This window comes from Heptranchias perlo, unplaced genomic scaffold (genome assembly GCF_035084215.1).
Source record: "Heptranchias perlo isolate sHepPer1 unplaced genomic scaffold, sHepPer1.hap1 HAP1_SCAFFOLD_134, whole genome shotgun sequence".
Classification (NCBI taxonomy): domain Eukaryota; kingdom Metazoa; phylum Chordata; class Chondrichthyes; order Hexanchiformes; family Hexanchidae; genus Heptranchias; species Heptranchias perlo.
Window position 1 is genome coordinate 951,143 of NW_027138580.1, and position 123,697 is coordinate 1,074,839.

At 50.1% G+C, this 123,697-nt stretch overlaps 3 protein-coding genes, 3 long non-coding RNA genes and 2 pseudogenes across 9 annotated transcripts in view; 5 read left to right on the forward strand and 3 right to left on the reverse strand.

Moving 5' to 3' along the window:
- LOC137308608 (zinc finger protein 229-like) overlaps positions 1–3,181 on the forward strand; it is a 25,203-nt pseudogene extending 22,022 nt beyond the window's left edge.
- The window catches only part of LOC137308616 (uncharacterized), a 28,493-nt gene extending 10,577 nt beyond the window's left edge, over positions 1–17,916 (reverse strand). Inside the window, exons 1-3 of one of the 2 annotated variants that reach the window (XR_010959582.1) lie at positions 16,901–17,916; positions 3,899–4,073; positions 1,477–1,569 (exon numbers count right to left, since the gene is read on the reverse strand). This is a non-coding gene — a long non-coding RNA (uncharacterized lncRNA). The remainder of the gene's footprint in view (positions 1–1,476; positions 1,570–3,898; positions 4,074–16,900) is intronic. The other variant, XR_010959583.1, reaches the window with a different exon arrangement.
- Positions 17,917–18,650: 734 nt separating this feature from the next.
- LOC137308602 (zinc finger protein 239-like) lies at positions 18,651–23,288 on the forward strand. Its single transcript, XM_067977223.1, has 2 exons — positions 18,651–18,740; positions 20,217–23,288. The coding sequence occupies exon 2, from the start codon at positions 20,496–20,498 to the stop codon at positions 21,000–21,002; it is 507 nt and encodes a 168-aa protein (XP_067833324.1). The 5' UTR covers positions 18,651–18,740; positions 20,217–20,495; the 3' UTR covers positions 21,003–23,288.
- A 10,071-nt stretch (positions 23,289–33,359) lies between these two features.
- LOC137308627 (zinc finger protein 585A-like) lies at positions 33,360–93,711 on the reverse strand (annotated as a pseudogene).
- Positions 54,248–66,107, reverse strand: LOC137308613 (uncharacterized). Its single transcript, XR_010959578.1, has 3 exons — positions 66,020–66,107; positions 64,791–64,914; positions 54,248–54,827 (listed from the first exon to the last, which is right to left on the reverse strand). It is a non-coding gene; the product is annotated as an uncharacterized lncRNA (long non-coding RNA).
- On the forward strand, positions 66,550–78,486 carry LOC137308594 (zinc finger protein 239-like). Its single transcript, XM_067977212.1, has 3 exons — positions 66,550–66,631; positions 68,224–68,727; positions 68,812–78,486. Exons 2-3 carry the CDS (start codon positions 68,503–68,505, stop codon positions 69,175–69,177), a joined length of 591 nt encoding a protein of 196 aa, XP_067833313.1. The 5' UTR covers positions 66,550–66,631; positions 68,224–68,502; the 3' UTR covers positions 69,178–78,486.
- A 158-nt stretch (positions 93,712–93,869) lies between the features above and the next one.
- LOC137308583 (zinc finger protein 436-like) lies at positions 93,870–119,585 on the forward strand. 3 transcript variants are annotated; one of them, XM_067977197.1, is made up of 2 exons: positions 93,870–94,149; positions 95,442–97,673. In XM_067977197.1, the coding sequence occupies exons 1-2, from the start codon at positions 93,938–93,940 to the stop codon at positions 96,220–96,222; spliced, it is 993 nt and encodes a 330-aa protein (XP_067833298.1). In that variant the 5' UTR covers positions 93,870–93,937; the 3' UTR covers positions 96,223–97,673. The 3 variants fall into 3 exon arrangements, with proteins under 3 accessions (XP_067833298.1, XP_067833300.1, XP_067833299.1); XM_067977199.1 differs by lacking the exon at positions 95,442–97,673 and adding an exon at positions 115,889–119,585 and having other exon boundaries at positions 94,063–94,149; XM_067977198.1 differs by lacking the exons at positions 93,870–94,149; positions 95,442–97,673 and adding exons at positions 114,452–114,533; positions 115,889–119,585.
- On the forward strand, positions 108,501–113,231 carry LOC137308618 (uncharacterized). Its single transcript, XR_010959585.1, has 2 exons — positions 108,501–108,587; positions 110,015–113,231. It is a non-coding gene; the product is annotated as an uncharacterized lncRNA (long non-coding RNA).
- Positions 119,586–123,697: the final 4,112 nt, after the last annotated feature.

Genomic DNA, 123,697 nt, shown 5'->3' on the forward strand with positions numbered 1-123,697 from the left:
GGGAGGTGGAAACAGATTCAATAAATCTGCCAGCACCATATTAAAAAGACTTGATGCACTGTGTGTTTAACGCAAGGCTGATTTATTCGACATTTATCCAGAATATTAAACTCCAGCCCAGTTCTCGGGGTTATTAACATCAGCAGAAACAAACCCCAATTGTCAGAATGAACATGGTTCAGTCGTGGATGTGATTAACAGCAGAATCCAAGCCCTGCAGTTATTTGTGAACTCGCTGGTGTGTCAGCAGGGCAGAGACTGAGTGAATCCCTTCCCGCACACGGAGCAGGTGAACGGCCTCTCCCCGGTGTGAGCGCGTCGATGAGTTTCCAGCTCCGACGGGGAACTGAATCCCTTCCCACAGTCCCCACATTTCCACGGTTTCTCCCCGGTGTGACTGCGATTGTCTCTCGACAGACCTGACGATCGGCTGAAGCCTCCTCCACACACACAACACGTGTGCGGTCTCTCACTGCTGCCCTGTTCAAAGGCCGATGATGTTCAGGTCCCGGTGAACCGAGTGATTCTGAGCCGCACCCGGCGAGTAATGGCGGCGGTGGGCCCCCACAATCCCCCGCGCCCCAGAAACCCCTCTATCTCTTCCCTCTGCTCAGACTGCGCATGCTCCCCAGGCCCCGCGCCCTGCATTCTGGGAGCAGCCTCGGGCCTGTCGTTTTGTCGCTCAGTCGGACTCGGGGGAAACGGGAGAAGAAAACCGGGAATAAAAAGGCGGCGGGTAGGCGCTGGGTGATGTGTTTAATGGAGCCCCGGGGTTCCCCTCCGCCCGCCGCTCCCCCACCCCCCGGGGCTCTGATTCGGGGCCTGAGCCGCACTCGGTGTCGCCGAGACTCCGCTCGGCCCCGCTCCGTCTCCGGGACCCGCACCGCGCATGCTCCGCCCGCCAGCCCTGCCCGCGCCTGCGCGCTGCGCCTCCTGCTGATGGAGATAGACCGTATTCTACCGCGCGGGGCATTCTGGGTGGATGCGCCTCAGCGGGAACTCCTGGAATCACAGACTGGGGACAGAGAGAGGCCGTTCGGCCCATCGTGGCAGTGCCAGCTCTCTGATAGAGCGATCCAATTCACACAGTACTCGACATACTTCATATATTTTTAGTCCAGTAATATAGTACTGAACACAGATTAGATATTTTAGCCCAGTAATATAGTGCTGTACATACATTATACATATATTAAGCTTAGCTGCCTGCATGAGAAATCACAGGTGTCTGTGTCCTGAACAGGAACCAGCAAGTGTGGATCTGCAGAGCAGCGAGAATTGGGAGAGTGAACATGAGGTGGAGCAGAGGGAGGGAGGAGGGAGAGAGTGTGGGACGGGGATTTACAGCTTGAGGGGAACGAGAGGGGAAAGAATGTTCCACAGAAACTAGAATTGTCTGTTCAAAATGACTTTTGTAAACTCCTTTTACAGGGGATTAGAAGGGGAGGATTTGCAGACGGGAAACTCAAACCAAACCTCACGTCAAGATCTGACAGAGTCACTCGATTCATCAGGACCTGAATATCATCGGCCTTTGAATGTGGAAGGAGAAATGTTTGTCTGTTGTGTCTGTGGGAAAAGATCAAACATCAGTGTGAGTGGAAAATCACCGAGACACACACACCCGAGTGAGAGTGTTCCAGTGCACTGAGTGTGGAAAGAGCTTTAACCAGTTACACAGCCTGAAAAAAGATCGCACCATTCACAGCGGGGAGAAACCGTCCACGTGTTCTGTGTGTGGACGAGGCTTCATCTGATCGTCCAACCTGGAGAGACACAAGGACACCCGGACCACGGAGAAACCGTGGAAATGTGGGGACTGTGGGAAGGGATTCAATTCCCCATCCCGGCTGGAAACTCATCGACGCAGTCACACCGGGGAGAGGCCGTTCACCTGCTCCGTGTGTGGGAAGGGATTCACTCAGTCATGCAACCTCCAGAAACACCAGCGAGTTCACAATGGGGACAGACCGTTCACCTGCTCCGTGTGTGGGAAGGGGTTTACTGCTTCAACCAGCCTACTGACACACCAGCACATTCACACCGGGGAGAGGCCGTTCACCTGCTCCGTGTGCGGGAAGGGGTTCGCTCAGTTCTCTGTTCTACAGAATCACCAGCGAGTCCACACTGATCAGAGACCGTTTCAATGTTCTGACTGCACTGGGACTTTTAAAACCTCGTGGGAGCTACTAATGCACCAATCTGTTCACTCCGAGGAGAGGCCGTTCAGTTGCTCTCACTGTGGGAGGAGGTTCAGGCGCTCGTCCAACCTGCTGACACACCAGAGTGTTCACACCGGGGAGAGGCCGTTCACCTGCTCTGTGTGCGGGAAGGGATTCACTCAGTCATCCCACCTGCTGACACATCAGCGAGTTCACACTGGGGAGAGGCCGTTCACCTGCTCCGTCTGCGGGAAGGGATTCACTCAGTCATCCGACCCGCTGAAACACCAGCGAGTTCACACTGGGGAGAGGCCGTTCACTTGCTCGGTGTGTGGGAAGGGATTCACTCGGTCGTCCCACCTGCTGAGACACCAGAGCGTTCACACCGGGGAGAGGCCGTTCACCTGCTCCGAGTGTGGGAAGGGATTCACTCAGTCATCCGACCTGCCGACACACCAGCGAGTTCACACCGGGGAGAGGCCGTTCACCTGCTCCGTGTGTGGGAAGGGATTCACTCAGCGCACCACCCTGCTGAGACACCAGCGAGTTCACAAGTAACTGCAGGGGTTTGGATTCTGCTGTTAACCACATCCAGGACTGCACCATGTTCCTTCGGGCAGTTGTGGGGGGGTTTGTTTCTGCTGACTGGCGGGTCTCACGACTTTGCCTGCGGTGAGGTGACGCTCTTTGAGGGTCGGAGTGAACATTTCCACAGAAATAATTGGCAAAGGAGTTTGTGAGAGACGGTGAGGTCCGTGTTTTTCCTGGTTCCTGGATAGTAAATAGTGTTTCTCCTTCCCACTACAGGGAGATGGAAAATAAATACATTTGTTCCTGTTCCATATTACATAGAATTCTATGACATAGAATAGGGGGGAGTGGGACTAATTGGATGGTTTTCAAAGAGCCAGCAAAGGCACAATGGGCCGAATGGCCTCCCGTCTGTGCTGTAAGATTGTACGATCACAGATAAGTAAATATGTGCATGCAATGTGTGTCGTTACATCAATAAATAAATAATGCCTTCAATAGCTTAAAAAAAGTTCAAACATTCGTGCTTTTCCTTCCTATTTGGTTTTAGACACAAAATAAAATCACAGCAAATGTCTGTCAATCTGTTCCCATTGCTGTCCATTCTAAGCCATCAATGCACAAGGGGAAAAGGGGAGGATTCTCAAACAGCAAGTTCAGGCACATTCTTTGAATGGCCAGTCTTGCGAATGCGTCAACAAGACTCCAGTTCCAAAATGGGGTTGCATTCACGAATCAGTAGGAATTTTCAGGGCTTTTTAATTAGAGAGTTTAAAAAGTGCAACCTGCTACCTGAGTGAACACTGACTGGTGTCTCTCTCTCTCTCTCTCACCCCTTATTAACTGAGAGAGACACCAGTCAGTGTACTGACAGTAACAAGGGGAGAGTGAGAGACACCAGTCAGTGTACTGACAGTAACAAGGGGAGAGTGAGAGAGACACCAGTCAGTGTACTGACAGTAACAAGGGGTGAGAGAGAGACACCAGTCAGTGTACTGACAGTAACAAGGGGTGAGAGAGAGACACCAGTCAGCGTACTGACAGTAACAAGGGGTGAGAGAGAGACACCAGTCAGTGCACTCACAGTAACAAGGGGAGAGTGAGAGACGATATTCTGGGACAGAATGAACAGTCATTTGGACGAGGATGGATTGATTAGGGAAAGCCAGCACAGATTTGTTAAAGGCAAATCGTGTTTAACTAACCTGATAGAGTTTTTTGATGAGGTAACAGAGAGGGTCGATGAGGGCAATGCAGCTGATGTGTGTATGGATTTTCAAAAGGGTTTGATAAAGTACCACTTGGTCGGCTTATCATCAAGATTGTGGCCCGCGGAATAAAGGGGGCAGCAGCAAAACCCGTGGTCCGGATGGATTACATCTGTGAATATTAAAAGAGGTTAGGGAGGAGATAGCAGAGACACTATTACATATGTATATGCATGGTGTATAAGGAATAAATTAAATGAACTACAGGTTCAAATTCAAATTGGAGGGTATGGCATGATAGCTATTACTGAGACATGGCTGCAGGATGGTCAGGATTGGGAACTAAATATACCGGGTTATCAGGTCTACAGGAGAGATAGGGAAAATGGAAGAGGGGGAGGAGTAGCCTTAATGATTAGAGATGAAATCACTTCAATGATAAAGGGGGATAGAACGAGAGGTAAGCAGCTAACAGAGACCTTATGGGTTGAATTGAGAAATGGGAAAGGATCTAAGACTATAGTGGGAGTTGTATATAGGAGCCCTGGCAGCAGCTCTGAAGTGCTAGATTGTATAAATGCAGAGATTAGACAAGCGTGTCAGAAAGGCATAGTGGTCTTAATGGGGGTCTTTAACCTTCACATAGATTGGGAAAAGCAGACTAGCAACTGTCAGAAAGGTAGTGAATTTCTTGAATGTGTCCGGGATAGTTTTCTACAGCAGTATGTCCTGGAGGCAACAAGGGGGAAAGCCATACTAGATTTAGTAATGAGTAATGAACCAGATTTAGTTAACGGCTTAACTGTGCATGAACATCTATCCAATAGCGATCATAACATGATCGAGTTCAAGGTAATGTTTGAAAGGGAAAAAAGTGAATCAGCTGCTAAGATTCTAGACTTGGGCAAGGCCGACTTCAATGGGATGAGACAGAGACTGTCCACAGTAAACTGGGCAAATCTGTTAATGGGTAAAACGACTGATGATCAGTGGGAAATGTTTAAAGAAACATTTAACGTGATACAGAATCGGTTTATACCCCTGAGGGGCAAGAACTCTACTTGCCAAAAAAAACAGCCATGGACAACTAAAGAGGTAAGGGATAGTATAAGACAGAAGGAAAGGGCAAACAAAAAGGCAAAAAATGGCACAGATCCTGGCGAATGGGAAAGATACAAAGATCAACAAAGGGTCACAAAACAGATAGTAAGGGCTACAAAAAGAGAGTATGAAAAGAAACTTGCAAGGGATATCAAAACCAATACAAAGAACTTTTATAGTTATATTAGGAAAAAGAGGGTGGTCAGGAGCAGTGTTGGCCCCTTAAAAACTGAAAGTGGGGATATTGTCATTGACAATGGGGAAATGGCGGACATGTTGAACAATTACTTTGCGTCAGTATTTACAGTAGAAAAAGAGGATAGCATGCCGGAAATCCCAAGAAAACTAATATTGAATCGGGGACAGGGACTCGATAAAATTAACATAAGTAAAGCAACAGTAATGAAGAAAATAATAGCACTAAAGAGTGACAAATCCCCAGGACCAGATGGTTTCCATCCCAAGGTTTTAAAGGAAGTAGGTGAGCACATTGCGGATGCCCTAACTATAATCTTTCAAAGTTCTCTAGATTCAGGAACTGTCCCTCTAGATTGGAAAATTGCACATGTCACTCCGCTTTTTAAGAAAGGAGAGAGAAGGAAACCGGGGAATTATAGACCAGTTAGCCTAACATCTGTTGTGGGGAAAATGCTGGAGTCTATAATTAAGGATAGGGTGACTGAACACCTCGAGAATTTTCAGTTAATCAGAGACAGCCAGCATGGATTTGTGAAAGGTAGGTCGTGCCTGACAAACCTGATTGAATTTTTTGAAGAGGTGACTAAAGTAGTGGACAGGGGACTGTCAATGGATGTTATTTATATGGACTTCCAGAAGGCATTTGATAAGGTTCCACATAAGAGACTGTTAGCTAAGATAGAAGCCCATGGAATCGAGGGAAAAGTACGGACTTGGTTAGGAAGTTGGCTGAGCGAAAGACAACAGAGAGTAGGGATAATGGGTCGGTACTCACATTGGCAGGATGTGACTAGTGGAGCCCCGTAGGGATCTGTCTTGGGGCCTCAATTATTCACAATATTTATTAATGACTTCGATGAAGGCATAGAAAGTCTCATACCTAAGTTTGCCGATGACACAAAGATTGGTGGCATTGTAAGCAGTGTAGATGAAAACATAAAATTACAAAGCGACATTGATAGATTAGGTGAATGGGCAAAACTGTGGCAAATGGAATTCAATGTAGACAAATTTGAGGTCATCCACTTTGGATCAAAAAAGGATAGAACAGGGTACTTTCTAAATGGTAAAAAGTTAAAAACAGTGGATGTCCAAAGGGACTTAGGGGTACAGGTACATAGATCATTGAAGTGTCATGAACAGGTGCAGAAAATAATCAAGAAGGCAAAAGGAATGCTGGCCTTCATATCGAGAGGACTGGAGTACAAGGGAGCAGAAGTTATGCTGCAGCTATACAAAACCCTGGTTAGACCGCACCTGGAGTACTGTGAGCAGTTCTGGGCACCGCACCTTCGGAAGGACATATTGGCCTTGGAGGGAGTGCAGCGTAGATCATAATATCATAAGGTTTAGATTAGTTATGGAAAAGGTCAAGGAGCAATCTAGAGTAAAAATACTTGATTGGAGGAGGGCCAATTTCAGTGGGTTGAGAACGGATCTGGCCCGGGTAAATTGGAATCAAAGATTGTCAGGCAAAACTGTAATCGAACAACGAGCGGCCTTTAAGGAGGAGATGGTTCAGGTACAGTCTAGGTACATTCCCACGAGGGGGAAAGGTAGGGCAACCAAAGCCAGGGCTCACTGGATGACAAAAGAGATAGAGAGTAAGATGAACCAGAAAAAGGGGGCGTATGACAGATGTCAGGTTGATAATACAAGTGAGAACCAGGCTGAATATAGAAAGTTCGGAGGGGAAGTGAAAAAGGAAATAAGAGGGGCAAAGAGAGAGAATGAGAATAGACTGGTGGCCAAAATAAAAGGCAATCCAAAACTCTTCTATCGGCATATAAATAGTAAACAGGTAGTAAGAGGAGGGGTGGGGCCGATTAGAGACCAGAAGGAGATCTAATCATGAAGAGAGGTCCAACCCCTCACCCTGAGACTATGCCCCCTCGTTCTAGACTCTCCAGCCAGGGGAAACAGCCTCTCAGCATCTACCCTGTGAAGCCCCCTCAGAATCTAATGTTTCAATTAGATCACCTCTCATTCTTCTAAACTCCAGAGAGTATCGGCCCATTCCACTCAACATCTCCTCATAGGATAACCCTCTCATCCCAAGAATCAATCTAGTGAACCTTCACTGCACCGCCTCTAAGGCAAGTATATCCTTCCTGAGATAAGGAGACCAAAACTGCACACAGTACTCCAGGTGTGGTCTCACCAAAGCCCTGTACAATTGCAGCAAGATGCTGCCAAAGTCACAGTAAAAGAGGATGTCGTTGAGATACTGGATGGGCTAAAAATTGATAAAGAGGAGGTACCAGAAAGGCTGACTGTACTTGAAGTAGATCAGTCACTCAGTCCGGATGGGATGCATCCGAGGTTGCTGAGGGAAGTAAGGGTGGAAATTGCGGAGGTGCTGGCCATAATCCTCCAATCATCTTCAGATATGGGGATGGTGCCAGAGGACTGGAGAATTGCAAATGTTACACCCTTGTTCAAAAATGGGTGTAAGGATAAACCCAGCAACTACAGGCCAGTCAGTTTAACCTCGGTGGTGGGGAAACTTTTAGAAACGATAATCCGGGACAGAATTAATAGTCACTTGGACAAGTGTGGATTAATAAAGGAAAGTCATGTTTAACTAACCTGATTGAGTTTTTTGTTGAGGTAACAGAGAGGGTTGATGAGGGCAATGCGGTCCATGTGGATATGGACTTCCAAAAGGCGTTTGATAAAGTGTCAGCAAAGTTGAAGCCCATGGAATAAAAGGGGCAGTGGCAGCATGGATAGGAAATTGGCGAAGTGACAGGAAACAGAGAGTAGTGGTGAACGGTTGTTTTCTGGACTGGAGGAAGGTGGACAGTGGTGTTCCCCAGGGGTCTGCCCCACTCTCCCCCCATAGCCCTGTATCAATCCCAAACTTAGCCCACTGCCCCATTCTCTCCACACAGCCCTGTATCAATCCCAAACTAATCCCAGTGCCCCGCTCTCTCCCCATAGCCCTGTATCAATCCCAAACGAATCTCCCCATAGCCCTGTATCAATCCCAAACTAATCTCCCCATAGCCCTGTATCAATCCCAAACTAATCCCACTGCCCCGCTCTCTCCCCATAGCCCTGTATCAATCCCAAACTAATCCCACTGCCCCGGTCTCTCCCCATAGCTCTGTATCAATCCCAAACAAATCCCACTGCCCCATTCTCTCCCCATAGCTGTGTATCATTCCCAACTAATCCCACTGCCCCATTCTCTCCCCATAGCCCTGCATCAATCCCAAACTGATCCCACTTCCCCGCTCTCTCCCCATAGCCCTGTATCAATCCCAAATTAATCCCACTGCCCTGCTCTCTCCCCATAGCCCTCTCTCAATCCCAAACTAATCCCACTGCCCCACTCTCCCCCCACAGCCCTGTCTCAATCCCAAACTAATCCCACTGCCCCACTCTCTCCCCATAGCCCTGTATCAATCCCAAATTAATCCCACTGCCCTGCTCTCTCCCCATAGCCCTCTCTCAATCCCAAACTAATCCCACTGCCACACTCTCTCCCAATAGTCCTGTATCAATCCCAAATTAATCCCACTGCCCCGCTCTCTCCCCATAGCCCTGTATCAATCCCAAATTAATCCCACTGCCCCGCTCTCTCCCCATAGCCCTGTAACAATCCCCAAACTAATCCCACCGCCCCACTCTCTCCTCATAGCCCTGTATCAATCCCAAACTAATCCCACTGCCCCACTCTCTCCCCATAGCCCTGTATCAATCCCAAACTAATCCCACTCCCCCACTCTCTCCCCATAGACCTGTATCAATCCCCAAACTAATCCCACTCCCCCACTCTCTCCCCATCGCCCTGAATCAATCCCCAAACTAATCCCACTGCCCCACTCTCCCCCCATAGCCCTGTATCAATCCCAAACTAATCCCACTGCCCCACTCTCTCCCCATAGCCCTGTATCAATCCCAAACTAATCCCACTCCCCCACTCTCTCCCCATAGACCTGTATCAATCCCCAAACTAATCCCACTCCCCCACTCTCTCCCCATCGCCCTGTATCAATCCCCAAACTAATCCCACTGCCCCACTCTCCCCCCATAGCCCTGTATCAATCCCAAACTAATCCCACTCCCCCACTCTCTCCCCATAGCCCTGTATCAATCCCAAACTAATCCCACTGCCCCACTCTCTCCCCATAGCCCTGAATCAATCCCCAAACTAATCCCACTGCCCCACTCTCTCCCCATAGCCCTGTATCAATCCCCAAACTAATCCCACTGCCCCACTCTTCCCCCAGAGCCCTGTATCAATCCCCAAACTAATCCCACTGCCCCACTCTCTCCCCACAGCCCTGTATCAATCCCAAACTAATCCCACTGCCCCACTCTGTAAGGGAATATAGTTTCCACACAAATTCAGTCCTCGTGGTTAAAAACACACTTCCTGAGGCAAGATCAGTGAAATGGGCCTGTCGGTTCGAACACGTCGCGAGGCAACCACATTCCAGAACCAAGGAAGGACGATAGCTGGGCCTCTCGTACTGATAAGGGAACCATCTCTGAGTCCACATCTCACTTTTGATGTGTAACTTTTCCTGTCTTTCTATGATCAGCTGTCTGTATTAATCAAACAGGACATGGAATATATGGGAACTGATGAGTTTCTGTCAGTTTTATCAGGGCCTTTTGCATCTCAGGGAGTTGCCCGACTGGTGGAGACTGCGAACGGAAACAGTTGCAGCCACAGGAGGAGACAGCTCTCGAAGCCTCTCACATAACAAGGAGGCCTCAGGGTTAATGGCCTGGGAACAGGCAGGGAGGAAGAGAACAAGTCCAGGCCGCCAGCCTCGGCCTTGAAGTGAAGGGAGGTTTGAGGGGCAGGCCCCTCGAGTGTTGGAGGCCCAAGATTGGCCAACCAGAGGCAACGACATTTTGAGGGCCACTCAATCAGCCCGTGAAACGTAGAGATGAGAATTGGGCTGACCGCTCTTCCTTTGTCTGGAGAGATACACGAGGCCTCGTTGGCCACCGCGCCCTTGAGAGTGAGCCCGATAGGGGAGATCCCACTGTGTGAGTGACAGCCCCGGGGCCATCCCCCAAAAGGAACAGGAAAGAGAGAGACCCCCCTTTCGAGAGTCAGGGAGTGAAAAGAGGGAGAGAAGGAGTTATAGAGAAGACTCGGCTGAGAGGAGCCGAGCCGAGCGGAGGGAGCGTCCGATAAAAGGCGGAATTTCAGAGCGCTGAGAGGAGCCGAGCCGAGCGGAGGGAGCGTCCGATAAAAGGTGGGATTTCAGAGCGCTGAGAACAGCTGAGAGGAGCCGAGCCGAGCGGAGGGAGCGTCCGATAAAAGGCGGGATTTCAGAGCGCTGAGAACAGCTGAGAGGAGCCGAGCCGAGCGGAGGGAGCGTCCGATAAAAGGCGGGATTTCAGAGCGCTGAGAGGAGCCGAGCCGAGCGGAGGGAGCGTCCAATAAAAGGCGGGATTTCAGAGCGCTGAGAGGAGCCGAGCCGAGCGGAGGGAGCGTCCGATAAAAGGCGGGATTTCAGAGCGCTGAGAACAGCTGAGAGGAGCCGAGCGGAGCGGAGGGAGCGTCCGATAAAAGGCGGGATTTCAGAGCGCTGAGAACAGCTGAGAGGAGCCGAGCCGAGCGGAGGGAGCGTCCGATAAAAGGCGGGATTTCAGAGCGCTGAGAACAGCTGAGAGGAGCCGAGCGGAGCGGAGGGAGCGTCCGATAAAAGGCGGGATTTCAGAGCGCTGAGAGGAGCCGAGCCGAGCGGAGGGAGCGTCCGATAAAAGGCGGGATTTCAGAGCGCTGAGAGGAGCCGAGCCGAGCGGAGGGAGCGTCCGATAAAAGGCGGGATTTCAGAGCGCTGAGAGGAGCCGAGCGGAGCTGCGACCGAGTTCGAAGTGACGTCAGGAATCAGATCGGGACGCGACACAGGGGAGGCACCTGATTGGTGAGTAGGTTCAGGTGAGTATTTCTCCTGATCTGCAGTGACTGAAGGAAAAGGAAAGGGAAGGTCTGCAGGTCTTATAGGAAGTAGCGTTTATTTTTTAGTGAATCAAGGTCCCTAGTGTAGTTAACATTCTCTAAATTGAGAACAATTTAAAGGAGTAAACTCCTTAAAGGGAGTGGTAAGTAGTTTTTCTTTCCTTTTTTTTTCTCTTGACATTATAGTTGTTCTTAAGCTAATTTAAGGGTTAAGTCATGGCAGGAGATCCCAGCGCCGTGTCATGTTCCTCTTGTGAGATGTGGGAATTCAGGGCTCCTTCCTGTATCCCTGATTCCTTCACCTGCGGGAAGTGTGTCCAGCTGCAGCTATTGTTTGACCGCTTGACGGCTCTGGAGCTGCGGATGGACTCACTTTGGAGCATCCGCGATGCTGAGAAAGTCGTGGATAGCACGTTCAGTGAGTTGGTCACACCGCAGATAAAAATTACTGAGGGAGATAGTGAATGGGTGACCAACAGACAGAGGAAGAGTAGGAAGGCAGTGCAGGGGTCCCCTGCGGTCATCTCCCTCCAAAACAGGTATACCGTTTTGGATACTGTTGGCGGAGATGGCTCACCAGGGGAAGGTGGCAGTGGCCAGGTTCATGGCACCGTGGCTGTCTCTGCTGCACAGGAGGGCAGGAAAAAGAGTGGCAGAGCTATAGTGATAGGGGACTCGATTGTAAGGGGAATAGACAGGCGTTTCTGCGGACGCAACCGAGACTCCAGGATGGTATGTTGCCTCCCTGGTGCAAGGGTCAAGGATGTCTCGGAGCGGCTGCAGGACATTCTGGAGGGGGAGGGTGAACAGCCAGTTGTCGTGGTGCATATAGGCACCAACGATATAGGTAAAAAACAGGATGAGGTCCTACAAGCTGAATTTAGGGAGTTAGGAGTTAAACTAAAGAGTAGGACCTCAAAGGTAGTAATCTCAGGATTGCTACCAGTGCCACGGGCTAGTCAGAGTAGGAATGACAGGATAGCTAAGATGAATACGTGGCTTGAGAGATGGTGCAAGAGGGAGGGATTCAAATTCCTGGGCCATTGGAACCGGTTCTGGGGGAGGTGGGACCAGTACAAATTGGACGGTCTGCATCTGGGCAGGACTGGAACCAATGTCCTAGGGGGAGTGTTTGCTAGTGCTGTTGGGGAGGGTTTAAACTAATGTGGCAGGGGGATGGGAACCGATGCAGGAAGTCAGTGGGAAATAAAGTGGTGACAGAAACAAAAGGCAGTAAGGGAGAGTGTACAGAACATGACCGGACAGATGGTCTGAGAAAGCAGGGCAAAGACCAAGGGAAGTCTAGATTAAACTTCATTTATTTCAATGCAAGAAGTCTGATGGGCAAGGCAGATGAACTCAGGGCATGGATGGGTACATGGGACTGGGATGTTATAGCTATTACTGAAACATGGCTAAGGGAGGGGCAGGACTGGCAGCTCAATGTTCCAGGGTACAGATGCTATAGGAAAGATAGAGCAGGAGGTAAGAGAGGAGGGGGAGTTGCGTTCTTGATTAGGGAGAACATCACGGCAGTAGTGAGAGGGGATATATCCGAGGGTTCGCCCACTGAGTCCATATGGGTAGAACTGAAAAATAAGAAGGGAGAGATCACTTTGATAGGATTGTACTACAGACCCCCAAATAGTCAACGGGAAATTGAGGAGCAAATATGTAAGGAGATTACAGACAGCTGCAAGAAAAATAGGGTGGTAATAGTAGGGGACTTTAACTTTCCCAACATTGACTGGGACAGCCATAGCATTAGGGGCTTGGATGGAGAGAAATTTGTTGAGTGTATTCAGGAGGAATTTCTCATTCAGTATGTGGATGGCCCGACTAGAGAGGGGGCAAAACTTGACCTCCTCTTGGGAAATAAGGAAGGGCAGGTGACAGAAGTGTTAGTGAGGGATCACTTTGGGACCAGTGATCATAATTCCATTAGTTTTAAGATAGCTATGGAGAAGGATAGGTCTGGCCCAAAAGTTAAAATTCTAAATTGGGGAAAGGCCAATTTTGATGGTATTAGACAGGAACTTTCAGAAGTTGATTGGGAGAGTCTGTTGGCAGGCAAAGGGACGTCTGGTAAGTGGGAGGCTTTCAAAAGTGTGTTAACCAGGGTTCAGTGTAAGCACATTCCTTATAAAGTGAAGGGCAAGGCTGGTAGAAGTAGGGAACCTTGGATGACTCGGGAGATTGAGGCACTAGTCAAAAATAAGAAGGAGGCATATGACATGCATAGGCAGCTGGGATCAAGTGGATCCCTTGAAGAGTATAGAGATTGCCGGAGTAGAGTTAAGAGAGAAATCAGGAGGGCAAAAAGGGGATATGAGATTGCTTTGGCAGATCAGGCAAAGGTGAATCCAAAGAGCTTCTACAAATACATAAAGGGCAAAAGGGTAACTAGGGAGAGAGTAGGGCCTCTTAAGGATCAACAAGGTCATCTATGTGCGGAACCACAAGAGATGGGTGAGATCCTGAATGAATATTTCACATCGGTATTTACGGTTGAGAAAGGCATGGATGTTAGGGAACTTGGGGAAATAAATAGTGATGTCTTGAGGAGTGTACATATTACAGAGAGGGAGGTGCTGGAAGTCTTAACGCGCATCAAGGTAGATAAATCTCCGGGACCTGATGAAATGTATCCCAGGACGTTATGGGAGGTTAGGGAGGAAATTGCGGGTCCCCTAGCAGAGATATTTGAATCATCCACCGCTACAGGTGAGGTGCCTGAAGATTGGAGGGTAGCAAATGTTGTGCCTTTGTTTAAGAAGGGCGGCAGGGAAAAGCCTGGGAACTACAGACCAGTGAGCCTGACATCTGTAGTGGGTAAGTTGTTAGAGGGTATTCTGAGGGACAGGATCTACAGGCATTTGGAGAGGCAGGGACTAATTAGGAACAGTCAGCATGGTTTTGTGAGAGGAAAATCATGTCTCACGAATTTGATTGAGTTTTTTGAAGGGGTAACCAAGAAGATAGATGAGGGCTGTGCAGTAGACGTGGTCTACATGGACTTCAGCAAAGCATTTGACAAGGTACCGCATGGTAGGTTGTTACATAAGGTTAAATCTCATGGGATCCAAGGTGAGGTAGCCAATTGGATACAAAATTGGCTTGACGACAGAAGACAGAGGGTGGTTGTCGAGGGTTGTTTTTCAAACTGGATGCCTGTGTCCAGCGGTGTGCCTCAGGGATCGGTGCTGGGTCCGCTGTTATTTGTTATTTATATTAATGATTTGGATGAGAATTTAGGAGGCATGGTTAGTAAGTTTGCAGATGACACCAAGATTGGTGGCATTGTGGACAGTGAAGAAGGTTATCTAGGATTGCAACGGGATCTTGATAAATTGGGCCAGTGGGCCGATGAATGGCAGATGGAGTTTAATTTAGATAAATGTGAGGTGATGCATTTTGGTAGATCGAATCGGGCCAGGACCTACTCCGTTAATGGTAGGGCGTTGGGGAGAGTTATAGAACAAAGAGATCTAGGAGTACAGATTCATTGCTCCTTGAAAGTGGAGTCACAGGTGGATAGGGTGGTGAAGAAGGCATTCAGCATGCTTGGTTTCATTGGTCAGAACATTGAATGCAGGAGTTGGGATGTCTTGTTGAAGTTGTACAGGGCATTGGTGAGGCCACACTTGGAGTACTGTGTACAGTTCTGGTCACCCTATTATAGAAAGGATATTATTAAACTAGAAAGAGTGCAGAAAAGATTTACTAGGATGCTACCGGGACTTGATGGTTTGACTTACAGGGAGAGGTTAGACAGACTGGGACTTTATTCCCTGGAGAGTAGGAGGTTAAGGGGTGATCTTATAGAAGTCTATAAAATAATGAGGGGCATAGATAAGGTCGATAGTCAAAATCTTTTCCCAAAGGTAGGGGAGTCTATAACGAGGGGGCACAGATTTAAGGTGAGAGGGGAGAGATACAAAAGGATCCAGAGGGGCAATTTTTTCACTCAAAGGGTGGTGAGTGTCTGGAACGAGCTGCCAGAGGCAGTAGTAGAGGCGGGTACAATTTTGTCTTTTAAAAAGCATTTGGACAGTTACATGGGGAAGATGGGTATCGAGGGATATGGGCCAAGTGCAGGCAATTGGGACTAGATTAGTGGTATAAACTGGGCGACATGGACATGTTGGGCCGAAGGGCCTGTTTCCATGTTGTAACTTCTATGATTCTATGATTCTATGAAGGTGTAGAGGGAAAAGAGGTTAAACAGACAGCACCAAAAGTTACGATCTCCGCCCAGAGGATAGCGGAGTAAATTAATGCCTTGTTTTCCGGTTATTATTCCTTAAATACTTGAATGTATTGGTCCTTGCTTTTGTTCAAATAAAAGATCATCACTGTAACCAATTGGTGGCAGGTTCACCGACATAAACCTGACAACTCTCCCCACAGCCCTGTATCAATCCCCAAACTAATCCCACTGCCCCACTCTCTCCCCATAGCCCTGTATCAATCCCCAAACTAATCCCACTGCCCCACTCTCTCCCCATAGCCCTGAATCAATCCCCAAACTAAACCCACTGCCCCACTCTCTCCCCAGAGCCCTGTATCAATCCCAAACTAATCCCACTGCCCCACTCTCTCCCCATATCCCTGTATCAATCCCAAACTAATCCCACTGCCCCACTCTCTCCCCATCGCACTATATCAATCCCAATCGAATCCCACTGCCCCACTCTCTTCCCCCATCGCCCTGTATCAATCCCAAACTAATCCCACTGCCCCACTCTCTCCCCATAGCCCTGTATCAATCCCAAACTAATCCCACTGCCCCGCTCTCTCCCCATAGCCCTGTATCAATCCCAAACTAATCCCACTGGCCCACTGTCTCCCCATAGCCCTGTATCAATCCCAAACTAATCCCACTGCCCCAATCTCTCCCCATAGCCCTGTATCAATCCCAAACTAATCCCACTGCCCTGATCTCTCCCCCGAGCCCTGTATCAATCCCAAACTAATCCAACTGCCGTGCTCTCCTGTCACTCTGTTGCTCTTCGTACACTGACTGGTGTCTCTCACTCTCCCCTTATCACTGTCAGGACACTGACTGGTGTCTCTCTCTCTCTCTCCCCTTGTTAATGTCAGTACATTGACTGGTGTCTCTCTCTTCCCCCCCTTGTTACTGTCAGTACACTGACTGGTGTCTCTCTCTCACTCCCCTTGTTACTGTGAGTGCACTGACTGGTGTCTCTCACTCTCCCCTTGTTACTGTCAGTACACTGACTGGTGTCTCTCTCTCTCCCCTTGTTACTGTCAGTACACTGACTGGTGTCTCTCTCTCTCTCTCTCCCCTTGTTACTGTCACGACACTGACTGGTGTCTCTCTCTCTCTCACCCCTTGTTACTGTCAGTACACTGACTGGTCTCTCTCTCTCTCTCTCCCCTTGTTTCAGGGACAGGCAACATTCCACATTGCCCACCAGACTCTGTTTTTTTCTGGTGGATTGTGGGCGTCCCACTCTGTGTGAAATGCAGGTCAGTCGGAATTGTCAGCGTTTTTTAATTGGAGATTTTAAAAAGTGGAACCTTTGAGACACGGAAATATTGATTTTGTACCAAAGATTCATTTGGGATTGGAGTAAACAGTGTAATATTTTATTGCAAAATAATCTCAGGCCAGAGATAATCAAAGCAATCAAAGGAGTGGATGGGGTTCAGACAGAGAATCCTTACAGAGAAAGATTATTTGTGATCACCAGGCATTGTTCTCTGACTATTTATGCTGTGCATTTATGGAATCCGACACTCACCTGACGAAGGAGGAAAGCTCCGAAAGCTTGTGATTCCAAATAAAGCTGTTGGACTCTAACCTGGTGTTGGAAGACTTCAAACATTTGTCCACCCCAGTCCATCACCGGCATCTCCACATCATCACTAAAAAAACAGATGATCTGGTCATATATCACATTTCTGTTTGTGGGATCTTGCTGTGCGCAAATTGACTTCTGCGTTTCCAACATTACAACAGTGTCTACACTTCAAAAAAGTACTTCATTGGCTGTAAAGGGCTTTGGGATGTCCTGAGGCTGTCCAAATGCAAGTCTTTCTTCCTTTGTTCTAAGAGGTGTCCGGATAGAGGCCTATAAAATAATTACAGGGCTGGATAGCATCCGATTATTCCAGTTTAACAGATTGGGGAGGACCAGGGAACACGAGTTTAAACCATGGAAGAGTAGGAATAGACTGGATGTGAGGCGGTTCCTCTTTTCCCAGAGAGTACCGAGCCTCTAGAATACGTTCCCAGCTGGTGGGGTGGGTGCTGGCTCTCTGCCTTCAAGAGGGAGCTGGACCAGTTCCTGACTGGTCCATCATATGGAAGGTCAGTGTCTTTCCAGATAACACTTGGTCCGTGTGATCTGCTGGACTGCTTTCGACAGATCAATTAGCTCCAATCTCATCTCAGGAGATCTCAACCACTCAACATACTGTCCACAGGGGAGTTCTCCCGGTGCCCTGGGACCAACATTCGTGCTTCAAACAACACCAGCAAAAAAACACTTGATTGAACGGCCACTCGTCTCATTGCTGTTTGTGGGATCAAGCTGGCTGCCCCGTAACAACAGGGACTGCACTTCAAAAGGACTTGTGGTATCTTAAGCGACATTAAAAAGAGGCAGCACACTGTGTGTTTAACGCAAAGCTGATTTCTTTGGCTTTTATCCAGAATATGAAACTCCAGCCCAGTTATAGGGATTATTAACATCAGAAACAAACCCCAACTGTCAGAATGAACATGGTTCAGTCCTGGATGTGATTAACAGCAGAATCCAAGCCCTGCAGTCACAGGTGAACTCGCTGGTGAGTCAGAAGGTGGGATGACTGAGTGAATCCCTTCCCACACACGGAGCAGGTGAACGGCCTCTCCCCGGTGTGAGCGCGTCGATGAGTTTCCAGCTCTGACGGGGAACTGAATCCCTTCCCACAGTCCCCACATTTCCACGGTTTCTCCCCGGTGTGACTGCGATTGTCTCTCGACAGACCTGATGATCGGCTGAAGCCTCCTCCACACAGAACACGTGTGCGGTCTCTCACTGCTGGGATTGGTGCTTTTTCTTTCCACATTCAAAGGCCGATGATATTCAGGTCCTGATGAATCGAGGGACTCGGTCAGATCTTGACGTGAGGTTTGGTTTGAGTTTCCCGTCGGCAAATCCTCCCCTTCTAATACCCTGTAAAATGAATTTAAAACAGGAAAAGGGGAGTGTGAGAGAGAACCCACAAATAAACAAAGGCAGGTTGTGAAATTGAGCCTCATTAACCTGGTAACTTGTGGGGCCGGCACCAGAGAAAAGTGACCATGAAACTGCCGATTGTCGCAAAAACCCAACTGGTTCACTGATGTCCTTCAGAGAAGCGAACCTGCCATGGGGTCTGGGCCGACACATGAAAAAAAACGCGAGTAATGGCGGCGGTGGGCCCCCACAATCCCCCGCGCCCCAGAAACCCCTCTATCTCTTCCCTCTGCTCAGACTGCGCATGCTCCCCCAGGCCACGCCCTGCATTCTGGGAGCAGCCTCGGGCCTGTCGTTTTGTCGCTCAGTCGGACTCGGTGGAAACGGGAGAAGAAAACCGGGAATAAAAAGGCGGCGGGTAGGACCGGGGGGCGGGGCGGGGGGACGGGAGCCGCCGGACCATCGAGTGCGCGCCTCACCTCCCCGGCGGGCGGGCGGTCGGTCGGTCGCGGCCGCCATTAAAATCGATCCGCTCGGTGAGGCTCCGGGACCCGCACCGCGCATGCTCCGCCCGCCAGCCCCGCGCCTGCGCACTGCGCCCCATTCCCCAGAGCTGCCAAAGCAAGAGTTGCATTCGAGCAGCGCCTGTCCCATCCTCAGGGCCCCTCCCCCTCCCCCTCCCACACACAGCCCAGCAGCTGCTGCAATGCAGCCAGTGCATGAGAACATAATGCACAGCAGGATCCCACAAGCAGCACCGAGCAGGTGATCTGGTTTTTTGAGGTGGTCGGTTGAGGGAGAAACTCTCCTGCTCTCCTTTGCGGTGGTGGCCGCGGGATCTTTTGCATCCACCCCGAGAGGGGCAGGCAGGGGCTTCGGTTTAACGTCTCATCCGATGGACGGCTCCTCCGACAGTGTGACGCTCCCTCGGTACCGACCCTCCGACAGTGTGACGCTCCCTCGGTACCGACCCTCCGACAGTGCGGCGCTCCCTCAGTACCGACCCTCCGACAGTGCGGAGCTCCCTCAGTACCGACCCTCCGACAGTGCGGCGCTCCCTCGGTACCGACCCTCCGACAGTGCGACGCTCCCTCGGTACCGACCCTTCGACAGGGCGGAGCTCCCTCGGTACCGACCCTCCGACAGCGCGGCGCTCCCTCGGTACCGACCCTCCGACAGCGCGGCGCTCCCTCGGTACCGACCCTCCGACAGTGCGACGCTCCCTCAGTACTGACCCTCCGACAGTGCGACACTCCCTCAGTACTGACCCTCCGACAGTGCGACGCTCCCTCAGTCCTGACCCTCCGACAGTGCGACGCTCCCTCAGTACTGACCCTCCGACAGTGCGACACTCCCTCAGTACTGACCCTCCGACTGTGCGGCGCTCCCTCAGTCCTGACCCTCCGACAGTGTGACCCTCCCTCAGTACTGACCCTCCGACAGTGCGACGCTCTCTCAGTACTGACCCTCCGACAGTGTGACCCTCCCTCAGTACTGACCCTCCGACAGTGTGACCCTCCCTCAGCACTGCACTGAAGTGTCAGCCGAGATTTTGTGCTTCTGACTCAGGCGAGAGTGATACCCACTGAGCCACAGCTGACATAGGCCATATTCCACCGTGTGGAGCATTCTGGGTATGATTGCCCGCCATTGTAAGCACCAATTGCTGATATTTCTGAGATGGGGTTCAGAAACGCAAGGTGTAAATGATACCGTGAGCCGAAAGAGGTGCATTTGGAGCAGAGAACCAGTGACACACTGCGTAACCGGGCGCAAACATTCATTCTCAGCCCAGACATCACTGAGAGAAAGGAATAAAATTCATTTTATTTGATTTTAAATGGTTTAATTTACAAATTGAATCATGTTTGTGTCATTGTATTTCCCAACACAGATTCAAGGCTTCATTTTTTTGAACGTGGAAGGAGAAATGTTTGTCTGTTGTGTCTGTGGGAAAAGATTTCAAACATCAGTGTGAGTGGAAAATCACCGAGACACACACACCCGAGTGAGAGTGTTCCAGTGCACTGAGTGTGGAAAGAGCTTTAACCAGTTACACAGCCTGAAAAAACATCGCACCGTTCACAGCGGGGAGAAACCGTCCACGTGTTCTGTGTGTGGACGAGGCTTCAACTGATCGTCCAACCTGGAGAGACACAAGGACACCCGGACCATGGAGAAACCGTGGAAATGTAGGGACTGTGGGAAGGGATTCAATTACCCATCCCGGCTGGAAACTCATCGACGCAGTCACACCGGGGAGAGGCCGTTCACCTGCTCCGTGTGTGGGAAGGGATTCACTCAGTCATTCCGCTTGCTGGTGCACCAGCGAATTCACACCGGGGAGAGGCCATTCACCTGCTCCGTGTGTGGGAAGGGATTCACTCAGTCATTCCGCCTGCTGACACACCAGCGAGTTCACACCGGGGAGAGGCCGTTCACCTGCTCTGTGTGCGGGAAGGGATTCACTCAGCACTCCACCCTGCTGACACACCAGCGAGTTCACACCGGGGAGAGGCCGTTCACCTGCTCCGTGTGTGGGAAGGGATTCACTCAGTGCTCCAACCTTCTGAGACACCAGCGAGTTCACACCGGGGAGAGGCCGTTCACCTGCTCCGTGTGCGGGAAGGGATTCCCTCGGTCGTCCCGCCTGTTGACACACCAGCGAGTTCACCAGTGACTGCAGGCGGTTGGATTCTGCTGTTATTGCTGCTGTTAATCACATCCAGGACTGAACCGTGTTCATTCTGGCAGTTGTTCGAATTTACAATGTTAGAATTTGCTTTGTTCTCAATCAAAGTTAATCACATCTCGATATGTGTTGATATCAGAGGCTCGCAAGAACAACAGAGGCCCGCCAGTCATCACATTACCTATCTGGGATGCCCAGGACATAGACTGTTCCTTTGTATTGCCAGGCAGGAGACATCAAGTTGAACTTTAAGCAATTGAACTATTAACACGGCCATTATGTCGAGGTCTGGAGGAATCTCACTTCAATATATATTCTGGGCATCATGTGAGATGACTCACATTAAAGGGGATGATTTAAGAAGAAACAGCAAGGCTTTTGGTTTGTTAAGCTGACAGGACGGCCAGAAGTCCAATCTGCAGAAGCCAGGCCGGATCACCTTGGGCCTGCAGGAAACCAGTGTGTATGAGTTTATTGTCTCACCGTAATAGTTCTTATACTATTGGTGTCGGTGTAATAAAGTTGCATTCGGACAATACGCTCGATCCTGACCCACGGGGAATCATTTGATTGAGTTTAAGAGGTTTCCTTCCAGGTGCTTTGTTTCTGCTGACTGGCGGGTCTCACGACTTTGCTTGCGGTGAGGTGACGCTCTTTGAGGGTTGGAGTGAACATTTCCACGGAAATAATTGGCAAAGGAGTTTGTGAGAGACGGTGAGGTCCGTGTTTTTACTGATTCCTGGATAGTAAATAGTGTTTCTCCTTCCCACGACAGGGAGATGGAAAATAAATAAATTTGTTCCTGTTGCATATGACATAGAATGTACAGCACAGAAACAGGCCATTCGGCCCACCTGGTCCATGCCGGTGTTTATGCTCCACACGAGCCTCCTCCCTTCATCTCACCCTATCAGCATATCTTTCTATTCCTTTCTCCCTCATGTGTTTATCGAGCTTCCCCTGAACAAGTGGAAACATCTTCTCTCCGTCTCCCCTTTCGAATCCCTTCATAATTTTAAAGACCTCTATCAGGTCTCTTTTCGAGAGAAAAGAGCCCCAGCCTGTTCAATCTTTCCTGATAGGTATAACCTCTCAGTTCTGGTGTCATCCTTGTGAATCTTTTTTGCACCTTCTCCAGAGCCTCTGTATCCTTTTTGTAATATGGAGACCAGAACTGTGCCCCGTACTCCAAGTGTGGTCTGACCAAGGTTCTATACAAGTTTAACATAACTTCTCTGCTTTTCAATTCTATCCCTCCAGAAATGAACCCAATATATGGGAACCAGACTTTAGGAAAGATGTCACGGCCTTGGCGAGGGTGCAGAGGAGATTTACTAGAATGGTGCCAGGGATGAGGGACTTCAGTTATGTGGAGAGACTGGAGAAGCTGGGGTTGTTGTCTTTCGAGCAGGGAAGGTTCAGGGGAGATTTAAGTGTTTAACTCAACATGAAGAGGAGGGGGCACTGCTTTCCTTAATACGTCACCCGCAACTGAAGAGGAACCTGTCCCTTTAACTACCTGTCCCTTCAAATACACGTGCACTGAAGGGGCTGAAACTGTGCCTGTCCCTTTAAGCGTAAACCACTCAAAAACAGGAACCTCATGGAATCGGAGGCCGTTCGGCCCATCGTGCCTGTGCCGGCTCTTTGAAAGAACGATCCAATTAATCCCACTGCCCTGCTCTTTCCCCGTTGCCTTGCAAATGGTTTCGTTTGGAAGCACCACTGTTAACACCTGTGATGTTTTTGTATATTTGTAATATTTAATGTAAGATGTTTGAATCTGCTCCCACCGCCCTTTCAGGCAGCGCGTTCCAGATCATCACAACTCGCTGCGTAAAAAAAATCCTCCTCCTCTCCCCCCTCTGGCTCCTTTGTCAATTATCAGTCTGTCCTCCCCCGAGATAAGGGATGGAGCTCGCTTCAGGAATAAATGGCCATATGGCCTTGAGACTAACTGCATCCCACTGATAATGAGAGACAGGAATGTGGGAAGAAAGCAGATGACTGATACTTTCTCATGCCAACGTGGAAGGTAACAAGCTGGCTCTGGATGCTCGAGGGCGGGCTCACTATTTGATTGACCAACTACCTGATCCAATGGAGAGTGTCCGTGTACGCCCATATTCTGTAACAGGTGGGCGTTGTTTACCAAATTGTATAAACGTGAGCTGTTTCTTTAACTCGGCGAAGTTGTCCCCTCAACCATTGTCTTGAGGTGCTCTTCCACTTGTATACAAGTCGGGGTTCAATAAAGTTTCTCTTTGTACTACTTGTTTGGGTGTTAATACATTGTATATTGATAAGTAATATTAAGTTTCGACAGTTTCTCGGAGGTCCCACTGAGATCGCTTGTGATCCCCGGTAAGTCCGGACACAGGTTGTTATTGCAACTCGGTGTTCTGTGCAAGCCGCGGTCGCACTGCGATTAGTAAGTGTATGCATTAACTGACGTGACTAATTCTTCTGTTTGCCTTTCGGAATCGAAAGGCGATCATCGGAAATGTGTTTCGTATCGATAAGGAGAAAAAAGAAGGACCTTGTCAGATTGCTCGATATTGTCAGCTGCGGTGTTGTAGTAACGGGCTGAGAGAGAAAAATAACGGAGTAGATCTGTGAAACCGGTAAAGTAACTCGAGTGACGTTGAGGCTGCTGTATGGAGCCAACAGACGGGCACTACTGGAGAGGCGCCAGAGAAAAGGGAACAAAGATACAGACTTTTAGAGTAAATTAATATTCGGAACTGAGTGAAATTGTAATTTGAACAAGTCTGTAGTGGCGACAAACGCAGACTGGTGTTAATGTCGCGTAGAGTTAAAGTATACAGGAATCTTGTGTCAGTCAGCTGATCCAACCAATTGCAGACGTTTCTCTCACGCACCGAGCCTGAGCTGGTTATTAAGAGGGTTTTAACCCCACGTGAAGGCCAGGACCCTAAAGTAGGTGTAGAGAACACATGACGTCTTGTCCGATCAGCTGAATTATCAAGTATAGAATTGCGATAGTTCAGATCGGCCTTGATTGTTGTGTAATTACAGTGTGAAGGATTGTATAAACTATAAGCCATGGGCGCCAGCACCAGCAAAATCCCTCCAAAGGAAACACCTGCTGCTCACATGGACAGAAACTTTGGGAAAGAAACAACTGACGAGTTGATAGTTTGGTCAAAATGGACCAAGACGAGGAAATATCCCTTTCCCGAAGACGGTCCATTTAATATGGACAGAATTAAGTGTTTCGAGGAATGTTTGGAGGACAGAGACCCGAGAAAGAGAGGTGACAAAGGAGTTAAGTGGGCGGCATTCTCAGATTGGAAAAAGGAAGTCGAATCAAGACATGAACAAAGTAAGGCAGCCAGTAAAACCAATACTGCATAAGAACATAAGAAATAGGAGCAGGAGTCGGCCAATCGGCCCCTCGAGCCTGCTCCACCATTCAATAAGATCATGGCTGATCTGATCCTAACCTCAATCTAAATTCATGTCCAATTTCCTGCCCGCTCCCCGTAACCCCGAATTCCCTTTACTTCCAGGAAACTGTCTATTTCTGTTTTAAATTTATTTCATGATGGAGCTTCCACAGCTTCCTGGGGCAGCAAATTCCACAGACCCACCACCCTCTGAATGAAGAAGTTTCTCCTCATCTCAGTTTTGAAAGAGCAGCCCCTTATTCTAAGATTATGCCCCCGAGTTCTAATTTCACCCATCCTTGGGAACATCCTCACCGCATCCACCTGATCAAGCCCCTTCACAATCTTATATGTTTCAATAAGATCGCCTTTCATTCTTCTGAACTCCAATGAGTAGAGTCCCAATCTCCTCAACCTCTCCTCATATGTCCACCCCCTCATCCCCGGGATTAACCGAGTGAACCTTCTTTGTACTGCCTCGAGAGCAACTGTGTCTTTTCTTAAGTATGGACACCAAAACTGTATGCAGTATTCCAGGTGCGGTCTCACCAATACCTTATATAACTGCAGCAATACCTCCCTGTTTTTATATTCTATCCCCCTAGCAATAAAAGCCAACATTCCGTTGACCTTCTTGATCACCTGCTGCACCTGCATACCAACTTTTTGATTTTCTTGCACTCGGACCCCCAGATCCCTTTGTACTGCAGTACTTTCCAGTTTCTCGCAATTAAGATAATAACTTGCTCTCTGATTTTTCCTGCCAAAGTGCATAACCTCACATTTTCCATTATTGTATTGCATCTGCCAAATCTCCGCCCGCTCACCCAGCCTGTCTATATCCCCTTGTCGGTTTTTTATGTCCTCCTCACTCTCTACTTTCCCTCACATCTTTGTATCATCTGCAAACTTTGATATGTTATACTCGGCCCCCTCCTCCAAATCGTTAATATAGATTGTAAAGAGTTGGGGACCCAGCACCGACCCCTGCGGAACACCACTGGCTACTGGTTGCCAGTCCGAGAATGGACCATTTATCCCAACTCTCTGCTTCCCGTTAGATAACCAATCCTCCACCCATGCCAGAATATTACCCCCAATCCAGTGATTCTTTATCTTGAGCAATAATCTTTTATGTGGCACCTTGTCGAATGCCTTCTGGAAGTCTAAATACACTACGTTCACTGGTTCCCCTTTATCCACCCTGTCCGTGATGTCGGGGGTGGTGGTGTGTGTCAGCTTCACCTCTGACTTCTGAGCGGTCCGAATCGCTCCCACTCCCTGGGTTCTGGACCTTGGACTTATTTGGGGGTTGTGACAAAGTGCAGCAGACAACTGGTTTTGGTGCAAGAAACTTTGACCTTTATTCAAGAGAGGAAATACAACACAACAATCTTAACGCTCTAATAAAATGGGGAACACTTCAGTACACGCGAGGGAAATTACAGTCGGAAGGAGACCTCACCCCTCCCAATCCCACTGTACGAGCTAGGTTGGACTCTGAAGGGCCAGAGATAATGCTCACCAAACGAAACCTTGACAGTAATTCACCCAGAGGTAAGTCAGAAATAGATTGTAGAGTGGAAACTTTGCGGATCTTCGGTTTTCTCCCGAGTTGGTTTTCTTTGGTCGCGGTGGCTCAATATTACCCGGTTGGTTGGTGGTAATATTCGGTTGGTTGTTTCGTAAGGCCCTTGTTGCCGCGAGGTGTCTGACGGTCACTGGGACTGTGGCTCTGGTTTCTTCTTGTGTGTCGGCCTGCTTCTAGAGCTGCTGACCTTCCCTGTCCAACTGCTTTCCTTGTTGTCTGCTGGAAACTGCTTTCCTTTCAGAGCAGGCAGAACCAAAACAAGCAGCCCACCAGAGCCAGCAAGACAGAGAGAGAGAGGGAGAGAGAGAGCTTTCGCCTTGTGGATGTCTCTCTGACAATGGTCTGTTTAAAACAGTTCTTACAAAGTCCTTTGATGGCCTTTTGATGGTCCCAATCAGATTGCAAATTGCTTCTCCCAATGGGTCATTGTTTTAATTCTGATTTAGAGCTGGTCACATAAGGCTTCCTTTTGTATCCAACGTCCGAGGTGTTGATGGTTTTGCTTTAAAACAAAAGCATGGCCCCACCATGTCTGGAAAAGTTGCCTCTTTCAATGGGGGTGATTGTCGACCCCCTGCTGTCCGTTTTGCATTAAAACAGAGACATGTCTGAAGCAGTAATTCTCCCACCTTCCACGTGTGGGTTGTGGATTCGTCTGGTGACCTCTCACCTATCCTTCCATCTTAGGATTTTAGTCAGGGGCCAAAGTTTTCCATACTCAGGGAAAAGGTGAATTTCTTTAGGGTTTTTCTCTGAGTTTTTTGGGGGATCTGTGAATTTTGAGAATCTTACACTCCCCCCTGTGATACTTTAACCTTGCTTCAAATATCATACTGGTAAAAGGTGAGCAAAATTCTCGATCCTCGAGAGCCAACCTTCCCCTGTAGTTTACCTATCGAAGACCCAAAACAAACATTCCCCTTTAGGTGTAGTGTTCAGATGCAGACACAGGTAAGAATTCAGTTACATTCATATCCAAGCACGGAGGGGGTCCAACACCCCTGCACCACTTGGAAAATACGGTCCATACATAGAAAAATAATACACGGTAAACAATAATACTTAAACTACCAACCACCTGATATAAAATTTAACTAAAACACCCAAACTTAACAATCTCAAAATTAAATGACAGAAGCTATGTACATCCGCCGCCCGTCCCCGGGCGGCCAGGCTAATCCCTGTTCGGGCTGCAGTACACTGCTCCCTTCGGTGTGGCCGCCCTGTCCTGTACCTTTGGTCCCTCGCAGCCTGCGGCTGCTGGCTGGGGACCTCTGTCCTCAGATCGATCCCTGACTTGAGGGGCTGCCCTTTTAAACTGGGGAGCCGGTGACCACGGCTTCTTTGGCCGTGGCGTTCGTGGGGGCCTTCGAGGGACTCTGGCTGGTCGGGGTTTTCTGGCTGGTGAGTCTTGAACTCGAGCCACTGTCCCCTCTTGTGCGGTCTGTGGAATCTCCACTGCCGCTGGCTGGGGATTTCTATCCTCAGGCTGTACCTCTTCTAAACTTGTGTCAGGGGCAGGTAACTCTCTGCTCTCAGGTCCCACCTCGTCTGAGTCCCAGATGAGCGGGGGAGTGTCCCAAACGGTGGGTGGGATGGCCCTTCCCTTAAAACAAGCCACTGCACCTGCTTGTGCAGTCTGGGAGTTTGCTCCTGCTGCAGGCTGAGGATTTTTATCCTCAGACCTTGCCCCAACTGGCTGTTCCCTTCTCTCGGATTTAAACAACTTCCATTGGTTAATGTGGAACCATTTGGTGCGCCTCGGCAGCTTTATGGCGTATACCATGGGGCTTGCCTTATCTACAATGCTGTAGGGCCCCATGTTTAATGGTTCTAGACTGCCTACCCGAGCAAAATTCCTGACCATAACCTGATCCCCTATCTCCCACTCGTGGTGCGTACGGGGTTCGAGCAGCAGTCGGTTACTCCGATGCTGTTTTCCCATGTTGCAAGCAGCCTGCCAGTGAACCTGTTTAAGGTGTTCAAACAGATTCCTGACGAAGCTGTCCCGGTTCACCTCTCTGAGCTGACCCTCCGTGAGCACCGGGGCGAGCACATGGGTGGGGGTCCGCATAACCCTACCAGTCATGAGCTCGTGTGGGGAATACCCCGTGCGTTTTGACTGGCTGGCTCGGATCCCCATTAGGACCAACGGTGAGACTTCGACCCACTTTCTAGGTGAGTCTACCGTCTCTTTCCTCAGCCTTTCTTTCAAGGTTCTGTTCATCCTCTCTACAATCCCTGAGGACTGTGGGTTGTGTGCAACGTGCCATTTCCCCTCTATGCCAAGTACCATAAGGGTATTCTGCATGACCTGCCCAGTAAAGTGGCTCCCTTGGTCGGACTCCACGAACTGTGGCAGCCCCCATCGTGAGAACACCTCCCTGACCAGGATCCTGGCTGTGCTCATAGCCGTGGCTGTTCGACAGGGGAAGGCTTCTACCCACTTTGTGAACACATCCACCAGGACCAGGCAGCACTTATAGCCTCCCTGGCCGGTGGGTAGGGGCCCGATGTAGTCGACCTGGATCGACTGCCATGGTCCCTCTACCCTCCTGATGTGTCCCATAGGTACTTTCCTTTTGTGGGGGTCAGGGTTGTTAGCAGCACACACCAGACAGCTGGCACAGAACTCGCGGACATCTTCCCTGAGTCCTGGCCACCATCCTGCCTGTTCCACCCGCTGCCAGGTGGTCTCAGGCCCGGGATGTCCCGCTCCTGGACCCTCATGGGCCAGTTGAAGGAATTCCCTCCTGTGCTGCTGCGGTACTACCCATTGCTCTCCCTTAAACAGCATGCCCTCCTTTACAGAGAGGGCTGCTGTGCTGTAAGGGCCCTCTACCCTTTTCCCTTCTGCCACTGCACTGAGGACTGCCTTGAGGACGGGGTCTTGGGTTTGGACCGTCTTAAGGTCCGGGGTTAAAGCTCCCCCTGCACTCCCCTGTGTCCCATTCCTACCCGTGACTGCTGCTATAGGACGGGACCCAAATGGGTCCCAGAAAGTGCCTGTGCGGGCACCCTCCTTAGCTAGCACGTCGGCCTGCCGGTTGCCCTCACTCCGGGGTTCTGCGGAGGAATGGGCTTTCACCTTATGGATGAAAACCTCCCCTTCCTCCCCCACTGCTGCTAAGATTTTCTCCAGCAAGGGTTTCACTGTGAGGGGTCTCCCGTCAGCGGAGGTGTATCTGCGGCGGGACCAGATGGCCAGGTACTCCGTACACGAATTGCATGTGAACATGCTGTCCGAGCAAATCGTGTATGGGGTGGGGAAGATCTCGGGGTGTGTAACCACGTACACTGCCGCGGACAGTTCAGCCTGCTGGGCGCTCATGGTGCTGGGGAGCTTAATTGCCAGGGCAAGGTTTGCCGCTGGGTCATAAACTCCACACCCCGTGAGTCGCTCACCAGCAGATACTGTGCTGGAGCCATCCACATAGATTTCACGGCCTGTGGGGTGTATCCCGGCCCGTAAACCCATGTTTACTTCCCAAACCCCTTCTATGGAACACCGGTGGGCTGTTCCAGGATATACCAGGTTAGCTGCGAGCTTTGGCTCGCAGAGCCCTTTTACTTTCAGGTCCATCTGTGAGAGAAGCAGGGTCCAGCGAGCAATGCGGGCACTGCTCACTGTCCCATCCTTGATTCTCCCGTCCAGGAGCATCTGGGTGGGCGTGTGATGGGTGAGGAGGGTGATGGGAGAGGTGCCTGTGAAGATCAGCGATCTTTTCACAGCCCAATATGTGGCCAAGAGGTGCCTTTCACAATTGGAGTAGCTCTTCTCCACATCTGTGAGTATCCTGGAGGAGTAGACCACCGGTCTCAGCTTGCCATGCCGCTCTTGGAGCAGCACAGCACTCAGGCTGTCCCCGCTGGCTGCTACCTCCAGGAAGAACTCTTTCCCTCCATCTATGGCCCCTCGAGCTGGTGCGGTCTGCAGATCTTTCTTGAGCCTGACAAATGCTGCCTGGCAACCCTCATCCCAAACCCACTCCACTCCCTTATGCAGGAGTCGGAGCAGAGGGGCTGCTGTGGCCGCATAGTCCTCAATGAAGTCTCTGCAGTACCCGGTTAGCCCGAGAAACGATCTCACTCCCATGACTGTGTTGGGGACTGGTAACTCCTGTACTGCTTCCCTTCTAGCTTTATCTATGGCCCTTTCCCCAGCGCGTATTGTCAGGCCCAGGAATTTCACCTCCTGCTGGCCAATCTGGGCTTCCTTTGGGTTCACTTTAAAACCTTCCTGCCCGAGCAGTTCCAGCAGTTCGGCCAGAAGTGGGCCATGCTCCTCTCTCGAATCGGTGAACAGGAGCAGGTCATCCACGTATTGTACCAGCTGCCTGGGCTGGCTGAAGCCCTTTAAACTGTTTGCCATGCATTGGTGGAAAATGCTGGGGCTATTGTGGAAGCCCTGAGGCAGACAGTTCCAGGTGTACTGTTGCCCTTTAAAGGTAAAGGCAAACTTGTACTGATCCTCTCTCCTTAAAGGGATGGACCAAAACCCGTTGGAGATATCCAGCACCGTGAAAGTGGTCGCGGATGCTGGATACTTCCTATCAGGTCGGCAACTGCTGCTACCGTGGGTGCACAGGCTGGGATGTTACTGTTGAGCACCCGATAGTCCACTGTGGCCCTCCAGGAGTTGTCCGGTTTTCTAACCGGCCACAGTGGAGAGTTCACGTGGGTGGCTATCGGTCTCAGGACGCCCTGTTGCACTAAAGAGGACATGGCTGCTTCCATGTCTGGCTCCGCTTCCCTGGGGAAGTTATATTGCTTTTGTGGTCGGGCCATAGGGTCCCCATCTACACTGACCTCGAACCCGTTGACCCTCCCACAGTCGTGTTTGTGTGTGGCAAATGTGGCGAGGTGGGCTCGCACAAATGCCTGGAACTCCCTTGGGTTATTGCTGACCATGAGTTTGAGGTTATAACCCTCTTTAGGCTTCATGGTGCACAGGGTCCCCTTCCCCTGTTTCCCTGGGATGACGACTACTCCGCCTTCCTTTCCTGTATTTGCCCCCCACAGGCAGTGATTCCTCAAATCCACTAGGATCCCGTGGCCTACAATAAAGTCGGCTCCCAGGATCCCTTTTCCACCCTCCACTTCCCACTTCATTAGGACACAGGTCCACTTACAGCGGAGTGTTCCTAAACGAATGTTCAGCGGGATGGAAAATGAGCCAGCCTGTTCTTTACCTGTGAATCCCGACAGACTGTATGGGACCCCGTTAGATAGAGGTGAGGTGGTGGGGTGAGCTGAATGGATCACGGTACATGATGCTCCCGTGTCCAACAGATAGGTCCCCTTTACCTCTTCTACCTCCATCTCAACGAGGGGTCTCTTCCATAAGTCGTAGGTAAGGGAACACAGGTAAACAGGCTGTGCTGGCTCTAGTCAGGGTTGTGGGTTAGATGGGGCTGATGGGGTCAGAGTGCCGGTGGTGGCTGCTACCTTCCCTGGGCCAGTCAATAGGGTTCTCATGGCGTCCAAAAATGACTCGACCATGGTGGGAGGGATTCCTGTCTCTGCCTTTTGGGCTGGGGTTGAGGAATTCTTTCCCTTGTTATCTTTCCAAGGATTCTTACACTCCTTCCTCCAGTGTCCATCCTTCCCACACCCATAACAGTTGAGCTTTGTGCTGGAAGGGTTATTCCCTTCCTGATGCCACTCCTTCCTACCCTGGCCGGGTTTCATTTCATGCACTTTCCCTTTTGGTGGGTGTGCATCGGTTCCTTTACCATTACGGTAAGCTATGGTCAATTGTCTGACCACTGTGAGTTCGGTAGTCAGGGGATTCTTTGGGTCAAACCACATTCCTGCCGCGGCCCTGACCTGTGGCAAGCTGTTTGCCACCAGGCAACGGAGCCAGTGGGCCCGCTGATCCTGGTCCAGGTGAGCTCGGTTAGGCGTCCCACTGCATGCGCTCCTATACACCGGCCACAACCTGTCTGCAAAAGCCTGCGGGGTTTCTCCTCTGAGCTGCACTGTTTTTTCCACCCGGGAGAAAGGACTTCCCTCATTCATCCCCATGGCCTCAAGAACTTCCTCCTTGAGCTCCCCATAATCACACTGTCCCATCTTACATTGGTCAGAGAGGGACTGGAAGAGTTTACTCTCCAGGGAGAATAGCAGCATTTTGGCCTGTTCAGCATCATTGCACTCGTTGATGCTTGCTGCTTGTTCCACTTCCCTGAAGTGGACCGAGGGGTCCCCATTTGCAGCAAGTTTAGTTAAATGGCTTACCATGGCCCTAAGCTGTTGGGTGCCGTGGGGAACTACGAACTGGTTTTGGAGGGGTCCCTCATCCCCGTTATCAGCGGGCGGGCCGAACCTTTGCTGCCGGGCCGGGCACATCGGCCCCGGTCCCAGCCTCTCTTGCTGGGGGTTTTCCTCCTCAGCTTCTGCCCCTAATTCCACCTCCCTCTCCTGCCAGATTTTGCTAAAGCTTGGCGCTACGGGTGGTGGTCGTGGGCCCTCCTGCTCCTCAACCGGGTCGTCCCTTGGCACTACCTGTGGTGTCTGAACCGTTCTCCCCAGGTTCCCTGTGAAGTCGACCTGGGCTGCACTCGGGCTTATGAGGCATACCATGCCTTTTGCCGTCCTTCGAGCAAGGTTCAGACTCTCTTTCTGCTTCTGGCAGGGGCCATGGCCTGCATCCTCAAACCTCTGTGCGCTCACTATCTTATAGGCTGCCTGTAAGCCTTTTACTTTCTCCTCCTGCTCTCTTACTTGACTTGCCAGGCGGGCATTCTTTTCCCGCAACCTCAGCTCGTTGTTCTTGGCCTCGGTGACCTGACACTGTAAATATTCCTGTTGGGTCTTATGCTCCCCCACTAACTGCACCCTTTCCTGGTTCAGAGTCTGCAATGCTAACAGTAACTTCTCCCCTGCTCGGGCCTTTGTTTGGACTTCAAGGGCTGACTGCCGAATCTCAGCTGCCTGTGCTTCAACGAGCCTGTCCAAAAGCTGGATCTGTTTCTTGAAGCACATCAGCCAGACTGCCTTTTCGATGGATTTCTTATGATCCTTCCCTTCTGTCCATTTAGCTGCAGCATCTACCGGGCGCCCAGCCTTCAACAGATCAGTGACCCATTTTTTTTCCATATTCACCTTACTGAACACATAATCTGAGATCATCTCTTCCATTACAGTTCTCTCTTCCAAATCAGTGTCCACTGTGTCACATCCCTTTTGCCAAGGTCCCTTCTGGGTCGCCATTTTGTAGGGGGTGGTGGTGTGTGTCAGCTTCACCTCTGACTACTGAGCGGTCTGAATCGCTCCCACTCCCTGGGTTCGAGACCTTGGACTTATTTGGGGGTTGTGACAAAAAATACAGCAGACAACTGGTTTTGGTACAAGAAAAGAAACTGGGTTTATTGAAGTCACAAATGAACTTATAACGTTCGGATAACACTGAGATACAAAGTACACTTAGTTAAGAATGGGGAACACACGGCATAACGAGGGAAAATCACCCTACTAATCCCCTTACCCTTGTCCCACCCCCAAAACCGAACTCAATTGAACTAGGAGAGGTCAGGAATCATGCTCACCAAACCAGGGTTCCTTGACAGTTCGAAATCCAGCCAGATAAGCCAGTTGCAGTTTTGGGGTACGCTCTTTGTGTCCTCTGGGCCCTGCCGTCCCCACGTGGTCCTGGGTCTGTGGAATCTGCGAAGGTTCTTCAGTTGGATAGAGTCTGTTGGTGCGGTAAGGCGCAGTTGTGGGTGGGCGATCTTCGTGGAGGACTGCGGTTGCCTTGTTGCTGCTCCAAAACTGCTGTTTAAAGCTGAACTGCTTAGAACCTGCTCCAAAACCAATATCCTGTGCTTCGTAACTGGTCGCCCAGTTATACTGTTTTTCGAATTTCTTATCTGATTCCAAAACAAGGTTAGTTCTTTGTCTGATTATGGTGGGCTTCTTCCGGTGATTGTTGGTTTCCTGTCCCCAGAACCAGGCTTGAACTGAAAGCCATTGTATTGATGGGTTTGCATAATTGCATTGATTGCTAAGCGATAATTTATGCAAGGTTTTGATGGGCTTTCGTTTCGTGTAAGCTGAAGTCTTTCTCTGGGTTGATTGTTTGAAAGGGAAGAATGCGGATTCTGTCTCCTCTCATTGTCTGGTTTTCAGGAACAATCCACACTGTCCCAACAAGCCCGGGCATGTCCAGTCTCATGGGCCGAATCTCCTGTCTGCAAGGATCCATATTTAACCCAGCAGTCGGGTCCTCTGCCATAAAGGTCCAAAAGTCATATCCTCGTTGATGATATGAAAAATGTGGGAATTTTGAGAACCCTTCAAAGGAGAAACACTATTTACTATCCAGGAACCAGTAAAAACACGGACCTCACCGTCTCTCACTTTGCCAATTATTTCCGTGGAAATGTTCACTCCGACCCTCAAAGAGCGTCACCTCACCGCAAGCAAAGTCGTGAGACCCGCCAGTCAGCAGAAACAAAGCACCTGGAAGGAAACCTCTTCAACTCAATTAAATGATTCCCTGTGGGTCAGGATCGAGCGTATTGTCCCAATGCAACTTTATTACACCGACACCAATAGTACAAGAACTATTGCGGTGAGACAATAAACTCATACACACTGGTTTCCTGCAGGCCCAAGGTGATCCGGCCTGGCTTCTGCAGATTGGACTTCTGACCGTCCTGTCAGTTTAACAAACCAAAAGCCTTGCTGTTTGTTCTTAAATCATCCCCTTTAATGTGAGTCATCTCACATGATGCCCAGAATATATATTGAAGTGAGATTCCTCCAGACCTCGACATAATGGCCGTGTTAATAGTTTAATTGCTTAAAGTTTAACTTGATGTCTCCTGCCTGGCAATACAAAGGGACAGTCCATGTCCTGGGCATCCCAGATAGATAATGTGATGACTGGCGGGCCTCTGTTGTTCTTGCGAGCCTCTGATATTAACACATATCGAGATGTGATTAACTTTGATTGAGAACAAAGCAAATTCTAACATTGTAAATTCTAACAACTGCCAGAATGAACATGGTTCAGTCCTGGATGTGATTAACAGCAGCAATAACAGCAGAATCCAACCGCCTGCAGTCACTGGTGAACTCGCTGGTGTGTCAACAGGTTGGACGACCGAGGGAATCCCTTCCCGCACACGGAGCAGGTGAACGGCCTCTCCCCGGTGTGAACTCGCTGGTGTGTCAGCAGGTGGGAGCGCTGAGCGAATCCCTTCCCGCACACGGAGCAGGTGAACGGCCTCTCCCCGGTGTGAACTCGCTGGTGTCCCAGCAGGGTGGAGCCCAGAGTGAATCTCTCCCCACACACAGAGCAGGTGAACGGCCTCTCCCCAGTGTGAACTCGCTGGTGTCTCAGCAGGTGGGATGAACAGGTGAATCCCTGCCCGCACACGGAGCAGGTGAACGGCCTCTCCCCGGTGTGAACTCGCTGGTGTGCCAGCAGGTGGGACGACCGAGTGAATCCCTTCCCGCACACGGAGCAGGTGAACGGCCTCTCCCCGGTGTGAACTCGCTGGTGTGTCAGCAGGGTGGAGCGCTGAGTGAATCCCTTCCCACACACTGAGCAGGTGAACGGCCTCTCCCCGGTGTGAACTCGCTGGTGTGTCAGCAGGGTGGAGCGCTGAGTGAATCCCTTCCCGCACACGGAGCAGGTGAACGGCCTCTCCCCGGTGTGACTGCGTCGGTGAGTTTCCAGCTGGGATGGGGAATTGCATCCCATCCCACAGTCCCCACATTTCCACGGTTTCTCCATGGTCCGGGTGTCCTTGTGTCTCTCCAGGTTCGACGATCAGTTGAAGCCTCGTCCACACACAGAACACGTGGACGGTTTCTCCCCGCTGTGAACGGTGCGATGTTTTTTTCAGGCTGTGTAACTGGTTAAAGCTCTTTCCACACTCAGTGCACTGGAACACTCTCACTCGGGTGTGTGTGTCTCGGTGATTATCCACTCGCACTGATGTTTGAAATCTTTTCCCACAGACACAACAGACAAACATTTCTCCTTCCACATTCAAAAAAATGAAGCCTTGAATCTGTGTTGGGAAATACAATGACACAAACATGATTCAATTTGTAAATTAAACCATTTAAAATCAAATAAAATGAATTTTATTCCTTTCTCTCTGTGATGTCTGGGCTGAGAATGAATGTTTGCGCCCGGTTACGCAGTGTGTCACTGGTTCTCCGCTCCAAATGCACCTCTTTCGGCTCACGGTATCATTTACACCTTGCGTTTCCAAACCCCATCTCAGAAATATCAGCAATTGGTGATTACAATGGCGGGCAATCATACCCAGGATGCTCCACACACTAGAATATGGCCTATGTCAGCTGTGGCTCAGTGGGTATCACTCTCGCCTGAGTCAGAAGCACAAAATCTGGGCTGACACTTCAGTGCAGTACTGAGGGAGGGTCACACTGTCGGAGGGTCAGTACTGAGGGAGGGTCACACTGTCGGAGGGTCAGTACTGAGGGAGGGTCACACTGTCGGAGGGTCAGTACTGAGGGAGGGTCACACTTTCGGAGGGTCAGTACTGAGGGAGGGTCACACTGTCGGAGGGTCAGTACTGAGGGAGGGTCAGTACTGAGGGAGGGTCAGTACTGAGGGAGGGTCAGTACTGAGGGAGGGTCAGTACTGAGGGAGGGTCAGTACTGAGGGAGGGTCAGTACTGAGGGAGGGTCAGTACTGAGGGAGGGTCAGTACTGAGGGAGGGTCAGTACTGAGGGAGGGTCAGTACTGAGGGAGGGTCAGTACTGAGGGAGGGTCAGTACTGAGGGAGGGTCAGTACTGAGGGAGGGTCAGTACTGAGGGAGGGTCAGTACTGAGGGAGGGTCAGTACTGAGGGAGGGTCAGTACTGTGGGAGGGTCAGTACTGTGGGAGGGTCAGTACTGAGGGAGGGTCAGTACTGAGGGAGGGTCAGTACTGAGGGAGGGTCAGTACTGAGGGAGGGTCAGTACTGAGGGAGGGTCACACTGTCGGAGGGTCAGTACTGAGGGAGGGTCACACTTTCGGAGGGTCAGTACTGAGGGAGGGTCACACTGTCGGAGGGTCAGTACTGAGGGAGGGTCACACTGTCGGAGGGTCAGTACTGAGGGAGGGTCACACTGTCGGAGGGTCAGTACTGAGGGAGGGTCACACTGTCGGAGGGTCAGTACTGAGGGAGGGTCACACTGTCGGAGGGTCAGTACTGAGGGAGCGTCGCACTGTCGGAGGGTCGGTACTGAGGGAGCGTCACACTGTCGGAGGGTCGGTACTGAGGGAGGGTCGGTACTGAGGGAGGGTCAAACTGTCGGAGGGTCAAACTGTCGGAGGGTCAGCACTGAGGGAGCGTCACACTGTCGGAGGGTCAGCACTGAGGGAGCGTCACACTGTCGGAGGGTCAGCACTGAGGGAGCGTCGCACTGTCGGAGGGTCAGTACTGAGGGAGCGTCGCACTGTCGGAGGGGCGGTACTGAGGGAGCGCCGCACTGTCGGAGGGTCAGTACTGAGGGAGCGCCGCACTGTCGGAGGGTCAGTACTGAGGGAGCGTCGCACTGTCGGAGGGTCAGTACTGAGGGAGCGTCGCACTGTCGGAGGGTCAGTACTGAGGGAGCGTCGCACTGTCGGAGGGTCGGTACTGAGGGAGCGTCACACTGTCGGAGGGTCGGTACTGAGGGAGCGTCGCACTGTCGGAGGGTCGGTACTGAGGGAGCGTCGCACTGTCGGAGGGTCGGTACTGAGGGAGCGCCGCACTGTCGGAGGGTCGGTACTGAGGGAGCGCCGCACTGTCGGAGGGTCGGTACTGAGGGAGCGTCGCACTGTCGGAGGGTCGGTACCGAGGGAGCGTCGCACTGTCAGAGGGTCGGTACCGAGGGAGCGCCGCACTGTCGGAGGGTCAGTACCGAGGGAGCGTCGCACTGTCGGAGGGTCGGTCCTGAGGGAGCGTCGCACTGTCGGAGGGTCGGTACTGAGGGAGCGCCGCGCTGTCGGAGGGTCGGTACTGAGGGAGCGTCGCGCTGTCGGAGGGTCGGTACTGAGGGAGCGTCGCACTGTCGGAGGGTCGGTACTGAGGGAGCGTCGCACTGTCGGAGGGTCGGTACTGAGGGAGCGTCGCACTGTCGGAGGGTCGGTACTGAGGGAGCGTCGCACTGTCGGAGGGTCGGTACTGAGGGAGCGTCGCACTGTCGGAGGGTCGGTACTGAGGGAGCGCCGCACTGTCGGAGGGTCGGTACTGAGGGAGCGTCCCACTGTCGGAGGGTCAGCACTGAGGGAGCGTCACACTGTCGGAGGGTCGGCACTCTACACCGTCCCATCAAACACTCCCAGGGCAGGTACAGCACGGGTTAGATACAGAGTAAAGCTCCCTCTACACCGTCCCATCAAACACTCCCAGGGCAGGTACAGCACGGGTTAGATACAGAGTAAAGCTCCCTCTACACCGTCCCATCAAACACTCCCAGGGCAGGTACAGCACGGGTTAGATACAGAGTAAAGCTCCCTCTACACCGTCCCATCAAACACTCCCAGGGCAGGTACAGCACGGGTTAGATACAGAGTAAAGCTCCCTCTACACCGTCCCATCAAACACTCCCAGGGCAGGTACAGCACGGGTTAGATACAGAGTAAAGCTCCCTCTACACCGTCCCATCAAACACTCCCAGGGCAGGTACAGCACGGGTTAGATACAGAGTAAAGCTCCCTCTACACCGTCCCATCAAACACTCCCAGGGCAGGTACAGCACGGGTTAGATACAGAGTAAAGCTCCCTCTACACCGTCCCATCAAACACTCCCAGGGCAGGTACAGCACGGGTTAGATACAGAGTAAAGCTCCCTCTACACCGTCCCATCAAACACTCCCAGGGCAGGTACAGCACGGGTTAGATACAGAGTAAAGCTCCCTCTACACCGTCCCATCAAACACTCCCAGGGCAGGTACAGCACGGGTTAGATACAGAGTAAAGCTCCCTCTACACCGTCCCATCAAACACTCCCAGGGCAGGTACAGCACGGGTTAGATACAGAGTAAAGCTCCCTCTACACCGTCCCATCAAACACTCCCAGGGCAGGTACAGCACGGGTTAGATACAGAGTAAAGCTCCCTCTACACCGTCCCATCAAACACTCCCAGGGCAGGTACAGGGTTAGATACAGAGTAAAGCTCCCTCTACGAAGGGTGCTCATTACCACAGGTCTGTGACTTTACTGTTTCCGCTCCAGTCCTCCTCGCGGCCTCTCTGAAACCGATCAGTTTCCTGCGAGTTATTATCAATTGATTTGCTGTTGTGTCAGGCCGAGCAGGAGAAGAGAGGTCGGCCACCTTGTCGAGTCTTTGTTCGTGTCCCTCCCCCCTCCTCCTCCCTCTTTTCTCCCCCCCCATTGGGGTTCAGCCATCTCCGAGCCTCGATGACACACTGTAGAATCCGGGGTTTGGGCCACGCCCTCACTGACATTGGTGATGTCATGGCATCGTGATGACAACACGTTAGGGGTGTGGCCACCACGTCAGCTCCCATTCCCGTCACCGGTAAATAACCCGGGACTCGCGGTAACCTGACTAAAAGAAGCTCATGGGAGGAAAAGGAGATCCAGACATCGACTGGTGGATATTTTGAAGATGGGCGGTGGAAGCAGATTCAATCGTGGCTTTCAAAAAGGAATTGGATAAATACTCGAAGGGAAAAGATTTGCAGGGCGACGGGGAAAGAGCGCGGGAGTGGGACTGATTGGATTGCTCTGACAAAGAGCTGGCACGGGCTCGATGGGCTGAATGGCCTCCTCCCTGCTGTCCTGGCCCAATATTTATCCCTCAACCAACATCAGATAGGCTTCAGGAGCTGGGTCTACTCACAGTGTCAGCCGTGGCTCAGTCGGTCTCACTCTCCCCTCTGAGTCTGAAGGCCGTGGGTCCAAGTCCCCACTCCAGAGACTTGAGCCCCGTAATCCAGGGCCGACACTCCCCAGTACCAGTACTGAGGGAGCGCTGCACTGTCGGAGGGTCAGTACTGAGGGAGCGCTGCACTGTCGGAGGGTCAGTACTGAGGGAGCGCTGCACTGTCTGAGGGGCAGTACTGAGGGAACGCTGCACTGTCTGAGGGGCAGTACTGAGGGAGCGCTGCACTGTCGGAGGGTCAGTACTGAGGGAGCGCTGCACTGTCGAAGGGTCAGTACTGAGGGAGCGCTGCACTGTCGGAGGGTCAGAACTGAGGGAGCGCTGCACTGTCGGAGGGTCAGTACTGAAGGAGCGCTGCACTGTCCGAGGGTCAGTACTGAGGGAGCGCTGCACTGTCGGAGGGTCAGTACTGAGGGAGCGCTGCACTGTCAGAGCGTCAGTGCTGAGGGAGCGCTGCACTGTCGGAGGGTCAGTACTGAGGGAGCGCTACACTGTCTGAGGGTCAGTCCTGAGGGAGCGCTGCACTGTCGGAGGGTCAGTACTGAGGGAGTGCTGCACTGTCTGAGGGTCGGTACTGAGGGAGCACTGCACTGTCGGAGGGTCAGTACTGAGGGAGCGCTGCACTGTCAGAGCGTCAGTGCTGAGGGAGCGCTGCACTGTGGGATGGTCAGTACTGAGGGAGCGCTGCACTGTCGGAGGGTCAGTACTGAGGGAGCGCTGCACTGTCTGAGGGTCAGTACTGAGGGAGCGCTGCACTGTCGGAGGGTCGGTACTGAGGGAGCACCGTACTGTCGGAGGGTCGGTACTGAGGGAGCGCTGCACTGTCGGAGGGTCAGTACTGAGGGAGCGCCGCACTGTCGGAGGGTCAGTACTGAGGGAGCGCCGCACTGTCGGAGGGTCAGTACTGAGGGAGCGCCGCACTGTCGGAGGGTCAGCACTGAGGGAGCGCCGCACTGTCGGAGGGTCAGTACTGAGGGAGCGCCGCACTGTCGGAGGGTCAGTTCTGAGGGAGCGCCGCACTGTCGGAGGGTCAGTACTGAGGGAGCGTCGCACTGTCGGAGGGTCGGTACAGAGGGAGCATCGCACTGTCGGAGGGTCGGTACTGAGGGAGCGCCGCACTGTCGGAGGGTCGGTACTGAGGGAGCGCCGCACTGTCGGAGGGGCAGTACTGAGGGAGCGCCGCACTGTCGGAGGGTCAGGACTGAGGGAGCGCCGCACTGTCGCAGGGTCAGGACTGAGGGAGCGCCGCACTGTCGCAGGGTCAGTACTGAGGGAGCGCCGCACTGTCGGAGGGGCAGGACTGAGGGAGCGCCGCACTGTCGGAGGGTCAGTACTGAGGGAGCGCCGCACTGTCGGAGGGTCAGTACTGAGGGAGCGCTGCACTGTCGCAGGGTCAGTCCTGAGGGAATGCTGCACTGTCGGAGGGTCAGTGCTGAGGGAGCGCTGCACTGTGGAAGGTGCCGTCTTTCGGATGAGATTTTAAACCGAGGCCCCGTCTGCCCCTCTTAGGTGGATGTCAAAGATCCCACGGCCACTATTTCGAAGAAGAGCAGGGGGGAGTTCTCCCCGGTGTCCTGGGGCCAATATTTATCCCTCAACTAACATCACTAAAAAAATGATGTGGTCATTTGTCACTTTGCTGTTTGTGGGATCTTGCTGTGCGCAAATTGGCTGCTGTGTTTCCGACATTACAACAGTGACTACACTTCAAGAGCGCCTCATTGGCTGTAAAGCACTTTCTGACGTCCTGAGGTTGTGAAAGGCTCGATATAAACGAGAGTTCTTTCTTTCGTTAACAGCTGGTTTCATCTCAATTAAATCTCCCCTCAGCCTCCTCTGTTCCAAAGAGAACAACCCCAGCCGATCCAATCTTTCCTCATAGCTAAAATTCTCCACTCCTGGCAACATCCTCGTAGATCTCCTCTGTCCCCTCTCCAGTGCAATCATATCTCTCCTGTAATGTGGTGACCAGAACTCTACGCAGTACTCAAGCTGTGGCCTAACGAGTGTTTTATACAGTTCTGGCATGACCTCCCTGCTCTTATATTCTATGCCTCAGCTAATAAAGGAAAGTATCCCGTATGCCTTTTTAACCACCTTATCTACCTGTCCTGCTACCTTCAGGGATCTGTGGACATGCACTCCAAGGTCCCACTGCTCCTCTCCATCTCTCAGTATCCTCCCATTTATTGTGTACTCTCTTGCCTTGTTTGCCCTCTCCAAATGCATTACCTCACACTTCTCCGGATTGAATTCCATTTGCCCCTTTTCTGCCCACCTGACCAGTCAATTGATATCTTCCTGCAGTCTCCAGCTTTCCTCTTCACTATCAACCACACGGCCAATTTTTGTACCATTTGCAAACTTTTCAATCTTGGCCCCTACTTTTAAGTCTAACTCATTGATATTTACCACAAAAAGCAAGGGACCGAGTACTGAGCCTTGCAGAACCCCACTACAAACAGCCTTCCAGTCACAAAAACACCGGTGAACCATGACACTTTGCTTCCTGCCACTGAGCCAATTCTGGATCCAACTTGCCACTTTCCCTTGAATCCAATGGGCTTTTACTTTTCTGACCAGTCTGCCATGTGGGACCTTGTCAAAAGCCTTGTTAAAATCCATGTAGACTACATCAATCGCACTACCCTCATCGACCCTCCTTGTTACCTTTTCAAGAAATTCATCAGGTTAGTCAGACATGACCTTCCCTTAACAAATCCATGCTGACTGTCCTTGATTAATCCGTGTCTTTCTAAATGACGATTTATGCTGTCCCTCAGAATTAATTCCAATAATTTGCCCACCATCAAGGTGAGGCTGACTGGCCTGTAATTACTCGGTCTGTCCCTTTCTCCCTTTTTAAACAACGGTACAATGTTAGCAGTCCTCCAGTCCTCAGGCACCACGCCTGTAGCCAGGGAGGATTGGAAAATGATGGTCAGAGCCTCTGCTATTTCCTCCCTTGCTTCTCTGAACAGCCTGGGATACATTTCATCCGGGCCTGGCGATTTATCCACTTTCAAAGATGCTAAGCCCGTAATACTTCCTCTCTCACTATGTTTATCCCATCCAATATTTCACACTCCTCCTCCTTAACTACAATCTCTGCATCGTCCCCCTCTTTTGTGAAGACAGACGCAAAGTATTCATGAAGAACCAGACCCACATCTTCCGCCTCCACACACAGGTTACCTTTTTGGTCTCTAATAGGCCCTACTCTTTCCTTAGTTATCCTCTTGCTCTTTATGTATTTATAAAACATTTGGAGTTTTCCTTAATTTTACTTGCCAGTATTTTTTCATGCCCTCTCTTTGCTTTCCTAATTTCCTTTTTAATTTCACCCCTGCACTTTCTATACTCCTCTGGGCTTTCTGCAGTATTGAGCTCTCAGTATCTGACATAAGATTCCCTTTTTCTGCCTTATCTTACCCTGTGTGCTCCTTGTCATCCAGGGGACTCGAGATTTGGCAGTCCCACCCTTTTTCTTTGTGGGAACATGTTTATTCTGAACCCCTTGAATGCCTCTCACTGCTCTGACACTGATTGACCTTCAAGTAGCTGTTTCCAGTCCACTTTTGCTAAATCACTTCTCAGCTCAGTGAAATTGGCCTTTCCCCAATTGAGAACTTTTACTCCTGTTCTATCTTTGTCCTTTTCCACAACTACACTAAATCTAATTGAATTATGATCACAACCACAAAATGCTCTCCCACTGATGCTCCTTCCACCCGCCCAGCCTCATTCCCTGAAACTAAATCCAGAACTGCCCCCTCTCCCACCTCTTGTTGGGCTTGCTACGTACTGGCTAAAAATGTTCTCCTGAATGCATTTTAAGAATTCTGCCCCCTCTCTCCCCTTCACACTGTTTCTATCCCAGTTAATATTCGGGGAGTTGAAATCCCCTATTATTGCTGCCCTACTGTTTTTGCACTTTTCAGAAATTTGCCGACATATTTGCTCTTCTATCTCCCTCTGACTGTTTGGGGGTCTATAGTACACTCCCAGCAGTGGGACTGCCCCTTTTTTGTTCTTCAGTTCAACCCATATGGCTTCATTTGATGATCCTTCTAACATATCATCCCTCCTCACAGCTGGAATTGTTTCTTTAACCAATATTCCACCTCCCCCTTCTCTTTTATTCCCCTATCTTGTCTGAAAACCCTGTAACCAGGAACGTTGAGCTGCCAGTCCTGCCCCTGTTTAAGCCATGTTTCAGTAATAGCTAAGATATCGTACTGCCATGTGTCTATCTGTGCCCTTAACTCATCTGCCTTATTCACTATACTCCTTGCCTTGAGGTATATACCATTAAGCACTGCCAAACTCCTTTATTGTTTATTTTCTAGTCTTTGTTTCCTCTGCCTTCAAAACTCACTTACTAATTTTCTGCCTTCCATTTCCAGCTCTGATTCTCTCCCTTCTGAATCTCCGCTCTGGTTCCCATCCCCCTGCCAAGTTAGTTTAAACCTTCCCCAACAGCACTAGCGAACCTCCCCGCGAGGATATTGGTCCCGGCCCTGTTGAGGTGCAACCCGTCTGGCTTGTCCAGGTCCCACCTCCCCCAGAACCGGTCCCAATGCCCCAGGAATCTAAAGCCCTCCCTCCTGCACCATCTCTCCAGCCACGCGTTCATCTTCTCTATCCTCCTATTTCTATACTCACTGGTGCGTGACACCGGGAGTAAGCCGGAGATTACTACCTTTTGAGGTTCTGTTAATTAATCTCCTTCCGAGCTCCTTCAAATCTACCTGCAGGACCTCATTCCTCATTCCACCTATGTCATTGGTACCAATGTGGACCACGACCTCTGGCTGTTCACCCTCCCCCCTCAGAGCATTCTACAGCCGCTCAGTGGCATCCTGGACCCTGGCACCAGGGAGGCAACATACCATCCTGGAATCTCGTCTGTGGCCGCAGAAACACCTGTCTGTTCCCCTAACTATAGAGTCCCCGATCACCATTGCTCTCCTGACCTTTCTCCACCCCCGCCCCCCGTACAGCTGAGTCCCCCGTGGTGCCGTGGACTTGGCTCTGGCCGTACTCCCCAGAGGAACCATCCCCCTCACCAGTATTCACCGGTTAGAGAGCGAGATGTAATCAGGGGAATCCTGCACTACCTGCCTGGTCCTCCATGTCCGTCTGGCGGTCACCCATTCCCTCGCTGCCTGCACACTCTAAAGCTGCGGGGTGACCACCTCCTGGAACGTGCTATCCACGTAGCTCTCGGCCTCGCGGATACACTGCAGTGACACCAGCCGCTGCTCATGCTCCGAAACCCGGAGCTCGAGCTCCCCCAGCTGACGACACTTCCTGCACATGTGGCCGTCCAGGGCACGGGAAGCGTCCTGGAGTTCCCACATGGCGTAAGATGTGGATTCAACGGGACTGAGGAGACCTGCATGCCTTGCTTTATTAGACTACTAACTAAACTTACCATCAGTAAACTTAAGACTGGTCCCTGATCTGGGCAAAAAAAACCCAATCACCAATCAGCTCCTTCCTTTGTGCAGACCTCACTTTGGGTGTTTTTTCTCCCTCGCTCCCTTTCCCCCTCCGCTGGTCTCGGGCGTCCGACTCCCGCCTCTTATAGGCCGCTCCCTAACCTCCACTGCCGCTGGTGGTGGACGGTTTCTCCCCGCTGTGAACGGTGCGATGTTTTTTCAGGCTGTCTAACTGGTTAAAGCTCTTTCCACACTCAGTGCACTGGAACACTCTCACTCGGGTGTGTGTGTCTCGGTGATTTTCCACTCACACTGATGTTTGATCTTTTCCCACAGACACAACAGACAAACATTTCTCCTTCCACATTCAAAGGCCGATGATATTCAGGTCCTGATGAATCGAGGGACTCTGTCAGATCTTGACGTGAGGTTTGGTTTGAGTTTCCCGTCTGCAAATCCTCCCCTTCTAATACCCTGTAAAAGGAGTTTACAAAAGTCATCGCTGTCAATACAGGATGGAAATTCAGAACAGACAATTCTAGTTTCTGTCGAACATTCTTTCCCCTCTCGTTCCCCTCAAGCTGTAAATCCCCGTCCCACACTCTCTCCCTCCTCCCTCACTCTGCTGCACCTCATGTTCACTCTCCCGATTTTCGCTGCTCTGCAGATCCACACTTACTGGTTCCTGTTCAGGACACAGACACCTGCGATTCCTCATGCAGGCTGCTCGGCCTAATATATATGGACTATGTTACTGGACTAAAAACAGCATGGACTTTACTGTATTACTGGACAAAAAATATATAATGTATGTGCAATACTATATTATGGGATGAAAATATATATAGTGTTTGTAAAATACTATATTACTGGACTAAGATGTATAATGTATGTACTGTACTGTATTACTGGAATAAAAATAATATATGTACAGTACTATATTACTGGACTAAAATATATAATGTGGAGCACGAGACTAAATAGATATATTATACAAAGGATTGTATCACTAGACTAATAATATATAATGTGCACTGTATTACTGGACTAATATATAATGTGTACAGTACTGTATTACGAGACTAATATATAATGTGTACAATACTGTATTATTAGACGAATATATAATGTGTACAATACTGTATTACTACACTAATGTGTGTACAGTGCTGTATTACTAGACTAATAATATATAATGGGTACAGTACTGTATTACTAGAGTAATAATATACAATGTGTACAATACTGTATTACTAGACTAATAATATATAATGTGTACAATACTGTATTACTACACTAATGTGTGTACAGTACTGTATTGCTAGACTTATAATATATAATGTGTGCAGTACCGTATTACGAGACTAATAATATATAATGTGTACAATACTGTATTACTAGATTAATATAATGTGTACAGTACTGTATTACTAGACTAATAATGTGTACAGTACTATATTATTAGACTAATAATATATAATGTATACAGTACTGTATTACTACACTAATGTGTACAGTACTGCATTACTAGACGAATAATATATAATGTGTACAGTACTGTATTACTAGACTAATATATAATGTGTACAGTACTGTATTACTGGACTAATAATGTGTACAGAACTGTATTACTAGACTAATAATATATAATGTCTACAGTACTGTATTACGAGACTAATAATATATAATGCGTCCAGTACTGTATTACTGGACTAATATGTAATGTGTACAGTACCGTATTACTAGATTAATGTGTACAGTACTGTATTACTGGATTAATAATGTGTACAGTACTGTATTACTGGACTAATAATGTGTACAGTACTGTATTACTAGACTAATAATATGTGTACAGTACTGTATTACTGGACTAATATATAATGTGTACAGTACTGCATTACAGGACTAATATATAATGTGTACAGTACTGTATTACTAGACTAATAATATATAATGTGTACAGTACTGTATTACTGGACAAATAATGTGTACAGTACTGATTACTAGACTAATGTGTACAGTACAGCACTGTACACGTTATTAGTCAAGTAATACATTACTGTACACAGTATATTAGTCTAGTAATACATTACTGTACACAGTATATTAGTCTAGTAGTACTGTGCACATTATATTAGTCCAATAAAACAACACTGTACACGTTATATATTAGTCTAGTAATACATTACTGTACACAGTATATTTTAGTCTCGTAATACAGTACTGTATATATTGTGCACAGTACTGTATTACTCGACTAATATATGTGTGCATTACTATATTACTGGACTAATATCCGGGATTCGGGGGCGGGGGTTGATTTTGAGCGAAGTCTCTGAGCGGGTTCCCCGGCCGGGACCGCCCTGTGGATCGGGGGAGGGGAGGGGTTCAAAATGGGGCAGAAGAGGGTTCAGACACACAAATCACTAAAAGTAGCGACACAGGTTAATAAGGCCGGAAAAAAAGGGCAAACCGAGCGCTGGGGCTCATTTCAGGAGGGAGAGAATTGAACAGCAGAGAAGTTATGTTAAACTTGTATAGAACCTTGGTTAGACCACACTTGGAGTACGGGGCACAGTTCTGGTCTCCATATTACAAAAAGGATACAGAGGCTCTGGAGAAGGTGCAAAAAAGATTCACAAGGATGACACCAGAACTGAGGGGTTATACCTATCAGGAAAGATTGAACAGGCTGGGGCTCTTTTCTCCAGAACAGAGACCTGATCGAGGTCTTTAAAATTATGAAGGGATTCGAAAGGGGAGACGGAGAGAAGATGTTTCCACTTGTTAAGGGGAAGCTCGATAAACACATGAGGGAGGAAGGAATAGAAAGATATGCTGATAGGGTGAGATGAAGGGAGGAGGCTCGTGTGGAGCATAAACACCGGCATGGACCAGGTGGGCCGAATGGCCTGTTTCTGTGCTGTACATTCTATGTAATATGTAACAGGAACAAATTTATTTATTTTCCATCTGCCTGTAGTGGGAAGGAGAAACACTATTTACTATCCAGGAACCAGTAAAAACACGGACCTCACCGTCTCTCACAAACTCCTTTGCCAGTTATTTCCGTGGAAATGTTCACTCCGACCCTCAAAGAGCGTCACCTCACCGCAAGCAAAGTCGTGAGACCCGCCAGTCAGCAGAAACAAAGCACCTGGAAGGAAACCTCTTCAACTCAATTAAATGATTCCCCGTGGGTCAGGATCGAGCGTATTGTCCGAATGCAACTTTATTACACCGACACCAATAGTATAAGAACTATTACGGTGAGACAATAAACTCACACACACTGGTTTCCTGCAGGCCCAAGGTGATCCGGCCTGGCTTCTGTCGATTGGACTTCTGACCGTCCTGTCAGCTTAACAAAGCAAAAGCCTTGCTGTTTGTTCTTAAATCATCCCCTTTAATGTGAGTCATCTCACATGATGCCCAGAATATATATTGAAGTGAGATTCCTCCCGACCTCAACATAAAGGCCGTGTTAATAGTTTAATTGCTTAAAGTTTAACTTGATGTCTCCTGCCTGGCAATACAAAGGGACAGTCTATGTCCTGGGCATCCCAGATAGATAATGTGATGACTGGCGGGCCTCTGTTGTTCTTGCGAGCCTCTGATATTAACACAGATCGAGATGTGATTAACTTTGATTGAGAACAAAGCAAATTCTAACATTGTAAATTCTAACAACTGCCAGAATGAACATGGTTCAGTCCTGGATGTGATTAACAGCAGCGATAACAGCAGAATCCAACCGCCTGCAGTCACTGGTGAACTCGCTGGTGTGTCAACAGGTGGGACGACCGAGTGAATCCCTTCCCGCACACGGAGCAGATGAACGGCCTCTCCCCGGTGTGAACTCGCTGGTGTGTCAGCAGGGTGGAGCGCTGAGTGAATCTCTCCTCACACACGGAGCAGGTGAACGGCCTCTCCCCGGTGTGAACTCGCTGGTGTCTCAGCAGGTTGGATGACTGAGTGAATCCCTTCCCACACACGGAGCAGGTGAACGACCTCTCCCCGGTGTGAACTCGCTGGTGTAGCAGCAGGTGGGACGACCGAGCAAATCCCTTCCCGCACACGGAGCAGGTGAACGGCCTCTCCCCGGTGTGAACTCGCTGGTGTCTCAGCAGGTTGGATGACTGAGTGAATCCCTTCCCACACACGGAGCAGGTGAACGACCTCTCCCCGGTGTGAACTCGCTGGTGTAGCAGCAGGTGGGACGACCGAGCAAATCCCTTCCCGCACACGGAGCAGGTGAACGGCCTCTCCCCGGTGTGAACTCGCTGGTGTACCAGCAGGCGGAATGACTGAGTGAATCCCTTCCCACACACGGAGCAGGTGAACGGCCTCTCCCCGGTGTGAACTCGCTGGTGTGTCAGCAGGGTGGATTTACGAGTGAATCCCTTCCCGCACACGGAGCAGGTGAACGGCCTCTCCCCGGTGTGACTGCGTCGATGAGTTTCCAGCCTGGATGGGTAATTGAATCCCTTCCCACAGTCCCCACATTTCCACGGTTTCTCCATGGTCTGTGTGTCCTTGTGTCTCTCCAGGTTGGATGATCAGTTGAAGCCTCGTCCACACACAGAACACGTGGACGGTTTCTCCCCGCTGTGAACGGTGCGATGTTTTTTCAGGCTGTGTAACTGGTTCAAGCTCTTTCCACACTCAGTGCACTGGAACACTCTCACTCGGGTGTGTGTGTCTCGGTGATTTTCCACTCACACTGATGTTTGAAATCTTTTCCCACAGACACAACAGACAAACATTTCTCCTTCCACGTTCAAAAAAATGAAGCCTTGAATCTGTGTTGGGAAATACAATGACACAAACATGATTCAATTTGTAAATTAAACCATTCAAAATCAAATAAAATAAATTTTATTCCTTTCTCGAAGTGATGTCTGGGCTGAGAATGAATATTTGCGCCCGGTTACGCAGTGTGTCACTGGTTCTCCGCTCCAAATGCACCTCTTTCGGCTCACGGTATCATTTACACCTTGCGTTTCTAAACCCCATCTCAGAAATATCAGCAATTGGTGCTTACAATGGCGGGCAATCATACCCAGAATGCTCCACACGCTAGAATATGGCCTATGTCAGCTGTGGCTCAGTGGGTATCACTCTCGCCTGAGTCAGAAGCACAAAATCTGGGCTGACACTTCAGTGCAGTACTGAGGGAGGGTCACACTGTCGGAGGGTCGGTACTGAGGGAGGGTCACACTGTCGGAGGGTCAGTACTGAGGGAGCGTCACACTGTCGGAGGGTCAGTACTGAGGGAGCGCCGCACTGTCGGAGGGTCAGTACTGAGGGAGTGTCGCACTGTCGGAGGGTCAGTACTGAGGGAGCGCCGCACTGTCAGAGGGTCAGTAATGAGGGAGCGTCGCACTGTCGGAGGGTCAGTACCGAGGGAGCGCGGCGCTGTCGGAGGGTCGGTACTGAGGGAGCGTCGCACTGTCGGAGGGTCAGTACTGAGGGAGGGTCGCACTGTCGGAGGGGCGGTACCGAGGGAGCTCCGCACTGTCGGAGGAGCCGTCCATCGGATGAGACGTTAAACCGAAGCCCCTGCCTGCCCCTCTCGGGGTGGACGCAAAAGATCCCGCGGCCACCACCGCAAAGGAGAGCAGGAGAGTTTCTCCCTCAACCGACCACCTCAAAAAACCAGATCACCTGCTCGGTGCTGCTTGTGGGATCCTGCTGTGCATTATGTTCTCATGCACTGGCTGCATTGCAACAGTGGCTGCAACTTCACCAGCAGCTGCTGGGCTGTGTGTGGGAGGGTGAGGGGGAGGGGGAGGGGCCCTGAGGATGGGACAGGCGCTGCTCGAATGCAACTCTTGCTTTGGCAGCTCTGGGGAATGGGGCGCAGTGCGCCCCCGGGTCCCGGAGCGCGGGGGATTGTGGGGGCCCACCGCCGCCATTACTCGTGTTTTTTTTTCTTGTGTCGGCCCAGACCCCATGGCAGGTTCGCTTCTCTGAAGGACATCAGTGAACCAGTTGGGTTTTTGCGACAATCAGCAGTTTCATGGTCACTTTTCTCTGGTGCCGGCCCCACAAGTTACCAGGTAAATGAGGCTCAATTTCACAACCTGCCTTTGTTTATTTGTGGGTTCTCTCTCACACTCCCCTTTTCCTGTTTTAAATTCATTTTACAGGGTATTGGAAGGGGAGGATTTGCAGACGGGAAACTCAAACCAAACCTCACGTCAAGATCTGACCGAGTCCCTCGATTCATCAGGACCTGAATATCATCGGCCTTTGAATGTGGAAAGAAAAAGCACCAATCCCGGCAGTGAGAGACCGCACACGTGTTGTGTGTGTGGAGGAGGCTTCAGCCGATCATCAGGTCTGTCGAGAGACAATCGCAGTCACACCGGGGAGAAACCGTGGAAATGTGGGGACTGTGGGAAGGGATTCAGTTCCCCGTCAGAGCTGGAAACTCATCGACGCGCTCACACCGGGGAGAGGCCGTTCACCTGCTCCGTGTGTGGGAAGGGATTCACTCAGTCATCCCACCTTCTGACTCACCAGCGAGTTCACCTGTGACTGCAGGGGTTGGATTCTGCTGTGAATCACATCCAGGACTGAACCATGTTCATTCTGACAGTTGGCGTTTGTTTTTACTGATGTTAAATGACCTCGACAACTGGGCTGGAGTTTAATATTCTGGATAAATGTCGAGTAAATCGGCTTTGCGTTAAACACGCAGTGCATCAAGTCTTTTTAATATGGAGACGTAGAAAGGTTGCAGCACAGAAGGTGGCCATTCGGCCCATCGAGCTCGTGCCGGCTCTTTATAAGTGTAATCCAGTCAGTCGCATTCCCCCACTCTTTCCCCGTAGCCCTGCAAATTTTTTCCCTTCAAGTATTTATCCAGTTCCCTTTTGAAGGCCATGATTGAATCTGCCTCCACCACCCCCTCGGGCAGTTCATTCCAGATCCTAACCACTCGCTGCGTTAAAAGGTTTTTCCTCATGTCACCTTTGGTTCTTTGGCCAATCACCTTAAATCTGTGTCCTCTGGTTCTCGACCCTTCCGCCAATGGGAACAGTTTCTCTTTATTTACTTTATCCAAACCCTTCAATCAAATCGCCTCTTAACCTTCTCTGCTCGAAGGAGAACAACCCCAGCTTCTCCAGCCTATCCACGTAGATAGATGGAGAAGGACTTCATCCCTGGAACCATTCTAGTAAATCTTTTCTGCACCCTCTCAGTTCTGGGATCATCCTTGTGAATCTTTTTTTGCACCTTCTCCAGTGCCTCTCTATCCTTTTTATAATATGGAGACCAGAACTGTGCCCCGTACTCCAAGTGTGGTCTAACCAAGGTTCTATACAAGTTTAACATAACTTCTCTGCTTTTCAATTCTTTCCCTCTAGAAATGAACCCCAGAGCTTGGTTTGCTTTTTATGGCCTTATTCACCTGCAATGCGACTTTCAGTGATTTGTGTATCTGTACCCCCAGATCCCTCTGCTTCTCTGCTGTATTTAGACTCTTATTATCCAAGCAGTATGAGGCCTCCTTCTTCTTCCTACCAAATGTACCACCTCACACTTCTCTATATTGAAATTCATTTCCCAATTACACGCCCATTCTGCAGGTTTATTAATGTCTTCCTGTATTTTCTCACATTCCTCATCAGTATTAACTATACCCCCAATTTGGAGTCATCCGCAATTTTTGAAATTGTACTTCTGATTCCCAAGTCCAAATTGTTGATGTAAAAGGTGAACAACAGTGGTCCCAGCACCAATCCCTGTGGACAACTAAAGAGGTAAGGGACAGTATAAGACATAAGGAAAGAGCATACAAAAAGGCAAAAAATGGCACAGATCCTGGCGAATGGGAAAGATACAAAGATCAACAAAGGGTCACAAAACAAAAAGTAAGGGCTACAAAAAGAGAGTATGAAAAGAAACTCGCAAGGGATATCAAAACCAATACGAAGAACTTTGATAGTTATATTAGGAAAAAGAGGGTGGTCAGGAGCAGTGTTGGCCCCTTAAAAACTGAAAGTGGGGATATTGTCATTGACAATGGGGAAATGGCGGACATGTTGAACAATTACTTTGCGTCAGTATTTACAGTCGAAAAAGAGGATAGCATGCCGGAAATCCCAAGAAAACTTACATTGAATCGGGGACAGGGACTCGATAAAATTAACATAAGTAAAACAACAGTAATGAAGAAAATAATAGCACTAAAGAGTGACAAATCCCCAGGACCAGATGGTTTCCATCCCAGGGTTTTAAAGGAAGGAGGTGAGCACATTGCAGATGCCCTAACTATAATCTTTCAAAGTTCTCTAGATTCAGGAACTATCCCTCTAGATTGGAAAATTGCACATGTCACTCCGCTTTTTAAGAAAGGAGAGAGAAGGAAACCGGGGAATTATAGACCAGTTAGCCTAACATCTGTTGTGGGGAAAATGCTGGAGTCTATAATTAAGGATAGGGTGACTGAACACCTCGAGAATTTTCAGTTAATCAGAGACAGCCAGCATGGATTTGTGAAAGGTAGGTTGTGCCTGACAAACCTGATTGAATTTTTTGAAGAGGTGACTAAAGTAGTGGACAGGGGACTGTCAATGGATGTTATTTATATGGACTTCCAGAAGGCATTTGATAAGGTCCCACATAAGAGACTGTTGGCTAAGATAGAAGCCCATGGAATCGAGGGAAAAGTACGGACTTGGTTAGGAAGTTGGCTGAGCGAAAGACAACAGAGAGTAGGGATAATGGGTAGGTACTCACATTGGCAGGATATCACTAGTGGAGTCCCGCAGGGATCTGTCTTGGGGCCTCAATTATTCACAATATTTATTAATGACTGAGATGAAGGCATAGAAAGTCTCATACCTAAGTTTGCCGATGACACAAAGATTGGTCAAATGTAAGGAATCTTACAACACCAGGTTATAGTCCAACAAATTTATTTTAAAATCACAAGCTTTCGGAGATTATCTCCTTCGTCAGATGAATGAATGAAAAGGTTCTCAAATCGCATATCTTATACGATGTTGGGACAGCATCACACCAATCAAAAGGTGTCGGTGTTATTCAAACAGGCCAGTCACGGAGAACAGCACGTCCCAGTACACTCGATACACATTGTGTCTTTTACACAGGCAGGCAGAAAGAAACTCAAAATGGCAGAGAGAGAGAGAGAGAGAGAATTTTAAAAAACATATAAATTTTTTCCCCCTTTTTGCTGGTGGGGTTACGTGTAGCGTGACATGAACCCAAGATCCCGGTTGAGGCCGTCCTCATGGGTGCGGAACTTGGCTATCAACTTCTGCTCGACGATTTTGCGTTGTCGTGTGTCTCGAAGGCCGCCTTGGAGAACGCTTACCCGAAGATCGGTGGCTGAATGTCCTTGACTGCTAAAGTGTTCCCCGACTGGGAGGGAACCCTCCTGTTTGGCGATTGTTGCGCGGTGTCCGTTCATCCGTTGTCGCAGCGTCTGCATGGTCTCGCCAATGTACCATGCTCCGGGGCATCCTTTCCTGCAACGTATGAGGTAAACAACGTTGGCCGAGTCACAGGAGTATGAACCATGTACCTGGTGGGTGGTGTCCTCTCGTGTGATGGTGGTATCCGTGTCGATGATCTGGCAAGTCTTGCAGAGGTTGCCGTGGCAGGGTTGTGTGGTGTCGTGGACGCTGTTCTCCTGAAAACTGGGTAACTTGCTGCGAACGATGGTCTGTTTGAGGTTGGGTGGCTGTTTAAAGGCGAGCAGTGGAGGCGTGGGGATGGCCCTAGCGAGGTGTTCGTCGTCATCGATGACATGTTGAAGGCTGCGGAGAACATGGTGTAGTTTCTCCGCTCCAGGGAAGTACTGGACGACGAAGGGTACTCTGTTGGTTGCGTCCCGTGTTTGTCTTCTGAGGAGGTCTGTGCGATTCTTCGCTGTGGCCCGTCGGAACTGTCGATCGACAGTTCCGACGGGCCACAGAGGACTGGAGAATTGCAAATGTTACACCCTTGTTCAAAAATGGGTGCAAGGAGAAACCGAGCAACTACAGGCCAGTCAGTTTAACCTCGGTGGTGGGGAAACTTTGAGAAACCATAATCCGGGACAGAATTAACAGTCACTTGGACAAGTGTGGATCAATAAAGGAAAGTCAGGTTTAACGAACCTGATTGAGTTTTTTGTTGAGGTAACAGAGAGGGTTGATGAGGGCAATGTGGTCCATGTGGATATGGACTTCCAAAAGGCCTTTGATAAAGTGTCAGCAAAGTTGAAGCCCATGGAATAAAAGGGGCAGTGGCAGCATGGATAGGAAATTAGCAAAGTGACAGGAAACAGAGAGTAATGGTGAACGGTTGTTTTTCGGACTGGAGGAAGGTGCACAGTGGTGTTCCCCAGGGGTCTGCCCCACTCTCCCCCACAGCCCTGAATCAATCCCAAACTAATCCCACTGCCCCGCTCTCTCCCCACAGCCCTGCATCAATCCCAAACTGATCCCACTGCCCCATTCTCTGCCCACAGCCCTGTATCAATCCCAAACTAATCCCACTGCCCGCTCTCTCCCCATAGCCCTGGATCAATCCCAAACTAATCCCACTGCCCGCTCTCTCCCCATAGCCCTGGATCAATCCCAAACTAATCCCACTGCCCGCTCTCTCCCCATAGCCCTGGATCAATCCCAAACTAATCCCACTGCCCCATTCTCCCACCACAGCCCTGTCTCAATCCCAAACTAATCCCACTGCCCCACTCTCTCCCCACAGCCCTGTATCAATCCCAAACTAATCCGACTGCCCTGCTCTCTCCCCATTGCCCTGAATCAATCCCCAAACTAATCACACTGCCCTGCTCTCTCCCCATTGCCCTGCATCAATCCCAAACTAATCCCACTGCCCCACTCTCTCCCCATAGCCCTGGAACAATCCCAAACTAATCCCACTGCCCCACTATCTCCCCGGAGCCCTGTATCAATCTCAAACTAATCCCACTGCCCCATTGTCCCCCCATAGCCCTGTCTCAATCCCAAATTAATCCCACTGCCCCGCTCTCTCCCCATAGCCCTGTATCAATCCCAAACTAATGCCACTGCCCCACTCTCTCCCCATAGCCCTGTATCAATCCCCAAACTAATCCCATTGCCACGCTCTCCCCATCGCCCTGTATCAATCCAAAACTAATCCCACTGCCCCACTCTCTCCCCATAGCCCTGTATCAATCCCCAAACCAATCCCACTGCCCCACTCACTCCCCATAGCCCTGTATCAATCCCCAAACTAATCCCATTGCCCCGCTCTCCCCATCGCCCTGTATCAATCCGAAACTAATCCCACTGCCCCACTCACTCCCCATAGCCCTGTATCAATCCCCAAACTAATCCCATTGCCCCGGTCTCCCCATCGCCCTGTATCAATCCGAAACGAATCCCACTGCCCCACTCTCTCCCCATAGCCCTGTATCAATCCCCAAACTAATCCCACTGCCCCACTCTCTCCCCAAAGCCCTGCATCAATCCCCAAACAAATCCCACTGCCCCACTCTCTCCCCATTGCCCTGTCTCAATCCCCAAACTAATCCCAATGCCCCGCTCTCTCCCCAGAGCCTTGTATCAATCCCCAAACTAATCTCACTGCCCCACTCTCCCCCCATAGCCCTCTATCAATCCCAAACTAACCCCACTGCCCCATTCTCTCCCCAAAGCCCAGTATCAATCCCCAAACTAATCCCACTGCCCCATTCCCACCCCATAGCCTTGTATCAATCCCCAAACTAATCCCACTGCCCCACTCTCCCGCATAGCCCTGTATCAATCCCAAACTAACCCCACTGGACCATTCTCTCCCCATGGCCCTGTATCAATCCCAAACTAATCCCACTGCCCCATTCTCTCCCCAGAGCCCTGTATCACTCCCAAACTAACCCCACTGCCCCAATCTCTCCCCACAGCCCTGTCTCAATCCCAAACTAATCCCACTGCCCCATTCTCTCCCCATTGCCCTGTCTCAATCCCAAACTAATCCCACTGCCCCACTCTCTCCCCATAGCCCTGTATCAATCCCAAACTAATCCCACTGCCCCATTCTCTCCCCATAGCCCGGTATCAATCCCAAACTAATCCCACTGCCCCACTCTCCCGCATAGCCCTGTATCAATCGCAAACTAATCCCACTGCCCCACTCTCCCCCCATAGCCCTCTATCAATCCCAAACTAATCCCACTGCCCCACTCTCTCCCCACAGCCCTGTATCAATCCCAAACTAATCCCAATGCCCCATTCTCTCCACATTGCCCTGTATCATTTCCAAACTAATCCCACTGCCCCACTCTCTCCCCACAGCCCTGTATCAATCCCAAACTAATCCCACTGCCCCACTCTCCCCCCATAGCCCTGTATCAATCCCAAACTAATCCCACTGCCCCACTCTCTCCCCACAGCCCTGTATCAATCACAAACTAATGCCAATGCCCCATTTTCTCCCCATAGCCCTGCATCGATCCCAAACTAATCCAACACCCCCACTATCCCCCATAGCCCTGTCTCAATGCCAAACTAATCCCAATGCCCCGCTCTCTCGCCATCGCCCTGTATCAATCCCCAAACTAATCCCACTGCCCCGCTCTCTCCCCATAGCCCTGTATCAATCCCCAAACTAATCCCACTGCCCCACTCTCTCCCCATAGCCCTGTATCAATCCCCAAACTAATCCCACTGCCCCACTCTCTCCACATAGCCCTGTATCAATCCCCAAACTAATCCCACTGCCCCACTCTCTCCCCATCGCCCTGTATCAATCCCAATCTAATCCCACTGCCCCGCTCTCTCCCCACAGCCCTGTACCAATCCCAAACGAATCCCACTGCCCTGCTCTCTCCCCATAGCCCTGCATCAATCCCAAACTAATCCCACTGCCCCACTCTATCCACATCGCCCTGTATCAATCTCACACTAATCCCACTGCCCCGCTCTCTCCCCACAACCCTGTGTCAATCCCAAACTAATCCCACCGCCCCACTCTCCCCCCATAGCCCTGTATCAATCCCAAACGAATCCCACTGCCCCAGTCTCTCCCCATAGCCCTGTATCAATCCCCAAACTAATCTCACTGCCCCATTCTCTCCCCATAGCCTTGTATCAATCCCCAAACTAATCCCACTGCCCCACTCTCTCCCCACAGCCCTGTATCAATCCGAAACTAACCCCACTGCCCCATTCTCTCCCCATAGCCCGGTATCAATCCCCAAACTAATCCCACTGCCCCACTCTCCCGCATAGCCCTGTCTCAATCCCAAACTAATCCCACTGCCCCGCTCTCTCCCCACAGCCCTGCATCAATCCCAAACTGATCCCACTGCCCCATTCTCTGCCCACAGCCCTGTATCAATCCCAAACTAATCCCACTGCCCGCTCTCTCCCCATAGCCCTCGATCAATCCCAAACTAATCCCACTGCCCGCTCTCTCCCCATAGCCCTGGATCAATCCCAAACTAATCCCACTGCCCGCTCTCTCCCCATAGCCCTGGATCAATCCCAAACTAATCCCACTGCCCCATTCTCCCACCACAGCCCTGTCTCAATCCCAAACTAATCCCACTGCCCCACTCTCTCCCCACAGCCCTGTATCAATCCCAAACTAATCCGACTGCCCTGCTCTCTCCCCATTGCCCTGAATCAATCCCCAAACTAATCACACTGCCCTGCTCTCTCCCCATTGCCCTGCATCAATCCCAAACTAATCCCACTGCCCCACTCTCTCCCCATAGCCCTGGAACAATCCCAAACTAATCCCACTGCCCCACTATCTCCCCGGAGCCCTGTATCAATCTCAAACTAATCCCACTGCCCCATTGTCCCCCCATAGCCCTGTCTCAATCCCAAATTAATCCCACTGCCCCGCTCTCTCCCCATAGCCCTGTATCAATCCCAAACTAATGCCACTGCCCCACTCTCTCCCCATAGCCCTGTATCAATCCCCAAACTAATCCCATTGCCCCGCTCTCCCCATCGCCCTGTATCAATCCAAAACTAATCCCACTGCCCCACTCTCTCCCCATAGCCCTGTATCAATCCCCAAACCAATCCCACTGCCCCACTCACTCCCCATAGCCCTGTATCAATCCCCAAACTAATCCCATTGCCCCGCTCTCCCCATCGCCCTGTATCAATCCGAAACTAATCCCACTGCCCCACTCACTCCCCATAGCCCTGTATCAATCCCCAAACTAATCCCATTGCCCCGCTCTCCCCATCGCCCTGTATCAATCCGAAACGAATCCCACTGCCCCACTCTCTCCCCATAGCCCTGTATCAATCCCCAAACTAATCCCACTGCCCCACTCTCTCCCCAAAGCCCTGCATCAATCCCCAAACTAATCCCACTGCCCCACTCTCTCCCCATTGCCCTGTCTCAATCCCCAAACTAATCCCAATGCCCCGCTCTCTCCCCAGAGCCTTGTATCAATCCCCAAACTAATCTCACTGCCCCACTCTCCCCCCATAGCCCTCTATCAATCCCAAACTAACCCCACTGCCCCATTCTCTCCCCAAAGCCCAGTATCAATCCCCAAACTAATCCCACTGCCCCATTCCCTCCCCATAGCCTTGTATCAATCCCCAAACTAATCCCACTGCCCCACTCTCCCGCATAGCCCTGTATCAATCCCAAACTAACCCCACTGGACCATTCTCTCCCCATGGCCCTGTATCAATCCCAAACTAATCCCACTGCCCCATTCTCTCCCCAGAGCCCTGTATCACTCCCAAACTAACCCCACTGCCCCAATCTCTCCCCACAGCCCTGTCTCAATCCCAAACTAATCCCACTGCCCCATTCTCTCCCCATTGCCCTGTCTCAATCCCAAACTAATCCCACTGCCCCACTCTCTCCCCATAGCCCTGTATCAATCCCAAACTAATCCCACTGCCCCATTCTCTCCCCATAGCCCGGTATCAATCCCAAACTAATCCCACTGCCCCACTCTCCCGCATAGCCCTGTATCAATCGCAAACTAATCCCACTGCCCCACTCTCCCCCCAGAGCCCTGTATCACTCCCAAACTAACCCCACTGCCCCAATCTCTCCCCACAGCCCTGTCTCAATCCCAAACTAATCCCACTGCCCCATTCTCTCCCCATTGCCCTGTCTCAATCCCAAACTAATCCCACTGCCCCACTCTCTCCCCACAGCCCTGTATCAATCCCAAACTAATCCCACTGCCCCATTCTCTCCCCATAGCCCGGTATCAATCCCAAACTAATCCCACTGCCCCACTCTCCCGCATAGCCCTGTATCAATCGCAAACTAATCCCACTGCCCCACTCTCCCCCCATAGCCCTCTATCAATCCCAAACTAATCCCACTGCCCCACTCTCCCCCCATAGCCCTCTATCAATCCCAAACTAATCCCAATGCCCCATTCTCTCCACATTGCCCTGTATCATTTCCAAACTAATCCCACTGCCCCACTCTCTCCCCACAGCCCTGTATCAATCCCAAACTAATCCCACTGCCCCACTCTCCCCCCATAGCCCTGTATCAATCCCAAACTAATCCCACTGCCCCACTCTCTCCCCACAGCCCTGTATCAATCACAAACTAATCCCAATGCCCCATTTTCTCCCCATAGCCCTGCATCGATCCCAAACTAATCCAACACCCCCACTATCCCCCATAGCCCTGTCTCAATGCCAAACTAATCCCAATGCCCCGCTCTCTCGCCATCGCCCTGTATCAATCCCCAAACTAATCCCACTGCCCCGCTCTCTCCCCATAGCCCTGTATCAATCCCCAAACTAATCCCACTGCCCCACTCTCTCCCCATAGCCCTGTATCAATCCCCAAACTAATCCCACTGCCCCACTCTCTCCACATAGCCCTGTATCAATCCCCAAACTAATCCCACTGCCCCACTCTCTCCCCATCGCCCTGTATCAATCCCAATCTAATCCCACTGCCCCGCTCTCTCCCCACAGCCCTGTACCAATCCCAAACGAATCCCACTGCCCTGCTCTCTCCCCATAGCCCTGCATCAATCCCAAACTAATCCCACTGCCCCACTCTATCCACATCGCCCTGTATCAATCTCACACTAATCCCACTGCCCCGCTCTCTCCCCACAACCCTGTGTCAATCCCAAACTAATCCCACCGCCCCACTCTCCCCCCATAGCCCTGTATCAATCCCAAACGAATCCCACTGCCCCAGTCTTTCCCCATAGCCCTGTATCAATCCCCAAACTAATCTCACTGCCCCATTCTCTCCCCATAGCCTTGTATCAATCCCCAAACTAATCCCACTGCCCCACTCTCTCCCCATAGCCCTGTATCAATCCGAAACTAACCCCACTGCCCCATTCTCTCCCCATAGCCCGGTATCAATCCCCAAACTAATCCCACTGCCCCACTCTCCCGCATAGCCCTGTCTCAATCCCAAATTCATCCCACTGCCCCGCTCTCTCCCCACAGCCCTGTATCAATCCCAAACTAATCCCACTGCTCCACTCTCTCCTCACAGCCCTGCATCAATCCCAAACTCATCCCACTGCCCCATTCTCTCCCCATAGCCTTGTATCAATCCCCAAAGTAATCCCACTGCCCCACACTCTCCCCATAGCCCTGTATCAATCCCCAAACTAATCCCACTGCCCCATTCTCTCCCCATAGCCCTGTATCAATCCCAAACGAATCCCACTGCCCCGCTCTCTCCCCATAGCCCTGTATCAATCCCCAAACTAATCCCACTGCCCCACTCTCTCCACCTAGCCCTGTATCAATCCCCAAACTAATCCCACTGCCCCACTCTCTCCCCATCGCCCTGTATCAATCCCAATCTAATCCCACTGCCCCACTCTCTCCACATACCCCTGTATCAATCCCCAAACTAATCCCACTGCCCCACTCTCTCCCCATAGCCCTGTATCAATCCCCAAACTAATCCCACTGCCCCACTCTCTCCCCATAGCCCTGTATCAATCCCAAACTAATCCCACTGCCCCACTCTCTCCCCCATAGCCCTGTATCAATCCCCAAACTAATCCCACTGCCCCGCTCTCTCCCCATAGCCCTGTATCAATCCCAAACTAATCCCACTGCCCCACTCTCTCCCCATCGCCCTGCATCAATCCCCAAACTAATCTCACTGCCCCACTCTCTCCCCATAGCCCTGTATCAATCCCAAACGAATCCCACTGCCCCACTCTCTCCCCACAGCCCTGTATCAATCCCAAACTAATCCCACTGCCCCACTCTCTCCCCATAGCCCTGTATCAATCCCAAACTAATCCCACTGCCCCACTCTTCCCCCAGAGCCCTGTATCAATCCCCAAACTAATCCCACTGCCCCACTCTCTCCCCACAGCCCTGTATCAATCCCAAACTAATCCCACTGCCCCACTCTGTAAGGGAATATAGTTTCCACACAAATTCAGTCCTCGTGGTTAAAAACACACTTCCTGAGGCAAGATCAGTGAAATGGGCCTGTGGGTTCGAACACGTCGCGAGGCAACCACATTCCAGAACCAAGGAAGGACGATAGCTGGGCCTCTCGTACTGATAAGGGAACCATCTCTGAGTCCACATCTCACTTTTGATGTGTAACTTTTCCTGTCTTTCTATGATCAGCTGTCTGTATTAATCAAACAGGACATGGAATATATGGGAACTGATGAGTTTCTGTCAGTTTTATCAGGGCCTTTTGCATCTCAGGGAGTTGCCCGACTGGTGGAGACTGCGAACGGAAACAGTTGCAGCCACAGGAGGAGACAGCTCTCGAAGCCTCTCACATAACAAGGAGGCCTCAGGGTTAATGGCCTGGGAACAGGCAGGGAGGAAGAGAACAAGTCCAGGCCGCCAGCCTCGGCCTTGAAGTGAAGGGAGGTTTGAGGGGCAGGCCCCTCGAGTGTTGGAGGCCCAAGATTGGCCAACCAGAGGCAACGACATTTTGAGGGCCACTCAATCAGCCCGTGAAACGTAGAGATGAGAATTGGGCTGACCGCTCTTCCTTTGTCTGGAGAGATACACGAGGCCTCGTTGGCCACCGCGCCCTTGAGAGTGAGCCCGATAGGGGAGATCCCACTGTGTGAGTGACAGCCCCGGGGCCATCCCCCAAAAGGAACAGGAAGGAGAGAGACCCCCCTTTCGAGAGTCAGGGAGTGAAAAGAGGGAGAGAAGGAGTTATAGAGAAGACAAGGTGTAGAGGGAAAAGAGGTTAAACAGACAGGACCAAAAGTTACGATCTCCGCCCAGAGGATAGCGGAGTAAATTAATGCCTTGTTTTCCGGTTATTATTCCTTAAATACTTGAATGTATTGGTCCTTGCTTTTGTTCAAATAAAAGATCATCACTGTAACCAATTGGTGGCAGGTTCACCGACATAAACCTGACAACTCTCCCCACAGCCCTGCATCAATCCCCAAACTAATCCCACTGCCCCACTCTCTCCCCATCGCACTATATCAATCCCAATCGAATCCCACTGCCCCACTCTCTTCCCCCATCGCCCTGTATCAATCCCAAACTAATCCCACTGCCCCACTCTCTCCCCATAGCCCTGTATCAATCCCAAACTAATCCCACTGGCCCACTGTCTCCCCATAGCCCTGTATCAATCCCAAACTAATCCCACTGCCCCAATCTCTCCCCATAGCCCTGTATCAATCCCAAACTAATCCCACTGCCCTGATCTCTCCCCCGAGCCCTGTATCAATCCCAAACTAATCCAACTGCCGTGCTCTCCTGTCACTCTGTTGCTCTTCGTACACTGACTGGTGTCTCTCACTCTCCCCTTATCACTGTCAGGACACTGACTGGTGTCTCTCTCTCTCTCTCTCTCTCTCCCCTTGTTAATGTCAGTACATTGACTGGTGTCTCTCTCTTCCCCCCCTTGTTACTGTCAGTACACTGACTGGTGTCTCTCTCTCACTCCCCTTGTTACTGTGAGTACACCGACTGGTGTCTCTCTCTCTCCCCTTGTTACTGTCAGTACACTGACTGGTGTCTCTCTCTCTCTCTCTCCCCTTGTTACTGTCACGACACTGACTGGTGTCTCTCTCTCTCTCACCTTGTTACTGTCAGTACACTGACTGGTGTCTCTCTCTCTCCCCTTGTTACTGTCAGTACACTGACTGGTGTCTCTCTCTCTCTCTCCCCTTGTTTCAGGGACAGGCAACATTCCACATTGCCCACCAGACTCTGTTTTTTTCTGGTGGATTGTGGGCGTCCCACTCTGTGTGAAATGCAGGTCAGTCGGAACTGTCAGCGTTTTTTAATTGGAGATTTTAAAAAGTGGAACCTTTGAGACACGGAAATATTGATTTTGTACCAAAGATTCATTTGGGATTGGAGTAAACAGTGTAATATTTTATTGCAAAATAATCTCAGGCCAGAGAAAATCAAAGGAGTGGATGGGGTTCAGACAGAGAAACCTTACAGAGAAAGATTATTTGTGATCACCAGGCATTGTTCTCTGACTATTTATGCTGTGCATTTATGGAATCCGACACTCACCTGACGAAGGAGGAAAGCTCCGAAAGCTTGTGATTCCAAATAAAGCTGTTGGACTATAACCTGGTGTTGGAAGACTTCAAACATTTGTCCACCCCAGTCCATCACCGGCATCTCCACATCATCACTAAAAAAAACAGATGATCTGGTCATTATCACATTGCTGTTTGTGGGATCTTGCTGTGCGCAAATTGACTTCTGCGTTTCCAACATTACAACAGTGTCTACACTTCAAAAAAGTACTTCATTGGCTGTAAAGGGCTTTGGGATGTCCTGAGGCTATATAAATGCAAGTCTTTCTTCCTTTGTTCTAAGAGGTGTCCGGATAGAGGCCTATAAAATAATTACAGGGCTGGATAGCATCCGATTATTCCAGTTTAACAGATTGGGGAGGACCAGGGAACACGAGTTTAAACTATGGAAGAGTAGGAATAGACTGGATGTGAGGCGGTTCCTCTTTTCCCAGAGAGTACCGAGCCTCTAGAATACGTTCCCAGCTGGTGGGGTGGGTGCTGGCTCTCTGCCTTCAAGAGGGAGCTGGACCAGTTCCTGACTGGTCCATCATATAGAAGGTCAGTGTCTTTCTGGACAACACTTGGTCCGTGTGATCTGCTGGACTGCTTTTGACAGATCAATTAGCTCCAATCTCATCTCAGGAGATCTCAACCACTCAACATACTGTCCACAGGGGAGTTCTCCCAGTGCCCTGGGACCAACATTCGTGCTTCAAACAACACCAGCAAAAAAACACTTGATTGAACGGCCACTCGTCTCATTGCTGTTTGTGGGATCAAGCTGGCTGCCCCGTAACAACAGGGACTGCACTTCAAAAGGACTTGTGGTATCTTAAGCGACATTAAAAAGAGGCAGCACACTGTGTGTTTAACGCAAAGCTGATTTCTTTGGCTTTTATCCAGAATATGAAACTCCAGCCCAGTTATAGGGATTATTAACATCAGAAACAAACCCCAACTGTCAGAATGAACATGGTTCAGTCCTGGATGTGATTAACAGCAGAATCCAACCCCTGCATCACAGGTGAACTCGCTGGTGAGTCAGAAGGTGGGATGACTGAGTGAATCCCTTCCCACACACGGAGCAGGTGAACGGCCTCTCCCCGGTGTGAGCACGTCGATGAGTTTCCAGCTCCGACGGGGAACTGAATCCCTTCCCACAGTCCCCACATTTCCACGGTTTCTCCCCGGTGTGACTGCGATTGTCTCTCGACAGACCTGATGATCGGCTGAAGCCTCCTCCACACACAGAACACGTGTGCGGTCTCTCACTGCCGGGATTGGTGCTTTTTCTTTCCACATTCAAAGGCCGATGATATTCAGGTCCTGATGAATCGAGGGACTCGGTCAGATCTTGACGTGAGGTTTGGTTTGAGTTTCCCGTCTGCAAATCCTCCCCTTCTAATACCCTGTAAAATGAATTTAAAACAGGAAAAGGGGAGTGTGAGAGAGAACCCACAAATAAACAAAGGCAGGTTGTGAAATTGAGCCTCATTAACCTGGTAACTTGTGGGGCCGGCACCAGAGAAAAGTGACCATGAAACTGCCGATTGTCGAAAAAACCCAACTGGTTCACTGATGTCCTTCAGAGAAGCGAACCTGCCATGGGGTCTGGGCCGACACATGAAAAAAAACGCGGGTAATGGCGGCGGGGGGCCCCCACAATCCCCCGCGCCCCAGAAACCCCTCTATCTCTTCCCTCTGCTCAGACTGCGCATGCTCCCCCAGGCCACGCCCTGCATTCTGGGAGCAGCCTCGGGCCTGTCGTTTTGTCGCTCAGTCGGACTCGGTGGAAACGGGAGAAGAAAACCGGGAATAAAAAGGCGGCGGGTCGGACCGGGGGGCGGGGCGGGGGGACGGGAGCCGCCGGACCATCGAGTGCGCGCCTCACCTCCCCGGCGGGCGGGCGGTCGGTCGCGGCCGCCATTAAAATCGATCCGCTCGGTGAGGCTCCGGGACCCGCACCGCGCATGCTCCGCCCGCCAGCCCCGCGCCTGCGCACTGCGCCCCATTCCCCAGAGCTGCCAAAGCAAGAGTTGCATTCGAGCAGCGCCTGTCCCATCCTCAGGGCCCCTCCCCCTCCCCCTCCCCCTCACAGCCCAGCAGCTGCTGGTGAAGTTGCAGCTACTGTTGCAATGCAGCCAGTGCATGAGAACATAATGCACAGCAGGATCCCACAAGCAGCACCGAGCAGGTGATCTGGTTTTTTGAGGTGGTCGGTTGAGGGAGAAACTCTCCTGCTCTCCTTTGCGGTGGTGGCCGCGGGATCTTTTGCGTCCACCCCGAGAGGGGCAGGCAGGGGCTTCGGTTTAACGTCTCATCCGATGGACGGCTCCTCCGACAGCGCGGAGCTCCCTCGGTACCGACCCTCCGACAGTGCGGAGCTCCCTCAGTACTGACCCTCCGACAGCGCGGAGCTCCCTCGGTACCGACCCTCCGACAGTGCGACGCTCCCTCAGTACTGACCCTCCGACAGTGTGACCCTCCCTCAGTACTGACCCTCCGACAGCGCGGAGCTCCCTCAGTCCTGACCCTCCGACAACGCGGCGCTCCCTCAGTCCTGACCCTCCGACAGCGCGGCGCTCCCTCCGTACCGACCCTCCGACAGCGCGGCGCTCCCTCAGTCCTGACCCTCCGACAGCGCGGCGCTCCCTCAGTCCTGACTCTCCGACAGTGTGACGCTCCCTCAGTACTGACCCTCCGACAGTGTGACCCTCCCTCAGTACTGACCCTCCGACAGTGTGACGCTCCCTCAGTACTGACCCTCCGACAGTGTGACCCTCCCTCAGTACTGACCCTCCGACAGTGTGACGCTCCCTCAGTACTGACCCTCCGACAGTGTGACCCTCCCTCAGTACTGACCCTCCGACAGTGTGACGCTCCCTCAGTACTGACCCTCCGACAGTGTGACCCTCCCTCAGTACCGACCCTCCGACAGTGCGACGCTCCCTCAGTACCGACCCTCCGACAGTGCGACCCTCCCTCAGTACCGACCCTCCGACAGTGTGACCCTCCCTCAGTACTGACCCTCCGACAGTGTGACCCTCCCTCAGTACTGCACTGAAGTGTCAGCCGAGATTTTGTGCTTCTGACTCAGGCGAGAGTGATACCCACTGAGCCACAGCTGACATAGGCCATATTCTAGTGTGTGGAGCATTCTGGGTATGATTGCCCGCCATTGTTCGCACCAATTGCTGATATTTCTGAGATGGGGTTTAGAAACGCAAGGTGTAAATGATACCGTGAGCCGAAAGAGGTGCATTTGGAGCGGAGAACCAGTGACACACTGCGTAACCGGGCGCAAACATTCATTCTCAGTCCAGACATCACTGAGAGAAAGGAATAAAATTCATTTTATTTGATTTTAAATGGTTTAATTTACAAATTGAATCATGTTTGTGTCATTGTATTTCCCAACACAGATTCAAGGCTTCATTTTTTTGAATGTGGAAGGAGAAATGTTTGTCTGTTGTGTCTGTGGGAAAAGATTTCAAACATCAGTGTGAGTGGAAAATCAACGAGACACACACACCCGAGTGAGAGTGTTCCAGTGCACTGAGTGTGGAAAGAGCTTCAACCAGTTACACAGCCTGAAAAAACATCGCACCGTTCACAGCGGGGAGAAACCGTCCACGTGTTCTGTGTGTGGACGAGGCTTCAACTGATCGACGAACCTGGAGAGACACAAGGACACCCGGACCATGGAGAAACCGTGGAAATGTGGGGACTGTGGGAAGGGATTCAATTCCCCGTCTGAGGTGGAAACTCATCGACGCAGTCACACCGGGGAGAGGCCGTTCACCTGCTCCGTGTGTGGGAAGGGATTCATTCGTTCATCCACCCTGCTGAGACACCAGCGAGTTCACACCGGGGAGAGGCCGTTCACCTGCTCCGTGTGCGGGAAGGGATTCGCTCGGTCGTCCCGCCTGCTGGAACACCAGCATATTCACAGTGGGGAGAGGCCGTTCACCTGCTCCTTGTGTGGGAATGGATTCACTCGTTCATTCCACCTGCTGAGACACCAGCGAGTTCACGCCGGGGAGAGGCCGTTCACCTGCTCCGTGTGCGGGAAGGGATTCACTCAGTCATCCAACTTGCTGACACACCAGCGAGTTCACACCGGGGAGAGGCCGTTCACCTGCTCAGTGTGTGGGGAGGGATTCACTCAGCGCTCGACCCTGCTGACACACCAGCGAGTTCACACCAGGGAAAGGCCGTTCACCTGCTCCGTGTGCGGGAAGGCATTCACTTGTTCATCCAACCTGCTGAAACACCAGCGAGCTCACACCGGGGAGAGGCCGTTCACCTGCTCCGTGTGCGGGAAGGGATTCACTCGGTCGTCCCACCTGCTGAGACACCAGCGAGTTCACCAGTGACTGCAGGCGGTTGGATTCTGCTGTTATTGCTGCTGTTAATCACATCCAGGACTGAACCATGTTCATTCTGGCAGTTGTTAGAATTTACAATGTTAGAATTTGCTTTGTTCTCAATCAAAGTTCATCACATCTCGATCTGTGTTAATATCAGAGGCTCGCAAGAACAACAGAGGCCCGCCAGTCATCACATTATCTATCTGGGATGCCCAGGACATAGACTGTTCCTTTGTATTGCCAGGCAGGAGACATCAAGTTAAATTTTAAGCAATTAAACTATTAACACGGCCATTATGTCGAGGTCTGGAGGAATCTCACTTCAATATATATTCTGGGCATCATGTGAGATGACTGACATTAAAGGGGATGATTTAAGAACAAACAGCAAGGCTTTTGGTTTGTGAAGCTGACAGGACGGTCAGAAGTCCAATCTACAGAAGCCAGGCCGGATCACCTTGGGCCTGCAGGAAACCAGTGTGTTTGAGTTTATTGTCTCACCGTAATAGTTCTTATACTGTTGGTGTCGGTGTAATAAAGTTGCATTCGGACAATACGCTCGATCCTGACCCACGGGGAATCATTTAATTGAGTTTAAGAGGTTTCCTTCCAGGTGCTTTGTTTCTGCTGACTGGCGGGTCTCACGACTTTGCTTGCGGTGAGGTGACGCTCTTTGAGGGTTGGAGTGAACATTTCCACGGAAATAATTGGCAAAGTGAGAGACGGTGAGATCCGTGTTTTTACTGGTTCCTGGATAGTAAATAGTGTTTCTCCTTTGAAGGGTTCTCAAAATTCCCACATTTTTCATATCACCAACGAGGATATGACTTTTGGACCTTTATGGCAGAGGACCCGACTGCTGGGTTAAATATGGATCCTTGCAGACAGGAGATTCGGCCCATGAGACTGGACATGCCCGGGCTTGTTGGGACAGTGTGGATTGTTCCTGAAAACCAGACAATGAGAGGAGACAGAATCCGCATTCTTCCCTTTCAAACAATCAACCCAGAGAAAGACTTCAGCTTGCAAGAAAATAAAGCCCATCAAAACCTTCCATAAATTATCGCTCAGCAATCAATGCAATTATGCAAACCCATCAATACAATGGCTTTCAGTTCAAGCCTAGTTCTGGGGACAGGAAACCAACAATCACCGGAAGAAGCCCACCATCATCAGACAAAGAACTAACCTTGTTTTGGAATCAGATAAGAAATTCGAAAAACAGTATAACTGGGCGACCAGTTACGAAGCACAGGAAATTGGTTTTGGAGCAGGTTCTCAGCAGTTCAACTTTAAACAGCAGTTTTGGAGCAGCAACAAGGCAACCGCAGCCCTACACGAAGATCGCCCACCCACAACTGCGCCTTACCGCACCAACAGACTCGATCCAACTGAAGAACCTTTGCAGATTCCACAGACCCAGGACCACGTGGGGACGGCAGGGCCCAGAGGACACAAAGAGCGTACCCCAAAACTGCAACCGGCTTACCTGGCTGGATTTCGAACTGTCAACGATCCCTGGTTTGGTGAGCATGATCCCTGACCTCTCCTAGTTCAATTGAGTTCGGTTTTGGGGGTGGGACAAGGGTAAGGGGATTAGTAGGGTGATTTTCCCTCGTTATGCCGTGTGTTCCCCATTCTTAACTAAGTGTACTTTGTATCTCAGTGTTATCCTAATGTTATAAGTTCATTTGTGACTTCAATAAACCCAGTTTCTTTTCTTGTACCAAAACCAGTATTTTTTGTCACAACCCCCAAATAAGTCCAAGGTCTCGAACCCAGGGAGTGAGAGCGATTCGGACCGCTCAGTGGTCAGAGGTGAAGCTGACACACACCACCACCCCCTACAAAATGGCGACCCAGAAGGGACCTTGGCAAAAGGGATGTGACACAGTGGACACTGATTTGGAAGAGAGAACTGTAATGGAAGAGAGGATCTCAGATTATGTGTTCAGTAAGGTGAATATGGAAAAAAAATGGGTCACTGATCTGTTAAAAGCTGGGCGCCCGGTAGATGCTGCAGCGAAATGGACAGAAGGGAAGGATCATAAGAAATCCATAGAAAAGGCAGTCTGGCTGATGTGCTTCAAGAAACAGATCCAGCTTTTGGACAGGCTCGTTGAAGCACAGGCAGCTGAGATTCGGCAGTCAGCCCTTGAAGTCCAAACAAAGGCCCGAGCAGGGGAGAAGTTACTGTTAGCATTGCAGACTCTGAACCAGGAAAGGGTGCAGTTAGTGGGGGAGCATAAGACCCAACAGGGATATTTACAGTGTCAGGTCACCGAGGCCAAGAACAACGAGCTGAGGTTGCGGGAAAAGAATGCCCGCCTGGCAAGTCAAGTAAGAGAGCAGGAGGAGAAAGTAAAAGGCTGACAGGCAGCCTATAAAATAGTGAGCACACAGGGGTCTGAGGATGCAGACCATGGCCCCTGCCAGAAGCAGATAGAGAGTCTGAACCTTGCTCTAAGGACGGCAAAAGGCATGGTATACCTCATCAGCCCGAGTGCAGCCCAGGTCGACTTCACAGGGAACCTGGGGAGAATGGTTCAGACACCACAGGTAGTGCCAAGGGACGACCCGGTTGAGGAGCAGGAGGGCCCACGACCACCACCCGTAGCGCCAAGCTTTAGCGAAATCTGGCAGGAGAGGGGGGTGGAATTCGGGGCAGAAGCTGAGGAGGAAAACCCCCAACAAGAGAGGCTGGGACCGGGGCCGATGTGCCCGGCCCGGCAGCAAAGGTTCGGCCCGCCCGCTGATAACGGGGATGAGGGACCCCTCCAAAACCAGTTCGTAGTTCCCCACGGCACCCAACAGCTTCGGGCCATGGTAAGCCATTTAACTAAACTTGCTGCAAATGGGGACCCCTCGGTCCACTTCAGGGAAGTGGAACAAGCAGCAAGCATCAACGAGTGCAATGATGCTGAACAGGCCAAAATGCTGCTATTCTCCCTGGAGAGTAAACTCTTCCAGTCCCTCTCTGACCAATGTAAGATGGGACAGTGTGATTATGGGGAGCTCAAGGAGGAAGTTCTTGAGGCCATGTGGATGAATGAGGGAAGTCCTTTCTCCCGGGTGGAAAAAACAGTGCAGCTCATAGGAGAAACCCCGCAGGCTTTTGCAGACAGGTTGTGGCCGGTGTATAGGAGCGCATGCAGTGGGACGCCTAACCGAGCTCACCTGGACCAGGATCAGCGGGCCCACTGGCTCCGTTGCCTGGTGGCAAACAGCTTGCCACAGGTCAGGGCCGCGGCAGGAATGTGGTTTGACCCAAAGAATCCCCTGACTACCGAACTCACAGTGGTCAGACAATTGACCACAGCTCACCGTTATGGTAAAGGAACCGATGCACACCCACCAAAAGGGAAAGTGCATGAAATGAAACCCGGCCAGGGTAGGAAGGAGTGGCATCAGGAAGGGAATAACCCTTCCAGCACAAAGCTCAACTGTTATGGGTGTGGGAAGGATGGACACTGGAGGAAGGAGTGTAAGAATCCTTGGAAAGATAACAAGGGAAAGAATTCCTCAACCCCAGCCCAAAGGGCAGAGACAGGAATCCCTCCCGCCACGGTCGAGTCATTTTTGGACGCCATGAGAACCCTATTGACTGGCCCAGGGAAGGTAGCAGCCACCACCGGCACTCTGACCCCATCAGCCCCATCTAACCCACAACCCTGACTAGAGCCAGCACAGCCTGTTTACCTGTGTTCCCTTACCTACGACTTATGGAAGAGACCCCTCGTTGAGATGGAGGTAGAAGAGGTGAAGGGGACCTATCTGTTGGACACGGGAGCATCATGTACCGTGATCCATTCAGCTAACCCCACCACCTCACCTCTATCTAACGGGGTCCCATACAGTCTGTCAGGATTCACAGGTAAAGAACAGGCTGGCTCATTTTCCATCCCGCTGAACATTCGTTTAGGAACACTCCGCTGTAAGTGGACCTGTGTCCGAATGAAGTGGGAAGTGGAGGGTGGAAAAGGGATCCTGGGAGCCGACTTTATTGTAGGCCACGGGATCCCAGTGGATTTGAGGAATCACTGCCTGTGGGGGGCAAATACAGGAAAGGAAGGCGGAGTAGTCGTCATCCCAGGGAAACAGGGGAAGGGGACCCTGTGCACCATGAAGCCTAAAGAGGGTTATAACCTCGAACTCATGGTCAGCAATAACCCAAGGGAGTTCCAGGCATTTGTGCGAGCCCACCTCGCCACATTTGACACACACAAACACGACTGTGGGAGGGTCAACGGGTTCGAGGTCAGTGTAGATGGGGACCCTATGGCCCGACCACAAAAGCAATATAACTTCCCCAGGGAAGCGGAGCCAGACATGGAAGCAGCCATGTCCTCTTTAGTGCAACAGGGCGTCCTGAGACCGATAGCCACCCACGTGAACTCTCCACTGTGGCCGGTTCGAAAACCGGACAACTCCTGGAGGGCCACAGTGGACTATCGGGTGCTCAACAGTAACATCCCAGCCTGTGCACCCACGGTAGCAGCAGTTGCCGACCTGATAGGAAGTATCCCAGCATCCGCGACCACTTTCACGGTGCTGGATATCTCCAACGGGTTTTGGTCCATCCCTTTAAGGAGAGAGGATCAGTACAAGTTTGCCTTTACCTTTAAAGGGCAACAAGTACACCTGGAACTGTCTGCCTCAGGGCTTCCACAATAGCCCCAGCATTTTCCACCAATGCATGGCAAACAGTTTAAAGGGCTTCAGCCAGCCCAGGCAGCTGGTACAATACGTGGATGACCTGCTCCTATTCACCGATTCGAGAGAGGAGCATGGCCCACTTCTGGCCGAACTGCTGGAACTGCTCGGGCAGGAAGGTTTTAAAGTGAACCCAAAGGAAGCCCAGATTGGCCAGCAGGAGGTGAAATTCCTGGGCCTGACAATACGCGCTGGGGAAAGGGCCATAGATAAAGCTAGAAGGGAAGCAGTACAGGAGTTACCAGTCCCCAACACAGTCATGGGAGTGAGATCGTTTCTCGGGCTAACCGGGTACTGCAGAGACTTCATTGAGGACTATGCGGCCACAGCAGCCCCTCTGCTCCGACTCCTGCATAAGGGAGTGGAGTGGGTTTGGGATGAGGGTTGCCAGGCAGCATTTGTCAGGCTCAAGAAAGATCTGCAGACTGCACCAGCTCCAGGGGCCATAGATGGAGGGAAAGAGTTCTTCCTGGAGGTAGCAGCCAGCGGGGACAGCCTGAGTGCTGTGCTGCTCCAAGAGCGGCATGGCAAGCTGAGACCGGTGGTCTACTCCTCCAGGATACTCACAGATGTGGAGAAGAGCTACTCCAATTGTGAAAGGCACCTCTTGGCCACATATTGGGCTGTGAAAAGATCGCTGATCTTCACAGGCACCTCTCCCATCACCCTCCTCACCCATCACACGCCCACCCAGATGCTCCTGGACGGGAGAATCAAGGATGGGACAGTGAGCAGTGCCCGCATTGCTCGCTGGACCCTGCTTCTCTCACAGATGGACCTGAAAGTAAAAGGGCTCTGCGAGCCAAAGCTCGCAGCTAACCTGGTATATCCTGGAACAGCCCACCGGTGTTCCATAGAAGGGGTTTGGGAAGTAAACATAGGTTTACGGGCCGGGATACACCCCACAGGCCGTGAAATCTATGTGGATGGCTCCAGCACAGTATCTGCTGGTGAGCGACTCACGGGGTGTGGAGTTTATGACCCAGCGGCAAACCTTGCCCTGGCAATTAAGCTCCCCAGCACCATGAGCGCCCAGCAGGCTGAACTGTCCGCAGCAGTGTACGTGGTTACACACCCCGAGATCTTCCCCACCCCATACACGATTTGCTCGGACAGCATGTTCACATGCAATTCGTGTACGGAGTACCTGGCCATCTGGTCCCGCCGCGGATACACCTCCGCTGACGGGAGACCCCTCACAGTGAAGCCCTTGCTGGAGAAAATCTTAGCAGCAGTGGGGGAGGAAGGGGAGGTTTTCATCCATAAGGTGAAAGCCCATTCCTCCGCAGAACCCCGGAGTGAGGGCCGAGCCAGGCCGATGTGCTAGCTCAGGAGTGTGCCCGCACAGGCACTTTCTGGGACCCATTTGGGTCCCGTCCTATCGCAGCAGTCACTGGTAGGAATGGGACACAGGGGAGTGCAGGGGTAGCTTTAACCCCGGACCTTAAGACGGTCCAAACCCAAGACCCCGTCCTCAAGGCAGTCCTCAGTGCAGTGGCAGAAGGGAAAAGGGTAGAGGGCCCTTCCAGCACAGCAGCCCTCTCTGTAAAGGAGGGCATGCTGTTTAAGGGAGAGCAATGGGTCGTACCGCAGAAGCACAGGAGGGAATTCCTTCAACTGGCCCATGAGGGTCCAGGAGCGGGGCATCCCGGGCCTGAGACCACCTGGCAGCGGGTGGAACAGGCAGGATGGTGGCCAGGACTCAGGGAAGATGTCCGCGAGTTCTGTGCCAGCTGTCTGGTGTGTGCTGCTAACAACCCTGACCCCCACAAAAGGAAAGTACCTATGGGACACATCAGGAGGGAAGAGGGACCATGGCAGTCGATCCAGGTCGACTACATCGGGCCCCTACCCACCGCCCAGGGAGGCTATAAGTACTGCCTAGTCCTGGTGGATGTGTTCACAAAGTGGGTAGAAGCCTTCCCCTGTCGAACAGCCACGGCTATGAGTACAGCCAGGATCCTGGTCAGGGAGGTGTTCTCACGATGGGGGCTACCACAGTATGTGGAGTCCGACCAAGGGAGCCACTTTACCGGACAGGTCATGCAGGATACCCTTATGGTACTTGGCATAGAGGGGAAATGGCACGTTGCACACAACCCACAGTCCTCAGGGATTGTAGAGAGGATGAACAGAACCTTGAAAGAAAGGCTGAGGAAAGAGACGGTAGACTCACCTCGAAAGTGGGTAGAAGTCTCACCGTTGGTCCTAATGGGGATCCGAGCCAGCCAGTCAAAAAGCACGGGGTATTCCCCACACGAGCTCATGACTGGTAGGGTTATGCGGACCCCCACCCATGTGCTAGCCCCGGTGCTCACGGAGGGTCAGCTCAGAGAGGTGAACCGGGACAGCTTCGTCAGGAATCTGTTTGAACACCTTAAACAGGTTTACTGTCAGGCTGCTCGCAACATGGGAAAACAGCATCGGAGTAACCGACTGCTGCTAGAACCCCGTACGCACCACGAGTGGGAGATTGGGGATCAGGTTATGGTTAGGAATTTTGCTCGGGTCGGCAGTCTAGAACCATTATACATGGGGCCCTACAGCATTGTAGATAAGGCAAGCCCCATGGGATACGCCATAAAGCTGCCGAGGCGCACCAAATGGTTCCACATTAACCAATGTAAGTTGTTTAAATCCGAGAGAAGGGAACAGCCAGTTGGGGCAAGGTCTGAGGATAAAAATCCTCAGCCTGCAGCAGGAGCAAACTCCCAGACTGCACAAGCGGGTGCAGTGGCTTGTTTTAAGGGAAGGGCCATCCCACCCACCGTTTGGGACACTCCCCCGCTCATCTGGGACTCAGACGAGGTGGGACCTGAGGGCAGAGAGTTACCTGCCCCTGACATAGGTTTAGAAGAGGTGCAGCCTGAGGATAGAAATCCCCAGCCAGCGGCAGTGGAGATTCCACAGACCGCACAAGAGGGGACAGTGGCTCGAGTTAAAGACTCACCAGCCAGAAAACCCCCACCAGCCAGCGTCCCGAGAAGGCCCCCACGAACGCCACGGCCAAAGAAACCGTGGTCACCGGCTCCCCAGTTTAAAAGGGCAGCCCCTCAAGTCAGGGATCGATCTGAGGACAGAGGTCCCCAGCCAGCAGCCGCAGGCTGCGAGGGACCAAAGGTACAGGACAGGGCGGCCACACCGAAGGGAGTAGTGCACTGTAGCCCGAACAGGGATTAGCCTGGCCGCCCGGGGACGGGCGGCGGATGTACATAGCTTCTGTCATTTAATTTTGAGATTGTTAAGTTTGGGTGTTTTAGTTAAATTTTATATCAGGTGGTTGGTAGTTTAAGTATTATTGTTTACCGTGTATTATTTTTCTATGTATGTACCGTATTTTCCAAGTGGTGCAGGGGTGTTGGACCCCCTCCGTGCTTGGATATGAATGTAACTGAATTCTTACCTGTGTCTGCATCTGAACACTGCACCTGAAGGGGAATGTATGTTTTGGGTCTTAGATAGGTAAACTACAGGGGAAGGTTGGCTCTCGAGGATCGAGAATTTTGCTCACCTTTTACCAGTATGATATTTGAAGCAAGGTTAAAGTATCACAGGGGGGAGTGTAAGATTCTCAAAATTCACAGATCCCCCAAAAAACTCAGAGAAAAACCCTAAAGAAATTCACCTTTTCCCTGAGTGTGGAAAACTTTGGCCCCTGACTAAAATCCTAAGATGGAAGGATAGGTGAGAGGTCACCAGACGAATCCACAACCCACACGTGGAAGGTGGGAGAATTACTGCTTCAGACATGTCTCTGTTTTAATGCAAAACGGACAGCAGGGGGTCGACAATCACTCCCATTGAAAGAGGCAACTTTTCCAGACTTGGTGGGGCCATGCTTTTGTTTTAAAGCAAAACCATCAACACCTCGGACGTTGGATACAAAAGGAAGCCTTATGTGACCAGCTCTAAATCAGAATTAAAACAATGACCCATTGGGAGAAGCAATTTGCAATCTGATTGGGACCATCAAAAACCATCAAAGGACTTTGTAAGAACTGTTTTAAACAGACCATTGTAAGAGAGACATCACAAGGCGAAAGCTCTCTCTCTCTCTCTCTCTCTGTCTTGCTGGCTCTGGTGGGCTGCTTGTTTTGGTTCTGCCTGCTCTGAAAGGAAAGCAGTTTCCAGCAGACAACAAGGAAAGCAGTTGGACAGGGAAGGTCAGTAGCTCTAGAAGCAGGCCGACACACAAGAAGAAACCAGAGCAACAGTCCCAGTGACCGTCAGACACCTGGCGGCAACAAGGGCCTTACGAAACAACCAACCGAATATTACCACCAACCAACCGGGTAATATTGAGCCACCGCGACCAAAGAAAACCAACTCGGGAGAAAACCGAAGATCCGCAAAGTTTCCACTCGACAATCTATTTCTGACTTACCTCTGGGTGAATTACTGTCAAGGTTTCGTTTGGTGAGCATTATCTCTGGCCCTTTAGAGTCCAACCTAGCTCGTACAGTGGGATTGGGAGGGGTGAGGTATCCTTCCGACTGTAATTTCCCTCGCGTGTACTGAAGTGTTCCCCATTTTATTAGAGCGTTAAGATTGTTGTGTTGTATTTCCTCTCTTGAATAAAGGTCAAAGTTTCTTGCACCAAAACCAGTTGTCTGCTGCACTTTGTCACAACCCCCAAATAAGTCCAAGGTCTGGAACCCAGGGAGTGGGAGCGATTCAGAAGTCAGAGGTGAAGCTGACACACACCACCACCCCCTACATAACGTACAGGGTGGATAAAGGGGAACCAGTGGACGTAGTGTATTTAGACTTCCAGAAGGCATTCGACCAGGTGCCACATAAAAGATTATTGCTCAAGATCAAGAATCACTGGATTGGGGGTAATATTCTGCAATGGGTGGAGGATTGGTTATCGAACAGGAAGCAGAGAGTTGGGATAAATGGTTCATTCTCGGACTGGCAACCAGTAGCCAGTGGTGTTCCGCAGGGGTCGGTGCTGGGTCCCCAACTCTTTACAATCTGTATTAACGATTTGGAGGAGGGGGCCGAGTGCAACATATCAAAGTTTGCAGATGATACAAAGGTGGGAGGGAAAGTAGAGAGTGAGGAGGACATAAAAAACCGACAAGGGGACATTGACAGGCTGGGTGAGTGAGCGGAGATTTGGCAGATGCAATACAATATTGGAAAATGTGAGGTTATGCACTTTGGCAGGAAAAATCAGAGAGCAAGTTATTATCTTAATTGCAAGAAGCTGGAAAGTACTGCAGTACAAAGGGATCTGGGGGTCCTAGTGTAAGAAAATCAAAAAGTTAGTATGCAGGTGCAGCAGGTGATCAAGAAGGCCAACGGAATGTTGGCTTTTATTGCTAGGGGGATAGAATATAAAAACAAGGAGGTATTGCTGCAGTTATATGAGGTATCGGTGAGACCGCACCTGGAATACTGCATACAGTTTTGGTGTCCATACTTAAGAAAAGACATACTTGCTCTCGAGGCAGTGCAAAGAAGGTTCACTCGGTTAATCCCGGGGATGAGGGGGTGGACATATGAGGAGAGGTTGAGTGGATTGGGACTCGACTCATTGGAGTTCAGAAGAATGAGAGGCGATCTTATTGAAACATATAAGATTGTGAAGGGGCTTGATCGGGTGGATGCGGTAAGGATGTTCCCAAGGATGGGTGAAACTAGAACTCGGGGGCATAATCTTAGAATAAGGGGCTGCTCTTTCAAAACTGAGATGAGGAGAAACTTCTTCACTCAGAGGGTGGTAGGTCTGTGGAATTTGCTGCCCCAGGAAGCTGTGGAAGCTACATCATTAAATAAATTTAAAACAGAAATAGACAGTTTCCTCGAAGTAAAGGGAATTAGGGGTTACGGGGAGCGGGCAGAAAATTGGACATGAATTTAGATTGAGGTGAGGATCAGATCAGCCATGATCTTATTGAATGGTGGAGCAGGCTCGAGGGGCCGATTGGCCGACTCCTGCTCCTATTTCTTATGTTCTTATGCAGTATTGGTTTTACTGGCTGCCTTACTTTGTTCGTGTCTTGATTCGGCTTCCTTTTTCCAATCTGAGAATGCCGCCCACTTAACTCCTTTGTCACCTCTCTTTCTCGGGTCTCTGTCCTCCAAACATTCCTCTAAACACTTAATTCTGTCCATATTAAATGGACCGTCTTCGGGAAAGGGATATTTCCTCGTCTTGGTCCATTTTGACCAAACCATCAACTCGTCAGTTGTTTCTTTCCCAAAGTTTCTGTCCATGTGAGCAGCAGGTGTTCCCTTTGGAGGGATTTTGCTGGTGCTGGCGCCCATGGCTTATAGTTTATACAATCCTTCACACTGTAATTACACAACAATCAAGGCCGATCTTAACTATCGCAATTCTATACTTGATAATTCAGCTGATCGGACAAGACGTCATGTGTTCTCTACACCTACTTTAGGGTCCTGGCCTTCACGTGGGGTTAAAACCCTCTTAATAACCAGCTCAGGCTCGGTGCGTGAGAGAAACGTCTGCAATTGGTTGGATCAGCTGACTTACACAAGATTCCTGTATACTTTAACTCTACGCGACATTGACACCAGTCTGCGTTTGTCGGCACTACAGACTTGTTCAAATTACAATTTCACTCAGTTCCGAATATTAATTTACTCTAAAAGTCTGTAACTTTGTTCCCTTTTCTCTGGCGCCTCTCCAGTCGTGCCCGTCTGTTGGCTCGATACAGCAGCCTCAACGTCACTCGAGTTACTTTACCGGTTTCACAGATCTACTCCGTTATTTTTCTCTCTCAGCCCATTACTACAACACCGCAGCTGACAATATCGAGCAATCTGACAAGGTCCTTTTCTTTTCTCCTTATCGATACGAAACACATTTCCAATGATCGCCTTTCGATTCCTAAAGGCAAACAGAAGAATTAGTCACGTCAGTTAATGCATACACTTACTAATCGCAGTGCGACCGCGGCTTGCACAGAACACCGAGTTGCAATAACAACCTGTGTCCGTACTTACCGGGGATCACAAGCGATCTCAGTGGGACCTCCGAGAAACTGTCGAAACTTAATATTACTTATCAATATACAATGTATTAACACCCAAACAAGTAGTACAAAGAGAAACTTTATTGAACCCCGACTTGTATACAAGTGGAAGAGCACCTCAAGACAGTGGTTGAGGGGACAACTTCGCCGAGTTAAAGAAACAGCTGCCGTTTATACAATTTGGTGAACAACGCCCACCTGTTACAGAATATGGGCGTACACGGACACTCTCCATTGGATCAGGTAGTTGGTCAATCAAATAGTGAGCCCGCCCTCGAGCATCCAGAGCCAGCTTGTTACCTTCCACGTAGGCATGAGAAAGTATCAGTCATCTGCTTTCTTCCCACATTCCTGTCTCTCATTATCAGTGGGATGTAGTTCGTCTCAAGGCCATATGGCCATTTATTCCTGAAGCTAGCTACATCCCTCATCTCGGGGGAGGACAGGCTGTATAGTCTGTGCTGGGCGACTTGCTCTTTCTAAATTAATTATCAACATGAGAAACTCAAAATTACACAATTGTGCTTCTATGTGTACTTGTCTATGATGTGAGTGAAGTGAATTAATAGAGAGTTAATATGGTCAAGTATCCCTTCATGCACTTCCACACTATGAAGGCCTGGGTTCGGGTTTAGATGCACAGGGGCCAGAGGTGACCAAAAGTAGGGTCGCCGACAGGTCAGATGTGGGGGGGGGGGGGGGGGGGGGAGGAGCCAGAGCCGCGGGAATCGGGAAGTTGCAGGGGGGACATTGGCCCCCCCCCCCCTTTATCCTGGGGCTGCTTTTGCACCTCCAGTAATATTTTGTTTTAAACCATCTTCTGTTTCATTGATAAACCCTTGAGGTTCCTGGAGGAAGCTGGAACTTGTGGTTCTGGACCGACATTTTAACCTTTGGCAGTAAAATGCTGGGGGTTTTGATTGTTCGATTCAGGCATTAGAGGGACAGCGGGGCCCTTTAAGATAATTGACAAAGGAGCCAGAGGGGGGAGAGGAGGAGGATTTTTTTTACGCAGCGAGTTGTGATGATCTGGAACGCGCTGCCTGAAAGGGCGGTGGGAGCAGATTCAAACATCTTACATTAAATATTACAAATATACAAAAACATCACAGGTGTTAACAGTCGTGCTTCCAAACAAAACCATTTGCAAGGCAACGGGGAAAGAGCAGGGCAGTGGGATTAATTGGATCGTTCTTTCAAAGAGCCGGCACAGGCACGATGGGCCGAATGGCCTCCGATTCTATGAGGTTCCTGTTTTTGTGTGGGTTACGCTTAAAGGGACAGGCACAGTTTCAGCCCCTTCAGTACACGTGTATTTAAAGGGACAGGTAGTTAAAGGGACAGGTTCCCCTTCAGTTGCGGGTGACGTATTGAGGAAAGCAGTGCCCCCTCCTCTTCATCTTGAGTTAAACACTTAAATCTCCCCTTAACTTTCCCTGCTCTCAAGACAACAACCCCAGCTTCTCCAGTCTCTCCACATAACTGAAGTCCCTCATCCCTGGCACCATTCTAGTAAATCACCTCGCCAAGGCCGTGACATCTTTCCTAAAGTCTGGCTCCCATATATTGGGTTCATTTCTGGAGGGAGAGAATTGAAAAGCAGAGAAGTTATGTTAAACTTGTATAGAACCTTGGTTAGACCACACTTGGAGTACGGGGCACAGTTCTGGTCTCCATATTACAAAAAGGATATAGAGGCTCTGGAGAAGGTGCAAAAAAGATTCACAAGGATGACACCAGAACTGAGAGGTTATACCTATCAGGAAAGATTGAACAGGCTGGGGCTCTTTTCTCCTGAAAAGAGACCTGATCGAGGTCTTTAAAATTATGAAGGGATTCGAAAGGGGAGACGGAGAGAAGATGTTTCCACTTGTTAAGGGGAAGCTCGATAAACACATGAGGGAGAAAGGAATAGAAAGATATGCTGATAGGGTGAGATGAAGGGAGGAGGCTCGTGTGGAGCATAAACACCGGCATGGACCAGGTGGGCCGAATGGCCTGTTTCTGTGCTGTACATTCCATGTAATATGTAACAGGAACAAATTCATTTATTTTCCATCTGCCTGTCGTGGGAAGGAGAAACACTATTAACTATCCAGGAACCAGTAAAAACACAGACCTCACCGTCTCTCACAAACTCCTTTGCCAATTATTTCGGTGGAAATGTTCACTCCAACCCTCAAAGAGCGTCACCTCACCACAAGCAAAGTCGTGAGACCCGCCAGTCAGCAGAAACATAGCACCTGGAAGGAAACCTCTTAAACTCAATTAAATGATTCCCCGTGGGTCAGGATCGAGCGTATTGTCCGAATGCAACTCTATCACACCGACACCAATAGTATAAGAACTATTACGGTGAGACAATAAACTCATACACACTGGTTTCCTGCAGGGCATTACAGAAACATGGCTGCAGGGTGACAACGACTGGGAATTAAATATGCCAGGGTATTTAACAATCAGGAAGGACAGGCAGGAAGGAAGGGGAGGTGGGGTGGCTATGTTAATAAAGGAAGGAATCACTGTAATACAGAGAAATGATTTTGGGACAAAGGATGAGGATAATGAAACAGTTTGGGTAGAGATAAGGAATAATAAGGGGAAAAAACACTAGTGGGCTTAGTATATCGGCCTCCAAATCGTTGCAACTCTGCTGGAAGAAGTATTAATCAGGAAATAGTCGGGCATGTAATAAGAGAACAGCTATAATTATGGGGGATTTTAACTATCATATTAACTGGACAAATCAAATTGGGCAGGGCAGCCTTGAGGAAGAGTTTATTGAGTGTATTAGGGATGGATTTCTTCAGCAGTATGTAACTGATCCGACAAGGGGGCAAGCAACCTTGGACCTGGTCCTGTGTAATGAGCCAGGATTAATTAATAATGTCCTCGTTAAGGATCCCCTTGGAATGAGTGACCATAACATGGTTAAATTCCATATCCAATTAGAGGGTGAGAAGGTTGGTTCTCAAACAAGCGTACTGAGCTTGAATAAAGGAGACTATGATGGTATGAGAGCAGAATTGATTAAAGTGGACTGGGAAAATAGATTAAAGGGTAAGATGGTACATGAGCAGTGGTGTTCATTCAAGGAGTTATTTTACAACTTTCAAAAAAAAAATTCCACTGAGGAAAAAAGGGTGTAAAAGAAATGACAGCCATCCGTGGCCAAGTAAAGAAATTAAGGATAGTATCCGACTAAAAACAAGGACATATAAGGTAGCCAAACTTAGTGGGAGGATAGAAGATTGGGAAGTCTTCAAAAGACAGCAAAAAGATTAAGAGAGGGAAGATAGATTATGAAAATAAATTAGCAAAAAATATAAAAACAGATAGCAAGAGTTTCTACAGTTATATAAAAAGAAAAAGGGTGGCTAAGGCAAACGTAGGTCCTTTAGAGGATGAGACCGGGAAATTAATGGTGGGAAACATGGAGATGGCAAAAATGCTGAACAAATATTTTGTTTGTCTTTGCAGCAGAGGACACTAAGAATATCCTAACACTGGACAAACAGGGGGCGAGGAGCTAAATACGATTATAATCACGAAGGAATTGGTACTCAGTAAAATAATGGGACTCAAGGCGGATAAATCCCCTGGACCTGATGGCTTACATCCTAGGGTCTTGAGGGAAGTGGCAGTAGGGATTGTGGATGCTTTGGTAATAATTTTCCAAAATTCTCTGGACTCAGCAAAGGTCCCGGCAGATTGGAAAACTGCTAATGTAACACCCTTATTTAAAAAGGGTAGTAGGCAGAAGGCTGGAAATTATAGACCAGTTAGCCTAACATCTGTGGTGGGTAAAATTTTGGAGTCTATTATTAAGGAGACAGTAATGGAACATTTAGATAAACATAATTTAATAGGACAAAGTCAGCATGGCTTTATGAAGGAGAAGTCATGTCTGACAAATTTGCTTGAGTTCTTTGAGGACATAACGTACAGGGTGGATAAAGGGGAACCAGTGGACGTAGTGTATTTAGACTTCCAGAAGGCATGCGACAAGGTGCCACATAAAAGATTATTGCTCAAGATAAAGAATCAATGGATTGGGGGTAATATTCTGGCATGGGCGGAGGATTGGTTATCTAACAGGAAGCAGAGAGTTGGGATAAATGGTTCATTCTCGGACTGGCAACCAGTAGCCAGTGGTGTTCCGCAGGGGTCGGTGCTGGGTCCCCAACTCTTTACAATCTATATTAACGATTTGGAGGAGGGGGCCGAGTGCAACATATCAAAGTTTGCAGATGATACAAAGATGGGAGGGAAAGTAGAGAGTGAGGAGGATATAAAAAACCTACAAGGGGATATAGACAGGCTGGGTGAGTGGGCGGAGATTTGGCAGATGCAATACAATAATGGAAAATGTGAGGTTATGCATTTGGCAGGAAAAATCAGAGAGCAAGTTATTATCTTAATGGCAAGAAACTGGAAAGTACTGCAGTACAAAGGGATCTGGGGGTCCTAGTGCAAGAAAATCAAAAAGTTAGTATGTAGGTGCAGCAGGTGATCAAGAAGGCCAACGGAATGTTGGCTTTTATTGCTAGGGGGACAGAATATAAAAACAGGGAGGTATTGCTGCAGTTATATAAGGTATTGGTGAGACCGCACCTGGAATACTGCATACAGTTTTGGTGTCCATACTTAAGAAAAGACATAGTTGCTCTCGAGGCAGTACAAAGAAGGTTCACTCAGTTAATCCCGGGGATAAGGGGGTGGACATATGAGGAGAGGTTGAGGTGATGGGGACTGTACTCATTGGAGTTCAGAAGAATGAGAGGCGATCTTATTGAAACATATAAGATTGTGAAGGGGCTTGATCGGGTGGATGCGGTAAGGATGTTCCCAAGGATGGGTGAAACTGGAACGAGGGGGCATAATCTTAGAATAAGGGGCTGCTCTTTCAAAACTGAGATGAGGAGAAACTTCTTCACTCAAAGGGTGGTAGGTCTGTGGAATTTGCTGCCCCAGGAAGCTGTGGAAGCTACATCATTAAATAAATTTAAAACAGAAATAGACAGTTTCCGAGAAGTAAAGGGAATTAGGGGTTACGGGGAGCGGGCAGGAAATTGGACATGAAGCTGAGTTCGGATCAGTCAAGCTCCAGTGGGTGGCGGAGCAGGCCCAGGGGCTGAGTGGCCGGGTCCTGCTCCGACATCTTGTGTTCTTTAGATTTGAGGTTAGGATCAGATCAGCCATGATCTTATTGAATGGCGGAGCAGGCTCAAGGGGCCGATTGGCCGACTCCTGCTCCTATTTCTTATGTTCTCTTATGTTCTGAAAGGCCCAAGGTGATCCAACCTGGCTTCTGTAGATTGGACTTCTGACCGTCCTGTCAGCTTAACAAACCAAAAGCCTTGCTGTTTGTTCTTAAATCATCCCCTTTAACGTGAGTCATCTCACATGATGCCCAGAATATATATGAAAGTGAGATTCCGCCAGACCTCGACATAATGGCCGTGTTAATAGTTTAATTGCTCAAGGTTTAACTTGATGTCTCCTGCCTGGCAATACAAAGGGACAGTCTATGTCCTGGGCATCCCAGATAGATAATGTGATGACTGGCGGGCCTCTGTTGTTCTTGCGAGCCTCTGATATCAACACATATCGAGATGTGATTAACTTTGATTAAGAACAAAGCAAATTCTAACATTGTAAATTCGAACAACTGCCAGAATGAACATGGTTCAGTCCTGGATGTGATTAACAGCAGCAATAACAGCAGAATCCAACCGCCTGCAGTCACTGGTGAACTCGCTGGTGTGTCAACAGGTTGGACGACCGAGGGAATCCCTTCCCACACACGGAGCAGGTGAACGGCCTCTCCCCGGTGTGAACTCGCTGGTGTGCCAGCAGGGAGGAGCGATGAGCAAATCCCTTCCCACACACGGAGCAGGTGAACGGCCTCTCCCCGGTGTGAACTCGCTGGTGTGCCAGCAGGGTGGAGCGCACAGCGAATCCCTTCGCACACACGGAGCAGGTGAACGGCTTCTCCCCGGTGTGAACTCGCTGGTGTCTCAGCAGGTGGGATGACTGAGTGAATCCCTCCCCACACACGGGGCAGGTGAACGGCCTCTCCCCGGTGTGAACTCGCTGGTGTCTCAGCAGATGGGATGAAGGAGTGAATTCCTCCCCGCACACGGAGCAGGTGGACGGCATCTCCCCGGTGTGAACTCGCTGGTGTCTCAGCAGGGTGGATGAAAGAGTGAATCCCTTCCCACACACGGAGCAGGTGAACGGCCTCTCCCCGGTGTGAAGTCGCTGGTGTGTCAGCAGGGTGGAGCGCAGAGTGAATCTCTCACCACACACGGAGCAGGTGAACGGCCTCTCCCCGGTGTGAACTCGCTGGTGTGCCAGCAGGGTGGAACGCACAGCGAATCCCTTCCCACACACGGAGCAGGTGAACGGCCTCTCCCCGGTGTGAACTCGCTGGTGTGTCAGCAGGTTGGATGAACAAGCGAATCCCTTCGCACACACGGAGCAGGTGAACGGCCTCTCCCCGGTGTGAACTCGCTGGTGTGTCAGCAGGTGGGATGAAAAAGTGAATCCCTTCCCGCACACGGAGCAGGTGAACGGCCTCTCCCCGGTGTGAACTCGATGGTGTCTCAGCAGGGTGGATTTACGAGTGAATCCCTTCCCACACATGGAGCAGGTGAACGGCCTCTCCCCAGTGTGAACTCGCTGGTGTGTCAGCAGGGTGGATGAACGAGTGAATCCCTTCCCGCACACGGAGCAGGTGAATGGCCTCTCCCCGGTGTGACTGCGTCGATGAGTTTCCACCTCAGACGGACAATTGAATCCCTTCCCACAGTCCCCACATTTCCACGGTTTCTCCATGGTCCGGGTGTCCTTGTGTCTCTCCAGGTTGGACGATCAGTTGAAGCCTCGTCCACACACAGAACACGTGGACGGTTTTTCCCCGCTGTGAACGGTGCGATGTTTTTTTCAGGCTGTGTAACTGGTTAAAGCTCTTTCCACACTCAGTGCACTGGAACACTCTCACTCGGGTCTGTGTCTCTCGGTGATTTTCCACTCACACTGATGTTTGAAATCTTTTCCCACAGACACAACAGACAAACATTTCTCCTTCCACATTCAAAAAAATGAAGCCTTGAATCTGTGTTGGGAAATACAATGACACAAACATGATTCAATTTGTAAATTAAACCATTTAAAATCAAATAAAATGAATTTTATTCCTTTCTCTCAGTGATGTCTGGGCTGAGAATGAATGTTTGCGCCCGGTTACGCAGTGTGTCACTGGTTCTCCGCTCCAAATGCACCTCTTTCGGCTCACGGTATCATTTACACCTTGCGTTTCTAAACCCCATCTCAGAAATATCAGCAATTGGTGCTTACAATGGTGGGCAATCATACCCAGAATGCTCCACACACTAGAATATGGCCTATGTCAGCTGTGGCTCAGTGGGTATCACTCTCGCCTGAGTCAGAAGCACAAAATCTCGGCTGACACTTCAGTGCAGTACTGAGGGAGGGTCACACTGTCGGAGGGTCAGTACTGAGGGAGCGTCACACTGTCGGAGGGTCAGTACTGAGGGAGCGTCACACTGTCGGAGGGTCAGTACTGAGGGAGCGTCACACTGTCGGAGGGTCGGTACCGAGGGAGGGTCACACTGTCGGAGGGTCAGTACCGAGGGAGGGTCACACTGTCGGAGGGTCGGTACTGAGGGAGCGTCACACTGTCGGAGGGTCGGTACTGAGTGAGGGTCACACTGTTGGAGGGTCAGTACTGAGGGAGCGTCACACTGTCGGAGGGTCAGTACTGAGGGAGCGTCACACTGTCGGAGGGTCAGTACTGAGGGAGCGTCACACTGTCGGAGGGTCAGTACTGAGGGAGCGCCGCACTGTCGGAGGGTCAGTACTGAGGGAGCGTCCCACTGTCGGAGGGTCAGTACTGAGGGAGCGTCGCACTGTCGGAGGGTCGGTACTGAGGGAGCGCCGCACTGTCGGAGGGTCAGTACTGAGGGAGCGTCGCACTGTCGGAGGGTCAGTACTGAGGGAGCGTCGCACTGTCGGAGGGTCAGTCATGAGGGAGCGTCGCACTGTCGGAGGGTCAGTCATGAGGGAGCGTCGCACTGTCGGAGGGTCAGTACTGAGGGAGCGTCGCACTGTCGGAGGGTCAGTACTGAGGGAGCGTCGCACTGTCGGAGGGTCAGTACTGAGGGAGGGTCGCACTGTCGGAGGGTCGGTACCGAGGGAGCTCCGCGCTGTCGGAGGGTCAGTACTGAGGGAGCGTCGCACTGTCGGAGGGTCAGTACTGAGGGAGCGTCGCACTGTCGGAGGGTCAGTCATGAGGGAGCGTCGCACTGTCGGAGGGTCAGTCATGAGGGAGCGTCGCACTGTCGGAGGGTCGGTACTGAGGGAGCGTCACACTGTCGGAGGGTCAGTACCGAGGGAGCGTCACACTGTCGGAGGGTCGGTACCGAGGGAGGGTCACACTGTCGGAGGGTCGGTACCGAGGGAGGGTCACACTGTCGGAGGGTCGGTACTGAGGGAGCGTCACACTGTCGGAGGGTCGGTACTGAGGGAGCGTCACACTGTCGGAGGGTCGGTACTGAGTGAGGGTCACACTGTTGGAGGGTCAGTACTGAGGGAGCGTCACACTATCGGAGGGTCGGTACTGAGGGAGCGCCGCGCTGTCGGAGGGTCGGTCCTGAGGGAGCGCCGCACTGTCGGAGGGTCGGTCCTGAGGGAGCGCCGCGCTGTCGGAGGGTCGGTCCTGAGGGAGCGTCGCGCTGTCGGAGGGTCAGTACTGAGGGAGGGTCACACTGTCGGAGGGTCAGTACTGAGGGAGCGTCACACTGTCGGTGGGGCGGTATCGAGGGAGCGCCGCGCTGTTGGAGGAGCCGTCCATCGGATGAGACGTTGAACCGAAGCCCCTGCCTGCCCCTCTCGGGGTGGACGCAAAAGATCCCGCGGCCACCACCGCAAAGGAGAGCAGGAGAGTTTCTCCCTCAACCGACCACCTCAAAAAACCAGATCACCTGCTCGGTGCAGCTTGTGGAATCATTATCCCAACTAAAAGTCCTTGCAACACTCCTATTTTGCCTGTTCAAAAGAGGCATACAGGCAAATGGCGGCTCGTACAAGATTTACGGGAAGTGAATGCCTCTGTTCTCCCTGTTTCCCCTGTTGTGCCCAACCCTGCTGTAATTCTCACCAGTGTACCTTGCGGCTCCACCCATTACACAGTGATTGACTTATGTTCAGCGTTTTTCAGTCTCCCAATTCATCACCACTCCCAATTTCTTTTCACTTTCACGTTTAAGGGAAGACAATATCCATGGACACGATTGCCTCAAGGCTGCACTGAAAGCCCAACCATATTTTCACAGTGTTTAAAGGCAGACTTGCAGGACATTGTCTTAGAAGCAGGTTCCACTCTGGTCCAGTATGTAGACGATCTGTTAATAGCCTCACCTCATTCTCCTGCCTGTCAGGCTGACTCTATTACCATGTTATGTGTCCTCACTAAAAATGGACACAAGGGGCTCGATGTTACCAGGGCTGCGGGTTCGCGGCGGGGGGGCTATTGGGCGCGTGGGTAACACGCCCGGTGAAATCAGTCTGACCCCCGCGCGATCGCAGCCTAATTGGATCCACTTACCTGGTCTTCCGGGTTCCCCACTGCTGATCTGCGCGTCAGGCGGACTGCGCATGCACAGGAAGCTCTGTCAGCTGGAGGAGCTCTATTTAAAGGGGCAGTCCTCCACTGACAGATGCTGCAAGAAATAGGAAAAATTACAGCATGGAGCAGCCCAGGGGGAAGGCTGCTCCCAGTTTAATGATGCCTCACTCCAGGTATCATTAGATGGGGTGAGGAGGAGGGAGAGGACAGAGATCTTCCCCCCGGCGGGCGGGAGGAAGCGGCCTGCCTCTGCCACCAGGAAGGCCTGGCTCGAGGTGGCAGAGGAGGTCACCTGCACCACCAACATATCGCCCACCTGCATACAGTGCAGGAGGAGCTGCAATGACCTCAGTCGGTCAGCCAAAGTGAGTACACTTACTCGTTCCCCTACACTCCATCTGCCACATCACCGCCCCCACCCCACATCTCCTTCTGCACTGCCAACACTACTCTGTCACATCACCCCTCACACCCACTCAAACCTCATCCTCATCTTACCTGCACTTACTCACCTCGCCAGTACTCATCCCACCACTACCACTCAACCTAATCCTCATACAATCTCATACTCACCCTCTGATGCATCTCTTTCACGGTCAGCCTCACTCAACCTGCCACTGCCTGTGCTGCAGCCACAGGGCATGCATCATATATGTGCAGTAGGCAGCGTAAGGCAAACGTGTCGTGAGCATGAAGGGGATGCAAAAGGGTGTTTGAGGGTTTGTCATGGTTTTTACTGCTATTTAATTTCTGACCAACTCACATCACATATTATATTGGCACCACTACTGCCACGTCTTTGCGAATCTTGTCTGGTTTGTGCAATAATGCCCTTTCCTGAGGATCACAATGAAGACCCACACCTGATGCCACCCATTGTGTCACTGCAGAGTGGGTGTGGGTGTATTTGCAGGGCTCTTTTGTGCAGACGACTGAGAGACATCGGCGATGTCCCCGGTGGCACCCTGGAAGGATGTGGAGGAGAAGTTGTTGAGGGCAGTGGTGATGTTGACAGCGACAGGTAAGAAGATGGTGCTCGGGCCAGCCGGGAGCAGCTCGGCATGAAGGAGGCTGCAGATGTCCACGACTACATGTCGAGTGACTCTGAGCCTCCGTGTGCACTGTTGCTCAGAGAGGTCCAGGAAGCTGAGCATCGGTCTGTGGACCCTGTGGCGAGGGTAGTGCCCCATGCGACGCATCTCTCTCTGCGGTTGCCCTCCCTCCTGCTGTGCAGGGGGATGTGTCACAGCACTGTGTTGTGGAGCTCCACGTATCAGAGGTGGACGGCAAGGCCGGTGATGGTGTTCGCCCTCCGAGTAGGTCATGACTGCAGCTACGGCGGCCCCCATCTGGAAGATGTACATCTGAGGGGGTCCGCAAGGTTGGTACATGTGTCTGGACCCTGGGGTTAATTGTGCAAGTTGGTGAATTTGATTGTCAGGAGGAGGGTGGTGGAGGCCAAACTTTGTCCCAAGTGACAGAGTGGCCTCCTGCAATGAGTGAGGGTCTCCCCCCGCCACCTGATAAATGGACCTTTCCAGCTGCGACAGGCTGATGGCTGCAACACGTCCATTTCAACTGGGAGTGTTTCCCCCAGTATGGGAAACAGTCCCAGTTGTTTCTAAAATCCCACCCCTCCTGACATATTCCCTTAATCAGGTCTGTTAATGACCTGAAATACCTCGGTAAATACTCTCAAGTGGCCCCCCGCTGGCTTTAATTGCCTGCGGGAGTCCCACATGCGGGGGCTGTGCGCGCACGTCGCCGCGTCTGTGGGGAACCCGGAAGTGGGCGGGTTGGAGCCGGGCTCCCGACCCGCTCCGGGATTCCCTGATTTTCGGAGCCCCCCCCCCCCCAGGAACGCACCCGATAGCGGGTGCTAAAATGGAGGCCGACAGGTCACAGGAGCACCACTTGCTCCGCCCTCCAACTACTTTTCCCTATACCGATTGGTCCATTGCATCCGTCAATCAAGTCACGCCTGCCATTAGGTTGATCAGTACAAAAGAGGAGGGTCTCCAACTGAAACGTCAACTGTTCTCTCCACAGATGCTGAATGTTTCCAGCAGGATCTGTCTTTGTTTCACTAAAAGACACGTGATGAATGTATACCTCAGAATCACAGGCCTCAATCTGCTTGGGAAAGAATTAGAAAATAGGAACAGAGGAATTGATGGACCAAAAAGGACCAAGGTTCATCTAGTTCGTCTTCTACCATCCTGGTAGTCGCAAGATACAAAGCAGCCCGCTTGATTGGCACCCCATCCACCACCCTAAACATTCACTCCCTTCACCACCGGCACACCGTGGCTGCAGTGTGGACCATCCACAGGATGCACTGCAGCAACTCGCCAAGGCTTCTTCGACAGCACCTCCCAAACCCGCCACCTCTACCACCTAGAAGGCCAAGGGCAGCAGGTACATGGGAACACCACCTGCACGTTCCCCTCCAAGTCACACACCATCCCGACTTGGAAATATATCGGCCGTTCCTTCATCGTCGCTGGGTCAAAATCCGGGAACTCCCTTCCTAACAGCACTGTGGGAGAACCTTCATCACACTGACTGCAGCGGTTCAAGAAGGCGGCTCACCACCACCTTCTCAAGGGGCAATTAGGGATGGGCAATAAATGCCGGCCTCACCAGCAATGCCCACACCCCATGAATGAATAAAAAAGAATTGATAATGGAGTTGTTGACTAATCATAACAATCAATCTCTTATCAATTTGTCTCCAACAGACCCAGACATGAGGTGAGGAAAACCCCCAGTGGTGGAGAGCATTGGGAACCACAGGCCCAAAGTCACCTGTTCCTCAGAAGCAATGCTGCACTCACCACAGGTCAAGTCTTAAATTACTCACACACTGTATCCTCAGTTATTTTTTTTTATTCGTTCATGGGAAGTGGGCGTCACTGTCAAGGCCGGCATTTGTTACCCATCCCTAATTGCCCATTACTGAAAGAAATTTTATCTAATTTGCATTTGAATGCTTTATATACTAACTGCTCCCACCGTCTCCCTCGGCAGCCTGTGCCCATAGATTGAGCACTCGCTCCCTGAAATATAATCAGAATATGAAAGTACAACCAGTACCTGCTTCAATTCGATAACCTGTAGTGGAGATTTCCCGCTGCGACGGTGAAAAAGGACAGACTTTGCTCCCATCCCGGGCGTGCGGCGCTTCAATTCGTTTCCATGGCGGTCATCCTTACCCAGAAACCCTCGCGCCGTAGAAAGCGCCCTATCGGTCTGACGGGAGGCGAGCGCGCAGGCGCAGGGTTGGGGGGGAGGGTCTCCGTCCCGAGCATGCGCGGTGCGGGCCGTGGGAAGAGAAGCTTCGAGAGGTCGGAGCGGAGCGGCGCGGCGGCCGAGTGCGGGCCTAAGGCCCGGAATGGCCGTGCCCGGGAAAGGGGAGAGAGCGCGGATCGGTGCAGGCTTCATCAACAACCGAGCGCCGGAACACATCAAACAGTCTCGGGCCCTCGCTCCTCCTCCGCCCGCACCCCGGGGCCCCGGTGATTCTCCTCACTCGCTCCGGCCGCCGGACTCTCCACAAGCGGCTGGAGCCCAGCCCAGGATGCACTGCGGGTCCCCGCCCACGTGGTGTGGGGGGTGGGGGAATAGGCGCATGCGCGCTGAAACTATCGCGGCGGATAGAGCGGTTTCTGGCGCGCTGGGCATTGTGGGTACTGAGGCAGCCATTGATGCGGACCGCTGTCAGCGGAATATTTTTTTTCTCGCACCGGTCGGCTGGAAACGCAGGCAGGCGGATTGGGAGCCGGCGGGCGATCCAGACGGGTATCCAAATCAAACCGGGTGGGGCTGGAGAGAAGGGATTGGGTTAAATACATAGCAACCTATCCTGGGCGACGTGGGGCCATCTGAGTCCAGTGGGGTCCAATAGTTTTCATCTGAAGCTATCTTATGATTGATACGAATTATTCAGGGTGTATTTGAACTGGTTCGGCCACAGCTGGAGTACTGTGTGCAGTTCTGGTCGCCACACTACAGGAAGGATGTGATCGCTTTGGAGAGGGTGCAGAGGAGATTCACCAGGATGTTACCAAGGCTGGAGTGCTTCAGCTATGATGAGAGACTGGGAAGATTGGGTTTGTTTTCCTTGGAGCAGAGGAGGCTGAGGGGGGACATGATTGAGGTGTACAAAATTATGAGGGGCACAGATAGGATGGATACTAAGGAGCTTTTTCCCTTCGTTGAGGTTTCTATAACAAGGGGGCATAGATTCAAGGTAAAAGGCGGGAGATTTAGAGGGGATTTGAGAAAGAACTTTTTCACCCAGAGGGTGGTTGGAGTCTGGAACTCACTGCCTGAAAGGGTTGTGGAGGCAGGAACCCTCACAACATTCAAGAAGCATTTGGATGAGCACTTGAAATGCCATAGCATACAAGGCTACGGACCAAATGCTGGAATATGGGATTAGATTAGACAGGGCTTGATGGCCGGCGTGGACACGATGGGCCGAAGGGCCTCTATCCGTGCTGTACAACTCTATGATGGCTAGTTACCATCACCATGTATATCGGTATAACCTCCTTCAGTGCAACAGCCAGCCTCAAGAGATTCCTGCACCTCTGACTCCCGCTTCTTTTTCATCCCCTTTCGTCCAAGCTGTTGGCTGCCATGCTTGCAGTCACCTGCTCCCACTCTCTGGAACAGCCCCCAAACCCCTCCTTTAAGACCCTCTTTATAATTCCAACATCACTAATTATCTGGTCATTATCACATTGCTGTTTACGTACAATTTCCTGCAACATTGATTACGGATTTACAGCTCAGAAGGGACAAGAAAGCAAAGAATGTTCCACGGGAATTGTATGTTTTTGAATTTCTATCCTGTACTTACAGCGCTGACTTTTGTAAACTCCTTTTGACAGGGTATTAGAAGGGGAGGGTTTGCAGACGGGAAACTCACCTCGGGATCCGACAGAGCCGCTCGATTCATCGGGACCTGTGATGGAAGAACAAGGCGCCGATCACAGCAGCGACAGACCGTACCCGTGCTCCGTGTGCGGACGAGCCTTCAGCCGATCGTCCAACCTGGCGAGGCACGAGCGCAGCCAGGCCGGGGGGCAACCGTGTGACTGTGCCGACGCCGAGCAGGGATTTCCGTGCCAATCCCGGCCGGGAAAACATTGCCACAGCCGCACCGGGGAGAGGCCCTACATCTGCTCCGTGTGTGGGAAGGGATTCAATTCTTCCTTTCACCTGCTGAGACACCAACTGGTTCACACTGACGAGAGACCTTTCGGATGCTCTGACTGCGGGAGCAGCTTTAAAAGCCCCGAGTTTTTGTCGCAGCACCAGCGCATTCATAGCGAGGAGAGACCGTTCGGTTGCTCGCGATGCACCAAGAGGTTCAGACGACCGTCCAGCCAGCTGACGCACTGGTGCACTCACGCTGGAGACAGGCTGTTGACCTGCCCCGTGTGCGGGAAGGGATTCACCCGTTCATCCAACCTGCTCAGACACCAGCGGTTCCATACCGGGGAGAGGCCGTTCACCTGCCCCGTGTGCGGGAAGGGATTCACTCAGTCCTCCAACCTGCTGAGACATCAGTGGGTCCACACCGGGGAGAGGCCGTTCACCTGCTCCGTGTGTGGGAAGGGATTCACTCGTTCATCCCACCTGCTGATGCACCAGCGTACTCACGTTTGACTGCAGGGGTTGGATTCTGCTGTTATTGCTGCTGTTAATCACATCCAGGACTGAACCATGTTCATTCTGGTAGTTTCTGCTGATGTTAATTCCCCCTATCACTGGATTTTATCTTTCTCAATATGTGGCAAATCAGTCAGCTTTCTTTCAGACTCTGTGTCGAGTCCTTGATGTCTCGAAGAGCTGACTGGTGACTTGTTCTGGACATTCCCAGTCCCTCTGTAGCTGTGACTGGGTGAGAAGATAGTGGGTTTATCTCACCTTTTGGGTGAATGGATGTCAGTGCTGGGGAATGGGACATTTTATCATTCAGAGCGCCGAGTCTCAGTGTGATGAAAACAGGTCTTTTTCTGTCTGTGATGAATTTTTTAAACTTTTATATTTTGTGTTGCTAGAATCAGCACATAAGGTATTTCTCCAAGGAAAACCCATCAGTTCAGTTCCAGACAAGCTGCCTGCGGTGTCCTTCATCAATGCAAATTGAGAAAGCGAAGGACTTTAGTAAGTTCCCCGTATCGATTGGCTGCTGTTGACGTCTTCAATGACCCCAGTCGAAGATTGAGGAATGACTGTTTGTTCCAATGTGTTCCCTCGAGTATAGAAGATCAAGGGGTGATCTGATCGAGGTGTTTAAGATGATTAAAGGATTTGACCGGGTAGACAGAGAGAAACTATTTCCTCTGGTTGGGGGGAGTCCAGAACAAGGTGGGCAGAACCTTAAAATTCGAGCCAGGCCGTTGAGGGGGTGATGTCGGGAATCACTTCTTCACACAAAGGGGAGTGGGAATCTGGAACTCTCTCCCCCAGAAAAGCTGTTGAGGCCGGGGGACAACTGGAAATTTCAAAACTAAGATTGTTGATTTTTGTTAGGCGAGGGTATTAAGGGTTATGGTACCAAGGCGGGGAGATGGAGTTAAGATACAGGTCAGCCATGATCGAAGTGAATGGCGGAACAGGCTCAAGGGGCCGAATGGCCTCCTCCTGTTCATGGGAGATGGAGTCACCTCTTGCTTTTCTTTCAGGGTCAACCTGGGCCCGTTTACAAGCTGCCTGGTCACAGAGCAAAGCCTCAGCCTGGGCAGTGCCTTTGACTGACCCGCTGTGTCTCAGAGGTCAGGGACACTGATCGGCTGGAGCCCTCTGTGATGGACAGTTGATTGGGTGGGGAATTTGCTCTTGCAGGAATTGAATTGGCAGTCCAATGTCGGTCTTTTCAGTCACAGTCAGGGCGTCAGTCTCGCAGCCAGGGGGCTGAATGTGTTTCACAATACGTGTCGTCCTGGCAAAGGTAAACGGATCAAGAGTGTGGCTGGAGCAAGTGAACGGTTGTCTTCAGAGAGAACAACCCTTTGTTATTGTCGTGTGGAGGAACGGAGGGAAATCCATGTGTTACACTGCACACTGTTCGTTACTGCCCACATAATACAAATAAACCTACTGGTTGGTTCAAAGCTTGTGCCTCCAGTTAGTATCAGTGTGAGATATATTCCAGGAACCAGTACACAGAGTATGGGCTTCCTGTTATGATCACTAGAAATGGGTGCACTCCAGATCCTAGGGGCCGTGAGGTGCACTTATAAAGTGACAGTGATGCTGAATCTGAGAAAATATCATGGGTATTAACCCAACAACAATAACAGTTAGCGTCAAACACTGTCCCATCAAACACTCCGGGGGCAGGTACAGGATTAGATACAGAGTAAAGCTCCCTCTGGACTGTCCCATCAAACACTCCCAGGGCAGGTACAGCAGGGGTTAGATACAGAGTAAAGCTCCCTCTACACTGTCCCATCAAACACTCCCGGGGCAGGTACAGCAGGGGTTAGATACAGAGTAAAGCTCCCTCTACACTGTCCCATCAAACACTCCCGGGGCAGGTACAGCACGGGTTAGATACAGAGTAAAGCTCCCTCTACGAAGGGTGCTCATTACCACAGGTCTGTGACTTTACTGTTTCCGCTCCAGTCCTCCTCGCGGCCTCTCTGAAACCGATCAGTTTCCTACGAGTTATTATCAATTGATTTGTTGTTGTGTCAGGCCGAGCAGGAGAAGAGAGGTCGGCCACCTTGTGGAGTCTTTGTTCGTGTCCCTCCCCCCTCCTCCCTCTTTTCTCCCCCCCCATTGGGGTTCAGCCGTCTCCGAGCCTCGATTACACACTGTAGAATCCGGGGTTTGGGCCACGCCCTCACTGACATTGGTGATGTCATGGCATCGTGATGACAACACGTTAGGGGTGTGGCCACACGTCAGCTCCCATTCCCGTCACCGGTAAATAACCCGGGACTCGCGGTAACCTGACTAAAAGAAGCTCATGGGAGGAAAAGGAGATCCAGACATCGACTGGTGGATATTTTGAAGATGGGCGGTGGAAGCAGATTCAATCGTGGCTTTCAAAAAGGAATTGGATAAATACTCGAAGGGAAAAGATTTGCAGGGCGACGGGGAAAGAGCGGGGGAATGGGACTGATTGGATTGCTCTTACAAAGAGCTGGCACAGGCTCGATGGGCTGAATGGCCTCCTCCTGTGCTGTAACCATTCAAAGAGCAAGAGAGTTCTCCCTGCTGTCCTGGCCCAATATTTATCCCTCAACCAACATCAGATAGGCTTCAGGAGCTGGGTCGACTCAGTGTCAGCCGTGGCTCAGTCGGTCTCACTCTCCCCTCTGAGTCTGAAGGCCGTGGGTCCAAGTCCCCACTCCAGAGACTTGAGCCCCGTAATCCAGGGCCGACACTCCCCAGTACCAGTACTGAGGGTCAGTACTGAGGGAGCGCTGCACTGTCGGAGGGTCAGTACTGAGGGAGCGCCGCACTGTCGGAGGGTCGGTACTGAGGGAGCGCTGCACTGTCGGAGGGTCAGTACTGAGGGAGCGCTGCACTGTCGGAGGGTCAGTACTGAGGGAGCGCTGCACTGTCGGAGGGTCAGTACTGAGGGAGTGCTGCACTGTCGGAGGGTCAGTACTGAAGGAGCGCTGCACTGTCGGAGGGTCAGTACTGAGGGAGCGCTGCACTGTCGCAGGGTCAGTACTGAGGGAGCGCCGCACTGTCGGAGGGTCAGTACTGAGGGAGTGCTGCACTGTCGGAGGGGCAGTACTGAGGGAGCGCCGCACTGTCGGAGGGTCAGTACTGAGGGAGCGCTGCACTGTCGCAGGGTCAGTACTGAGGGAGCGCCGCACTGTCGGAGGGTCAGTACTGAGGGAGTGCTGCACTGTCGGAGGGGCAGTACTGAGGGAGCGCCGCACTGTCGGAGGGTCAGTGCTGAGGGAGCGCTGAACTGTCTGAGGGTCAGCACTGAGGGAGTGGCGCACTGTCGGAGGGTCAGTTCTGAAGGAGCGCTGCACTGTCTGAGGGTCAGTACTGAGGGAGCGCTGCACTGTCGGAGGGGCAGTACTGAGGGAGCGCTGCACTGTCGCAGGGTCAGTACTGAGGGAGCGCTGCACTGTCGCAGGGTCAGTACTGAGGGAGCGCTGCACTGTCGCAGGGTCAGTACTGAGGGAGCGCTGCACTGTCGAGGGTCAGTACTGAGGGAGCGCTGCACTGTCGCAGGGTCAGTACTGAGGGAGCGCCGCACTGTCGGAGGGTCAGTACTGAGGGAGCGCCGCACTGTCGGAGGGTCAGGACTGAGGGAGCGCCGCACTGTCGGAGGGGCAGGACTGAGGGAGCGCCGCACTGTCGGAGGGTCAGTACTGAGGGAGCGCTGCACTGTCGCAGGGTCAGTACTGAGGGAGCTCCGCACTGTCGGAGGGTCAGTACTGAGGGAGCGCTGCACTGTGGATGTGCCGTCTTTCGGATGAGATTTTAAACCGAGGCCCCGTCTGCCCCTCTTAGGTGGATGTAAAAGATCCCACGGCCACTATTTCGAAGAAGAGCAGGGGGGACTTCTCCCCGGTGTCCTGGGGCCAATATTTATCCCTCAACTAACATCACTAAAAAAATGATGTGGTCATTTATCACTTTGCTGTTTGTGGGATGTTGCTGTGCGCAAATTGGCTGCTGTGTTTCCTACATTACAACAGTGACTACACTTCAAGAGCGCCTCATTGGCTGTAAAGCACTTTGTGACGTCCCGAGGTTGTGAAAGGCTCGATATAAACGAGAGTTCTTTCTTTCGTTAACAGCTGGTTTCATCTCAATTAAATCTCCCCTCAGCCTCCTCTGTTCCAAAGAGAACAACCCCAGCCGATCCAATCTTTCCTCATAGCTAAAATTCTCCAGTCCTGGCAACATCCTCGTAAATCTCCTCTGTACCCTCTCTAGTGCAATCATATCTCTCCTGTAATGTGGTGACCAGAACTGTACGCAGTACTCAAGCTGTGGCCTAACTAGTGTTTTATACAGTTCCAGCATGACCTCCCTGCTCTTATATTCTCTGCCTCAGCTAATAAAGGAAAGTATCCCGTATGCCTTTTTAACCACCTTATCTCCCTGTCCTGCTACCTTCAGGGATCTGTGGACATGCACTCCAAGGTCCCACTGCTCCTCTCCATCTCTCAGTATCCTCCCATTTATTGTGTACTCCCTTGCCTTGTTTGCCCTCTCCAAATGCATTACCTCACACTTCTCCGGATTGAATTCCATTTGCCACTTTTCTGCCCACCTGACCAGTCAATTGATATCTTCCTGCAGTCTACAGCTTTCCTCCTCACTATCAACCACACGGCCAATTTTTGTACCATTTGCAAACTTTTTAATCTTGGCCCCTACATTTAAGTCTAAATCATTGATATTTACCACAAAAAGCAAGGGACCGAGTACTGAGCCTTGCAGAACCCCACTACAAACAGCCTTCCAGTCACAAAAACACCCGTCAACCATTACCCTTTGCTTCCTGCCACTGAGCCAATTCTGGATCCAACTTGCCACTTTCCCTTGAATCCAATGGGCTTTTACTTTTCTGACCAGTCTGCCATGTGGGACCTTGTCAAAAGCCTTGTTAAAATCCATGTAGACTACATCAATCGTACTACCCTCATCGACCCTCCTTGTTACCTCTTCAAGAAATTCAATCAGGTTAGTCAGACATGACCTTCCCTTAACAAATCCATGCTGACTGTCCTTGATTAATCCGTGTCTTTCTAACTGACGATTTATGCTGTCCCTCAGAATTAATTCCAATAATTTGCCCACCATCAAGGTTAGGCTGACTGGCCTGTAATTACTCGGTCTGTCCCTTTCTCCCTTGTTAAACAACGGTACAATGTTAGCAGTCCTCCAGTCCTCAGGCACCACGCCTGCAGCCAGGGAGGATTGGAAAATGATGGTCAGAGCCTCTGCTATTTCCTCCCTTGCTTCTCTGAACAGCCTGGGATACATTTCATCCGGGCCTGGCGATTTATCCACTTTCAAAGATGCTAAGCCCGTAATACTTCCTCTCTCACTATGTTTATCCCATCCAATATCTCACACTCCTCCTCCTTAACTACAATCTCTGCATCGTCCCCCTCTTTTGTGAAGACAGACGCAAAGTATTCATTAAGAACCATACCCACATCTTCCGCCTCCACACACAGGTTACCTTTTTGGTCTCTAATAGGCCCTACTCTTTCCTTAGTTATCCTCTTACTCTTTATGTATTTATAAAACATTTGGAGTTTTCCTTAATTTTACTTGCCAGTATTTTTTCATGCCCTCTCTTTGCTTTCCTAATTTCCTTTTTAATTTCACCCCTGCACTTTCTATACTCCTCTGGGCTTTCTGCAGTATTGAGCTCTCAGTATCTGACATAAGATTCCCTTTTTCTGCCTTATCTTACCCTGTGTGCTCCTTGTCATCCAGGGGACTCGAGATTTGGCAGTCCCACCCTTTTTCTTTGTGGGAACATGTTTACTCTGAACCCCTTGAATGCCTCTCACTGCTCTGACACTGATTTACCTTCAAGTAGCTGTTTCCAGTCCACTTTTGCTAAATCACTTCTCAGCTCAGTGAAATTGGCCTTTCCCCAATTGAGAACTTTTACTCCTGTTCTATCTTTATCCTTTTCCATAACTACACTAAATCTAATTGAATTATGATCACGACCACAAAATGCTCTCCCACTGATGCTCCTTCCACCTGCCCAGCCTCATTCCCTGAAACTAAATCCAGAACTGCCCCCTCTCCCACCTCTTGTTGGGCTTGCTACGTACTGGCTAAAAATGTTCTCCTGAATGCATTTTAAGAATTCTGCCCCCTCTCTCCCCTTCACACTGTTTCTATCCCAGTTAATATTCGGGGAGTTGAAATCCCCTATTATTACTGCCCTACTGTTTTTGCACTTTTCAAAAATTTGCCGACATATTTGCTCTTCTATCTCCCTCTGACTGTTTGGGGGTCTATAGTACACTCCCAGCAGTGGGACTGCCCCTTTTTTGTTCTTCAGTTCAACCCATATGGCTTCATTTGATGATCCTTCTAACATATCATCCCTCCTCACAGCTGGAATTGTTTCTTTAACCAATATTCCACCTCCCCCTTCTCTTTTATTCCCCTATCTCGTCTGAAAACCCTGTCATCAGGAACGTTGAGCTGCCATTCCTGCCCCTGTTTAAGCCATGTTTCAGTAATAGCTAAGATATCGTACTGCCATGTGTCTATCTGTGCCCTTAACTCATCTGCCTTATTCACTATACTCCTTGCCTTGAGGTATATACCATTAAGCACTGCCAAACTCCTTTATTGTTTATTTTCTAATCTTTGATTCCTCTGCCTTCCAAACTCACTTACTAATTTTCTGCCTTCCATTTCCAGCTCGGTTTCTCTCCCTTCTGAATCTACGCTCAGGTTCCCATCCCCCTGCCAAGTTAGTTTAAACCTTCCCCAACAGCACGAGCGAACCTCCCCGCGAGGATATTGGTCCCGGCCCTGTTGAGGTGCAACCCGTCCGGCTTGTCCAGGTCCCACCTCCCCCAGAACCGGTCCCAATGCCCCAGGAATCTAAAGCCCTCCCTCCTGCACCATCTCTCCAGCCACGCGTTCATCTTCTCTATCCTCCTATTTCTATACTCACTAGTGCGTGACACCGGGAGTAAGCCGGAGATTACTACCTTTTGAGGTTCTGTTTATTAATCTCCTTCCTAACTCCTTAAAATCTACCTGCAGGACCTCACTCCTCGTTCCACCTATGTCATTGGTACCAATGTGGACCACGACCTCTGGCTGTTCACCCTCCCCCCACAGAGCATTCTACAGCCACTCAGTGGCATCCTGGACCCTGGCACCAGGGAGGCAACATACCGTCCTGGAATCTCGTCTGTGGCCGCAGAAACACCTGTCTGTTCCCCTAACTATAGAATCCCCGATCACCATTGCTCTCCTGACCTTTCTCCACCCCCGCCCCCCGTACAGCTGAGTCCCCCATGGTGCCGTGGACTTGGCTCTGGCCGTACTCCCCAGAGGAACCATCCCCCTCACCAGTATTCACCGGTTAGAGAGCGAGATGTAATCAGGGGAATCCTGCACTACCTGCCTGGTCCTCCATGTCCGTCTGGCGGTCACCCATTCCCTCGCTGCCTGCACACTCTAAAGCTGTGGGGTGACCACCTCCTGGAACGTGCTATCCACGTAGCTCTCAGCCTCGCGGATACACTGCAGTGACACCAGCCGCTGCTCATGCTCCAAAACCCGGAGCTCGAGCTCCCCCAGCTGACGACACTTCCTGCACATGTGGCCGTCCAGGACACGGGAAGCGTCCTGGAGTTCCCACATGGCGTAGGATGTGGATTCGACGGGACTGAGGAGACCTGCATGCCTTGCTTTATTAGACTACTAACTAAACTTACCATCAGTAAACTTAAGACTGGTCCCTGATCTGGGCAAAAAAAACCCACTCACCAATCAGCTCCTTCCCTTGTGCAGACCTCACTTTGGGTGTTTTTTCTCCCTCGCTCCCTTTCCCCCTCCGCTGGTCTCGGGCGTCCGACTCCCGCCTCTTATAGGCCGCTCCCTCACCTCCACTGCCGCTGGTGGTGGACGGTTTCTCCCCGCTGTGAATGGTGCGATGTTTTTTCAGGCTGTGTAACTGGTTAAAGCTCTTTCCACACTCAGTGCACTGGAACACTCTCACTCGGGTGTGTGTGTCTCGGTGATTTTCCACTCACACTGATGTTTGATCTTTTCCCACAGACACAACAGACAAACATTTCTCCTTCCACATTCAAAGGCCGATGATATTCAGGTCCTGATGAATCGAGGGACTCTGTCAGATCTTGACGTGAGGTTTGGTTTGAGTTTCCCGTCTGCAAATCCTCCCCTTCTAATACCCTGTAAAAGGAGTTTACAAAAGTCATCACTGTCAATACAGGATAGAAATTCAGAACAGACAATTCTAGTTTCTGTCGAACATTCTTTCCCCTCTCGTTCCCCTCAAGCTGTAAATCCCCGTCCCACACTCTCTCCCTCCTCCCTCACTCTGCTGCACCTCATGTTCACTCTCCCGATTTTCGCTGCTCTGCAGATCCACACTTCCTGGTTCCTGTTCAGGACACAGACACCTGCGATTCCTCATGCAGGCTGCTCGGCCTAATATATATGGACTATGTTACTGGACTAAAAAAAGCATGGACTTTACTGTATTACTGGACAAAAAATATATAATGTATGTACAATACTATATTATGGGATGAAAATATATATAGTGTTTGTAAAATACTATATTACTGGACTAAGATGTATAATATATGTACAGTACTATATTACTGGACTAAAATATATAATGTGGAGCACAAGACTAAATAGATATATTATACACAGGATTGTATCACTAGACTAATAATATATAATGTGCACTGTATTACTAGACTAATATATAATGTGTACAGTACTGTATTACGAGACTAATATATAATGTGTACAGTACTGTATTATTAGACTAATATATAATGTGTACAATACTGTATTACTGGACTAATAATATATAATGTGTACAATACTGTATTACTACACTAATGTGTGTACAGTACTGTATTGCTAGACTTATAATATATAGTGTGTACAGTACCGTATTACGAGACTAATAATATATAATGTGTACAATACTGTATTACTAGACTAATAATATATAATGTGTACAATACTGTATTACTACACTAATGTGTGTACAGTACTGTATTGCTAGACTTATAATATATAATGTGTACAGTACCGTATTACGAGACTAATAATATATAATGTGTAGAATACTGTATTACTAGATTAATATAATGTGTACAGTACTATATTATTAGACTAATAATATATAATGTATACAGTACTGTATTACTACACTAATGTGTACAGAACTGTATTACTACACTAATAATATACAATGTGTACAGTACTGTATTACGAGACTAATAATATATAATGTGTACAGTACCGTATTACTAGATTAATGTGTACAGTACTGTATTACTGGATTAATAATGTGTACAGTACTGTATTACTGGACTAATAATGTGTACAGTAATGTATTACTAGACTAATAATGTGTACAGTACTGTATCACTAGACTAATATATAATGTGTACAGTACTGTATTACTGGACTAATATATAATGTGTACAGTACTGTATAACTGGACTAATATATAATGTGTACAGTACTGTATTACTAGACTAATATATAATGTGTACAGTACTGTATTACTAGACTAATATATAATGTGTACAGTACTGTATTACTGGACTAATATATAATGTGTACAGTACTGTATTACTAGACTAATAATATATAATGTGTACAGTACTGTATTACTGGACTAATAATGTGTACAGTAATGTATTACTAGACTAATAATGTGTACAGTACTGTATCACTAGACTAATATATAATGTGTACAGTACTGTATTACTGGACTAATATATAATGTGTACAGTACTGTATAACTGGACTAATATATAATGTGTACAGTACTGTATTACTAGACTAATATATAATGTGTACAGTACTGTATTACTGGACTAATATATAATGTGTACAGTACTGTATTACTAGACTAATAATATATAATGTGTACAGTACTGTACTAAACTAATATATAATGTGTACAGTACTGTATTACTTGACTAATATATAATGTGTAACGTACTGTATTACTAAACTAATAATATATGTACAGTACTGTATTACTAGACATGAGTACAGTACTGTATTCCGAGAATAATTATATAATGTGTACAGTACTGTATTACTGGACTAATGTGTACAGTACTGATTACTAGACTAATGTGTACAGTACAGCACTGAACACATTATTAGTCCAGTAATACATTAATGTACACAGTATATTAGTCTAGTAGTACTGTGCACATTATATTAGTCCAATAAAACAACACTGTACACGTTATATATTAGTCTTGTAATACATTACTGTACACAGTATATTTTAGTCTCGTAATACAGTACTGTATATATTGTGCACAGTACTGTATTACTCGACTAATATATGTGTGCATTACTATATTACTGGACTAATATGTACAGTACTGTATTACGAGACTAAAATATACTGTGTACAGTAATGTATTACTAGACTAATATATAATGTGTACAGTGTTGTTTTACTGGACTAATATAATGTGCACAGTACTACTAGACTAATATACTGTGTACAGTAATGTATTACTTGACTAATAATGTGTACAGTGCTGTTTTACTAGACTAATATAATGTGCACAGTACTACTGGACTAATATACTGTGCACAGTAATGTATTACTGGACTAATATATAATGTGCACAGGGCTGTATTACTAGACTAACATATAATGTGCACAGGACCTTATTACACGACTAATAATATATTGTGTAGAGTACTGTATTACTCGACTAATATGTGTACAGTACTATATTAGACTAATATATGTACAGTACTGTATTACTAGATTAATATATAATGTGTACAGTAATGTATTACTAGACATATGTGTACTGTACTATTATTAGACTAATCTATGTGTATAGTACTTTATTTCTAAACTAATATATAATGTGTACAGTACCATATTACTAGACTAATATATACTGTGTACAGTTATGTATTACTAGACAAATATACTGTGTGCAGTGATGTATTACGAGACTAATACATAATGTGTACAGTGCTGTATTACTAGACTAATATAATGTGTACAGTACTGTTACAAGACTAATCTGTGTATAGTACTTTATTTCTAAACTAATAATATTTAACGTGTTCAGTACTTTATTTCTGGGCTAATTACATTACTGTACACAGTATATATTTTATTAGACTAATAATATAATGTGCACAGTGCTGTATTACTAGATTAATTATATACTGTGTACTGTAATGTATTACTAGACCAATATGTGTACAGAACTGTATTACGAGACTGATATATGTACAGTAATGTATTACCAGACTAATAATATATAATGTGTACAGTATTTTATTTCTAGACTAATATATACTGTATGCAGTAATGTATTACTAGACTAATATATAATGTGCATAGTACTGTATTACTAGACTAATATACTGTGTACAGTAATGTATTACGAGATTAATAATTTGTATCGCACTTATTACGAGACTAATAATATACTGTGTACAGTAATGTATTACGAGATATTACAATATATACAGTACTGTATGACTAAACATGTGTACAGTACTGTATTACTGGAGTAATAATATATCATGTGTACAGTACTGTATTACTGGAGTAATAATATATCATGTGTACAGTACTGTATTACTGGAGTAACGTGTACAGTACTGTATTACTGGAGTAACGTGTACAGTACTGTATTACCAGACTAATAATATGTAATCTGTACAGTACTGTATTACTAGACTAATATATAATGTGTACAGTACTGTATTTTTTTTTGTAAATCTGCAGATGTAAAATGGATTAGAAGCCTCCACGGAAATACTCGTTCCTAAAACAAGACTCTTTTACATTGTACAGTACGGACAGGGTCAGATTAGCAGCCGAATGTCCCCGAGAATCGACCTCCCCTGACAGACCCACATCTGGGCCCGACTGGGCTCAGACAGGCTGTCGCGGCTGGAATGAAGTCCTCGGGGTGAAACCCAGCAGCTTCTCCTCCGGCTCGAACTGATGCCACAAAATGGACCGACACAGGAGGCGAGGGGCCGACTTCCGCATCCAGCGCCCACCCTGATGGATCCCGGCTCTGAATTCCTCAGTCTGCGATTTCTGGACTCGGTTCCGCGCGCGGAAAAAAAACCGCGAGTAATGGCGGCGGTGGGCCCCCACAATCCCCCGCGCCCCAGAAACCCCTCTATCTCTTCCCCTGATCAGACTGCGCATGCTCCCCCAGGCCGCGCCCTGCATTCTGGGAGCAGCCTCGGGCCTGTCGTTTTGTCGCTCAGTCGGACTCGGTGGAAACGGGAGAAGAAAACCGGGAATAAAAAGGCGGCGGGTAGGACCGGGGGGCGGGGCGGGGGGACGGGAGCCGCCGGACCATCGAGTGCGCGCCTCACCTCCCCGGCGGGCGGGCGGTCGGTCGCGGCCGCCATTAAAATCGATCCGCTCGGTGAGGCTCCGGGACCCGCACCGCGCATGCTCCGCCCGCCAGCCCCGCGCCTGCGCACTGCGCCCCATTCCCCAGAGCTGCCAAAGCAAGAGTTGCATTCGAGCAGCGCCTGTCCCATCCTCAGGGCCCCTCCCCCTCCCCCTCCCACACACAGCCCAGCAGCTGCTGGTGAAGTTGCAGCCACTGTTGCAATGCAGCCAGTGCATGAGAACATAATGCACAGCAGGATCCCACAAGCAGCACCAAGCAGGTGATCTGGTTTTTTGAGGTGGTCGGTTGAGGGAGAAACTCTCCTGCTCTCCTTTGCGGTGGTGGCCGCGGGATCTTTTGCGTCCACCCCGAGAGGGGCAGGCAGGGGCTTCGGTTTAACGTCTCATCCGATGGACGGCCCCTCCGACAGCGCGGAGCTCCCTCAGTACCGACCCTCCGACAGTGCGACGCTCCCTCGGTACCGACCCTCCGACAGTGCGACGCTCCCTCGGTACCGACCCTCCGACAGTGCGACGCTCCCTCAGTACCGACCCTCCGACAGCGCGGAGCTCCCTCGGTACCGACCCTCCGACAGTGTGACCCTCCCTCGGTACCGACCCTCCGACAGTGCGACGCTCCCTCAGTACTGACCCTCCGACAGTGCGACACTCCCTCAGTACCGACCCTCCGACAGGGCGACGCTCCCTCAGTACCGACCCTCCGACAGTGCGACGCTCCCTCAGTACCGACCCTCCGACAGTGCGGCGCTCCCTCAGTACTGACCCTCCGACAGTGCGACCCTCCCTCAGTACTGACCCTCCGACAGCGCGACGCGCCCTCAATACTGACCCTCCGACAGTGTGACCCTCCCTCAGTACTGACCCTCCGACAGTGTGACCCTCCCTCAGTACTGACCCTCCGACAGTGTGACGCTCCCTCAGTACTGACCCTCCGACAGTGTGACCCTCCCTCAGTACTGCACTGAAGTGTCAGCCTCGATTTTGTGCTTCTGACTCAGGCGAGAGTGATACCCACTGAGCCACAGCTGACATAGGCCTTATTCTAGTGTGTGGAGCATTCTGGGTATGATTGCCCGCCATTGTAAGCACCAATTGCTGATATTTCTGAGATGGGGTTTAGAAACGCAAGGTGGAAATGATACCGTGAGCCGAAAGAGGTACATTTGGAGCGGAGAACCAGTGACACACTGCGTAACCGGGCGCAAACATTCATTCTCAGCCCAGACATCACTGAGAGAAAGGAATAAAATTCATTTTATTTGATTTTAAATGGTTTAATTTACAAATTGAATCATGTTTGTGTCATTGTATTTCCCAACACAGACTCAAGGCTTCATTTTTTTGAATGTGGAAGGAGAAATGTTTGTCTGTTGTGTCTGTGGGAAAAGATTTCAAACATCAGCGTGAGTGGAAAATCACCGAGACACACACACCCGAGTGAGAGTGTTCCAGTGCACTGAGTGTGGAAAGAGCTTTAACCAGTTACACAGCCTGAAAAAACATCGCACCGTTCACAGCGGGGAGAAACCGTCCACGTGTTCTATGTGTGGACGAGGCTTCAACTGATCGTCGAACTTGGAGAGACACAAGGACACCCGGACCATGGAGAAACCGTGGAAATGTGGGGACTGTGGGAAGGGATTCAATCGTCCGTCTGAGGTGGAAACTCATCGATGCAGTCACAGAGGCCGTTCACCTGCTCCGTGTGCGGGAAGAGATTCACTCGGTCGACCCACCTGTTGACACACCAGCGAGTTCACCAGTGACTGCAGGCGGTTGGATTCTGCTGTTATTGCTGCTGTTAATCACATCCAGGACTGAACCATGTTCATTCTGGCAGTTGTTCGAATTTACAATGTTAGAATTTGCTTCGTTCTCAATCAAAGTTAATCACATCTCGATATGTGTTAATATCAGAGGCTCGCAAGAACAACAGAGGCCCGCCAGTCATCACATTATCTATCTGGGATGCCCAGGACATAGACTGTCCCTTTGTATTGCCAGGCAGGAGACATCAAGTGAAACTTTAAGCAATTAAACTATTAACACGGCCATTATGTCGAGGTCTGGAGGAATCTCACTTCAATATATATTCTGGGCATCATGTGAGATGACTCACATTAAAGGGGATGATTTAAGAACAAACAGCAAGGCTTTTGGTTTGTGAAGCTGACAGGACGGTCAGAAGTCCAATCTACAGAAGCCAGGCCGGATCACCTTGGGCCTGCAGGAAACCAGTGTGTATGAGTTTATTGTCTCACCGTAATAGTTCTTATACTATTGGTGTCGGTGTAATAAAGTTGCATTCGGACAATACGCTCGATCCTGACCCACGGGGAATCATTTAATTGAGTTGAAGAGGTTTCCTTCCAGGTGCTTTGTTTCTGCTGACTGGCGGGTCTCACGACTTTGCTTGCGGTGAGGTGACGCTCTTTGAGGGTCGGAGTGAACATTTCCACGGAAATAATTGGCAAAGGAGTTTGTGAGAGACGGTGAGGTCCGTGTTTTTACTGGTTCCTGGATAGTAAATAGTGTTTCTCCTTCCCACTACAGGGAGATGGAAAATAAATAAATTTGTTCCTGTTACATCTTACATAGAATGTACAGCACAGAAACAGGCCATTCGGCCCACCTGGTCCATGCCGGTGTTTATGCTCCACACGAGCCTCCTCCCTTCATCTCACCCTATCAGCATATCTTTCTATTCCTTTCTCCCTCATGTGTTTATCGAGCTTCCCCTTAACAAGTGGAAACATCTTCTCTCCGTCTCCCCTTTCGAATCCCTTCATAATTTTAAAGACCTCGATCAGGTCTCTTTTCTGGAGAAAAGAGCCCCAGCCTGTTCAATCTTTCCTGATAGGTATAACCTCTCAGTTCTGGTGTCATCCTTGTGAATCTTTTTTGCACCTTCTCCAGAGCCTCTATATCCTTTTTGTAATATGGAGACCAGAACTGTGCCCCGTACTCCAAGTGTGGTCTAACCAAGGTTCTATACAAGTTTAACATAACTTCTCTGCTTTTCAATTCTATCCCTCCAGAAATGAACCCAATATATGGGCACCAGACTTTAGGAAAGATGTCACGGCCTTGGCGAGGGTGCAGAGGAGATTTACTGGAATGGTGCCAGGGATGAGGGACTTCAGTTATGTGGAGAAGCTGGGGTTGTTGTCTTTAGAGCAGGGAAGGTTAAGGGGAGATTTCAGTGTTGAACTCAACATGAAGAGGAGGGGGCACTGCTTTCCTTAATACGTCACCCGCAACTGAAGAGGAACCTGTCCCTTTAACTACCTGTCCCTTTAAATACACGTGTACTGAAGGGGCTGAAACTGTGCCTGTCCCTTTAAGCGTAACCCACACAAAAACAGGAACCTCATGGAATCGGAGGCCATTCGGCCCATCGTGCCTGTGCCGGCTCTTTGAAAGAACGATCCAATTAATCCCACTCTCCTCCTCTTTCCCTGTTGCCTTGCAAATGGTTTCGTTTGGAAGCACTACTGTTAACACCTGTGATGTTTTTGTATATTTGTAATATTTAATGTAAGATGTTTGAATCTGCTCCCACCGCCCTTTCAGGCAGCGCGTTCCAGATCATCACAACTCGCTGCGTAAAAAAAAATCCTCCTCCTCTCCCCCCTCTGGCTCCTTTGTCAATTATCTTAAAGGGCCCCGCTGTCCCTCTAATGCCTCAATCGAACAATAAAAACCCCCAGCATTTTACTGCCAAAGGTTAAAATGCTGGTCCAGAACCACAAGTTCCAGCTTCCTCCAGGAACCTCAAGGGTTTATCAATGAAACAGAAGATGGTTTAAAGCAAAATATTACTGGAGGTGCAAAAGCAGCCCCAGGCAAAAGGAGGGGGGGGGGGCAATGTCCCCCCTGCAACTTCCCGATTCCCGCAGCTCTGGCTCCTCCCCCCCCACATCTGACCTGTCGGCGACCCTACTTTTGGTCACCTCTGGCCCCTGTGCATCTAAACCCGAACCCAGGCCTTCATAGTGTGGAAGTGCATGAAGGGATACTTGACCATTTTAACTCTCTATTAATTCACTTAACTCACATAAAAGACAAGTACACAAAGAAGCACAATTGTGTAATCTTGAGTTTCTCACGTTGATAATTAATTTAGAAAGAGCAAGTCGCCCAGCACAGACAACACAGCCTGTCCTCCCCCCAAGATAAGGGATGGAGCTCGCTTCAGGAATAAATGGCCATATGGCCTTGAGACTAACTACATCCCACTGATAATGAGAGACAGGAATGTGGGAAGAAAGCAGATGACTGATACTTTCTCATGCCTACGTGGAAGGTAACAAGCTGGCTCTGGATGCTCGAGGGCGGGCTCACTATTTGATTGACCAACCACCTGATCAAATGGAGAGTGTCCGTGTCCGCCCATATTCTGTTACAGGTGGGCGTTGTTTACCAAATTGTACAAACGTGAGCTGTTTCTTTAACTCGGCGAAGTTGTCCCCTCAACCATTGTCTTGAGGTGCTCTTCCACTTGTATACAAGTCGGGGTTCAATAAAGTTTCTCTTTGTACTACTTGTTTGGGTGTTAATGCATTGTATATTGATAAGTAATATTAAGTTTCTACAGGGTTCAGGTACATGGATCATTGAAGTGTCATGAACAGGTGCAGAAAATAATCAAGAAGGCGAATGGAATGCTGGCCTTTATATCGAGAGAACTGGAGTACAAGTGGGCAGAAGTTATGCTGCAGCGACACAAAACCCTGGTTGGACCGCACCTGGAGTACTGTGAGCAGTTCTGGGCACCGCACCTTCGGAAGGACATATTGGCCTTGGAGGAAGTGCAGCGTAGGTTTACGAGAATGATACCCGGATTTCAAGGGTTAAGTTATCAGGAGAGATTACACAAATTGGCGTTGTATTCTCTGGAGTTTCGAAGGTGAAGGGGTGATCTGATCGAAGTTTATAAGATATTAAGGGGAACAGATAGGGTGGATAGAGAGAAACTAATTCTGTTGGTTGGGGATTCTAGGAGTCGGGGGCACAGTCTAAAAATTAGAGCCAGACCTTTCAGGAGTGAGATTAGAAAACATTTCTGCACACAAAGGGTGGTGGAAGTTTGGAACTCTCTTCCGCAAATGGCAATTGATACGAGCTCAATTGCTAAATTTAAATGTGAGATAGATAGCTTTTTGGCAATCAAAGGTATTAAGGGATATGGGCCAAAGGCAGGTTTTGGAGTTCGATCACAGATCAGCCATGATCTCAACAAATCGTGGAGCAGGCACGAGGGGCTGAATGGCCGACTCCTGTTCCTGTGTTCCGAAGAATGAAAAATTAGAATCCTCCACGGAAATACTCGTTCCTAAAACAAGACTCTTTTACATTGTACAGTACGGACAGGGTCAGATTAGCAGCCAAATGTCCCCGAGAATCGACCTCCCCTGACAGACCCACATCTGGGCCCGACTGGGCTCAGACAGGCTGTCGCGGCTGGAATGAAGTCCTCGGGGTGAAACCCAGCAGCTTCTCCTCCGGCTCGAACTGATGCCACAAAATGGACCGACACAGGAGGCGAGGGGCCGACTTCCGCATCCAGCGCCCACCCTGATGGATCCCGGCTCTGAATTCCTCAGTCTGCAATTTCTGGACTCGGTTCCGTGCGCGGAAAAAAAACGCGAGTAATGGCGGCGGTAGGCCCCCACAATCCCCCGCGCCCCAGAAACCCCTCTATCTCCTCCCTCTGCTCAGACTGCGCATGCTCCACCAGACCGCGCCCTGCATTCTGGGAGCAGCCTCGGGCCTGTCGTTTTGTCGCTCAGTCGGACTCGGTGGAAACGGGAGAAGAAAACCGGGAATAAAAAGGCGGCGGGTAGGACCGGGGGGCGGGGCGGGGGGACGGGAGCCGCCGGACCATCGAGTGCGCGCCTCACCTCCCCGGCGGGCGGGCGGTCGGTCGCGGCCGCCATTAAAATCGATCCGCTCGGTGAGGCTCCGGGACCCGCACCGCGCATGCTCCGGCCGCCAGCCCCGCGCCTGCGCACTGCGCCCCATTCCCCAGAGCTGCCAAAGCAAGAGTTGCATTCGAGCAGCGCCTGTCCCATCCTCAGGGCCCCTCCCCCTCCCACACACAGCCCAGCAGCTGCTGGTGAAGTTGCAGCCACTGTTGCAATGCAGCCAGTGCATGAGAACATAATGCACAGCAGGATCCCACAAGCAGCACCGAGCAGGTGATCTGGTTTTTTGAGGTGGTCGGTTGAGGGAGAAACTCTCCTGCTCTCCTTTGCGGTGGTGGCCGCGGGATCTTTTGCGTCCACCCCGAGAGGGGCAGGCAGGGGCTTCGGTTTAACGTCTCATCCGATGGACGGCTCCTCCGACAGCGCGGAGCTCCCTCGGTACCAACCCTCCGACAGCGTTGCGCTCCCTCAGTAATGACCCTCCGACAGTGCGACGCTCCCTCGGTACTGACCCTCCGACAGTGTGACCCTCCCTCAGGACTGACCCTCCGACAGTGCGACGCTCCCTCGGTACTGACCCTCCGACAGTGCGGCGCTCCCTCAGGACTGACCCTCCGACAGTGCGGCGCTCCCTCAGGACTGACCCTCCGACAGTGCGACGCTCCCTCAGGACTGACCCTCCGACAGTGCGGCGCTCCCTCAGGACTGACCCTCCGACAGTGTGACGTTCCCTCAGTACCGACCCTCCGACAGTGTGACGCTCCCTCAGTACCGACCCTCCGACAGTGCGACCCTCCCTCAGTACTGACCCTCCGACAGTGTGACCCTCCCTCAGTACTGACCCTCCGACAGTGTGACCCTCCCTCAGTACTGACCCTCCGACAGTGCGACCCTCCCTCAGCACTGTACTGAAGTGTCAGCCTCGATTTTGTGCTTCTGACTCAGGCGAGAGTGATACCCACTGAGCCACAGCTGACATAGGCCATATTCTAGTGTGTGGAGCATTCTGGGTATGATTGCCCGCCATTGTAAGCACCAATTGCTGATATTTCTGAGATGGGGTTCAGAAACGCAAGGTGTAAATGATACCGTGAGCCGAAAGAGGTGCATTTGGAGCGGAGAACCAGTGACACACTGCGTAACCGGGCGCAAACATTCATTCTCAGCCCAGACATCACTTAGAGAAAGGAATAAACTTTATTTTATTTCATTTTAAATGGTTTAATTTACAAATTGAATCATGTTTGTGTCATTGTATTTCCCAACACAGATTCAAGGCTTCATTTTTTTGAACGTGGAAGGAGAAATGTTTGTCTGTTGTGTCTGTGGGAAAAGATTTCAAACATCAGTGTGAGTGGAAAATCACCGAGACACACACACCCGAGTGAGAGTGTTCCAGTGCACTGAGTGTGGAAAGAGCTTGAACCAGTTACACAGCCTGAAAAAACATCGCACCGTTCACAGCGGGGAGAAACCGTCCACGTGTTCTGTGTGTGGACGAGGCTTCAACTGATCGTCCAACCTGGAGAGACACAAGGACACACAGACCATGGAGAAACCGTGGAAATGTGTGGACTGTGGGAAGGGATTCAGTTCCCCGTCCCAGCTGGAAACTCATCGACGCAGTCGCACTGGGGAGAGGCCATTCACCTGCTCCGTGTGTGGGAAGGGATTCACTCTTTCATCCCACCTGCTGACACACCAGCGAGTTCACACCGGGGAGAGGCCGTTCACCTGCTCCGTGTGTGGGAAGGGATTCACTCTTTCATCCCACCTGCTGACACACCAGCGAGTTCACACTGGGGAGAGGCCGTTCACCTGCTCCGTGTGTGGGAAGGGATTCACTCTTTCATCCCACCTGCTGACACACCAGCGAGTTCACACTGGGGAGAGGCCGTTCACCTGCCCCGTGTGTGGGGAGGGATTCACTTGTTCATCCAACCTGCTGGGACACCAGCGAGTTCACACCGGGGAGAGGCCGTTCACCTGCTCCGTGTGTGGGAAGGGATTCACTCATTCATCCACCCTGCTGACACACCAGCAAGTTCACACCGGGGAGAGGCCGTTCACCTGCTCCGTGTGCGGGAAGGGATTCATTCAGTCATCCCACCTGCTGACACACCAGCGAGTTCACACCGGGGAGAGGCCGTTCACCTGCTCCGTGTGCGGGAAGGGATTCACTCGGTCGTCCCACCTGTTGACACACCAGCGAGTTCACCAGTGACTGCAGGCGGTTGGATTCTGCTGTTATTGCTGCTGTTCATCACATCCAGGACTGAACCATGTTCATTCTGGCAGTTGTTAGAATTTACAATGTTAGAATTTGCTTTGTTCTCAAAGTTAATCACATCTCGATCTGTGTTAATATCAGAGGCTCGCAAGAACAACAGAGGCCCGCCAGTCATCACATTATCTATCTGGGATGCCCAGGACATAGACTGACCCTTTGTATTGCCAGGCAGGAGACATCAAGTTCAACTTTAAGCAATTAAACTATTAACACGGCCATTATGTCGAGGTCTGGAGGAATCTCACTTCAATATATATTCTGGGCATCATGTGAGATGACTCACATTAAAGGGGATGATTTAAGAACAAACAGCAAGGCTTTTGGTTTGTGAAGCTGACAGGACGATCAGAAGTCCAATCTGCAGAAGCCAGGCCGGATCACCTTGGGCCTGCAGGAAACCAGTGTGTATGAGTTTATTGTCTCACCGAAATAGTTCTTATACTATTGGTGTCGGTGTAATAAAGTTGCATTCGGACAATACGCTCGATCCTGACCCACGGGGAATCATTTAATTGAGTTTAAGAGGTTTCCTTCCAGGTGCTTTGTTTCTGCTGACTGGCGGGTCTCACGACTTTGCTTGCGGTGAGGTGACGCTCTTTGAGGGTCGGAGTGAACATTTCCACGGAAATAATTGGCAAAGTGAGAGACGGTGAGGTCTGTGTTTTTACTGGTTCCTGGATAGTAAATAGTGTTTCTCCTTCCCACTGCAGGGAGATGGAAAATAAATAAATTTGTTCCTGTTACATATTACATAGAATGTGCAGCACAGAAACAGGCCATTCGGCCCACCTGGTCCATGCCGGTGTTTCTGCTCCACACGAGCCTCCTCCCTTCATCTCACCCTATCAGCATATCTTTCTATTCCTTTCTCCCTCATGTGTTTATCGAGCTTCCCCTTAACAAGTGGAAACATCTTCTCTCCGTCTCCCCTTTCGAATCCCTTCATCATTTTAAAGACCTCACTCAGGTCTCTTTTCTCGAGAAAAGAGCCCCAGCCTGTTCAATCTTTCCTGATCGGTATAACCTCTCAGTTCTGGTGTCATCCTTGTGAATCTTTTTTGCACCTTCTCCAGAGCCTCTATATCCTTTTTGTAATATGGAGACCAGAACTGTGCCCCGTACTCCAAGTGTGGTCTGACCAAGGTTCTGTACAAGTTTAACATAACTTCTCTGCTTTTCAATTCTATCCCTCCAGAAATGAACCCAATATATGGGAGCCAGACTTTAGGAAAGATGTCACGGCCTTGGCGAGGGTGCAGAGGAGATTTACTAGAATGGTGCCAGGGATGAGGGACTTCAGTTATGTGGAGAGACTGGAGAAGCTGGGGTTGTTGTCTTTAGAGCAGGGAAGGTTCAGGGGAGATTTAAGTGTTTAACTCAACATGAAGAGGAGGGGGCACTGCTTTCCTTAATACGTCACCCGCAACTGAAGAGGAACCTGTCCCTTTAACTACCTGTCCCTTTAAATACACGTGTACTGAAGAGGCTGAAACTGTGCCTGTCCCTTTAAGCGTAACCCACACAAAAACAGGAACCTCATAGAATCGGAGGCCATTCGGCCCATCGTGCCTGTGCCGGCTCTTTGAAAGAACGATCCAATTAATCCCACTGCCCTGCTCTTTCCCCGTTGCCTTGCAAATGGTTTTGTTTGGAAGCACTACTGTTAACACCTGTGATGTTTTTGTATATTTGTAATATTTAATGTAAGATGTTTGAATCTGCTCCCACCGCCCTTTCAGGCAGCGCGTTCCAGATCATCACAACTCGCTGCGTAAAAAAAATCCTCCTCCTCTCCCCCCTCTGGCTCCTTTGTCAATTATCTTAAAGGGCCCCGCTGTCCCTCTAATGCCTCAATCGAACAATAAAAACCCCCAGCATTTTACTGCCAAAGGTTAAAATGCCGGTCCAGAACCACAAGTTCCAGCTTCCTCCAGGAACCTCAAGGGTTTATCAATGAAACAGAAGATGGTTTAAAACAAAATATTACTGGAGGTGCAAAAGCAGCCCCAGGATAAAGGGGGGGGGGGCCAATGTCCCCCCTGCAACTTCCCGATTCCCGCGGCTCTGGCTCCTCCCCCCCCCCACATCTGACCTGTCGGCGACCCTACTTTTGGTCACCTCTGGCCCCTGTGCATCTAAACCCGAACCCAGGCCTTCATCGTGTGGAAGTGCATGAAGGGATACTTGACCATATTAACTCTCTATTAATTCACTTCACTCACATCATAGACAAGTACACATAGAAGCACAATTGTGTAATTTTGAGTTTCTCACGTTGATAATTAATTTAGAAAGAGCAAGTCGCCTCGCACAGACAACACAGCCTGTCCTCCCCCGAGATGAGGGATGTAGCTAGCTTCAGGAACAAATGGCCATATGGCCTTGAGACGAACTACATCCCACTGATAATGAGAGACAGGAATGTGGGAAGAAAGCAGATGACTGATACTTTCTCATGCCAACGTGGAAGGTAACAAGCTGGCTCTGGATGCTCGAGGGCGGGCTCACTATTTGATTGACCAACTCCCTGATCCAATGGAGAGTGTCCGTGTACGCCCATATTCTGTAACAGGTGGGCGTTGTTTACCAAATTGTATAAACGGGAGCTGTTTCTTTAACTCGGCGAAGTTGTCCCCTCAACCATTGTCTTGAGGTGCTCTTCCACTTGTTTTCAAGTCGGGGTTCAATAAAGTTTCTCTTTGTACTACTTGTTTGGGTGTTAATGCATTGTATATTGATAAGTAATATTAAGTTTCGACAGTTTCTCGGAGGTCCCACTGAGATCGCTTGTGATCCCCGGTAAGTACGGACACAGGTTGTTATTGCAACTCGGTGTTCTGTGCAAGCCGCGGTCGCACTGCGATTAGTAAGTGTATGCATTAACTGACGTGACTAATTCTTCTGTTTGCCTTTAGGAATCGAAAGGCAATCATAGGAAATGTGTTTCGTATCGACAAGGAGATAGAAAATATAAAAGGACCTTGTCAGATTGCTCGATATTGTCAGCTGCGGTGTTGTAGTAACGGGCTGAGAGAGAAAAATAACGGAGTAGATCTGTGAAACCGGTAAAGTAACTCGAGTGACGTTGAGGCTGCTGTATCGAGCCAACAGATGGGCACTACGGGAGAGGCGCCAGAGAAAAGGGAACAAAGTTACAGACTTTTAGAGCAAAATTAATATTCGGAACTGAGTGAAATTGTAATTTGAACAAGTCTGCAGTGGCGACAAACGCAGACTGGTGTTAATGTCGCGTAGAGTTAAAGTATACAGGAATCTTGTGTAAGTCAGCTGATCCAACCAATTGCAGACGTTTCTCTCTCGCACCGAGCCTGAGCTGGTTATTAAGAGGGTTTTAACCCCACGTGAAGGCCAGGACCCTAAAGTAGGTGTAGAGAACACATGACGTCTTGTCCGATCAGCTGAATTATCAAGTATAGAATTGCGATAGTTAAGATCGGCCTTGATTGTTGTGTAATTACAGTGTGAAGGATTGTATAAACTATAAGCCATGGGCGCCAGCACCAGCAAAATCCCTCCAAAGGGAGCACCTGCTGCTCACATGGACAGAAACTTTGGAAAAGAAACAACTGACGAGTTGATGGTTTGGTCAAAATGGACCAAGACGAGGAAATATCCCTTTCCCGAAGACGGTCCATTTAATATGGACAGAATTAAGTGTTTCGAGGAATGTTTGGAGGACAGAGACCCGAGAAAGAGAGGTGACAAAGGAGTTAAGTGGGCGGCATTCTCAGATTGGAAAAAGGAAGCCGAATCAAGACACGAACAAAGTAAGGCAGCCAGTAAAACCAATACTGCATAAGAACATAAGAAATAGGAGCAGGAGTCGGCCAATCGGCCCCTCGAGCCTGCTCCACCATTCAATAAGATCATGGCTGATCTGATCCTAACCTCAATCTAAATTCATGTCCAATTTCCTGCCCGCTCCCCGTAACCCCTAATTCCCTTTACTTCTAGGAAACTGTCTATTTCTGTTTTAAATTTATTTAATGATGTAGCTTCCACAGCTTCCTGGGGCAGCAAATTCCACAGACCCACCACCCTCTGAGTGAAGAAGTTTCTCCTCATCTCAGTTTTGAAAGAGTAGCCCCTTATTCTAAGATTATGCCCCCTAGTTCTAGTTTCACCCATCCTTGGGAACATCCTTACCGCATCCACCTGATCAAGCCCCTTCACAATCTTATATGTTTCAATAAGATCGCCTCTCATTCTTCTGAACTCCAATGAGTGGAGTCCCAATCTACTCAACCTCTCCTCATATGTCCACCCCCTCATCCCCGGGATTAACCGAGTGAACCTTCTTTGTACTGCCTCGAGAGCAACTATGTCTTTTCTTCAGTATGGACACCAAAACTGTATGCAGTATTCCAGGTGCGGTCTCACCAATACCTCATATAACTGCAGCAATACCTCCCTGTTTTTATATTCTATCCCCCTAGCAATAAAAGCCAACATTCCGTTGGCCTTCTTGATCACCTGCTGCACCTGCATACTAACTTTTTGATTTTCTTGCACTCGGACCCACAGATCCCTTTGTACTGCAGTACTTTCCAGTTTCTCGCAATTAAGATAATAACTTGCTCTCTGATTTTTCCTGCCAAAGTGCATAACCTCACATTTTCCAATATTGTATTGCATCTGCCAAATCTCCGCCCACTCACCCAGCCTGTCTATATCCCCTTGTCGGTTTTTTATGTCCTCCTCACTCTCTACTTTCCCTCCCATCTTTGTATCATCTGCAAACTTTGGTATGTTACACTCGGCCCCCTCCTCCAAATCGTTAATATAGATTGTAAAGAGTTGGGGACCCAGCACCGACCCCTGCGGAACACCACTGGCTACTGGTTGCCAGTCCGAAAATGAACCATTTATCCCAACTCTCTGCTTCCTGTTAGATAACCAATCCTCCACCCATGCCAGAATATTACCCCCAATCCAGTGATTCTTTATCTTGAGCAATAATCTTTTATGTGGCACCTTGTCGAATGCCTTCTGGAAGTCTAAATACACTACGTCCACTGGTTCCCCTTTATCCACCCTGTACGTTATGTAGGGTGTGGTGGTGTGTGTCAGCTTCACCTCTGACTTCTGAGCGGTCCGAATCGCTCCCACTCCCTGGGTTCTGGACCTTGGACTTATTTGGGGGTTGTGACAAAGTGCAGCAGACAACTGGTTTTGGTGCAAGAAACTTTGACCTTTATTCAAGAGAGGAAATACAACACAACAATCTTAACGCTCTAATAAAATGGGGAACACTTCAGTACACGCGAGGGAAATTACAGTCGGAAGGATACCTCACCCCTCCCAATCCCACTGTACGAGCTAGGTTGGACTCTAAAGGGCCAGAGATAATGCTCACCAAACGAAACCTTGACAGTCATTCACCCAGAGGTAAGTCAGAAATAGATTGTAGAGTGGAAACTTTGCGGATCTTCGGTTTTCTCCCGAGTTGGTTTTCTTTGGTCGCGGTGGCTCAATATTACCCGGTTGGTTGGTGGTAATATTCGGTTGGTTGTTTCGTAAGGCCCTTGTTGCCGCGAGGTGTCTGACGGGTCACTGGGACTGTGGCTCTGGTTTCTTCTTGTGTGTCGGCCTGCTTCTAGAGCTGCTGACCTTCCCTGTCCAACTGCTTTCCTTGTTGTCTGCTGGAAACTGCTTTCCTTTCAGAGCAGGCAGAACCAAAACAAGCAGCCCACCAGAGCCAGCAAGACAGAGAGAGAGAGGGAGAGAGAGAGCTTTCGCCTTGTGGATGTCTCTCTGACAATGGTCTGTTTAAAACAGTTCTTACAAAGTCCTTTGATGGCCTTTTGATGGTCCCAATCAGATTGCAAATTGCTTCTCCCAATGGGTCATTGTTTTAATTCTGATTTAGAGCTGGTCACATAAGGCTTCCTTTTGTATCCAACGTCCGAGGTGTTGATGGTTTTGCTTTAAAACAAAAGCATGGCCCCACCATGTCTGGAAAAGTTGCCTCTTTCAATGGGAGTGATTGTCGACCCCCTGCTGTCCGTTTTGCATTAAAACAGAGACATGTCTGAAGCAGTAATTCTCCCACCTTCCACGTGTGGGTTGTGGATTCGTCTGGTGACCTCTCACCTATCCTTCCATCTTAGGATTTTAGTCAGGGGCCAAAGTTTTCCATACTCAGGGAAAAGGTGAATTTCTTTAGGGTTTTTCTCTGAGTTTTTTGGGGGATCTGTGAATTTTGAGAATCTTACACTCCCCCCTGTGATACTTTAACCTTGCTTCAAATATCATACTGGTAAAAGGTGAGCAAAATTCTCGATCCTCGAGAGCCAACCTTCCCCTGTAGTTTACCTATCTAAGACCCAAAACATACATTCCCCTTTAGGTGTAGTGTTCAGATGCAGACACAGGTAAGAATTCAGTTACATTCATATCCAAGCACAGAGGGGGTCCAACACCCCTGCACCACTTGGAAAATACGGTCCATACATAGAAAAATAATACACGGTAAACAATAATACTTAAACTACCAACCACCTGATATAAAATTTAACTAAAACACCCAAACTTAACAATCTCAAAATTAAATGACAGAAGCTATGCACATCCGCCGCCCGTCCCCGGGCGGCCAGGCTAATCGCTGTTCGGGCTACAGTACACTACTCCCTTCGGTGTGGCCGCCCTGTCCTGGACCTTTGGTCCCTCGCAGCCTGCGGCTGCTGGCTGGGGACCTCTGTCCTCAGATCGATCCCTGACTTGAGGCGCTGCCCTTTTAAACTGGGGAGCCGGTGACCACGGTTTCTT

What these genes read in the sequence shown, in the direction of transcription:
- LOC137308594 (XM_067977212.1), top strand. Translation starts at nt 68,503, where the DNA reads ATGGAGAAACCGTGGAAATGTGGGGACTGTGGGAAGGGATTCAATTCC. An exon ending in GATTCGCTCGGTCGTCCCGC is followed by an intron (nt 68,728 to 68,811) that starts CTGCTGGAACAC and finishes CGTTCATTCCAC; the next exon opens with CTGCTGAGACACCAGCGAGT.
- LOC137308602 (XM_067977223.1), top strand. Translation starts at nt 20,496, where the DNA reads ATGGAGAAACCGTGGAAATGTAGGGACTGTGGGAAGGGATTCAATTAC.
- LOC137308583 (XM_067977197.1), top strand. Translation starts at nt 93,938, where the DNA reads ATGGCCGTGCCCGGGAAAGGGGAGAGAGCGCGGATCGGTGCAGGCTTC. An exon ending in TGCGGGTCCCCGCCCACGTG is followed by an intron (nt 94,150 to 95,441) that starts GTGTGGGGGGTG and finishes TCCTTTTGACAG; the next exon opens with GGTATTAGAAGGGGAGGGTT.